This window comes from Equus przewalskii, chromosome 12 (assembly GCF_037783145.1).
Source record: "Equus przewalskii isolate Varuska chromosome 12, EquPr2, whole genome shotgun sequence".
Lineage (NCBI taxonomy): Eukaryota > Metazoa > Chordata > Mammalia > Perissodactyla > Equidae > Equus > Equus przewalskii.
In genome coordinates this window covers 38123813-38248951 of record NC_091842.1, presented here as the reverse complement: position 1 = coordinate 38248951, position 125139 = coordinate 38123813, and the positions used below count along the sequence as shown (strand labels likewise).

The following is a 125139-nucleotide window of genomic DNA, read 5'->3' as shown; positions in this document are numbered from 1 at the left end:
ATAATAATGACCAGAAACTTGGTGGATTAAAACAACAGAAATTGGGGCCCGGCCTGGTGGCTGAGTGGTTAAGTTCATGCACTTTGCCTTGGCGGCCCAGGTTCCTGGTTCAGATCCCACGTGTGGACCTTATGCACTTATCAAGCTGTGCTGTGGAGGTGTCCCACGTACAAAAAAATAGAGGAAGACGGGCACAGATGTTAGCTCAGGGCTAATCTTCCTCAGCAAAAAAACCACAAAAAACCCCACAAAACAATAGAAATCAATTCTCTCGCAGTTCTGGAGGCCAGAAGTCTGAGCTCAAGCTGCCCACAGGGCCGGGTTCCCTCCTAAGGCTCCTGGGGAGGACCCTTCCTGCCTCTTGGTGCTTCTGGAGGCTCCAGGCGTTCCTTGGCTTGAGGCCGCCTCACTCCCGTCTCTGCCTCTGTCTTCACATGGCCTTCCTCCCTGTGTGTCTCCTCTTCTTACAAGGACAGTGGCCGTTGGACTTAGGGCCCACCCTCAATCCAGGATGATTTCGTCCAGAGGTCCTTCACCAGGAGCATCTGCAAAGCCCCTACTTCCAAACAAGGTCACATTCAGAGGTTCTGCCTGGACGTGAATTTTGGGGACATGCTATTCAACCCATTGCCTGTGGCTGCAGTGCATGAACAGGTGTCTGTGTGGCGTGTCAGTTGTATTAAAATGCAGATCCTGGGGCCCCCTCGGTGCCACTGACTCGGAATCTTGGGGGTGGCTTCCTGGATTTCACTCACCAGGCACCCAGGTGAAGGTGAGGCCCTGCCGTCCGTCTTCCTGGGCCAGCCCTGTCCCCTGGGGATTTACCCAAGTCCCAGGCCCCAGGACAGCCACCGTGCTGATGAGAGGAGGGGGCGGGGGCCTGTCCGGTGAGCTCCCTTGGGACACACATCATGGGCTTCTGAAGAGGCTCCTTTGTTTTGGAGCTGGAGGCCAAGGAGGGGGAGCAGAGAGGGTGCGGATCTTTGGTGTGATGGTGGCAGGGCCCCTATCTACACCGGCTTCTGCTTCCCAGCCCTGCCCAAGACGTCTCACCGAGGGAGAGGAAGCTGCCCTCGCCTGCTCTGGCATGGCCACTCGCTCCCTGCGACTCCCCCGTGGATTTCTCTGGAACTGTGGCTGAGGGCTCTCAGGGGAACAGCCAGGTGACTCTCGGGTGTGGTAGGTGTTGAGAACGAGCTCCCTGGGGCAGGCGAGCTGGATTGGTTCTGAGCCGGGGGTCACTGCTGACATCTGTGCGCAGGATCGCTTCTCCGGAAGCCCCCTGGGGTTTGGGCCCGGAGAGGGCAGAACACACTGGGGCTCCCTGTGGCCCAGAGGCCGCTCCTGGGACCAGTTCTTTCTCCTCCGAAGCCGGGTCTGGAGGCCCTGCAGAGGCGGCCGTCGGGCACCAGAGGCTGCCGTGGGAGTTTGGACAAGGCCTGGAAGGAACCGGAAAGAGCCAGAAGGAAAGGCACCAGGTAGCTCTCAGGGCCGTCAGAGGCGGCTGTGGCTTTCAAACTTCTCCCCAGCCTGTTTTCCCCTCCCTGCCCTTCAGTGCCCCCTCAAGGCATTTCTGAGGAACACAGGTCCCCAGAAAGCACGATCTGAAACCTCGGACTCCAGGGTTTTCTGGAGCCAAAATTTTTCTGTGACACGAACCCTTTTGAGAATCTGATGAAAGCTGTGGACGTCACGCTTGAATTCTGTTTCCACTTCCCGGCTCCTACGAGCCCTTGAAAAAACGCAGCCATTGACCCCCGGGTGGGAAGCTTTCTCTGGAGTCTGTCCCGATGCTACAGTTTCGTAAAGAGCATCCCCACAGCGGAGACATGTCACCATGGCAACTGCCCAGCACACACTCGGGGTTCCAAGTCAGTCCCCCGGGACTTCTGGTCCACAATGTGTGCCCAGGGGTCTTCCATCACCACCATGAGGAGGGGAGGGCATCCTCACTTGGCCATAACTAGTCCATGTTAATCCTTGACCAACAATCCCGAAGCTTGATGCTTGACGACTCTAGCTCTTGTATATTTGCGTCACATCATGCATCCCCCCAACAAAGGTAGGTACTGGAATCTTGGACACTTTTCTGCCTCCTGTTCCATGTCTCATCTAAGCTCTGCAAATGCCTGAGTCCAAAATGTGCCACTTCTGGAACGGTACGTCATAAGCGTCAGACTCTTTGGGTTGCCAGAGACCCAAAAAGCCAAAAGAAACTGCCTCAAGCAAAAATGGGCATTTACTGGTCCATGTAATTGGGAAGTCCAAGAGTGATTCTGCCTTTCAGGTATAGCTGGATCCAGGTGCTCTCTCTCTGCGTTCTTCCCCACATTGGCTTCACTCTCCTCTGTGTGGCCCACACTCTGGAAGCTGGACAATCCCAGTGGAGTGTTTCTTCCCCCCAGTTCCAGCACAAGTTCCAGGGTGCACTCTGACTGGCCAACTGGGACAGATGCCTATCTCCAAACCATTCACTGAAGCCACCTGGAACTTGGAGGGGATGGTGCCAGCCAAACCACAGGGATGGAGTGTGGGGGAGAGGTAGTGCCCCAAAGATGTGAGGGAGGCCCACGGTCATTACCGGAGAGGGCGTCTGAATGCATGAAACTGCAACTTGCTCTCTGATGGCTACCTCTGGTTGTGGGAGCATCCTCGGCCCCTGTGCAGGGCAGGCTGGAAGTGCCAGGGAGTTAACCCCCATGAGCAGCCCTCGACACATGATGAACAAGTGTAGGCTGACAAACACCCCAGCTTCCCCACCTGCATCCTCTACACTCTCCCAGAGGCCCTGGGGGGGGTCAAGCCTGTTGCCCACGGCGGGGAGCTGCTCACTCACACACCGCATACGGGCCTCCTCCCCTTCCCTGCCTGACTTCCCTGTCCCCCACCCCAGCTTCCTGGGGTCACCTCCCAAAGAAACTACTTGCCCTCACATGCTTGTGTCAGGTTCTGCTGCTGGGGGACCCAGCCTAAGACGGGGCAGTCACTAAAGGTGGAGACTGGATGGTGGGCAGGCAAGACAACAGGTACCCCTAGGACAAACTTTAAAAACACAAGGGGCTACAGGAGGATGAGTGCGGGTAGGACTCACATTGCTCAGCATGTCCTAGTCACTGAACCAGGGACCCCTCCGGCCTGCATGGTGGACCCCCTTCAGGTACTGCCATGGAAGCCACCAAGCCTGGACACAGTACCGTAACTTCCCATCTCAGGGGCCAGCATGGCCTCCGACACAGAGGACTCCACGCAGATCAGAGCTTTTGGGACAAAGTTTCCCCCCATCTGTTGCCTCTGAACTCCTGGGGGTGCTCCTGGTAGATTCCCAGACCCCCCTCCCCCCCATCCTGAGATTCTGATTCAGCAGACCTGGGCCAGGGTCCACAAGTCTGCAATCACAGAACATCCCTAGGGAATACATTCTGCCCTGTGGCCAGGCTTGGGAACCGCGTCCCTGGATTACGCCAGAGCGATCCTGGGAGCCTGGGACCTGTCCGAGCTCTGGTCACTATTTCCCAGCCTTGAACACGGGAGCAACATCCAAGCCGCCCAGGGGCCACTCGGCGCGTTAAAGGAAAGCAAAACACGGAGTGAAACTTCCAGGTGGACTTGAGACACAAGCTCCCTGGAGGAGCCCGTGACCTTGGTTGTTGACAATCCTGGAAGGAGGAACGAAAACTCCCAGTGTTCACTGGGTTCCTTGAACATAGTGGCTGCCCCCGAGTTCAAGGACATTCGTCCCTGGACACGCTGTGAGCGCCATCCTGCTTCTCCCGCCAACCTGGGTCACAAACCCGGGAGAGGGGCTGGGTCAGGAGGTAGAACCTGGAGCAGCTTGGCGGGCGGTACTGTGGGCTCCGGGCGGCTGGTTCACCAGGTGCTCGATCGGCTATGCCAAGGACACCGACAGCCTAGGCCTGTGGCACCTACTGTGGGACCAAAACATACGGCCCCGTAGGGAATCTCGGGGGCTGGCACAGCGGCTCTCCACTTGTCTATCCCCGTCTTCGAAGGAGACACAGAAAGACACGCGACCCACAGACACATCCCCACAGGAACTCAGGTGGGAGCCAGCCTGCGCTGGTTCACCCATCTGAACCGAATTCTTCCTTTCTAAAGGGAAACGTGCCCAGCAGGGTAGTAGCTCACGGCTGGGCTGGGCTTGATTAGCCGGCTGTGTTCAGGTCCCCTTGTAGCTCCTCTCCTTAAGGAGGGGGGAGTCTGTCTCCCTTCTCCTTGAATCCGGGCTGGCCGGGGCACTTGATCTGATAGAACGTGGTGGAAACGAGGTCATGGCATTCGGAGCCGAGGCTTCAAAAGCCCTTGCAAGCGCTTCTGTCCCGGGAACCCTGTCTCCACCTTGACCCCGAGCCTGAGCCAGCCTCCCCGAGGCTGAGACACCACGTGGGGCAGAGCCACATCCTCGGCTGTGGCCAGCCCAGCCCAGCCCCCGCCGGCCCATTAGCTGAGTGCAGACCATGAGTGAGCCCCGCTGAGACCACTGATCCCCGTTTGAGCGCCGGAATGACCCAGTTGACCCCAGAATCACGTGCAAGCATTACTTCTGACGGGAAGCAATAACTCGGTGTTGCTTTAAGCCACTAAGTTTTGGGCTGTTTGTTATGCAGCCCTAGAGAACTGCCAGTTACGCCGTGTCTCAGTCTCCTGGGGCTGCTGCTACCAACACCACAGACTTACTTCTCACGGATCCGGAGGCTGCAAGTCCAAGACCAAGGTGCCCGCAGACTCAGTTCCCGGTGAGGGCCTCCTTGGCTTGTTGGGCGGCTGCGTTGTGTGCTCACGTGACCTGTGTGTGCGCGCGTGTGCGCACGCGGAGAGTGCGCTCTCTCTTCCTCGTTAGGAGGCGCTGACCCCCTCAGCAGGGCGCCACCCTCATGACCTCACCTAACCCTGCTGAAGGCAAGCCCCGACCTCCTCGCATCATCACATTGCGGGGCAGGGCACGTTATTCAGTCCACGACGTGCGAGGACCTGCTGAAGGCTTGGCACCTCCTCCCTCTCACCTCCCCAAAGGCCACTGGACCACAGTGTGACATGTGTTTATGGGGGCATGGGGCTGCCGGGCACTTCCTGAAGACCCCTCACGGCCACAGTGACAAGCTCGACGCTCACAGGGCTGGCAGGTCACAGGCGAGGGAAGCCGGCTGCTGGGGCTGTGACGGAACAGCAGGCAGGCCAAGCGGGACTGTGGATTCGTGGCTCTGGCAAGTCACCGCCTGGTGAGGGCGTCAGCTGGGGCTCCTAGCTCGCTCTCTCTTAAAGAGAAACTAGAAATCTGGAGCGTTAACCTCTTGACTTTTAAATGCTGGTAACTAATTTAAATTAAATCACAGTGTGAACTCATCAATCTTTCCCACTCAAAGTGTGGTCCAGCCACCGGCAGCCTGGGCATCATGGGGGAGCCGGTCAGCTTGCAGACTCTCAGTCACCCCAGCCCAGAAGCCACATTTCAGCAAGATCTCCAGCTGACTCAACGCGGGAGTCACCCAGGACTGAACGAAACAGACCAGGGAGCTGGGTGTGCGCTGGGCCGCCCGTTCCGGCCCCCGACCCAGGTTCCCCAGCCTGACCTGTTCAGTCCTGGGAGTTGCCCAAAGTCCACGATCTGGAATTCAGATGCCCTCGGAGGCTCCTTTTATTATCTAAATTTATTCAAGTGGTAAAAAACTCTCTTGGCGGCAGGATGACAAAATAGAAACCTGTAAACATGATCTCACCCCCCATCCCTTCTAAGGAGCTTCCCGTGACAGGAAACAGAATTCTTGTCGGCAAAGTTGGTGAGGAGGTCTGTAGAAAAGGATCCTCTGAGGAGGCCATCATCTCTTTAATCCACTCCTGTCCAGGGGGCTGACCGGCCCCCACCACTTTGGCGCTGTGTGGCCACGGTGAGTTCCGTTGGCGGGTGGCCCTGCCCAGGGGGCCGGAGGCTCTTTGGCAGCGGGCCAGGCCCTGGGGGACAGGCCTCGTGAGCAGCAGACACAGGCAGGCGGGGGAGGAGGCAGTCTCTCTCCGGGGAGCACTGTATGGCTGGGGGTGCGAGCGCAGGCAGCCAGGGGAGGGCCGAGGCGAGGGGCTGAGGCACAGGGGCTATCAGAAGCTTGGCTTGGCACCAGGGCTGAGACCACCCCAGCAGTCAGTGGCCTTGGCGTTTCCCCTGCAGAAGCGAGACCGTGTTGAGACGAGCCTCCAGAACAGGCCAGGAGGGCTGCTTTAAGGCTTCAGTCCTTGAAGGGGTTCTGGGCGTCGCCCGGCTGCTCCTTCTCGGAGGCCAGGAGCTCCCCGTTCATCTCCTGCAGCGGGTGGTAGACGTACGTCCCGTCCAGGTGCCGGCTCCGCTCTGCTCTGGAGCCGAGGAGCAAGGACACGTTCACCACCGTGCTGACCAGCAGAAGGAAGACCAGGGCCAGGGTGAGGGCCAGCCAGGTGGTCCTGGGGGCAGGAGAGAGACCCCGAATGGGGCTGTTGGGATGGGGAGCGATGGAGGGGAACCCTCCCTCCCCTCCTCTACCCAGAATGGGGGCACAGAGTTTGGGGTCTCTAGGGACCACATGGGGGGACTGTCGAGGAGCAAAATGGGCCCGGCAAGGCTGGGGGCACACTCCAGACACATGTGCAGGAAGCAGCAGGGTCAGTCACTATATGGGACGCGGGCCAGCACTGCCACATCTGCTGATAGTTCAAGAGAAGCCATGGCGGGCCGACCCTGTGGCCGAGTGGTTAAGTTCGCACACCCTGCTTCCGCGGCCCAGGGTTTCACCGGTTTGGCTCCTGGGCGCGGACATGGCACCGTTCATCAAGCCATGCTGAGGCGGCATCCCATATAGCACAACTAGAGGCACTCACAACTAGAATATACAAACTATGTACTGGGGGGCTTTGGGGTGATGAAGAAAAAAAAGGAAGATTGGCAAGAGATGTTAGCTGCCAATCTTAAAAAAAAAGAGAAGCCATGAAAAAAATTTTTATGTAAATATTACTGATTTTCAGGTGCTGCTAATCCATCTTAAATTTTTACATCGTGCAGGCCAAAGAAAATACAGGTGGGGACTGAATGACGCCTGGGAGGTGTCAGTTTGCATCCTGTGCTCCAGGGCCCTTGAAGAGACAGAGCAGCGAGAACAGGCACCCCACCCTCCAAGGCAGGGTGCAGGCGGGTCTTTCTATATCTTTTTTTTCACTGAAGCCCTCAACACAGAATTGGACACAGGCAGGCTGTGGCAGGGCGGGGCCTGCAAGCCATGCCCGTCAGCCCCCGTCTCCCCTTCTTTTGCTGGCAGCTGCCAATGCTTCAAGGTCTGCATGGTGTGGGGGCTCCAAGCCTCGCATCTGAGGAGCCTGAACTTCAGGCCCGGGGCGTGGGGCTCCCGGGAGCCGCTGTCCCCACTGTGGTGCATTTTCAATGCACATTCCAGGAGTTCCCTCGGGGCCTCACCCAGACTTGCCGGGTGAGGACGTCCTGGAGGGACCTGGGATCTGCATTACTGACAAGCTCCCAGGTGCTGACCGGAGGACAAGGCCGGGAGCTCTTCCTTCATCCCCACACCTGGTTCCCACCTCTGGAGTGGGCAGGGCCATGGGAGGTGAGAACCAGGAGAGAGGCTCTCAGAGCGAGGTCCCCGGCCCAGCAGCATCAGCATCCCCTGGGATTGCAATGAAATAAGATTCTTGGGCTCCACCCTAGACCCACGGGGCAGAGACTCCAGGGGTGGGCCCAGGTCTCTTTCACTACGCCCTCCTGGAGGTCAAGTGTAAGACCCACTGAACTAGAAAGCAGAGATAAAGCCCCACCGCAAGGCCCGGGTGCACAGAGGGGCCTGAGACATGACGTGACCTCCTCAGGGGTCGGTGCTTCTGCCCCGGGAGCTGAGAAGCCGTGAGTCTCCCGTCCATGGAAAGTACACCTTGCCTGCCCCCTGGACTCCTGCTGGGGTGGTGACCAGGGTCTGCTCACCGTCTCCCTGGATGGTTCAGGTGGCGGCATCAGTGTGACTCTCTGTGCTTATGTTGGAGGAACGTCACCTGGGTGCCCAGCCGCCACCTCCTAGCCTTTCCCAGTCCCTGAGCAGAGGCCACGCCCGCCCACCCACACCTGCTCCAGCTCCCACCGGACCTACCCGGTGAGAAGGGAGAACTCTCCTGTCCTCACGGTGGCCTCCGATGGCTGGAGACACTGCTTCACTGTAACACACCAGGGAGAGGCTGAGGGGCTGCGAGGAGAGGGGCTGCCCCCCCCCCCGCCCCCGGGGACCTGGCAGGGGCGGTACCTTGGGAGACGATGTCGTTCAGGGTGGGTGCCTGGGCGAGGCTGCAGTTGCCGGTCTGGGGGTCACAGGGACACCTGTGTTCACACTCACAAGGCCTCCGGCAGCCCGGCCCGTACCAGCCGAGGGGACACTCTGCAGAGAGGAGACAGGAGGGCCCTGGATGTGTGCAGAACCCGGCTGAAGGAGAAGTGCCCCCTGGGCTCCCCGAGGCCAGACCTGGAGGTGCCCTTGGAGTGCTCCCTCCCGGCTGACTCGGGGGCTCGTCCAGCTTACCCTGCACACAAGTGTCTCCCGTGAAGCCAGCGGGACAGGTGCAGGTCCCCCGAACCGGGTCACAGGCAGCTCCATTTTGACACCGGCACTTCTGGGCACAGTTCTCCCCGAAGGAGCCGTTGGTGCAAGCTGGGATGGGGGAAGAGGGTGGGCTCTTTGCAAAATCCGGCCCTGCCCAGCCCAGGCTGGGGCCAACAGGACTGCAAACGGGTCTCGGTCACCCCCAGAGCGGTACGGAGGCTCACATGGTCTCCCCACAGCAGCTACGGAGAACTTACCACCCACCAGGCCCCAAGGCCCTGCCCTCACGGAGCTTCCGGGCTCGGAGGCCGGGCGGCCAGCGAGCCAGGCAGCAAGTGTCAGACGGAGCACAAGTGTGCACAAGCATGAGAGGGAAGTGACCGCCTGTGGCAGCTGCGGCACACCGTGGAGGGGGCAGGGAGGCCTCTGAGGAGGTGACACCTAAGCTGAGACTCGCCCATGAGGAGCAGAGTGGCCGCAGCAAGCAAGGAGGGGCCCGAGCGCTGGGGCCTGGCAGCTCATGCTGTGAGGTTCAGGTTTTCCATCAAGTGCAAAAGAAAGCCACCGAAGGGTTTTAGCTGTGGGTGGTGGCAGTGGGGTGAAGTGTGCCTCCCCAAAGCTATGTCCTACTCCCGGAACCTGTGAACATGAGCCCATTGGGAAATAGGGTCTTTGCAGGTGCAATTAAGTTAAGGATCTGGAGATGACAACATCCTGGATTTAAGGTGGACCCTAAACCCAGTGACCTGGGGTCTTGGTAAGAGAACAGAGAGGGAGACTGGACACACAGGGGCAAGGCCGTGTGAAGATGGAGGCAGAGACTGGAGCCCCCAGGAGCAGGAAGGGGCAGGAAGAAGCCTCCCCTAGATCTTTCTAGAGGAGCACAGCCCTGCCGACACCTTGATTCTGGAGTTCTGGCCCCCAGAACCGTGAGAGGAGGAGTGTGTTGTTTCAAGCTCCAAGTCTGTGGAATTGTAGCGGCTGCCCCAGGACCCTATACGGGGGTTTATGTCTGAGGCAGGAGCGAGACAACAGGTGAGAGCCCTGCAGATCAGAAGGTGGGGGGACAGGCCTCAGAGGCTCACAGCTGCCCCACCCTGTCCCCACGTGCCCGGCCGGCCTGGCGGCTCTTACCTTCACTGCAGTTGGACCCTGTCCATCCAGCTTCACAGCGACAGCCAGCTGCCAAGACAAGACCGAGGAGGCCAGGTGGGCAGGACCAGGGGGACGGAGCTGGGAGCCCAGCTCAGAGCTGCCCCCCAGAGCCCCTACTCACCCTCTGTGCAAAGCCCGTGCTGGCTGCAGTTGGAGGGGCCACAGTCCAGCTCGTCGCAGGCAGCACCCCGCCAGAAGTGCCCTGTGCACTGGCAACGCCCCTCCACACAGGTCCCGTGGCCGCTGCAGTCAGGCGGCTGGCAGCGGGGCTCATGCAGACACACCACAGTGGACACGTGGCGGGCACAGCGCCACATGTTCTCCTGGCTGCAGAGGGACATGTTATGTGAAGAGAGGCCTCAATGCTGGCCATCCCCAGCCGATCCCTCAATCCCCTTATTACAGCCCACAAGGGGTGCCTCTCTCTCCAATATCCCTTTTCCAACCTTTTATAGGTTCTTCCCACCCCTTATAATCCCTCCCACCCCAGGGCCTTTGCACATGCTGTTCTTGCTGCCCACAGACTGTCACCCCCACGGAGCCACCTCTGCATGCTTCAGATCTCAGCTCATGCTTCATTATCATCAGAGAGGTTTTTCCCGAGCACTCAACCTCCTTTCGTCCCCTTGGATCATCCTGGAACACTGCGTATACTTCCTAAAGCAGTGAGACGCCGGGACCTCGGCTCTTCTTGCTCACTGCCGAAGCCCCAGGGCTTGGCACACAGTAGGTACTCAATGTTTGTTGACTGAGACAGTCGGGGACAGACCTGGCCTTGGACCCTCAACCAGGGGGCTCTGGCGTGCTTACCAGTGATCTGAGGGGTAACTGGCCAAGGTCCCGTTGAGCACGAAGGTGGCGGAGCCCCCTCCGTCCAGGTTGATGGCGTTGACCACGTCCTGTTTCAGCAGGAACTCCGCCATTTCCCACAGGTTCACGCTGCGGCACAAGAGCAGTGCTGCCCACCGCGCCCACCGCTGTTTCTGGGCTAACGCATCCTACTTCCCACGGCGGGGCCACCACACCCAAATTTCTGGATGGCCCCCCACAGATGTCCCATCCCAATCCCCGGACGCTGGGAATATAACCAGAGATCACTCCCGTGACCGTGTTAGGTTATGTGGCACAGCTGTCCACAGAGGAGGATGCTGTCCCGGGACAGCTGGGTGGGCTCAGCTGAGTCACAGGATCCCTGAAAAGCAGAGAACTTCCTCTGGCTGGCGGCAAAAGATGAAGTTCGAAACTGGATATTCGAGGGAATTAGCGGGATTCAACACACCTTTGCTGGCTTGAAGCCGGGGAGGGGACACACATGAGGAGGAAGGAGGGCAGCCTCAGGAGTTGAGAGGCCCCCGGCCCACGGCCCGCAAGGACACACAGACCTCAGTCCTACAACCACGAGGAACTGGATTCTGCCAGCAACCTCAGTGTGCTGGGAAGAGGATCCTTTCCAGAAGCTCAGTGAAGCACCTGGGCTGGCCAGCAGCTTGGTTTTGTCCATGGGGTACCCTGAACACAGAACCCAGAGGAGCCCTCCCGCACTTCTGACCTACAGAACTAACCCATGGGCGCTGCTTGTGCTAATTTGCTAGGAAGCAACAGCAAACTAACATTCTCCTTACGGAGGAGGAAACAGTGGCTCAGAGAGGTTGAGTGACTTGTCTATGGCCACAGAGCAGATGGCCGAGCTGGGACTGGAACCGAGGCCTTCTCCCTGCTAACTCTGTGATACCTTCCTTCACCCCAACCAGGGCACGGGAGAGTTAACCTAAGCTGGGGAGACTGAGAGCAGGTATGAGGAGGATGGTGAGTTCTCGGAAGTGGGACAGACCTAGGGGCCCTCTTCCGGTGGGAAGGTGGGGCCAGATGGGTGTGAACATTCCAAGGAACTGCTGGGGGTCAGAAGGGTGGCTACTGGGTCGAAGCTCCTCAAAGCCGACACAGCCCAGGCCTGGAGGCCCGGTTCCCAGCACTCACCCCCGCTGCTCCGTCTGCCCGTCGGCGTGGAAAAGCACCAGCTGCCCCTTCCGGTCGTGGCCCAGAGCCGTCCTGGCGGACATCACGTTCACAAATTTGCTAAAGGAACCTGAAAGAGAGGCCGCTGGGCTGATGACCTGGCCCTTTGGGAGGCCTCCTGGGCTCTGCCTGCCCCTGCCTGCAGATCCACCACGACCTCCTGGTCCATGCCATCCAGCATCTTCCTGCCTCCCCCGTGACCGCCCCCCACACCGTCCAGTCCCAGCCAGTGTCCACATAGTAGCCAGAGGGCTCTTCTTAAATGTCAATCAAGGGGCATCAGCCTCCAGGTAAAAACCCACCCACGCCTTCTACGGTTCTGAGAACAAAATCCAAACGCCTTAGGGCAGGGAGCAGGGACCTGTCTCAATCCCCACCGAGCCTCAGCGCTTAGAATAGCACTTGTGGAGAGATTTAAGAGCTGCCCCCTCCCCGCCCCCACCTGTCTCCTGTGTCTCATCACACTCGGTCGCCTGGCTCTCGTTGACATAGACGCTTCCATTTCGAATCAGCCACACGACCCCGCTCACCAGCTGCACAAATGGATTCTCGGTGTCCAGCACCTCCTCCTCAGACAGGTACCTGGTCACAGGGAAGGCGCGAGGTTCACTTATCAGCAGGGGCAGCTGGGGGTAGTGGGGCTCCCCAACCTGCCCCAGTCTAGCTGCTTGATTCCTCCCAGTGCCCCAGGAACCTGTCTGGTCCTGGACTTGAGTGCAGCCTTTGGGAGCAGTCTCGCATCCCAGTCTACACCTCATTTAATAGAAACCACCATCCCCAACAGATGTCAAGTTCATCTCGGGCCCTCAATCTCCGAGTCCGTCAGCCTAGCCAAACCACCACCTGATGCCTCCAACAGCCTCTTTATTGGCCTCCTCGCTTCTACTCCAGCCTAGTCTCCAGGCAGGGTCAGAGCAAGCTTTTAAATGATCAAAGTCAGCCCTGTCAACCTCTGATACTCTGCTCCTTCCTTCAGCCCTCACACGCACACAGCCCGGAGGCACCTCTGAGTCTCAGCGCTTGCTGTTCCTTCTAACTGCAACACTCTTCCTCCAGTTTTGACCTTGACTGACTCATGATGAATCTTCAGGTCTCCATTCCAAGGTCTCCTTCTCAAACAGGCCTTTCCTGATCCCCCTCCCTAAAATCAACATTCTATTTACAATTGGTTTGCCTTGTTCACTGCTTCGCTGCACATACACAATTTGAATTGATCTTAATTACTTCCTTAGCTTTTGTTTATTTTTCCTGGCACCGAGGCAGAGTCCGTGAAAGCAAAGGCTGTGTGTGCCTGTTCACCGCTGTATCCCCAGCGCGCCGCTCACTGCCTCACACGAAGCAAGAGCTCCACGATTCTGGAGGATGAATAAAGTCTGCAAGGAAGGTATTCCTGTCCCCATTCTGCAGATGGGGACACGGAGGCTGAGCTTGGTTGGCTGACCTGCACACCCAGATCTCAGGCCCTCTGCCCTCGACAGTCGCGGGGGCTCCCTGCCTCCTCACCCGGTGACCAGGGTCCCGTCGCGGCGGATCCCGAACTGCGCGTTCTGCAGCCCCCCGGCGCTGCTCACCCGCCGCCCGTCGCTCACCACGTTCCCCAGGCACTCGCCCGTGTTCATGCGGAAGAAGCCGCCGTTCTGGGCCACGCTGCAGCCGGCCGCCCGCGCCGTCTGCTCCACGGTGGCGCGACGCCTCGCCGCACAGCCTCCGGGCCCGCCGGGCTCCAGCACCGAGAAGGTGCGCAGGGGCTCGGCGGCCCGCGTCAGGTGGCCGGCCACCGCGCGGCCTGCGAAGTGCGAAACGAAGGCGCGCACGGCCGGGCCGCGGGCGTCGGGGGTCGCGCGGGCGGGCGGCCAGCTCTCGTGCTCGCGGGGGCCGGCGCGCACCCGGGCGCAGTCCCGGGCGGGGCGCGCGCGCGCGCGGGGGTAGGGCAGCAGCACGTCGTCGTCGCGGGAGGCCCTGCGGGGACCGGGCGGCCGTGAGCTCGGAGGGCTGTGCCCCGCGCGGGGGGACCCCCAGTCAGGCTCGCCCCCCGACCCCTCCACGGGGAGCTGTACTCACCCCGAGCCGAGGCCGCCCGACGCCTCCCGGAGGAAGCCGAGCAGCGCAAGGAGGAAGAGAAGCCGGCGGCCCATGGAGGCCGCCATGTTGGACTCGGGCGTCCGGTCACGTGGCCTCTTCCCACGTGACTCAAGATCTGCGGGGGTCGCTTTCGGCTCTGACTCAATTGCTTGCGCTCCTTCAGATGTCGCGAGATCTCGTCCTATAATTTACCGTGTTTTGGGAGGAGGCTGGTGCTGGGAACTTTTTTATGTTGATGTGATTTCAAACCTGCAGAAAGTTACAAGAGTGGAATAATGAACTCCGGTATACTTTTTACTTATCTTTACTGGTTGTTAACGTTTGCCCCATTTGCTTTGTCATTTGTACTTTATTCATACATTGTGCATTTTTTTGGGAACCGTTTGCTACCAAGTTGCAGGCATCGTGATCCTTGGCCTCAGTACTTCACTATGTACCCTCTAGGTACAAGGACATTTTCTTTTCTTTTTTTTTTTTTTGAGGAAGATTAGCCCTGAGCCAACGGCTGCTAATCCTCCTCTTTTTGCTGAGGAAGACTGGCCCTGAGCTAACATCCGTGCCCATCTTCCTCTACTTTATACGTGGGACACCTACCACAACCTGGGTTGACAAGCAGTGCTGTGTCTGCACCAGGGACCCGAACTGGCAAACCCTGGGCCGAAGCAGAACATGCGAACTCAACCACCGGGCCGGCACCCAAGGACATTTTCTTACGTAACCACAGGCCAAGTAAAATTAGGACAACTCACTTTGGTAGAATTCTATTAACTAACGTGCAGGTCACATGCAAGTTTTGTCAATTGTCCCTATGATACGGGCTCAACACAAGGTTGACATAAAGGAAGCCATATTATATGATGCGGGCTCGGTGAGTCGAGGAGTCGAAAGCAAGATTTCTTGGACTCTCAAGGTCTGGCAGTAGTGCTCTTTTGTTTAGAGAATAGCATGGGGACAGGACCCACGGGCAGTGACGAGCTGCAACGGGTTGAGAGTAGGGCTAAATTTAAGGCATAGGTATGTGAGTTATCTCTTTACAAGACAAAGGAAAGATTATGTAAAGAAAGTCATTAAAATGGTATCAGTGTAGGTGGAGTCTGCTTATTGGGTGGTCCTATAGCTTTAGATAAGAAATCAGGTCAGATCCGGTCAGGAGTCCCCTGCTTCCCGAGGATGATACAGATGAGTATGTAGGGCAGGACGCCTTGGGTTTCTCTCCCTGGGGCAGCCTCGATCCTCCTCAGTATTAAGGAAGAGTTCACTGGTGCTCCATCAGGTAAGGCTGGGTTTGTACTTCAGACATTGGCCTGAGGTTTGGTCATTAGGCAAAAGGCTAGACTTGTACTTCATCAACTGCTGAGTGATCTGGTCATCAGCAAAGTCCTGCTGCCATCAGTTCTCATAAACAGGATACCCTCATCCTTACTGACTTCTGGAATGTTGGCAGTTTGGTCCAGTTAGGAAGATGAAGAAAACAAGACGTGCAAGGCAATTCCTTTGAAATGGCTGCTCTGGCTCTATTTTAATATGGCTCCACTCGTGTCATCTTTCACAGGATCTTTGTTTAAAAATTAAGACTTTCAAGATGGCGAAAGCAGAGTGTGAAAGCAAGCGTGGGGCTCTTTCATGCACAGGCCCTGTGCACCTGCACAGGTCAGACGCCGTGAAGCTGGCTAGTTATTTTGTGCTTTGAGCTTCTTTTGAGAGGATGCCTCTCTTTGGGCCTCTGGTCCGGGGCAGTGTCCAGGGTTAGGCAGCCTTTCGGCGCCCGTGCAATACACGGGCCACCCAGGAGCCAGCGCAAGTCTAGTTCGCCTTTGGTGCCAGGGATACTTGGGGCCAGGCCAACCCCTTTCTGTCCACAGTCAGCACCGTTAGAGCTTGAACTCTGGCCCTTCGTTGAGCCACGCCCCTTAGAGACAGCCAGGGTCAGTGTACTGGGTTGGATAGTGTTCCCCCAAATTCACGTCCTTCCTAGAACCTCAAATGTGGCCTTCATTGGAAGTAGGATCTTTGCAGATGTGGTTAGTTAAGATGAGGTCACACTGGAGTGGAGTGGGCCCTAAGTCCAGTTTGACTGGTGTCATTATAGGAAGAGAAGAGACACACAGAGAGATAGATGCACAGAGGAAAGAAGGACAGAGGCAGAGACTGGAGCAACGCAGCTACCAGCCAACGGAGGCCGAAGATTGCCAGCAACCACCAGAAGCCGGGAGAGGCTGGGACAGAGTCTTCCCTCAAGCCTTTAGAGAGAGAGTGTGGCCCGACTGACACCTTAACTTTGGCAGAACTAACAGAGTCAGGGACCCCAAATGGGCCCCCAAGAGCGGTTCTGAGGCCTATGGGGAAACCATAGTTAATCCTCTTCTGTTAGCCACACTCCCGATGACTGATCCTCTCTGGGTTTAAATGACCTGGCCTGACACAAGTATACTGACGTGGAGGGATCCTGTCTTTCTGATCTTTACAACCAGGCTGCCCCAAAATCATCAGCAAACAAGCCAAGGCCTGCCGCCCACTTCCGTGCCCCGGAAGTCCTCTTTTCTCCATGGCAGCCAAGAACTGGGGGTACAGGCCATCCCTGGTGAGTCTCCTACCTACCCTGCTGTTTGTCACTCCTTTCCCAAGTTGTTCTAAGCACAGAAGTGCCACAGAAATGCTCCCCTGGAACTGAGCAGCCTGTGATGTTAAACACGGAGGCCATTAGACTGGTGTGGCTCTAACGCCGTGGTGGCCTACGTAAGCAAACCAAAACCTAAGCCTATAAATGCCTCAAAGCTGTGAAATCAAAATGCACAGAACAACCAGTCACAGACAGCCAGCTAGGCAAACGAGCTAACCAACCCAGCTTTCTCCGGTGCTCACACCCACGCTTCATTTTGGAAAACCTTGGTCCCTTCTGAGCATCCTCATGCGGGTTGTGCCATCATTTGTGGATTCAACAAATTGAGCACCTCCCGTGTGCGAGAGGCTGATGAAACGGACGGTGGCCCTGCCCTCGTGGAGCTTTGATTTTAATGGCAGAGACAGACACTAAATGATGCAAGCGTGGTGAGGGCCTGGAAGAAGCAGGGTTGAGAAAGAACGATGTCCTGGGGGTGGCAGGGAAGGCTTCTGTAAGCCCAGACGTAAAGGATGGGACAGAAGGGGACAGAAGGGGACAGCCGTGGGGAGATGGGGCCAGAGCTTTGCAGCAGAGGTCACTACAGAGCCGGGAGGTAGGACAGAGCTTGGCCAGAAGAGGAGGAAGATGAGCCATCGAGGCAAGCAGAGCGTGTGGGGAGGGTTGAGGTGGGCGGGCCAGGCCAATGCCAGATCCCGCAGGGCTCCGGGGAAATGAGTTGGGTTGTCAGCCGAGTGAAACAGAAAGCCACTGGAAGGTGGTCTTTTTTAAACTTTATAGAGGTATAATTTACATACCATAAAATGTACCCGTTTTAAGTGTACACATCAATGATTTTTAGTAAATGTACAGAGATATCTCAGCATCGCCTTAGCCCACTTTCAGGACATTCTCATCACCCCCCAAAGTTCTGTCGTGTGATTCCGTTTGCATTAAATGTCCAGAAAGGCAGATCTGGGGAGACAGGAAGCAGATTCGTGGTTGCCTGGGGTGGGGGGCGGGGTGGGAGCAGGGGTGTCTGGGGACAGTGGGGAGGATTGAAGCTTGATGACGACAGGATGGGGCTGGGGGTGGTGGCCTCCTCCCTGAGCCCTCGAACCACACGCTTCTGAGGCTTTATCTGCCCTCTTCAGCTTTGAGGCGAACATTTCCTGCTGCTGTTTAGCTTTTCCGTGCATCTAGCAGGTTCTCTGACTGAGATCTCTGAGCTCCGACAGGGATGGAACAGAGCCGACGTCTGTTTCCTCCATTAATCTAGAACATGAACAACGTTAAGGTGTTGGAATACGTTTATCAACTGAGGAGAAGGATACAAGGTTGAAGGTGGGTACCCAGTCCTTCCCTCCCAGCAGCTCCATCTGTTTGATGGTTATTGTTTGCTCATGTCTGTCTCCCCACCCCACTGTCATCTCCGTGAGGGCAGAGACCATCGCTGCTTTTCACTGTTTTTCCCCAGCACTCTGCACAGTGTCTGGCGCACAGTAGGTGCTTCACGGATATTCCTTGAATGAATGGATGGGATCGGGGCCCTTGTGGCCTGTGTCCACCTGCATGAATCATCCGGGGAATCTTGTTAAACATGCAGATTCCCAGGCCCTGCCCTCAGAGACTCATTCAACCACCAGGAGGGGCCCTGGGAACCTGCATGTTTGACGAGCTTTCAAGAGATAGTGACGCTTGCCCAGGGTGGGATCGGCTGCGCCCACAGGGCCTGGCGCCACCCCTGGCACATGGTAACTGCTCAGTAAATATTTCATCATTCAATTCATCCAACAAAGACCTTTTGGATGCCCATGTCGCAGGTGCTGAGGGACTGCAGGGCACGGAACAGAGTTCTCATGGAGCTGACGCCTCAGTGACAGTGATAAGCAGTTACATGCCGATGCTGCCGGTGGTGATGCTCTGAAGAAAGATGGAGCCGAACAAGGAGCAAGGCCCTGCGGGGAGGTGCTTTGGTGTCTGTGTGGGTGGAGGTTAGGTAATGAGCCTCTGATAAGGGGGCATTTGAGCAGACACTGGGAGGAGGCGGAGGGTCACGGGAAGACTGTTCCAGAAAGACAGGAGAGACTTGCAGAGGGCGTGAACTTGGTGTGTGCTTGCCATGTTTGTCGAATGGATGGGCGAATTCCCAGGAGTTTTGGGTATGGTTTTGTGGTCTGCCGTTGAGAAAGTTCCTCTTTTAATTTTCGGTCTAGCGTCCATCATTTTAATAGAGGCCCAGACTGAGAATGAATCGGAATGGCTGAACTGCTTTCCCCGGGGCTGCTGGGTTGCAGGGACCTTGAGAATAGAGATGGCTCCTTGAGGCAGGGCTGTGTTAGTGTCCTGGGGCTGCCATAACACAGCACTGCAGACTGGGGACTTCAACAACAGGCATTTATTGTCTCGCGGTTCTGGAGGCAGGAAGTTGCAGATCAAGGTGTCAGCAGGGTTGGTTCCTCGTGAGGGCTGGGAGGGAGAGTCTGCTCTCGCCTGTCTCCTAGCGGCTGGCTGTTTGCTGGCCATCCTTGACCTTCCTTGGCTTGTAGGATTCTCTGCCTTCATCTTCACATGGCATTCTCCCTGTGTGCACGTCTGTGTCCTGTGTGGATGTCTACGTCCAAATTTCCCCTTTTATAAGGACATCAGTGATACTGAATTAGGACCCACCCCAATGACCTTATTTTAGCTTGATAAAGATCCTGTTATCAGATCAGCTCACGTTCTGAGATACTGGGGGTTAGGACTTCAACACATGAACTTGGGGGGGGGCACCATTCAACCCATAACAGGCACCAACGTCCCTTCAGGTAGGCTGAGGAACATGTGAAGGGAACGGATGTTATTTATTCCTCTGGACGTACATGCTCAAGGCTGCTGCCCTGGTGTTCAGTATAGATGTTCTGTTTATCTGGCACCTGATATCACAGAGGTCCAGGCTTTGGGGCCACCGCAGTTCCCAAGCTAGCATCAGTGTCCCCTAGGGGCTTGGCAAACAGGCATGTTCCCAGGCCCCCTCCTGGAGGCTGAATGAGTCTCTGGAGGCAGGCCAGGGAGTCTGCGTGGTTAACAGGATTCCCCTGGTGATTCTGACGCAGGCGGCTGCAGGCCACACAGTGAGAAACTCTTCCAGGGGGGGAGTGAGCAGCAATGGGTGGACTGACCATGGTGGGGATACAGGAAACGAGGCCCTGCTCCCGCCTCCGCATCATATTAAATGCTCACAGGGTTCATCTTCAGTGAGGAGAAGCTGAGGGCTGAGGTGGGGACAGCGGTGAAAAGATCATCGCTGGAGTTTTTACCTCTTTTCAGTGCCCTGTGGTGAACGAAATCCAAAGAAGCGATGACTCAGGCGGGTTTGTCTTGCAAGTTTTTCTTCCCATGTCCCATTTTGCCTTACGATCTTTTCTTTCTTCTTCTTTTTTTTTTTTTTTTGAGGAAGATTAGCCCTGAGCTAACATCTGCTGCCAATCCTCCTCTTTTTGCTGAGGAAGACTGGCCCTGAGCTAACATCGGTGCCCATCTTCCTCTACTTTATATGTGGGATGCCTACCACAGCATGGTGTGCCAAGAGGTGCCATGTCCACACCCGGGATCCAAACCAGTGAAACCCGGGCCGCTGATGTGGAACATGTGAACTTAACTGCTGCACCACCTGGCTGGCCCCCGGTTAGGATCTTTTCTTGAAAGTGACTTGTAAGCTCAGGTTTCTCCTGGAGTCATTGCTCCCCTAGTTTAGTAACTTGAGCCTTCTAAAGATGAATCAGTGTCAGACTCCAGTGGCTAATCCATCTCAAATTCAGGCGGGATGGGGTGGGGCATAATTCCCCCCTAATCCGGGTGTGTGTTTCCTGTGGACTTCTCCCAAGGTTTCGTGCCTGTCTTGGTAAACGTTTGTATGTGAGGCAATGTGGGAGAAATCCTTGAAGCATACGGAGTGCCAAGTGGGTATTAAATTCTGGCTCCTGGTTCCCTGAGAAAACCACAACCTCAAAAGCAAGTCACACTCATCAACAACATCCAGGAACATTCCTGTGGGCCTGACAACTTAAGAGCGCTTGTGGGAAAGCATCCAGCAGCAGCAGCAAGGAGGATTAGACAGAGGAGAGTAACTCCCACAGGAAAGATTCAGAAGAACCACTCCCTCCGCCGGATTACTCAGCTGGGCACAGAGGGAACAAAGGGGATTTTAATTCAGATTCTCAGTATGATTAAATTGTCACATAAGGATGATCAGCAGCTATTTTCCACTTTGAGGCAAAGCAAGATGATGGACTTGAAGAGTCTTCCAACTCAAGAACTGGGTGTTTAGCTGGTTTTTCTATCCTGGATCTAATTCTGACACCTGTCTGCACGTTGGCTGAAATCAGCACCACAGACAGCACCTGAGCCCATAATAAGGCTCCAGAAGGTCTTTTCTCAAACACTAGTGTCAGAGCCCCAGCTGACACCGTTTAGATACACTCACAATGAGGCAGAGCAGGGGGAAGAACCACAAGCTGGGAAAGAGAAACGTTGACGAATCAGCTGCTCCTTCCTGCTGCTTCTTCAGGACACGCCCCCACGGACGGTGACAGCATCCCCATTGTGGTAGCAGGTAATGCTTACCTGGCACTTACTATGTTACAGGTACTGGTCTCAGTACTCCACAAACATAATTCTCACAGTGGTGGAGGTAATACTGAGGTAGGAGCTATAATCGTCCCAATCGTACTGATGAGGAAACTGAGCCACAGAGATGCTAAATGGCTTTGCCCAAGGACACCGAGCTCATTAGTGGGACAGCTGGGATTTGAACTCAGGCAGCCAGGGCACAGAACAACACCATACCCATTAGGCTGCACTACCTGTTGTAAAATGGCATGACTGCGACATGAGGCGACACAATGAGACTGTGGAGTTCTCTGCACACACTATGAAGATCTTATGTGCTGCCTTTTGTGGTCATATTTCTCGAGTTCTAGGTCATGACTTGAACTGCTATTTTCAGAGACCCTTGTTTCTCCCACTGGGAATGATGCAATGGTTGATGTCTGGACAAATTGCCTTTAAGAGGGGCCAGCCTGGTGGCGCAGCAGTTAAGTGTGCACGTTCCGCTTCGGCGGCCCGGGGTTCGCCGGTTCAGATCCCAGGTGTGGACATGGCACCGCTTGGCAAAGCCATGCTGTGGTAGGTGTCCCACATATAAAGTAGAGGAAGATGGGCACGGATGTTAGCTCAGGGCCAGTCTTCCTCAGCAAAAAGAGGAGGATTGGCAGCAGATGTTAGCTCAGGGCTAATCTTCCTAAAAAAAAATTAATTGCCTTTAAGATTCAAGTTGATGGGTCTCTTTAGAATTTGTGTGGAGCGGGGTTGAGGACTCAGAAGAGAGCCCCAGAAGTTGTGCAAAAGGCGGAGAAACCAGACTCGACTCCCTGCTCAGCTTCACTCTAGATTTATTCACCTGCTCCCACGCTGGCTGCATCCCAGCCCCGCTCCCCAGGGGAGGAAGCTGGTTGCTCTACTCGTCTGTTTCTTCAGCGGCCTCCTTCTCAGGATGTGGCCCAGGACTTAAGGAAGGAGGGACTGAAGGCACATGTTTCGTCTTCCTGGCGGGTGGCAGGCGTGGAACCATGCGTGTCAGTGGCCGTTGGGTGGTGCCAGCATGGACTGCCCCAACTGCCCGTTTCCCGGGGGGTATTCTGCCAGGGCATAGAGGAAGCCGCCCAGGGCCGCCACGGCCATGGCTGTGTTGTGGGAGGAGCAGCCATCTGGGGAGAGAGTCCCTCTGTGAGGGCTGGGTGGCAGCCGCAGTTCCATCGTGTGAGTTTTTCAGATAGTCCCCCAGCCAGCCAGGTGCCGGCTGATCCCCTTTGCTGGACCGGGCACCCATCTGCCACCCCCGTGAGTGTCGGCTGCTAATGTCTCCCTTCTCCAGAGAGATGTCTTGCACCCATTGGAGCCTCGTCCCGATGACTTACTAATACAGGGACACAAAAGCTGGCCCCCAACTTGGGGGTGCCTCCGTGGGACGATTCCCGCTCCAGAGCCCCTCTCCTGCAGGATCGGACCTGACCCACCCCCTTGTCCAGCGCCCTCCCGCCTTCCCCTGCTCTCAGGCCCTCGTGAGACCTAGGACAGCCTCTCATAGTTCCATACAGATGGGGAAACTGAGGCTGAGGCAGCAGAGCCGAGGTCCTGGTCCTGGTGACTCCACAGCTCATTTCTTCACCCCCACGGCCGCCCTCATTGCTGCCTCAGGCCTGCCGGGTCCCTTGTGACCATGAGCACCTGCCTGTGACAGAAACCCCTTAGATGTCATTCAGTTCTCTGAACTCAAGGTGGGCTGCCCACCTTTGGTCTCTGGGCGGGTGAGGGGAGCCAGGACTTTCCTCTCCCCTCACAGTCTTGGAGAAGGGAAGGACCCCAGGCAGGCCCCTTAGAGGGAGCAGAATGCAGATTTCAAGGAGACTAATCTCTAACCCTGGCCGTCCACGCTTCTCGGTGGCCTACCGAACACCAAATGCTGTGGCAGCTCTTTGCCCAATGACCTGATGTTGACCCCCAACAGCCCTATGAAGGAGGCGCTGTCTGGCCCCATTTTACAGATGAAGAAACTGAGGCTCAGAGTTGAGCGACTCCCACGGTGAGTAAAGGGCAAAAGCAGACTCGAGCCCAGGCAGCCTGACTTCAAATCCTGTGCTCAGAGCTCCACACCGGCTGCCCCTGCTGCATGGGTGTGTGTCATAGTGAAGAGGAGAGCAGGCTGCTCCCTCCCGTGCAGTTTTCTAGGTCATTGGTCAACCTGCAGGGGCCCCAGGAAGGACCTTGGGCTTCGAGATTTCTGCAGCTCTCTCTCGAGCCCTCAGGACAGTTCTAGTGTCCAGCTCTCCAGGGCATGCACAGCAGGCCCCCTACCACCCGGCCGTGGGCAGCTGCAGCCCCCCCGTGTCAGGCAGGCCTAGCCAAGGGCAGGAGGCCTTTAGAAATCTCCGGAGAACTGCTTTGCCTTCTCCTGCCCAACCTTTGGTGGCAGCAACCAAATGGACCCGTCAGATTTGTGCTTCCCCCAACTTGTCTGCCTGCAGGTAGATGACGAGGCCTGCAGGGTTGACGGTTCCCCGAATCATTCACCAGTGGATGCTGGATATCTACTCAGAGCTGGCGATTCCATCTCCCTTCCTGCTTTTGCCTAGAAGTTATTGATTTTTTATCAAGGAAAAGTTGAAATCAGGTCTCCTCTTCCTTCTTTCTCCCTCTGTCCCCAGCTTCTGTATTATATCTGGCCTTTCTTCCTTTGCTAATATAGTTACAGCCTAGCCTCAGTTTCTCTACGTTGGCGGACTGACCACATTATTGATCATCTCAGCCAGGACACTTTCGGGAGGAAAGGGGGGCACTATGCCTAATGGCTCCAGGACAACAGGTGTAAGCTGGGGACACCAGGATGTGTGGCCACTGGGATGTGATGGTCACTTGCCTGCTGGCTCAAAGATTTCCTCCCTGCCCTCCTTTGCTCCAAACCCTGGTGCACTGACCCCTCCAAACTACATTTCCCAGGATGCCTTGCCCACCAGCTTCCAGTTGGGTTTGACTAACAGCAGACACAGGCAGAGGCAGGGGAGAAGCCGAGGTGTTTCTCCCGCTCTCTCTGTCTCCACGTCCAACCCCTGCAGCCTCTGCTGACACCACCTCCTCCCACAGTCCCTCCAGCTCTGCCTCTGGCGGGGGCAGTGGCTTCCCTCAGTGGTTAATCTCTGGCTTTTCTCACTTTTTTTCATTGCCAGCTCTTGTAACACCTCTGAGACCAGTTCCCTATCTTCAATTCCTTCTGCTGAAGTTTTCGATGCAGGTTCTGTTTTCCTGACTTGATCTTGGCAGAGAGGGGTTATCTCTGTGCTTTTCAATAATACACTGAAACTTCTCTTTTATATACCTTTCACTGGAGTCAGTAACTCTGGACCCCCCACTTTCTGAGAGGAGGGCCTCAGAGACCCCTTCCCTTCCCCTAACCTCCCAAACACAAAGGCCCTTCCTTCAGTGATGCTGGGGGCCTGTTTTCCGTGGACGATGACAGCCTTTCCAGGGTGTCTCGGCTTCATGCCAAGAAGGTCCCTTGGGTACTTTCATTACCTGTAAATTGTTTTTCTCGCCTCTTCACTCTTGTCAAAAAATGCTGTTGGTGTTCAACTGCTCTCAATAATTCTTCATCTTCAGCATCTGGGAGAAGACAGAAAGGTGAACTTCTCAGGATGGATTTTAAACATTACTCACGAAACCTCCTCCCCCTCAAGCAACTCAGGTCTTCTCCTGAATCTGGGGGCTCTTCCTCGAGCACCTGTCTGCAGATCCTTCCACGTGGCATAAGTTTGTCGTCTACTGATGTTTCTCAAATTGTGGTCCCCCAACCGCCCAGATCAGAATGACCAGGGGAGCTCATTAAAGATGCAGGTTCCGCAGCCCCACCCTCCACCTGTGGAAGCTATCGGTCTGGGGTCCTGAGAACCTTCATTTTATAAACTCCTCTGTTTTAAAAATAGACTACATGTGCTGCATTATGACGTGTCAGTCAATGATGGAAACGGTGGTCTCAGAGGATGAGTACCATGGAGCCTAGGTGTGTGGTAGGCTGTACCATCTAGGTTTGTGTAAGTACACGCTATCATGTTCGCACAATGATGAAATTGCCCAGTGATGCATTTCTCAAAATGTATCCCCATCGTTAAGTGATGCACGACTGTATCTTATTTCAAAAAATGTTGCCTCTTTGAGCATCCGAAGCTTCTCATTTAGGATGCTGGCATTTATTGGGAGCCTCCTCTGTACCCAGCACCAGCCAGGGGGGTTCACGTGCATTATGTGTACTCCTTACAGCTCAGGAAGGTGGATATTGTTATGCTCGGTTAGTTACACACAGGGAAATTGAGGCTCAGAGAGGTGAAGTGACTTACTCCAAGGAGGACCAGCTGTCCAGTGTCTCATGGCTGCCTGCTCTGCCTCCCCCAGACACCCCCCCTGATCGCACCACCTAAAGAGCTCTCCCCGATGCTCTGTTCTTTCTCAGCCTGTCGTCTCCACCACAGCCCTTATCAGAACTCACAATGACTTCACTTATTGGTTTGTGTAGGTGGTCTCTGCCTCTTTCCCTCAGAGCCTCAGTTTCCCCAGAGCCTAGAACAGTGTCCGGCACACAGCAGGTGCTTAGGGAACACTCGATGAAGAAACAGATTTGTTAATGCAGGTGTAGGGGACCAACGTCTTCCGACAAGACTGCCTCCCATCCTGCAAAGTTCGGGCTTTGAGCCCATTTCCGTGTGTGTGTGTGTGTGTGTGTGCGTGTGCATGTGCATGCACATGGGTGTTGCAAATCTCTTTCCGCACCACTAACACCACTGCATCCTTTCCCCACCTGGCCAAAAGACCCCAGCCCTCCAACCCCGTCTTGTGCTCAGCCAGGATGGAAGTGCAGCTCACCAGGCGTCCCGAAGCATCCTTCTCGCAGCTTCTGCCAGGCAAGAATGACCTCCAGCCACCGGAGCTTGTAGAAGTCAGAAAAGCCAGCGATTCCACAGAGCATGACTGGAAGCAAAGACAGGGGACCCTCTCCAGGCCTGCCCCCCATGCCCACCTCCTGCCACTCCCCAAGGCCACCTTGGCACCACCTGCCTCCTCCTGCCGGGTGGGGCAGCACTGGGAGGTGGGCCTCAGTGCATGTAGTGTCTGCAAGGAAGCGGCGGGGGCTCTGCCTTGGCGAGCAGGGGCACCCAGGCCCGGATCCTGCCTCCCACCTGGGGCCTTGGTCGGGGTCACTCAAGAGTCAGGCTCAGCAGAGGGATCTGGACACCCAAGCCAAGGAGCGGCCTGCCAGGGACCCCCTTTCTGCCTCATCTCTAAGGCTTTGAGGGTTTGCCATCAGCTGGGCAGTCAGTCTGTCCAGAGCTCCATCACTGGGTCAGCCTTTGGGGGCAGGAAGCACACAGTGGCAGAGAGAACAGAGGATGCCCAGTTAAATTTGAGATTCTGATAAACATGAATAAGCATTTAAAGTATAAGTATATCCCATGTAACGTCTGAGATATACTTATACTAAAAATGTATTCATTGCTTATCTGAAGTTCAGACGTACCTGGGCACCCTGTGTTTTTATTTGCTAAACCTGGCAGCCCTGCTCTGTGTCTGTGTGTGTGCACGCATGCACATGTGCGTGTGCCCGGAATTGGGGACACCCTGCTGCTCTGTCCCCAGGGCAACACGCCGGGGCCCACTGTTTTCCATGAAGATGTCCCGGGTTGAGTAGGCATATCCGATGGCCTCAGCTCTCTGGTTCAGGTCCATCATGTTGGCACAGAAGAGGTTCATGTAGAGCTGGGTCTGGTGGAACAGCCCCTCCATGCATCCCTTCTGGGGGAACAGACACCGAGAGACAAGGAGGTTGGCGGTCTGGATGAGACAGACTCTGTCACGGGAAAACACTTGCAGTTCTGAGCCAGTCTTGCAAGTGGCTGCATTCGGGGCTGATCGTTTCCCTTTTCCCAGAATTTCTTCCTCACCCACACTCCCTGCTGGGGGCTCAGGCACTAGGGGTCAGAGAGAGCTGGCTTCCAGTCCTGGCTGTGCTACTCAGGAGCTGTGTGACCTTGGCCGGCTATATTAACCTCTCTGAGCCTCAAGGGTCTTCTCATGGAAAGGGCAGTGCCTCGAGGGGAGAGCTACACCAGAGGGGTGCTCCTGTGGGTGGGCGAGACCATAACTGGGAAGTGCCCGAGGCGACCCCCGACACTAGGGGGCCCTAAAGCTGCTAGCTGTCATCATTCATTCTGGTTCCACACTAACAGTGCTACTCAAAGTGTGGGCTGTGGACCGGTGGCCGGGAGAGGAGGACAGGAGATGAGAACAGGCTTGAGAAACTTCTGTGGCAATGGATCACTTTCTACCTGCCGAATCTAATCAAAATACCTTTCCTCATTATTTGGTTTTTATTGGATTTACAAAAATACTAGTCTATGATGGTTTGCAAATAAATAATAATAAAAAAGCCTGTCAAACAAAAACAGCGAGTTCCTTCTCGGCTAAGAATTTCTGGACTTCGAACAACATTTTTGGATAGAGGTAATGAGCCCTACCTTTCTCTATAAATAAATATATGTTTAAAAATGATGATTATTCAGCAAAATTTGAGCTCTTGGGCGGGCGCTAAAGAGGTGGGGGCGGGGCTGGTTTGGTTTTCTGGGAGCGCCTATTGACGACTGACTACACATTCTAAGTCCTTTTCCACTGGTTGTTGTCGGCTGCGTTCTTTCTGCTGCTTCTCTGACTCCCTCTCTCTGTTTTTGTTTTTCTGATGGCCTGTGGTCCAGTCCAGCATGCAAACCTCTGTGTCCAATAGAATCCCAAGCCACTCCTCCCCTCCCATAGTTTGGTTCAATTTTATAGCCAATGGATGGCTGGCTACCTTCCTCCTGATGCCCGAAGCACAAGTCCAAAAACCCGCTTATTTTCCTGGTGTGTAACGTACAAAACCACACGGCCACCAGCCCCCCCCTTTTTTTTCTTTTTTTGAGGAAGATTAGCCCTGAGCTAACATCTGCGGCCAATCCTCCACTTTTTGCTGAGGAAGACTGGCCCTCAGCTAACATCCATGCCCATCTTCCTCTACTGTACCCATGGGATGCCGACCACAGCATGGCTTTTTGCCAAGCGGTGCCATGTCTGCACCTGGGATTCGAACCAGTGAACCCCGGGCTGCCGAAGCAGAACACGCGTGCGCAATTAGCTGCTCCTGCACCACTGGGCCGGCCCCCCACCAGCCCCTTTTTATGGTTCCTTCTCTCCCGGGGGCATCGCCTGGCACTCACCATTCTGGCCAAGAGGAAGAAGAGCAGCTGGTGCGACAGGCAGTAGCCTGAGCAGCCGGGTCTGGTCATGAGGGTCCTGCAGAAGTCTGAGAGTCTGCAGGGCTGCCTGTCGTCCGCCCTGGGGGAGATGGTTCCAGGCTGTTAGGAGTGTCCTAAAGGGAGCCGAGCGCCTGGAGCCTTCCCTGGGCCCATTCCTCCACTAGTTATCAGGACCCCCTGTAGGTTCCAGGCACCCAGCTGGGCTCAGGGGGCTGCCAGATAAAACACAGGTATTCTGTGTCTTGATCGGCTAAATCTGGGACCCTTGGCATGGGGGAGGTGATGCTGGTGCTATCCTGGGTTGGGGGAGCCCCAGAGGGCTGCAACTTCCCCAAGCACTGCCCTAAACAGCACATCCCTGAACCCAGACAGCTTGGGGTCTGGACCCTGCATGCCCATTCCCTCTGTGCCAGGCCTGCCCCCAACAGGGACAGAGCACCACGGGGCAACTGGAGCTCAGCCCCTCTGCGAGCCCAGCTGTGTCCTGGCCCCAACGCCTCTCTGAAGGATGCTGAGAGGATGGGGGCCCCGGCACCTGCTGCCCCTCCTGTCCCAGGATGGGTCCCTGCACCCACGGCTGCCCTGGGGGGGTCTGCGCAAGGCCCACTGCACAGAGGGATAAAATAGCGAGTGAGTCTGAGATCTACAGCCCCTTGGGGTGGCAGAACCCTAAAACAAATGTACGCTGCCTCTGTGGCTGCAAATGGTGCCAGGAGAGCCAGCCCAGCATGGGAGGTCAGCCTCCGCAGTGGGGTCAGCGAAGGTTCTGGAGGAAAGAGGCTGGAGCTGGCCCCGAAGTGGGAGCAGACTTACTTAGGCACAGCAGATGGGGTGGGGCAGGGTGGGAAGAGGCCCCCCCGGTAGCGACTGTGGCAAAGGGAGAGGCTTAGAAGAGGGAAGGAGCCGGTGCCTTTGAGGGTCTGAAAAGAGGCCCCAGGGGCTGGACGGAGGGGCCTGCGGACATGGAAGGGCAGCGGGAATTGAGGCTTCCTCCTGAGAACAACAGGAGGTTCACGCTGGCGGTGGGGTGTTCAGCTGCGGTTTAGAAATGATCCCTCCGGTGTGGCGGCCTGCCAGGAGGTGGGGGTGGGGGCGCAAGGGGGGTGGGGGTTGCACCGGGCTGGAAGCCACTCGTGGTGGGGTGGGAGAGGGCGGGGTCAGGGCGGCTCTGCGGGGAGGGGGCTGAGCCTGGTTTTGCACAAACCCGTGGGGAGCTGCAGAGTGAGTGGGACAGGAGGACAGGCTGAGAGCAAGCTCTTTTGGGTTTTTGGAAATCGGGGCAAGTCCAGGGGACCCACCCGGTTCCCAGCAGCTGCACCAGGCACAAGTCACTGTATTCCTCTGAGAAGGAGTCCTCGGGCTGGAAGGTGGGGTAGACCATGGAGGCGTTGGTGTGGGTCCAGGCCTGTGGGAGCTTCCAAAACCCGGGCTGGATGGTTGGCTGGAACTCTGGCAGAGAGGAGGGGGCGGGGGCAGACCACGCTCTGCTTCACGGCCCCCAAGCTCCTGTGGCTCGGAGCCAAGGAACTGGATGTCCCTCCCGGGGCAGCCCTGACCACACCCGGGTGCCTGCTCGGAGCTGTAAGGCCCACCTGCTGGATGGGCGTTGCCTTTGAAACACTCAGGAAGCTTCTGCTAAAAGAACATTAAGAAAAAATCAATAGGAACAGGGTTGGGGCAGGCTGGGAGGAATCCACTGTATTCCATGGAAGCTTGAGACGTGTAAAAAGGGCTAGTCGCCTCCTCTGGTTGGGTTGGAAAGTGGAGCTCTTATAAAACAGATGCCCAGCAAAGGGGCTTCTTTAGGTTGCCACAGGCACGGATGGTCTTAGGGACCAGGCCTGGGAGAGGGTGGGGGACCTGACTGCAGAGAGGCAGGCCAGACCTACAGACGGCTGGGGTGTGGTCATGCAGTGGGGCTGTGGTCTGGCCAATGATCCCCCCACCACCCCCAACCCAGGAACCACTCAGGCCAGGCTTACAGGGGGGCCCTTAGTAGAGTAACTGAAGGCCGACAACAAGACAAAGACTTAGCATTACAAGCCACAAAAGAGATACTGGCAAGATGCTAACATTTGCCGTGCAAAGGGTCAAATTACCTTTTAGATGTCGCACCCTCTGCGACAGACCCTCCCCTCCCCTCTGGTCCAGGGTGAAGGCCCCCAGGCCTGCGCATGAGCTGGACAAATTCGAGGAGACATAGTCCCTCCTTCCCGCCCCCTCTGTGTGGGTGGGAGAGGTCATCTCACCCTGAAGTCAAGGATGACCGAACAGCCCCCAGGGTCAGCCTGCGGTGTGCTTGGCTGACAGGACGCAGCTGGCTACCGATGGTCCCCAACCCTCCCTGGCACCCTAGGGCACCTGCCCCAGGTCATTTCAGGAACATCCCCAGCTGCCCTGTTCCCGAAGAAATGACATCCACCCCACGCTCTTACCTCGCAGGTACTCGGGGTCACTCAGCCTGAGGTAGAAAATGGATCTGTGGAGGAGAGGCGCCAGCCTGGCTGCCAGCTTCCTCACACGCAGGTTCAGTGGCTGCAGGAGGGGGTCCCGGGCCCACTTCTCTTGGACGCCTTGTAGCTGCCCTGGGAGGGAGCAGAGTTCATTCGTTCCACCATGTGACGAACCACGTGGACAGGAAAACATATCTTAAGTTGTGACACTGCGGGAGGACCTCTGCCTCCTCCAGCTCCCGAGGGGAAAGAGCGTGCTGAGCTTACTGGAAATCAGGCCTCTGTGGGGCTCAGCTGGGTTGGGGGTCGGGGTGGAGCCACGATGACAGAAGGTATTGGCTAAGAGCTTGATTTCTGGAAGTGGGCCTGGGTTCAAATCCTGACTCTCATACTTTTTTTTTTTTTGAGGAAGATCAGCCCTGAGCTAACATCTGCCAATCCTCCTCTTTTTGCTGAGGAAGACTGGCCCTGAGCTAACATCCATGCCCATCTTCCTCTACTTTATATATGGGACGCCTACCATGGCATGGCTTGCCAAGCAGTGCCATGTCTGCACCTGGGATCCGAACTGGTGAACCCGGGGCCACTGAAGTGGAATGTGATCACTTAACCGCTGTGCCAACGGGCCAGCCCCCCTCATACTTTCTTGTTGGGTGACCAGAGAAAGTCATTTATTTTCTCTCCATTTCACTTTCTTCATCTATAAAATGGGGCTAATGATAGTCCTTGCTTCTTGGGGGGTTTGCAAGGATTAAATGAACTAGTGCATAGAGAGGACTTATCATTGTCCATGGCACCAAAGAGGCACTTAATAAAGTTTAGCTATTAGTATTATGAGGGAGACTTAACTTCTGCTGTACAGGAGAAAAAAAATGAGAGAGGGATTCAGATGGCAGGGTGGAGAGCCACTGTGTACAGTTGAGCAGGTCGCACACTGCACAAGGGCAACGTCCATTCCTATCATGTGTTTGTATATATATTAAGACAATTTTCCAGCAGACAGCAGTCAAGTGACTCAAGGAAGGGGGTGCCTTTTTCTAATCCTCACAAAGGTGCCCTGTGGACTGGACTAGCAGTGGCCCTGCAGGGGTGGGAGAGAATGGTGGTCAGAGACGGGAGAAGAGGTGGCCAGAGAGGAGATGGAGGGAGAGCAACAGCACAGGGCTGGGAGGGCGAGAGGTGAGGAGGGCAGCTGCCTTCAGGTGGAGAACTGTGTGGGGGAGGGTGGGAGAGGCTTAAGGAGGGTGTGAGCAGGGCTGTGGGGTGAGGGGCTCTGTGACGCCCCTCCCCTGCCCTGGCCCCTCCCTGAGCACTTGGCTGTAGCAGCAGACGGAGGCGCTATAGTGTCACCCACATGGGCTGCCCCGGTCATCAGTGAGACCAGGAGAACCCGACCCGACCTCATGGCGACCTGGGTCCTGAGCCTTGTTCCTATGTCCCCCTGCGTGTGTGGCAGCTGCTGCCACATCCTGGAACCCCATCACGGCTGCTGGAGCCAGCTGGAGGGTCCCTTTGCTCTCTTAGGGCCATGGCCCCAAGCAGAGACCACCCAGCAGATCAACGGATATTCTGTTGCTGCTTTAGTCCCCCTGCAAAAAAAAAAAGGTGACCTCATTTCTCTCCCTCCCAAGGGGGCCCAGGAATGAAGGTCGGACCCTCATGAAGAGTGCTGTGGCGGTCAGCTGGTGTTCACGCCCTTTCAGCCCCCTCCCACATTGAACGGGGCTGACCAGTGAAACCAGTAAGATATTGGGGAAATGAAGGCTCAGTCATAAAAGACCTTGAGGCTTCCGCCTTGCTCTCTCCTGGGCCACTGGCTCCGGGGGAAGAGGCTGCCACATTGTGAGGGCACTCAGGTGGCCCCGTGGAGACGTCCATGTGCTGAGGAGCCGAGGGCTCCTGCCAACAGCCGGCACCAACTTGCCAGGCCTCTGAGGGAGCGAGACAGCTCCTCCTGCCCCGGTCCAGCCTTCAGATGACCACAGCCCTGGCTGACATCTCGACTCAACCCCATGGGAGACCCTGAGCCAGAACCGCCCAGCTACGCCGCTCCTGGATTCTGGATGCACGGAAATGGCGTTATTGTTTGAAGCAGCGAAGTTCCGGGGTAATTTGCTCTTCAGCGATAGATTACTGCAAGGCGAGGGGGCCCAGCTCTGGAGAGGGGAGCAGGCAGATGGCAGGAGAGGCCTCCCCAGGAGGGGGCGGCCCCGGTCTGAGGCTGGTATGTGCTGGCGTGGACCCCCACTTCCCTCCTTCCCAGGCAGCCCCACCCTGTAAGGAGAGTCAGACAGAGGAGGGTTCGAGCCCACCTCCCTCACTTACCCGCTGTGTGACCTTGGACGTTCTCTGCAGCCCATCCCCTCCCTGGTTCCACGGGATGATAATGATGGACTGACTGAGAGGGTTGTGGGAAGAATCCCGTGAGACCCCTGACGCATGCACCCGGGGGGCCAGCACCTAGGGGGTTCTTACGCACTTTGGCTTTTACTATGGCGTGCGCCCCAGAAAGCATGCAGCCCAGGGAGCCACCTGCCCCCCCTTCTCTGTCCATGAGGAACCGACAGACCTGTGGGGCTGCAGCTGAGACGTCTGTTGCCTCATCCTAGGAAGTTTTACCAACCACTGCTCCTCGCCCAGCGCTGAGCTGGCGCCGAGGGCTGACCAGGAGTGAATACGACGCACCTGCCCTCACGGGCTGTCACAGCAGGCGAGGTGGGATCCTGGACCCACCATCTGTCTGGCTGTGAGGCATCAGGAGGCTACTGAGCCTCTCTGTGCCTCAGTTTCCCCACCTGCAGGAGGAGCAAAACAGGGCACCTCCCTCTCTGGGCTGTTTGGTGAGGACACATGGCAGGTGGCCAGGAAGCGCCCAGCTCTCCTTTGAGGGGCCACATCATGGGATGTGGCCCAGAGACTTTTGTCTCTGTGGGTCCTTTTCTCCATTGAAACAAAATACATTAAAGATTGCGTCTTGTGACTGTGTTGGTACGAAGATGGATATGTTTATACTATCTATTAGAGCATTTTTGTTGACTTAGTTAATTTCTTTTTCTGGTTTTAAGAGAAACTAAAACGTTTTCATGGGCCCCTAAAGGTATTGTGTGCCTGATGGGCAAGCCGGCCGTGCTTTGTTACCAGCTCCTAGAGGAGTTGTGAGCCACGGCTGGAATTAATGAAGGAGCCGGTGCCGTCTGCATTGCCACACCCTGGTCCTGGCCTGCAGGGGAGGGGCTAGGATCTTGGGGGCCTCCAGGATGGGGCCTGGGAGCTCAGGGTGTGGACACAGGCCGGGACAGATGCAGCCCCGTCCCAGAGCCCCCCCTTGCGCTGGGACCTGGCGTCCTGGGGGCGGGAAGCTGCACGGTTGATGCAGAGTGAGAGCGGGCCGGCCAGACCCCAGGCTGACCGAAAGCTGGCTCTTGGCTCTTTGTCACGTAGGCAGGTAGTAGGTTGGGGTGGCCTGGGGGAGGGGCTCACACAACTCCAACTCCTTGGTTTGTGTGGGGGCGGCTCCTGTTTGCCTTGGCCCATCTCCAGCCCCCCTCAGGGGATCTTATATCCCTCAGAGCAGAACAAACACTTGGCTCTTTTCTCCGAGCCTCCAGGCAGCTTTGGCTGGAAGTGGGGGCAGCCAGGACTGGAACCCCATGTTGAGGGTCCCCCTTCTGTCAGTAGCCACCCTCCCGGCAACACCCCTTCAAAGGGCACACTCCCTCTGCCCGCCTCGTTCGTGGCATATCAGGAGGGAGGGATTGTCAAATGGGTCCTTTCTTCCCGGGAAAATAATAATTTCCAGATCTTTCCTTGTGTGGCCTTTGAATCCTTCCTGCTTCCCAAAAAACTTGGGAACAGTGGCGCCCAGATGCCCCAAAGGAGCAAGCTGCCCCCAACCCCTCTTTCCTTATCGTCAAAGCAGACAATTCAGGAGTCAGGAGGTGGCCAGTTCCCAGGGGTGCAGAGCAGGCAGGTGGCAGGCTGAGAACTGGTTTTCTGGGCGGCCGGGCCAGGGGAACGAGCGCACCCACCTTCCAGCACCCGGAACCCCACCACGCCGTCCAGGTTGACTTCAGGCAGCCTCTCCTGCAGGAAAGAGGTGGCTCTCTCCAGCGCAGAGAGGATGAAGCCCGCGATGGTGGCCTTGCCCTCTGGGGTGTCCGGCGGGGGCAGCGAGGAGGGCCACAGGGGCCGTGGTGCCAGCAGCAAGAGCAGGAGCAGGAGCCCCAGGCTGGCCATGGCTGGCGTCTGCTCGCTGGGAGAGCACACACGCCCTCTGCTGCCTCCTCCTCCCACCTCCTCCTCCTCCCCTTCCCCCGCGGGGGCAGGGCTGACCCAGCAGCCCGGGCGCCCGGTGGTCTGGCCAGCACCGGACATGGAGCCAGCTGGTGTAGGGCCAGGGAGAGGAGCCCCCACCCTTCCTTCTCACCCCAGATTCTCCAGGCCCACGGACAACATCTTTGATCTAGCAATTGTAGTTAGAAACCTAGATATTCAAGAGCACTGAAATGCAAAGGTTTTTTTTTTTTTTTTTTGGTGAGGAAGATTGGCTCTGAGCTAACATCTGTGCCAATCCTCCTCCACTTTGTATGTGGGATGCTGCCACAGCATGGCTTGATGACTGGTGTGTGGGTCTGCGCTTGGGATCTGCACCCAACCCAACCAGGCTGTGGAAGCGGAGCATGCAAACCCAACCACTCGGCTGGCCCCACAAAGTTCTTTTTTAAATAAGTTTGGAATAAGCTCATTTGAGGGCACACCTGCGAACTGTTGGAAGATTCCTTCCAGCAGTGCCCGCTCAGCAGAAACAGAATGCAAGCCACAAAGGAGAGCTGCATGGGCACCTCACAATGTTCTAGCAGGCACATTAAAAAAAGCAAAAAGAAGCAGGTGAAATGAATTTTAACAGTCTATTTTATTTGAACCGATACATCCAAAATATTACCATTTCAACTTGTAATCAATATGAAAATGACTAAATTTTTTACATTTTTTTCTTTTTCTTTTTTGAGGAAGATTAGCCCTGAGCTAACATCTGCTGCCAATCCTCCTCTTTTTGCTGAGGAAGACTGGCCCTGAGCTAACATCCGTGCCCATCTCCCTCTACTTTATATGTGGGACGCCTGCCACAGCATGGCTTGCCAAGCAGTGCCATGTCTGCATCCGAACCTGCGAACCCCTGGGCCGCCGAAGTGGAACGTGCGCACTTAACTGCTGCGCCACTGGGCCGGCTCCTACATTTTTTTCTTTAATGTCAGCTTTCTCATACGAAGTCTTCGAAACCCAGGCAGTGTTTCACACTCGTGGCACATTTCGGCTCGGGCGAGCCACCCTTCACAAGCCCCGCAGCCACATGCACTCCTGTACCGGACAGTGAGGACCCAGAGCGCTGGCGTGGCTCCCCTGGTGTGAAATTCTGCTCACTCTGTGGAAATTTTCATGTTGGCTTCCTGGGTGTGTTCCAAAACATGCTGGGACTGTTCCGTGTACGTGTGCCATATGACCTCTCCAAAATCCAGAACATTCTGAATTCAGAAACACACCTGCCCCCAAGGGTTCAGTTAACATATCACAGATCTGTAAGAATAATAAAAACACCGCCACCAAAATGTGCATCTGATGCTCTTTGTGGGCAGCCGCTAGGTCAGGTTTTGTAGCCTTTTTATTTCTTTCTTTATCATTCGTTCATTCATTATTTATTTATTTCATTCATTCATTTCCATCACTCCAAAAAGAAACCTCATATCCATCAGCAGTCACCCCCTTCCCCCACCCAAGCCCCTGGCCTCCTCTAGCCTACTTTCTGTTTCTGTGGATTTACCCATTCTGGACATTTCATATAAAGGGAATCCTACAATCTGTCGCCTTTTGTCTCTGACTTCTGTCACCAAGCATAAGGTCTTCCAGGTTCATCCAAGTTGTAGCAAGTGTCGGAACTCCATTCTTTTTCATGGATGAATAGTATTCCACTGTACGGATGGATCTCATGCCATCCATTCATCAGTTGATGGACATCTGAGTTGTTTTCACCCTTCGGTTATTGGGAACAATGCTGATAGAAACATTCATTTACAAGTTTCTATTTGAAAACCTGCCTTTGGTTCTCTTGGGTTGATACCTAGGACTGCAACTGCTGGATCACAAGGGAATTCCATGTTTAACCTGTCAAGGAACCGCCAAACAATCTCCTGCTGTGGCTGCACCATTTTACATTCCGACCAGTGATGTACGAGGGCTCCTCATGCACAAGGTTTTGTGCAGAATGCCCATGAAATTTTAATACTGTAGATATGCTGTATATTTGTTTGTGTGCTATGTCTAGATCTGTGCTTTATACATAAAAACAGTAAGTACTTTTTCCTCCCCACCAACCACTTTTTGCCCCCTTGGGTGTGCCATTGAGAACGAATGTTCCAGGTGAAGCTTGTCACTATCATCACTCTGTTAATCCTGTGTCAGCCCCGGAAAAGGGTACTATTTCTTATGCCCTTTTATACCCTAAACAAAATCGTTGGCTCTGAGGAAGTAAGTGACTTACTGTGACCCGCTGTCCCACAGCTAGTAGGAGGTGACACAGGGATTCCAGCGCCCGAGTCCAATCTTAACCATCGAGGAAGCCTGCCAGGGTTCAGTCTCCCGTCTCTGGGAGGGAAAACAATGCCCTCTTGCCCTCTGGAAGGACTGAATTTCATGTGATGAAGGCCAACGGGGCAACCAGGACAAGCAGGGCTGGCCCAGCTCTGAAGCATCCCCGGCTGGTGATGCATCTTGCTCCTGTCTCCACAGGAAAATGATCCCATTCCTTTTCCAATCAGGGTTTCATCTTCCCAAGCCAGGCATTTACTCTTGGCTTGTCTTGACTACGGTGCCTAGTCCTTATCTGCTCAGATCGTCAGAGCAAGAGGGGCTCTCTGAGAGGTGAAGTCCCCTCCCTTAACTTACAGGTCAGGAAAGCCACTTGATCGACAGTTCCTTGATCAAGATCAGGGAACCCATGAGGCTGAGGTCTCCAGACCCCAGCCTGTCCCACCACAGAGGGTGGACCGAGTGGGCAGAGCATGTGTTCCAGCCTCCCACCCCCAGCACATGCAGTGAAGGCAGGGGTCTCCCTGGGAGCTGGGGCATTAACGAGGCTGCCCACCGTGTGCGTCTGCCCATCCCTTCCATCTCTACATATTTACCCGTCCTTCCTTCCCATCTTCAGCTCAGGTTCAAAGCTCTTCCTCTGCCACATACTCACTAATGGTGTGACCTTCAATGTCCTTATCTGTAAAAAGGGGAGTCAGAGGGCTATTGTGAGATGCCAATGAGAAATGTGCCAAGACCTGAGCTGGGCTGTAGGGTGGCTGGGGAACCACATCAACACAGGGCTGCCCTGCCCAGCGGGTGCTGCCCTGTCCAAGCTCTTAGCAAGGCAGGAAGTGCTGCTTTCTCTTTTCCGTCAAATGCGTGAGCGGGTGAGGCAGGCCCCAGGCAGATTCCGGGCCAGCTCTCAAGGTGGGGCAGTAGGAGTGGCTTTACCAACACGCCCTCAATGTTTCTCAGCAGGGTGACCCCTTTCAAAGTCAATGGCTGTGACAGGGACACACACTAAACTCCGAGGTGCCTACTTTGGAGGTGAAATGGGCGGGTCAGTGGAGAAACCATCCCTTCCTACTATGGGCACTTAGAATCATTATGGTTTTTACTTCCTTCTTTGTCCTTTTCTCTTCTCTCTCTCTCTCTTTTAAATGTTTTATTCAAATACAACATACATCCCGAAAAATGAATACGTTTGCTGCTTGACGGGTTTTCCCAAATGGAACACACCCCGGTTACCAGCACACGGATCAAGAAACAGAACATGATGCACGACCCCCTCCAGCTCCCCGCTGGCCCCCTCCCACTCACCCCGGACCCTCCAAGGCAGGTCCCTCTCCTGACTTAACAGCAAAGAGTAGTTTTGATTTTATAAATGGAGCCAGCCAGTGTGCCCTCTGGCATCTGACCTCTTTTCTCAACATTATGCTTATGAAATTCACCCAAATTGTTATCTCAGTGTATTTTGAAGTTATCTTAAAACTTTGAAAAAAAAATGTTCCTAGATGCCCGCATGGTAACAGCTTTACCCGAATACGACGAATTCTTGACCCTTAGGGGCTGCTCAGAGGTCCCGCGGGCCCCCACTTAGGGAACCAGGTCCCCGCCTCCCTTCTCTCCGCCCATCTCGGAGGTTCGGTCTGCGGCTGCGCACAGCGCGCCCCGCCCGCGGGGGTGCGGTCACGTGACTGCGGCCGGCCCGCCAAGATGGCGGCCTCCTGCGTGGCCCTGGCGGCGCTCTCGCTCTGCCTGCCGCTGCTTCTGCTCGTCGCGTGGAAGCGCTGGCGGCGGGGGCGGGCGGCCCGGCACGTGGCGGTCGTGGTGCTGGGCGACGTGGGCCGCAGCCCCCGCATGCAGTACCATGCGCTGTCGTTGGCCAAACGCGGCTTCTCCGTGACCCTCCTGGGTTTCTGCAGTGAGTGCCCGGGGGGACAGGGAGGGAGGCTGCCCTCTCAGCCTTGAAGCCTCGGCTTTGACCGCCCCAGGGGGGCCGAGGCAGGGGCGCGCCGTTTCTCTCCCCTCCCTCGAGCAGCCCACCGGGATTGGCTGCGTCCTGGTCTGGTCTGGACAGCTGTTGCCAGGGTTCTGCCCAGCCTCTGCTGGGTGGGTCTCTAGGATCAGGTTGCCATATGGCAGCGATGTGCTAAGCTGCGTGAACTCATTGCATAGTCTCACTTAACCCTCCCAGTAAGTGGAAAGGCGGACTGGAACCTGGGCGCATGTGACTCCAGGTCGAGTGCTGCTAACCACATCTCCCTGGGGCTCCTGTCCTCAGGCTGTGTCTGAGCCGGCAACTTGCCTCCTCGCCATTCCTCACCCTCAGTGCAGAGCTCTGCAGGCAGGAGATGTTTCCTGTGCGTCTCTAGAGGATAGTTCAACCCCGGATCAGGGAAACGCGGGAACAGCGCTGCTTGCCTCTGGTCCCCGTTTAGACTCTGCTGTGCCAGAGTGACTCAGGGAGAGGCGTGGGACTTCCTAGGCTCTCTGTGTGGTGGGATAATTCCACCATCCAGGGAATCTGGATCAGTTTGAGTGCCTACTGTGTGCCAGGCATTATGTGAAGTAAATAAAAGTGGGTAAGATTCGGGTCCTTGCTATGTGGGCAATCCAGTGGAATCTGGACGAGAACTGGCCTCATTCTCTGTTCTGGCTGCTCAGGAACAGAGAGAGGTCTGGAAAAGTCGTATTTTTTAAAATACTCTCTGCTATTCGACCTGAGCTGGGGGTCATCTTGACTTTAAGTTAGATCGCCTGTTCAGTACCTTAAAGGGGACATTCTTTTCAGACTCCAAACCCCGCGAAGAGCTCTTGCAGAGCGACAGAATTCAGATTGTGGGTTTGACAGAACTTCAGAGACTCACAGGTACGGTGCAATGAACTCCCGATTCCTTTGAGTCTGTGTGTGTGTGGGTGCGTTGGGGGGAATCTGTAAATTGCCAAGAGGTCTTTTGGTAGTGACAGCTGTTTTTTGCCCTGCAGTAGGGCCCCACATTCTCCAGTATGGCGTCAAAGTCGTGTTTCAGGCCGTGCACTTGCTATGGAGGTTGATGTGCAGGGAGCCAGCAGCCTACATCTTTCTCCAGGTATATGTCGGCCCCCGCCTACCTCTGTGAGAACCACTGTTAAGGTTTCTTTACTCTCCAGCCTTTAAAAAATGCACAAATTGGTAAATAAATTGTATATTCTGTGTGTGTGTATATATAAACTTTTAAAAATGTGAGTAGGAGCTTATGGTGTGTGTCTATTCCATGTATGGTACCCATCCATTCTGTTTTTCTGTGTCGTTATAGATGGCGTCTCACATTGTACTTATTACACTTATCTCAGTGTTTTACGTGTATTAACTCATTTATTTCCTCACAGCAATCCTAAGAAGTAGGTTCTGGTATTACCTACCTTTTAGAGGTGGGAAATCCTAGACCCGGAATCACACCCAGAACTCTTCCTTGCACTGCTTTTTAACAGATAGAAGCCCCTCCTTTTAATTGGCTGCACTGTGTTCCTGTATGTGATGTACCCAGTGCGTTTATTTGGTCTCATCTTAATGGACACTCAGATTCTTCTTGACTTTTTCACTTTTACAAATAGTGTGGTGAAGAGCACCAGGGAACATGGGTTTTTTTGCAGTTTCTTCCTTAGGAGAAATTCCCGTGGGTGGACGTGCTTGGTCAGAGCTCAGGCACTTTTGGGGTGTGCCCCTGGAGAGTCCCAGAGTAAGGCTGGGTGCATTTATCCCCACCCGGGGGGAGGGGGGCTGCCTCTCCTGCCGCCTCCTCACCACCACTGGCTGTTGCCAGGTGTTTCAGAATTCGCATTCTGATAGGTGAGAAATTCACCTCCTTGTTCCATTTTTCATCTCCTTGATTATTGATGATCTTGGACTTGTCAGGTTGATCAGTTTTGTTTCTTTTATGACTTCTTATGCCTCTTTTGGTGAGAAAGAGGGTCTTTCTTCTGCTTAATTGACTATCAAGAGCTCTGTAAAGATAATGTACGTCGCAACTGTTTTCACTAAGTTTACTGTTGACCGTGGTCTGGGTTCCCTCCTGTTCATTCGCGTCTCTCTTTCCCAGAACCCTCCAGGCCTGCCCGCCATTGCCGTCTGCTGGTTTGTGGGCTGCCTCTGTGGGAGCAAGCTTGTCATCGACTGGCACAACTATGGCTACTCCATTATGGGTCTGGTGCATGGCCCCAGCCACCCCCTTGTTCTGCTGGCCAAATGGTGAGGGTCTGGGAGGAGGGTGCACACCATCCCCAAATCATGGTAGGAAGAAGGGCGAGTGCTGAGACTCAGGGAAGCTGGTTTTCCTGGTGCTCTGGGGGGCAAGGGCAAGGCTGGAGAGTTGGGCGCACGCTGGTTCCAAGTGATAGAAAGAGGCCTAAGAAAAAGACGGCGTTTGCTGATCCATGAAACTGGAAAGTTCAGAGAAATGGCTGACTTCGAGCTTCAGACGCTCTCCTGGAGGCGTTTCTCAGGTCTCAGTGGAGAGAGCGAGCCTCTGAGATTGGCTCGTGCTCCCTGCCATCCTCTGACCCCCACTGACACGGGGGGCTGCTGTACCCTGGGGTCTCAGGCTTGGGAGAAGTGCTCCACTGCAGAGCTGGGGTCCCAGGTCCACCCAGATCAGATCCCCCAGTTAAAACCAGGGGCTGCTGCTGGTGGATGGGGACACGGACCACAGTGTTCTGCCGCTGAGGAGACAGGGAGGGAAGGCCCTGTAGGAGCGGGTGGGCCTGGAGCGGGAGTCGGTCATGTTCTGAGCCCAAGTGTATAACATCTGCCTCCGTGTGGACCTGCAGCCTCAAGCCGTGGGCTGCGGCCTTTCCCGATGGCTCATACATCCTTGGTGGTAACAGTGGCAGCAATCAGTGAGCGCTTGCTTCATGCCAGGCCTCAGGCCAAGCCCTTTATCCCTTCAGTCTCCACTGCCCCCAGGGAGGCTATCCCCTGACTACCCCCCTTTACAAGCCAGGAAGCCGAGGCTGAGAGCCCTTATGCCGCTCGCCACAGAGCTGTTAAGTGTGAGGACCCAAATTCAGTCCCAGGCTGTCCAATGCTGGTGCTTTCTCTGTATCCAGTAGGGAACAGGTCATGAAACGCCAACAGCATAAAATAACCTGGAGCCGCTCATTCCCCTGCAGGTCTCTTTCAGCCTGCCCTGTCCTCAGGGCTCCGGGCTCAGCTGGGAGCTAATCAGCCGCGGAGGCCTCTCTCACATCTGCTAACCTCCACTTGGATGGCCTAGAGAGTGAGCCCCTGTGGCCCTGGTGCAGTGTGGCTGAGACTGAAGAACGAGGCCTTCATTGCATTCCTTCCTTTTATGGCAAGAGAGTCTGGATTTTCCCTTCTGTAATCATATATGCTTTCCTTTTAAAATAACGTATTTAAGCTGAAAAGTGACAAATTAAAGAAGGGTGTGAAGGAAATGATAGCACAGGTGGACTCAGCGTAGACACCAGGAAGGTGCCAGTGACTTGAGTTGGGAGACCCCAGCTCTGCAGCCTCTTCCGTATCAGGGGGTGTCCAGTGACACGCGGTGGCAGTGGTGGTGGGCTCTGGGCTGACCCGTGCTGTGTCTTTTCAGGTACGAGAAGCTCTGTGGGCGCCTCTCCCACCTGAACTTATGTGTGACCAACGCGATGCGGGAGGATCTGGCGGGGAACTGGGGCATCAAGTAAGGGCCAGGGGAGCGGGGGGTCCTGGCATGGCCAGTCCCAGCTGCAGTGCCTGCTGTGTGCTGTTGACGAGGGCTCTAGAAATAGCCAGGGGCCTGGGAGATGGCTATTGGTTTGAGGAAGCCGAGGGAGGGGGAGGCCGGAGTTTCCTTCCCAGCCAGCCAGGACAGGCGCTTTGGTTTTAGGACCTCTCTCTGTGCTTCCCCAGGTCCTTCTAAAGCTTCCTACTGGCCTTCTCTAAGACCAGGATCCTCTAAGTGCCCTTCTTTTTCTGGGTCCTCAGGGGTCTTATATTCCTCAGGCCCTTCTCTGGGCCTCCCTAGAGCCCCCGATGATCTCATTGCAGAGCCGTGACTGTCTACGACAAGCCAGCATCTTTCTTCAAAGAGACGCCCTTGGACCTGCAACACCAGCTCTTTATGAAGCTGGGCCGCACGTACTCTGTGTTCAGGGCCCGGTAGGCATCTGATCTTCGGTCTTCAGCTGCCTTCTCTTCCCCTCCCTGCTGTCCCAGCCTCTCCCCTCCCTGCCATCCTGGCCTCTTCCCTGTCTCGTCCCTGCTCTCCCGGCCTCTCCCCTGTCCCCTCCCTGCCATCCTGGTCTCTCCCCCTCCCCTCCTCCCTGCTGTCCCGGCCTCTCCCCTGTATGCATGCTGCAGACCTGGGAACCCCCTAATCCAGGGCTTGGCAGACTCCGGCTGCAGCCCTGGGCCTGTCTTTGTAAATGAAGCTTTATTGGGTCACTGCACATCCATTCATTTTCACGCGCTCCATGGCTGCTACGGTAGCAGAGCTGTGCTGTGCAGCAGAGGCCCGTGGCCCCGAGTGTTTGCTCTCTGCCTCTGTAAGGTGATGTTTGCCTTGCGCTGGGCTGTGGCCCCTTTCCAGTGGGTTCCTGCCCTGTGGCAGGGTTGTGGGCCTGCATGTTCTCTGGGGCGTCTCATGGGGCTGAGGGGAGGCCCTGTGTGAGCTCTTCCCATCCGGGCGTCCTCTCCTCCCAGTGACCCAGGAGCCAGCGGGAGGGCAGCACCATCCTCCTCCTAAGTGGAGGTAATGACAAGAGCAGTCAGTCTGCCCTGAGAAGGCAAGCTGAGTCGGGCTTGTCTGCTGCTGTGACCTCAGCGCCTGGCAACAGATGAATACTGATAAAGAAGGAGAGCCAGGCGCGTGTCTGTGTTCCTGTGCTCCAGCCTCGGGCGGTGGGGACGGCCTGTTGGCTCTGATGTGGCCGAATCCCGACCTTCGGGAACCTGCAGCCTGTGTGGCAGGAGATGGCCGTCCTGGGGCTGCGGGCCTGTGCTAGGCCATCTCTCAGGCCCCGTTTCTGCTCCTTCAGCCCAGGACCCTTGGACCCGGCCACAGAGAGGTCGGCCTTCACAGAGCAGGACCCTCGGAGCGGGACAGTGATGCATCTGCACGGGCGGCCGGCCCTGCTGGTCAGCAGCACGAGCTGGACAGGTCTCGGCACCCTCCCGTCCCCTGGGGCTTGTCCAGGCACCTGGCTGAGCCTGTGTTCCCCCCCCAATGTCTTTGGAGACACTGGGGCCCCTATGAGAGAGGGGACGGCGTTGAGCTGGGAGGAGAAACATCTAGAAAACGGCCATGACACTGTTCTCTTTTCTTGTAGAGGATGAAGACTTCTCCATCTTGCTGGCAGCGTTAGAAAGTAGGTGTGTGGCTGTCAGCAGGAGCTGGGCTTGTGGGGCGCTTGAGCTGCCAGGTGCTCGCCGGGCCTTGCGTGGCGTCCTCTGCACCATGCTCCTGCCCCCGGGGCCACCGGGTGGGCCAGCCTGAGGGCACAGGTGGTGGAGGTGGTGGCTCTGAGTCCCCATTTGGGTCACTGAGTGACCAGGCCCTAGATCTGAAGTGCCGCCTCCAGGAGCCAGACCTTGTGGTTGGGATGGAACCCCTCCCCCCCCCAACCTCCCCCCTCCAACCTCTCCCAGCCCTCCCTCACTCCTCCACTCCAAACTCCCCTCCTTCCTCCTCCCCCACCCCTCCCTCCCTCCTCCACTCCAAACTCCCTTCCTTCCTCCTCCCCCACCCCTCCCTCCCTCCTCCACTCCAAACTCCCCTCCTTCCTCCTCCCCCACCCCTCCCTCCCTCCTCCACTCCAACCTCCCTCACCCCTCCTCCCCCCCATTCCAATCTCCTCCACCCCACCCTCACCCCTCCTCCTCCCTCCACTCCAACCTCCCCCAGCACCCCTCCTCCTCCTCCCCCACCCCTCCCTCACCCCTCCTTCTCCCTCCACTCCAACCTCCCCCAGCACCTCTCCTCCTCCTCCCCCACCCCTCCCTCACCCCCTCACACACCTGACTAGATGATCCTGGTTCTCATTTATTTATTTTTTTAAACACAGAGTTTGAACAGCTGATCCTGGATGGAGAGAGCCTTCCTTCTCTGGTCTGTGTGATAACAGGTACCGCCTGGGACCACCCACGTTCCCGGATAAATGGGGGCAGTGAAGGGAGGAGGGCACCTGCCTTCATTGGGTGCCTTCCCCACCTCCGCACGTGATGTTCCTGGTCTCCTTGATTTCACTACAACTCTCTGACAGAGGGTTTCCTACCCCAGCTTGACAGAGGGGGAAACAGGCTCAGGGAGGCCTCAGGGCAGGGCACAGAGTCTAGATTTGAATCTTGGGGAGCATGAGTGCAGAGATCCTGAGCTTCCCACTTCTGCAGTGGTTCCCCGGCTCCCTTTTTCAGACAAGAGTCCGCTGTTCAATGTAAAGTTGCTCCCAGGTAGCCCAGTGGAGGGAGGGAAGCAGAAGAGCTGAGGCTGGAGGCGCGTGGGCCTGGGACCGCTGCCCGCCTTGCGCACTCCCCCGCTCCTGGCTCCTGGGCTCCCAGGGTCGGGGGGCAGGAGCCCACCATACACACCGTGCCACCTGGGCTCCTGGTGGGGCACAGGGGTGTGTGTGTGTGAGGGGTCGACACTCGGGTGCCCGGCCGCCTGCCCAGCCTGAGGCCCGCGGTGTGGGTGGCCGGGGGAAGGCTGTGGGCTCAGCGGTCAGGGTCCGTGCCTCTGCGGGGTCGCCTGCTGCGCACGCCCTCGCAGGGGCTCCCCAGGCCTGGGGCCGCAGATGGGCCGTGTGGTGACTGAATTTCTCTGCAAGGCAAAGGGCCTCTGAAGGAGCATTACAGCCGCCTCCTTAGCCAGAAGCGTTTCCGGCACATCCAGGTCTGCACCCCGTGGCTGGAGGCCGAGGACTACCCCCTGCTTCTAGGTGAGGGCGCCGGCAGGGGGCCTGCGGGGAGAGGCCTGAGGTTTAAAGGGGGGCAGAGTTTTTCTGAAAAGGGCCAGAGAGTAAATATTTTACCAGCCTGTCATGTAGTCTTTGTTTTTACAACCCTTTGACAGTTAAAAGCCGTTTTCAGCTCAAGGGCCATGAACTTGAATTTTCAGCTGCGGCCACACACCCACCCACACACACACACACACACACACACACACGCACACACACACAGCCTCAGGCTGGGTTGGGCCCTGCTCCAGGGCCACCTAGGGCAGGAGACGCCGGCTCCAGGAACCTGTCGGAGGAGCTCTGGGCTGACCTCCAGAGGAAGTCCTTTCCCGGTGTGCCAGCTCCTCCCTGCCTGGCCCGGGGCTCTGTGCCCAGGGATTCCAAGGGGGTGCGTCCTCCCAGCTTCCACGCCTCCATTCAGTCCTACTGTTCTGTTCCCAGCAGAAGGGCTGGGCCTGGGCTGGAGTTGGGGCCCACCAGACCCCGCTCTGCTGCTCCCGTCATCTCCTCCGTCGGCATTACTCAGGGAGGCAGTGTCGGCCTGGTGCAGGTGAGCCTTGGGCCTCCGCGTCCTCCCGCCAGAGAGCACGGGCGGAGGCCGTGGCAGGAGCTCCCAGCCTGTGCTTAGGGACGGCAAGTTGTCTGTCTGGCGGTCTTTTCACAGCGACAGCTGGTTTTCTGTTGTGTCTGTGGAGTTCTTTTTCTGATTATTGTGATAAAATATAAATAACAAAATTTGCCATTTTAACCATTTTTAAGTGTATCTACAACTCACTGGCATTAATTACACTCACTGTGTTGAGCAATCATCGCCACTGTCTATTTCCAAAACAGTTTCATCACCCCAAGCAGAAACTCTGAACCCATTAAGCAATAATTGCTATGGGTTCTTTTAAAATAAATTGTGGCGAAGTAGAAAAAGGGAGTCAGTTTAAAGAAAAGTAGTAGTGGCAGGCAGGTGGTTTTGGAGGGGGCGAGCGGCCTGGAGTGGCTAGGGAAGCAGTGCTGTGTCCCGGCCCCGTGCCAGGCTGCTCAGCTGACTCCGGCCCGTTGTACGTGGGGTTGGGGGTGTTGTTACCCACTTCCCACTCCACAGCGGGCGGCAGTCCACAGTCCTCTGGGGTTCGTGTTCGCAGGCTCCGCGGACCTGGGCGTGTGCCTCCACAAGTCCTCCAGCGGCCTGGACCTGCCCATGAAGGTGGTGGACATGTTCGGGTGCTGCCTGCCCGTGTGCGCCGTGAACTTCCCCTGGTAGGAGCGGAAACCCAATCTTCCCAAGTTCGGTTCTCAAGTCAGCAGCTGGGGGGCGCTGTGCTGTCAGGATTCCCCGGGGAACGCCCCAGAAAGGTGCTGCCTCCCCGGCCTCGCAGCACGGCGGGGTTCCTGCGGGAGGGCCCCACGGAGGAGCTGGCCCCACTTAGTGCTCATGTGGAGTAAAAAACACGTGTGTTAAATGCTCTCCCAGGGGCTTGTGCTCCCGGGAGAACACGTGGCTGGAACTGCCCGCATGGTGTACGTGGTTTTAGTTCTCTTTCTATGTCCCTTTTGTCTGAGCTCATCTAGTTGGATTCAGATCAGTTAAATGAGTGTAATTCTCTGTCTCCACTTTTCCTGGCAAAGATGGGCGTTTGGAGAGGGCAGTGCTGGAAGGGCTTCTGGAAGCGGTAGTCCGCACGGCGGGGGAGTCAGTCGCTGAATGGGAAACAGGATGTTAGGCCCCCAGCTCCTGCACAGGCTGGGGTCAATGCCCTGCTTATCCAGAAGAATCCCCTCACTGTGCCACGCCCGCCTCCAGGGAGGCTGCCTTTTTTCCTCTGCTGTGGAAGTGAGGAAGAACGCAGAACTCATTGAGCACACTCTCACCGAAAAAAGCAGTGAGCAGAAAAGGCCCAAATCCCCTTGATTGTCCCTCCTTCCCCGAATCGGCCTGAATTGTTAATGTGTGTCCTTGCAGGTCTTTTTCCTGCTTAGACACCAGATCTAAGAACAGACTCAGTGAAACCAGGCTGACTGCTCCTGACCCCAGCTTAGCCTGAGGGTGGGGCAGGGGCCCCGTGGGCAGCACCGCTCGGGTCTCCTCCAGGCAGCTCTCAGGCCTCCCTCTGTTCTCTCTGTAGCTTACACGAGCTTGTGAAGCACGAGGAGAACGGCCTGGTCTTCGAGGACTCAGAGGAGCTGGCAGTTCAGCTGCAGGTGGGCACGGCCGCCCCCACACCAGGGCTGAGAGGGTTTGCAGGCTCGCACGGAGCCAGCTCCCGGATTCCTTGTTCCTGCAGCCGTGGGCCTGTGCTGGGTCTGGATGAAAAGCCGAGGGAGGGAGGGAGCGGTAGTCTCAGAGGCTGGGCGTCAGCGCCTCCGAGGAGTTAGGGCCCACCCTGGCTGCCCTCTGGGCTCCTGGAGCTCACACCACACTGACGCTAGAGCCAGGCGGACCGTGTGTGCGTTCAGGGAGCAATCGATCGGGTCTGAGGAGGGGGAGTGAGGAGAGAAGGGAGCCTCCTGGACCAGCCTCTCGGGATGGGTGGGGGTCTTCAAGGCTCCTTATTTCTCGTTACAGAAAGTAGTGCATCATCACTCTTGACAGTTGAGACCAAAGGTGGCAAACTTTCTGGAAAGGGCCAGACAGAAAATCTTTGAGGCTTTGCCATAGTCTTTGTCAGAACTACTCAACTCTGTTGTGACGTGAAAGCCGCCACACACGATCTGTGAATGGAAGGGTGGGGCTGCGTTCCAATGAAGCTTTATTTAATGACAGGCGGAGGCCACGCTGGGCCGTAGTTCACAGGCACGTGACTTAGTTTAGCAAAGCTGGAAAGAGCACGGATGTTGCCCGCTTCCCAGCACGTGGGTCGGATGGTGCCGGGCAAAGGCTGAGGGGTGGGTGCCGTTGGTGGAAGGAACAGCAGAGCAGAGGGACAGGAACAGCTGCCACAGGGCACGGTGGGCGGGTGGTGTGGATGGTGGCCGCCACAGCTTGGCTGCGCTGTCAAGGAGCAGCAGCGTAGGAGGTGGAGCGTGGCGCGGGCCTGCGGGGTCTGCTCTGCCCGCTGAGGGCAGGGCTTGATGGGTGGAGGGTACCAGGCTCAGAGCTGTGTTTGAGGACGGCAGTTAGCCAGGCCTGCCGTGGAGGCTGGGCCAGAGCGGGGAGGCCTGCCGGAGGCTGGAGGACACGGCTGCTGTCCTCAGAGTGTGGTGACGGGAGGGTTTCAGCAGAATCCCTGGCCTCCCTCCCGTGTTTGGGGGGGTGGGCAGGGATCCAGGCTGCTGGGAGGGAGGGGGACAGCTCCTGGGTGGGACCTGGCATCAGGGTGGGAAGTGGAGATGAGGTAAGTTCTGTCTTACTTTCCTTCTAGATGCTTTTGTCTGAGTTTCCGGATCCTGCGGGCAAGCTGAGCCAGTTCCGGGTGAACCTGCGTGAGTCAGAGCGGCTTCGCTGGGATGAGAGCTGGAAGCAGACGGTGCTCCCTTTGCTTATGGACACGTGACCACTTGGGCTGAAGCCCCTGAGCATGTCCTCGTGCTGGACGTCGTGAGGGGAGAGACCCTCACGTTGACACCACCCCCTCCTTCCATCCTGGGAGCCTGGCCCACTTCCCTCCTGCTGCCCCAGTCCCTCTGCAAACTCTGCAGAGCGGCGCCTCCCAGCAGCCGGCAACGGGAAGGACAGCCATGGGCGCCGCCTGTGGAATGAAGTTATTTTTATAACAACCAGGAGTTGACGCCCAGGAAGCTGGTCCAGCCTGGTGTCGTCTCTGCATTACTTCCCTCTCTCCTTCTGTCTGTGACTCTGTCTTCCCTCCCCAGCGTATTCCTGTTCTGTTGTTTGCTTGCGGCGTCTTCAACATCTTTTAGTCTGTTTTTGTGTCCTGGTGTCTGTCTGCCTTTCCAGCATCTGCCCTGTCTCGGCCCCGGTATTCTCATTCCTGCCTTGAGAACAGGCCCCGCAGCCCGCTGCGCTGTGAACGGACGATGCGCCACGAGGACAGCGGGCTCGGCTTCGTGAGGGATGCGTGTCCAGACTGGGGGGAAAACATACCCGATGTGTGTTTCTATTTGCACAAATGGAATGTTTCTCTCTGAGCCCGAGTTTTCGTTTCTGATTTTCTTGCTTGAGCACCAGGACCTCTGACAGAAGGGGCGCTACACGCATGCAGTGTTCATGCTTTATGAGAACACGGTTTGTGCTTCCTGTCTCGGGCTTTGACGTTGTTCGAGCATTCAAGTCCAACGAAAGGTTCCTCAGCTTTCCCACGCGTAAATTCTTTCCGGTAGTGATTTGACGTTCACATGAATCTCCAAAAACGTCTGCAGCCCTACAGCGTCAGTTTCAGGATTGCCGTCTCCGACTGCTCATCATAGGGAAACAGCTTCTGGTCGTGACGGGGCTCTGTCTCCCACTGGATCCCGGCCCGGCCTGCAAACGGAGCATTCGAGTCTCAGGATGGTGGGGTCTGGGGACAGGTGCCACCCCATCCACGCAGGGCTGCAGGACAGGCTGGGGGGCGTACAAACCACACATTTCCAGGCCCCCCCCCACACCCCTCGACTCGGACTCCGGGGGCGGGACCAGGAGTCATTCAACAGCTCACAGCAGCCAGATTTGCTGCCTCCGCCCACCAGGCCGGGCCCAGCCCTGGAAGGTCACGGCCCGTCTGGGTGCCCTGTCGCTCTCTGCGCCTGTCTTCTGCCTGTCACCGGCACAGCTGGGGGGGGGCCGAGACTCAACCTGCATCCGCCTGGGACCTGTGTCAGAAGGGCTCCTGTGCGCTGTGTGAGCAATGGTGTGCGAAGAGCCCTGGTGGGGATCATCTTGTCATCACCATTTTTTATGAATGAAAAATTAGTATTTACCAAAAAAATTAGACATAAAAGTGTCACAATCCTGCCATCCAAGTGTAACGACAGTTAACTGGTGTATATTCTTCCAGATTCCCCCCATACGTATTTCAGTATGAAGATGAGTTTTTAGAATAAAAATGGGCTTATGCCGTATATGCTGTCTGGCACTTTGCCTTAGAATATGTTGTGGATATGTTTTCACATGAGCATCTGGGGAAGGGCGTGCTCCTTTTTCGAGGCTGCACAGTGTTCCATCTGTGGGACACAGGCCCCTGTGGAGGGGCGTGTGGGTCGTCTGTGTGAGCAAAGGGGGCTCGGGAGGGGTGTGCTTGGGAGGGAGGTTGGGGCAGACACAGGGTCCCGCATGGCCGCCGGGCCACATGTGGACCCCTGGGCGGACCTGGCCCTGGCAGGGAGTGAGGTTGGTGGTCAGCAGTTATGGGGGGCGTGGTGGGTGGGGAGCACGGGTGCTGCTGGCTCTAGTCTGGGGAGCTCGGGCGGTCACTCAGCCTCCCTGTGCCCCGCGTCTCCGTGGGTGAGAGGGAGGATGGCAGCGCCCCTCCCCAGTCTGGGGGCTGACTCGTGTCAGGTCTGAGGGCAGCGCCTGGCCCGCAGCGGTGCCAACCCAGGGCTGTAAACGGCACACGCTCCCTTTCTCTAACGTCATCCCTCGCTCTTCCTCCGTTTACTGGGTGCTTAATCTCCTAACAGCAGCAGCTACCATTTCTCCGCGTGCTCCCTGTGAGCCAGGCCCTGTTCCACCTCTGAGGTGGGCGTTTCCACTGTAAGGATGAGGACACGGAGGTGAGCGAGGGCCCAGCTCCACCAGGGTGGGTGGGGGATCCACCTGCACAGCGTGCGCCCAAAACCTTGTCATCCTGACACCACTGGCCGTCCCCTCCACTGTACAGACAAGGAAACCAAGGCCTTCAGGCTCTCGAAACCTGTTCTAAACAGAGTGGGGCCGCTGGTCCCAGACCTTTGGGATCACTGCCTTCCTCCCCGCAGAGCGCCCGCTCGCGGCCCTGCCTCCTCCGCTGACCTCCCGCGTCAGGGGCATCGGCCTAGCTCATTGTGCGGTCTGGGCTTCTGGCTTGGTCTCCAGGGCTCCATTCTTTCACTTTCCTGATTTCTGCCTCACTGGACTCCTGCGTGGGGCCAGCATAGTGGCCCTGCAGGCCTGGGTGACCTCTGGGAGACAGCAGCCCCTCCCAGGGCCCGGGGCTCACCTAGCTCGGCGGTGAACAGCTGGCACGTCTCCGGGTTGCGGACAGTGAAGGCGACGTAGGCCTCCAGCGCCTGCTGGTCCTCGCGGCACGCAGAGAGCCTCCGCAGGACGCCGGCCAGGGAGAGGGCTGTTTCTGGGCTGTACAGCACATCTGCGACGAGAAAGCCCAGTTACTGCAAGGGGCGCCCTGTGGGATGCAGGGCCCAGGAAGGTGGGTGCCGGGCTGTGCTGACCTCGGCAGCAGGGTGAGGCCTGGGTGGCCACAGTTCTATGAGACGGGGAGAAAATCGCTCAGGGGAAAAAGGAAAAGCCTTAGGAGAGAAGAAAAGCTGCTGAAACACAAAACTATCAAGGGTTCGTTGGTATTCCAAGAGAAAAAATATCAACTCCTTGCCTATGGCCTATTTCACTGTTGGTGCCCTTGAGCGGATTCTGACTCCCAGCGCCCCTGTGCACAGCAGCGGAACCCTGCCCGGTCTTTCTGTGCCGTCCTCACCTGCCAGTCCTATGTCAGACAATGCTCTGCTGCTCTTTACAGGGTTTTCACAGACAACTTTTTCAGAAGTGGGTGGCCAGGTCCTTCTTCCTAGTCTGCCTTAGTCTGGAAGCTCCACTGGAACCTGTCCACCATGGGGGACCCTGATGGTATTTGACATACCGGTGGCACAGCTTTCAGCATCACAGCAACATGCAGCCACCACAGTGTGACAACCGACAGACGGGTGTGTGGTTCCCTGACCAGGAAACAAACCTGGGCCGCGGCTGTGAGAACCCAGAATCTTAACCACTGGACCCCGAGGGCTGGCTACTTAGAAGGCTGGCTTTTCAGAAGACGCTTAACGAAGCCAACCCTGAGTGCCTGCCTTGGTCCTCTTATTCTGGTGGCCTGCCACTTTGTTAGCTGCACTGTGGGGGACAAGCTCGCTCCCGCCCATCAGCTGGGCTTGCAGGGCCAGACGTCACTGTGGGGTGCGCTGCCCCGGCTCTGCCTTCAGACGGTGACGCAGGAGCAGAGGCACAGCACCGTCAGCCACGTAGGGGACCAAGTGAGCTCGGTGGAGGACGAGGGGCCTGTTGGTGGCCACGCCAAACATCCTTCTCTCAAGGACCCTGTCCTTGCACCAGAACTGGGTGGTCCCCTCCCTGAGGTGGGGGTCACCTCTGAAAGAGGCCGGGGCATGACCCTAGGATAGAGATGCGCAGGCAGAGCTCTGGGCCTTGGGGACATGTAGTGATAACACGGATGTGCACGTAGCAGCCAGAAGCAAGCGCTAACAGGGGTGGGGACACTCGGAGCGCATTCCTTGACTCGGCCACACTGCAGCCTGGCCAGGGCTGGGTGTCGTGACACACAAAGGAATCCAACATCGCCCTAGGAGAATCAGGCTGTTCTTCGTGGCCGAGACAGGCTGCCTTGGCCACTTCCGCCCCACGTCGGAAGACAGGGTAGGGCTGGAGGTGGGGCTGGCTCGGCTCGCTGGCTTCGCGGGGCTGCTCTGGACACTTCGTTTTGGTTCTGGATGGCAACCGAGATGCCTCCCTCAGGCTGCTGGAGACGGACATGCAAGTCTGTCTACTGGGCTGCAGCCGGCCAAGGATGGTCAGACTGGTCTGGTGCTCGGGGGCCTGATCTGTTCACTCCAGGCCTTGCTGGGACGAGCCAGGGTCCTTTGATGATGGAACCATTATAATGGAAGGACATGGTCTCATTATAATGTGGCCATGGTCTCAAACGGGAGGGCTGTGGCTTGAGGGCACCCAGGAGGGACACTGTGTGCTTTGATGTCTCCCTGGGGGCCCACACGACCCTTCTTGAGTCCCAGCACTGCCCCACCGCGCAGCCTCCAGTGTCCCCTCCCCTGAGCTGAGAGCTGGGTGCAGCCGCTTGCTCCAGTGGCCTGGGCTGGGCGGTACCTGCAGCGATGACGATGTCTGGCTGGAAGGCAGCGAGCTGAGGGACCGTCACGACATCCCAGTCCAACCAGGCCACTGTCACCCTGGGGCTCTCTGGGTCGCGGGTGTCGTGTCCTGGGTGCTGCACAGGAGCGGTCACATCTGGCTCCAACGAGAGGCCATTGAGAAGGACGTTCCCCCGAAGCTGCTCGAGGACACGGCTGTGACAGTCGCTGAAGATGTATGCTCTGGGTCGGCACATCTTGCAAATGGCCAGGCCCGTGAGGCCAGCTCCACTGCCAAGCTCCAGGACAGTCCTGGGTGGGAGAAGGGGACCCATGTCCGTGACTGTGCAGGGGCCAACCTGCCTCGTCGCCTGCCCTGTGCCCCCAGGTCACCTGTGAGTGAAGGCTGCTGGGTGTTCGAGGGCCCACTCCGTGAGGTAGAGGGCGGCGTTCCAAGTGACCAGGCCCGTGGTGCCATGGGAGATGATGGCCGTGCTCTCAGAGAGCGTGACCGAGTCCCCGGAAGGCTGGACCGAGACAAAGAGAGAGAATTAACCCAGCCACCAGGACACAAGCAGCTGGCATTAAAAAAAAATCACAACAGGTGGATGGCTAAACAAACTCTGGTCCATCGATGCCACAGAACGCTACACAGCAATGAAAAGGAACACACCACCGGTGCGTGCACCCACCTGGACGGATCTCAGGGGCACAATGCTGAGCGAAAAAAGCCAATCTCAGAGGGTCACATGCTGTGTGATTCCATTTATCTAACATCCTCAACAGGACGGAATTGTGGAGATGGAGAACAGATCGGTGGTTACTGGGGGTAGGGATGGTGGGGACGGGGATGGGTGTGACTATCACGGGTGGCATGAAGGAGGTCTTCGTGGCGAGGGAACAGCTTTGTATCCTGACTGCCGTGGTGTCTGAGCAGATCCACATGGTTGACAAGTGACGTGGAGCTACACACATGGTGCCAACATCAACATTCTGGTTGGATGCTGCACGACTCATGTGGGATGTTCCCACTGGGGAAACTGGAGAAAGGGCCCACAGGACCTCTCTCACTATTTCTGCAGCTTCCTGTGAATCTATAATTACTAACGAAAAAAAATCACAATTCTCTGGCATCGTGAGCTTTATGTGAAAATCTCAGCATGTGGGGCCTTCCTCAGTTCAACCTGACGTTTGGGGTTGGGAAGTCTCGGCCTTTGGAGTGTCTGGTTGCTCCCAAAGCAGGTGGATGACGCCTCGCTCGGTTTGCGGGCAACTGCTTCCTGGGACACGTGGTCCTGGAACGTGTTCTCCAAGCCTGGGCTGCTGTGAACGGCACCCATGACACGCGATGGCCCGAGCCGGGGGGCGGAGCAGGGGGCTTCTGGCTGTCTGACCTCACAGAGCTCAGGTGGGGGTTCAGGTCTCTGAGTGTCGTTAGCATCATTTGTTCACACATTCATCCACTCATTTTTCCTGAGCATCTACTATGGGTGCTGGGGGTTCAGCTGTGACAAGATGAACTCATTTGCTGCCCTCACAGAACTGACGTTCCAGTAGAGGATACAAACCATGATAAACAAAGAAGGGAATGTCACAGCTATGCAGTGTTAGGAAGAAAATAAAAAGGACCACATGGTAATAGGAGACTGGACGTCTACTTCGGATAGATTGGTCAGGGGCAGCCTCTTTGAGGAGGTGACCTGAGATCTGGGTGAAAAGGAGGCATGTGGGGGTCTGGGGAGAGAGCATTCCTGGCAGAGCGAGTGCAAAGGCCCTGAGGCAGCACTGTGGTTGGTGAGTTCAGGGAAGAGAGAGAAGCCCAGAGGTTGCGGTGCAGGGAGAGCAGAAGGAACTACACCAGAGAGAAAGGCCGGGGCAGGGCATGCAGGGCCGTGTGGGCCACATAAGGAAGGAGGATTTGAGTCTAAGTGCGAAGAAGGGAGGCCACGGGTGGGTTCTGCGAGGTAAGTGACTCACGTCTTAAATCAGGGGGTCGCTCTAGGGGATTCTGGGAAGGTGGTGGCAACGCTGTTTTGAACCTTCCTGAATCCCCACATAAGAACAGACAGAGCAGCTAGACACGGGCAACATTTACAACAAAACTGGGGGAAAAGGTGCGATGAGAAAACAACTTTGTTTTTCTGAGTTGCTGCCGTGACATTTCACAGTATGATAGCTGTGCTCATACCCAGAGCCTGGACGCTCAGACAAGGACTTGAGTTTAGGATTCCCACCAGTTTCCTGCTTTGCTCCTCCCAGGGCGCCTTTTAAAATAACCAGAGTTAAGCCTTTGGAAAGTGAGTGACCTCTGCCCCAACCTCCTTCGAAGTAACAGGGGCTTGGTCCCCTGCTCTCAGTCTCCTGCTCGCCTGTGACCTGGGACCTCTCCCCAGCTCATTGCACACACACACACACACACACCCCTGCTTCTGGGATCTGTAAGCAACAAGTCTTGTGACTCTACCCGCTTTGTGTCAGAGTATTGAAACTGCGCCTTCAACCAAAACAACCCCGTGGATTTCACTCCCCCAGCGTGGGAGCGTGGATGCCGACAGCTCCCTGCTGGCCCGCGTGGGTGGTCTGTGGCCCCTCACTCCGCAGGTCATAATCCACATATTCTTAATTCAATACACCAGCCCTGGGTTCTCAACAAGCAAGGATCTCTGTAAACCCGAAAATACCGACGGGGCGGGCAAAGCGCAACAGACGTGACCCTGGTGTGCTCAACATGTCTGCCCAGATAGAAGAGGGGAGCAACGGGTGCGTGACAGGCCTGAGGACAGGAGAACCTCAGCAGTCAGCAGGCATTCGCTGGAGACGCAGGGGCCGGCCAAGGAAGGAAGTGGCCTGCTCCAGTGGGGGGTGGTGTGAGGGACCCGGGGCCAGGCCTGATGGCCGCCAGCCACACTCAGAAATGTGTGACAATAACAGAAAACATCATTTCTGAAATAAAGACTACTTGAAGGAACATGAGAATGAAAACAGACAAACCCTGAAGAGAAACAGGAGGAGAAAAGGGGTGAAATTTTAAAAATCAAAAAGAAATTAGGAGAGAGACTGTCATGGGTCGAACTGTTTCCTCCCCAAATTCATATGCTGGAGTCCTCACCCCCAGCACCTCACGTGTGACCTTACTCAGAGATGAGGTCTTTACAGAGGGAACTGAGTTAAAATGAGAGCGTGAGGGTGGGCCCTAGTGCAATGGGATCTGTGTCCTTAGGAGAAGAGATCAGGACACAGACAGGCACAGAGGGAGACGATGTGAGGAGACGGGGAAGACGGCCGCCGAGGAGAGGCCTGGAACACACCCTCCCCTCACAGCCTCGGAAGGAACCAACCCTGCCCCACTGGGATCTCACACTTAAGCTTCCGGAGTTGTGAGATGATACATTTCTGTTGTTTAAACCATCCAGTTTTAGATATTTAGTTATGGGGTGGGGGGGGAAGCAAAGAACACTAAAAATCATAATTCAAAAAAGCATTCCAGAAAAAACAAGATTACTGATCCAGAAAGACCGATCTCAAGACATATTCTAGTAAAATTACTGGACTTTAAAGCAAAAATCCGGGGCCAGCCCTGCAGCTGAGTGGTTAAGTTCACGTGCTCCGCTTCGGTGGCCCAGGGTTTTGCCGTCTTGGATCCTGGGTGCGGACATGGCACTGCTCGTCAGGCCACAGTGGGGCAGCATCCCACATGCCACAACCAGAGGGACCTACAACTAGAATATACAACTATGTACTGGGGAGCTTTGGGGAGAAGAAGAAGAAGAAGAAAAAAATTGGCAACAGATTTAAGCTCAGGGCCAATCTTAAAAGAAAAAAAAAAAGGAAAAATCCTTTGGCTACCTAAGAGAAAAGGGCTTGTGCATAAACGGGAAGGAAAATTAAATTATCCTAAGGCTTTTCCACTGCAAAGCTTTATGCCAATGAGAATGGAGAGAAAATGTGAGCCAGGATTCATGTGTAAATGGCTCGAACTGTTGTCAACATGCAAGAACTCTGGGAAGGTCAATCCTGTGAGCACTTCTTAAAGAACCTACTAGAAAACGAACTTCAGACAACCCAACGGCTGGGGTGACATCAACATACGGACTGATGGAGGGCTCTAAAGATAGTCACCTGTTGAACTAAGACTGAATGGGACTGAAAAGAGAATGGTAGGCTTGCTTGGTCAGACAACATTTACGCCCCAACCCCTGGGCCCTGTTTCTTAGCAAAGGGACTCTGAAGATGCGCTTATGGTGCAGAATTCAAGATGGGGAAATTATCCTGGATGATCCGGGTGGGCCCAACTTAGTCATCTGAGCCCGTAACAGCGGTGCTCCCATCTGAGAGATGCAGAGGAAGAGGCAGGAGAGATCTGAACCGCGAGAGAACGTGACCAGCTGTCGCTGGCTTTGGAGATGAAGGGGCCATGAGTCAGGGGACACTGGGCGGCCTCTGGAAGCTGAGAACAGCCCCTGACCAAGAGGCGGCAAGGAAATGGAACGTCAGTCCTGCAGCCACAGGAGACGGAAGTGTGCTGACAGCCTGGACGGGCCTGGCCGCGGGTTCTCCCCCGGCAGATGCCCTGACTTCAGCCCCGTGAGACTCAAAGAGGAGAGGGCAGCTGGGCCGATCGGCTCTGACCCGTGGAATGTAGGAGAACACGTTTATGTTGCTTCCGGCAGCTGAGCTGTGGTAACACTGCGTCATGGCTCTAAGATGAAAATATAGTTATGGTACGGCCACGAACAAACAAAACGAGGGAGAATGGGGATAACATGTAAAAACGGACTGTTTTCAGTAACCATAAGACAGTGGGAGGGATTAGAACCTTTGAGACGGTGGCCTGAGTTCCATGGCGTAAAGCAAATAGGCCGGTGGGGGACGTCACCCGCCGTGCTCTCGGGAACCAGAATTTCCAGTGCAGAAGGGAGACACAGACGCAATGTAAAGAGGTCGCGTGAAAACCCTGCGTTCTGATTTTGAGTCAGAAACATCAGCATGGACTCACGAGGTTTTCTGTCTTAAGTACGGGTCTCTGTCACCACCACATCCCAGCTCTGCCCACTGGAAGGGCCTGGACAGGAGCCAGGAGCATCCCTAACGCCCAGACGGTGGTCTCTAAGCATCATTTCCCTCGAAAGGAAACCAGGGCTTCCTGAAGACGTGGCTGATTCCAGGCCTGGGGCAGGAAATACACAGCTGAGTCTGGAAAAGCTTGACAGAAAATGGCACAAGAACACTATGAGGGTGATGTCAGAGGACTCAGAAGCCCATTTGAAAAGGCTCAAAACAGCACAGTTTGAGCATCAACAAGGGTGTGATGGCAGGGCTGGAATCCCTTCTGGGGATGGTAAGAAACTAATTCACCATGTTGAAAAGGCAAGAATCAGGCCTGTTTCCCTCCTTTCCTCTACGAGCTGCACCACCGGGGAACCAAACAGTGGACGAAGGGAGGCATCTCCTGATAAAATTTCTCCACGTAATGAATGGAAACAATGACAGAAGCAGAAAATCACCCTTTTGCATCCCCCCGTGAATTAATGCGTCTAAGCTTTGGGCACCCATAACTGCTACCATTAAAAGGGTGAAAAAACAGATACGATGCGCCTCCTAGAACCCCATACTGTGTTCTTGCCAAGAGGATCAAACGGACGTGCGTCTGAGCGGGCCTCTGAATCCAGCTGCCATAGGTGGGAAACAGAGGCGACAGGAACAAGCTGAACAGCACCATGCACGTGCACCCACATCCAGCCTGCGGAAGGCTGTGCAGGCCACACCGCCAGGGCTGTTCCACAGAGACACGGCCGGGAAAAGAAAGAGCTGGGGGGACCTGTGGACAGAGGGGGACATCACGCCAGACCTAGTTAACGGGCAAGACTGTATGTCAGTGTTCAGAGATGCGCACGGGAGTGACTGTTACGAGAGGCAGAGGGCGGTTACTTCTGCAGGGAGGGAGGGCAGGGATGGGGGTGGGGCAGGCGGGGGACCTTGGGGGCCGGCTGCCAAAGTCCTGGACCAGATTGGCGGTTACCACGGTGGCCGCCTTGCAACGATTCAATCATCTGTGTATTTCCTTTGTGAGATATCCTACATCTAGGTTTTATTTTATAATAAAAGGTTAAAACAAGTAAACAAAAGACCCTGAGGTCCTTCTGTGAGTTGCGTGTAGAAGGGATTTTTGTGGGGCAAGAAGCTGCGAGACCAGGCGGAAGGCCGTGGCACCTGTCCAGGCGGGTGAGGACAGCGGCGGTGGAGGGTGGGAAGAGACTGCTGTCCCATAACCCCCACCTATCAAGTATTTATTTATTTATTTATTTATTTGAGGAAGACTAGCCATGAGCTAACTGCTGCCAATCCTCCTCTTTTTGCTGAGGAAGGCTGGCCCTGAGCTAACATCCGTGCCAATCTTCCTCTACTTTATATGTGGGACGCCTATCACAGCATGGCTTTTGCCAAGCAGTGCCATGTCCACACCCGGGATCCAAACCGGTGAACCCCGGGCTGCCGAGAAGTGGAACGTGCGAACTTAACTGCTGTGCCACTGGGCCGGTCCCCATCAAATATTTATTGAGCGCTGAGTCCCGGGCCCCTGCTGTGCAGTTACTGGGCGTTCCCAAATTTAACCCCCAGCCATCCCATAAGATAGGTACCATTATTTGTTGAGGTACTTGGTTTACAGATGAGGAAACTGAGGCTCAGGGAGGTTAACTGGCCCCGTCTAAGACCACAGAGCTGCCGACTCGGGATGTGAGCCCACGGGAGGCTGCCCGGAGCTTGAGTTCTAACTCTGCCTCTGATTGTGTTCTAGCTCGGCAGTCTGCCCCGGGTGGGAGGGGTGCAGGTCTCCTACCAGCAGATAGCTCCTGTGGCAGCGGGTGCGCTCCTCGGCCGTCAGGACCTCCGCCAACGCCTCGTACAGTTCGTCCAAAGGCTCCGCATGGACAGCCTCGTGCTGGGGGTGGACAGAGCGAGAGCTTCAGCCAAGAGGACCAAGTTGACCTCATGAATCAGACGGAGGTCCTATTTGCTGTTACTCTGACTTCTAAAAGTGGACGGAGGATTTTCAGCAAATTTGGAGGGGAGGTTCGGGATGGACTGACTGAATACAGGCCACCGGGCATATCAAAAACTCGCTTGGTGGGGGGACCTGGGGGAACCCTGGAGAGGTGTGGAGAGGGTCATGTGCCCTCTAGGGCGGCAGAAACGGGACTGTATGAGTCACCGTGTGATGGGGACAGGGAGCTCTGCCCTTCCACCCTGCTGTCGTGGATGGAGGAAACAGCGAGCCCCAGCAAGGCCACCAGGACGGACACTCCATTCCACGGGGGGTGGTCTCCATCAAGCTGCTTCTCAGCGGGCAGGCCCCGTCACGCGCCTCACAGGGCAGCAGCAGGCAGCCAGGCTTCTCCTGGTGGCGCTGGGGAGGCCTGTTGGCAATGACTAGATGCTCCATTTGCTGAGAACGGGGGCGGGAGGGCGGGGGTAACAGAGAAGCCGGGACCGTGCCGTGGCTAACCCTGGGTGAGGCGCAGTCCTCGTGTTTGGCGGCTGAGCACACCTGGTCTGCTGCTGACCACTGAGGAGCCGCCTCTCTCAAGTCCAGTCTAATGTGAAACCCAGCAAGTCTGGGCTCATCCTTAGAAGCCATCCTGTATCCATCAGGAAAAGAGTCCACACCAGGTCGTTCACCGGTGGGAGGATGCACTAATTACAAAGGTACTGCCAGACCTAAAACCTCCAGCAGAGGCCAGCGAGGCAAGCCAGAGACTGGCAACGGCAGGAAACCATCAAAACCCCTCTGGCTGGGAGGACAGGGGGAGAAGGTGGCGTTCCTGAGCTCAGGGGCTGCCGGGTAGGAATGAGAACCTCCACGAGGCGGGGGTGGGGGGTCAGGAGGCTAGGACCATATGGGAGATGCAGCTGCTGCCAGAGACTCCTCGAAGCAGAGAGGGAGAAATACCTGGCCTCTCCCTTCCTCCTGCCCTCCATGGCCTTTCATTGGTGCAACTCAGCTAGGAGCAGTTGCCCAGATCTGAGCTCCAACAGGCAAAGCCAAGTCACAGAACCCACCGCTGGACAGCCAGCCGAGACCCAGCTGCTGCCTGGGTACTGGACAGGCAGTGCCCATCACTGACCTTTCTGATGAGCTCTGAGAGAAAGCCCCGGGTGTACTTCACTGACGGCGGGTGCTTCACGCACAGAGGATGCTTCACGGTCTGTGACAAAGGACACGGGGCGGTTGCTTCAGTCTCCCCTGAGCTTCAGCTGAACACAGGGCAAACCCAAGGAACCGATCCCTCAGCAAAGACGTGCACAGCCCCAAGGGTTCTGGCCCCAGCTGACCCTCACGCGTCGGAAAGAGTAAGTCTTAAGATAAAAGCTCTTTCCTAAAAAAATTTCGCCACTGCAGCAGCACAGACTGTGGCAGTGTTTCTAATGCCCGTTCTGGGCAGGAACATGGGGCACACAGATCTCAGATAACATTCTGCTGTAGACTGAGTGTTTGTGCCCCTCCAAGGTTCCTATGTTGAAATCCTAACCCCCAATGTGAGGGTGTTAGGAGGTGGGGCTTCAGGACAGGATTAGGTTATGAGCGGGGAGCCCTCAGGAATGGGATTAGTGTCCTTATAAGAGACCCCAGAGATCTCCCTCACTCCTCCCACCGTGTGAGGACAGAGCAAGAAGACGGCCGTCTATGAAGCAGGAAGTGGCTGGTGGCACTTTGAACTTGGACTTCTAGCCCCCAGAACAGTGAGAAATGAATTCCTGTTGTTTATAAGCCACCTGGTCTCTGGGATTCTGTTAGAGCTGCTGGAAAGGACTAAGACACAACACTTCCCAGGGCAGCCGGCACGAACCAGAGATGGCAGTGAGGACAACTGTGGGACTGCCCGGCTCCGTGAAGAGGTGAGAGCCCAAATGTTGGGAAGAGGCAGATCGGGCACCTGCCCTCCTGGGGTCACATCCCAGGCCAAGGAGATGAGTGGGAGCCAGGCTGTGAGGAGCGCTGTGATGGCCAGGGCAGAGGAAGACGGGCTGGCGCGGGGTGGGCATGGGGGTGGGGGGTGGTGTTAGCTTTTAACCTCAGGGTGGCAATCAGAGCTGGCTGCAAGACACCGACCTCAGAGCACGGTCCTGAGCTACTGGACGGCCCTGGAAGTCTTCCATAGCTACAGCCGCATCTTTCCCGCGTAGGGGTCAGATGGATAATCTCGGGTCGCCCTCCACACAGGAGTTCCTACCCTGGGCTCCTTGCACAGGCTTGGTGGATGGAAGGGGGTCTGTGACTCCCCTGAACTTGTACACAAAAGGCATTCTTCTGGTGCACTTTTTTCTGGGGAAAGAGTCCACAGCTTTGGGCTTTCAAAAGGGTCCAGGGCCCTTAAGAGGATTAAGAGCCAAGATGCACTCAATCCACGTGGCCAGGGGCATGGTGGGGCCAGGCCAGGCAGAGTGGTGGTATCACCCCTACCCCACACCCAGATGCACCTTAGAATCCAAACCCCACCTCCAAAAAAAGCAGGGGCTCATACGTGTAGGGGCAAGACTCGCCTCCTTCTTTTTTCCTTAAATGTAAAGAAGAAAGTCTCTGAGCAGCTAGCAAATGCCAGAAGACATTCCCACAGCTGTCATCTCTGTTTTCACTGCAGACAGTGTAAAAACATCCCCTAGGTTCCCTCCTTTCACGCAGATTTTTGTACATTCTGATGTCTTTATCTAAGGAAACCAAGGAGCCGGAGCTGTCTGAGGGGCTGCCCCCCAAGTGCAGTGTCTTTCTTTTTAAAGGATACGAACGCTCCCAATGCGCTTCTGTTATGGGCAAGCCAGGGGTGATTCTGCGGTGCTCACCTTCTGCAAAATATCCAGCAGCAGCTCGGAACCCGATGAGTCTCTTAATTTCTCTTCCAGGTTCTATTCGGAGAAAGGGGGAGGGGGAGAGAGAAATCTCAGGGGCATTTTCACAGGAACAGTAAATATGAAATAGGACATGGTGGCCAAGCGCTCAGTGATCTCTCCCCAGGGATCCGGGGCCAACTGGAAGTGGAAGCCACAGGCGGCTGAAGCCTGACCTTGAGAAGTCCCGGGTCACACCTGGGTGAGTTAGAAGACAGACTCTGGCTGTGCACCAATCCCGGCTACTCAGCCTGGCGGAGGTCACAGCCCAGCTCTGAGACTGAAACGGTCGGCCAGGAATTACGGGGGAGCCACGGCAGCCACGCCTGATGGATTCGCCCTGGACTTGACACCTGACTTAAATGGACAACAGATGTGCAGCCGCCAGGCCCGCTCACGCTGTCCTCTCCTGCAAGGGGCTCCATCCCAAGAGGGAGCTCAGGTTCCGGGAGGAGGCAGACCAGCCCAGCCGGAGTGCGACATCAGGAAGTCACTTCATTTCTCTGGAGCTCCTTTCCAAGCACTAAAAGGCTACAAGACCTGGCCCTGGCCGCTCTCTCTGACCTCGTCTGCCACCACCCTCCTCCCATCCCTGCTCACGCCACTCCGGCCTCACCGGCCTCCTAAGTGCAGCTTCTTCTCACCGGCAAGACCCTCCCACGGCTGCCGGCCACTGTACTGTTCAGGTCCTGGCTCAAATGTCACCTCCTCGGGGAGGCCTTCCCGACTCTCCTACTTTGATGATACATTTCCCTGTTTTATTGACCGTATAGCCACTGTCATCTTCTGGTGCTTTCTTGCTTATTCATTTACCTGCTCATTCTCTGGCTCTCCCACCTGAGCAGGGCCTCATCAGTAACGTGTACCGCTGATCCTGGTGCCTGGCTCGTGGCAGGCATTCAGTAAACATTTGGTGACGGAATAAAAATAAGAGCCAACACTTACATTCACTTACCACGAGCTGGGCACCAGGATCAGGTAACTGCCTCAGGTGCTTCTTAATCATGTAATCCTGACAACAGCCCTATGAGATGAGCATCATTATACCCCCGTTTACTAATGAAAAAACTAAGGCACAGAGAGATGCAGTCACTTGCCCAACGTCACACAGCATGTATGGGGTTGGGCCAGGGTTCAAAGCAGGCAGGGTGTCTCCCAGGTCTGAGCACTCCACTTTTCTCATCCAACAACCTTTCTGGTCAAACGCAAATGACAGTAACAGCCCACAACCGCACGCATGCTGTGGGCCAGCCTAGGGAAGCAGTGAGCACGACTCTGGTGCAGAGTAAGCATCCATTTCATGTGAACCATTACAGTCGATGTTGAATTGGGACCTGTGCATGCTTTTAGGAAAAGATTTAAGTTTTGAGTTGAAAAGTTTCTGATCAGAGACACTCTCTCAGAATGCTAACCGGTTTATGTCAACGAGGCAAATGACTAAACACACCGGCCCTCAAGATGGGCAGCGAAGGGAGCCATAGGTATCCCAACTGAGTCAGCCAGTGAGCTCACCGCACATGAATTACACGAATTACGAAGGAGACGTGTCATCAGAGCCCCGGGCTTGGCGCGTCCCAGGGCAGGCGGGTGAGCTGTCTCTTTCCAGGCCTGTGTTGTACATCTCTGTCGCTTCCATCAGAGGCGTAAGAGCCTGATGCTGATGACACAGATAAGAACAGGAGGCCTGGGGGGAGGTCTGTGACCTGGTCACAGCGCCCACGGCAACGTGGTCTCCGGCTGGCCTGAGGATGCCGCTGCCTGTTTAAACGGGCAGCAACAGCTGTTATCCAATGTCCAGGAGGATAACTGGCTAAAAAAACAAAAGTAATGAAATTGATCGTGAACTGTCTATGACCCTAAAGACCCGAGTGTAAAAGGGAGTTGGGAGGAAATCCCGCGTTCCTTGAACATTTAGCACTCAGTCTGAGAAAGCAGCGAGGGCGGGAAGGGCCCACGCAAGGAGGGAGCTGATCCTGGGTGCAGCGTGGGTCCCCGAGGTCGCGCAGGTGCGCCCCCTGCTCCCCGCTGCCCTCCCGCGTGGCCCCGGCGAAGAACCGGGACAAGGATCCCGGGACGAGGACCGGCCGTGCGGTCCCGACACGCGAGGGAGCCGGGAACATCACGTGGCGGGAAGGACGAGGTGGGAGCCCGGAGCGCAGCCCGCGCAGCCCCCGCCGCCCCCAGCGCGCCCCGCCGCCCACCTGCCAGGGGAAGGAGCGCAGCGCGCGCGCCGCCAGGAAGCGGCGCTCGAAACTCCGCAGCAGGCGCGCGGCCTCCTCGCTCTCCTCGGGCGCCATGGCGGGGCGGGGCTGCGGCGTTGCCGGGGAGACGGGGCGGGAGTCGGGCTGCGCCCGGAGGAGGCGAGCCCCGGGCGGGGTGCGGGCTCGGGGGCGGGGCTCGGGGCGGGGCCAGGCGCCGCTGGCGCGGTGGGAGGCGGGGCTTAGGGCGGAGTCAGGCTCTGCTCGAGCGCGGGAGGCGGGGCCTAGGGCGGAGTCAGGGGCGGGGCTAAGTGATGCTTAGGTCTTGGGAGGCGGGCTTGGGGCGGGTTCGAGGTGGGCTCATGGAGGGGAGCTCTGGGGCGGGGTTTGGGGCCTGGGTGGTGGGGTCCGGGCGGGGCCGGGGCCTCGGCGGGGAGGAGTCCAGGTTTGGCGCGAAGTTGGGCCGGGCGGGGCTGCGAGGGCTCCCTGGGAACGTGCTGTCCGGCCCAGGGCCAGGTAATCCTTCTCGCTGTTCCTGCCCCTTCAAGGAGGGTCTTTCTGGCAGGGCCCTGTGGGTGGACGCTGCGCCCGGCCGGCCTTATACTAGCCCTCTCCCCATCAGGGCCGCCCCTCTGGGACTGGGCGGGAAGGAGCCTGACGGCCCGCAGGCCCAGCGCAGGTGCAGGGTGCCTCCTCAGGCGCAGGGGCCGGGGGCTCAGGCCATCACCGCCCTTTCTCTCCTTGGACAGGGCATTCAGGTCAACGTCTTGGTTCACAAACTGGCCCCCATACTCGGAGGGCAAGGAGGGACCGAAGAAAGAGCTAGATCACTCCAGACTAATAGGTGGCAGGTTTAACAAGCAGGAGAACTCACTTAAGAGGTTTGTCTTGGGCTGGGCAAGACGAATAGATCTCCACATCGCCTTCCAGAATCTTAAAAGTTTATATAGGGGTCTCAGTGGGGTTCAGCCACGTATACCGTCCAGATGGTCTCAACAACACATTGCTCTCTCAAGTCTGTGCCTGAGAAACAGCTTCTACTGCGGGAACAGTGGGCAGAAAGTACATTCCAAGGACAAGGGAGGGGTGAGGAGCTTCCAGTTGCCCGGGGCCAGCCCTCAGGTTAACCACCCGTCTGTCCTCCTGATGACCTCCTCCAGCACAAGGCAGGAGCCCCGAATCCCTCAGCCTTTGAGTCTGTCCCTAACCCATCGAGTCTTTTGTTCACCAAATACTTACTAAGCACCTATTATGTGCCTGGCATTGTCAGGCATTGGGGAATGCAACAGTGAGAAAAACCAGGAGTGTCCCAGCCCTCCAGGGGCTCAGGGTCTGGTGGGGGAAGCAGACATTGAACTAATTATCACACAAATAAATACAGAAGTACAATGGCGACATCTGTTGTGCAGCGGAGCACATGGAACTGTGAGAGCTTACAGCAGGAGTTGTGACTTTGCAGGGAGAGGAATCCCAAAGAAGAGTAAGAGGGCTTTTGGGGCTGGTGGGGTGGAACAGAAGTGGGGATGGGAAAGAAAAGAAAAAATTATTTCCGTTTGACGTTATTATGTCCTGAGTGAAAGCCAGGACAGATAGTTGCCGCCTCTGGAGTTGAAATTGTGTTCGAAGTCTAATATGCTCACCTTCACAAATCTCTCAGAAAACTCCATTTGGAAGAGTCTGGAGAACTAATTTGTTAAATATACTTGCCGAAGGTAGATGAGAGGACAGATGAAATCTTATCCCTTTCAGCTGAGAAACACTCAGGCCTTGCTTGGCTCTGAGCACAAGAGAGGAGAATGGATTCTAACTGAATGTGTTTATCCTCTATCTGTTGGGCTTCCGCCAGGACCAAGTGAGCACAGAGTCTGACACAAACACGACTCGTCCTTTATTCCCTCAGCACCGTGGATTTAAATAAAGAGGGTGCACTGTGGTTATTGCTGTGTTTTTACACAGAATTAACAGTTTCTGGGGCTGAGTCGTTGTGTAAATCCTCTTAGTCACGGCGTGCTGAGACAGAATCACCTGAGTTACGACAGTGAGTTTTAACCGCGGCTGAGTCTTGGTCCTAAAGGAACGGTGCTTCAGGGCTGGGTCAGGCGCGCTGGTTTACTTTTGCTGTTTTGATCATCTCTCTGCCTGCAGTAGACAATGAAAACCAATGGGAATGGGTCAGTTAAACTCATAAATACCAGGCTTATTCTATTAACAGACATAATAGCTATTAATTATCTTTCCTCTGAGGAGCAAAAGGGCATGTCCGGTCACTGCCATTATAACTCATGCTACGTGATGTTATACTAAGATATTAACAAATCTAGGCTGGGTCAGCCTTTCCTGATGCCTTAGGTGGGAAGCAGATTGGGGAAGGCCCTGAGTGGGCCACAGCACTGATCTGTGCACAGAAGACACCTCTATCTTGGTGTGTGGGCTCTCAAGAGGGACAAAGGCCATAACATTGTATATATCAGATCTGAATCTGGAAGGATCAAGGAACTGAGGGAATTTTTGACATCCCACGGGCCTCACAGGTGTGGTGTGTTCAGGTGTAAGAGAAGATTAGGACTGCTGTTTGTTTATTTATTTTTTGAGGAAGATTAGCCCTGAGCTAACTACTGCCAATCCTCCTCTTTTTGCTGAGGAAGACTGGCCTTGAGTTAACATTGGTGCCCATCTTCCTCTACTTTATACGTGGGACGCCTGCCACAGCATGGCTTTTGCCAAACGGTGCCATGTCCGCACCCGGGATCCAAACCGGTGAACCCCGGGCCGCCGAAGTGGGAACGTGCGCACTTAACCGCTATACCACCCAGCCGGCCCCAGGACTGCTGTTTAAAACAAAAAGAATTCCGGGTGGTGTTGCTATGGAGCGAGGCATTAGGATAGGCACCAGTGGTCCTGCCAGTGGCAAGAGGGCATGTGCATGTACACAGCGATACTAAAGATTCAGCTTCTCGATTTGTAGCTTTCTTTAATGATAATAATAAAAAAAACCTTAATGCACTTTAACTGTATGGAATGGTTGCGTTGTAGAAATTATGCTGTGGGCATGGCAGTTCGATCAGGACAATGAAGTTTCCCCTTTCTCTCTCCTACAGCTAATGGTTTTTGTAGAAAAGGACCAATTGATTTCTTTCTAAAATGTTGCTTCAGGGTGCAGAGACCTTTATAGGTTGTGTTCCCACTTATAGGAGAATTCTATAGTTTGAGTATAAATTATGTTAAATGTGGGCTTCATAATGGAGTTAAGGTTAAGTAAAGTTCTGACTTTCCTTAGGCTGCTTAAGTGTTCAGGCGGCCCCCGTGCTATCGAGACAGGAGCTACGTTAAAGAATGTTCAGAGTTGGGCATAGTAAGGAATGTGGGAGGCTCGGTCTAATGACATAACCATTAAGATGCAGAGGTGCGCCAGGCCCATATACCACTTTGGTTGGTGGCAGGACAAGTGTTATGGGTTGAACTGTGTCCCCGAAAAAGATATATTGGAATTCCTAACCCCTGGTACCTAGGATGGTGACCTTGTTGGGAAATAGGGTCTTTGCAGATATAATCAAGTTAAGATGAGGTCATGCTGGATTACAGGGGACCGTAAGTCCCATGACTGGTGTCCTTCTAAGAGAACACCATGTGAAGACAGAGACACAGGGAGAAGATGGCCCTGTGATGGCGGAGGCAGAGATTGGCGAGATGCATCTAGAAACCAAGGAACGCCAAGGATTGCTGGCGGCCACCAGAAGCTGGAAGAGGCAAGGAAGGATTCTTGCCCACAGATTTCCGAGGGACACCTTGATTTTGGACTTCCAGCCTCCAAGTCTGTGAGACAATAAATTTCTGTTGTTTTAAGGCCCCCAGTTTGTGGTCCCTTGTTATGACAGCCCTAGAAACTAATACAACCGGTAGGTAATTTTCAGAGTCCAGTGAAAAATGAAAATACAAGGCCCTTGTTTAAAAATCAAGAATTTCCAGATAGTGACCATAGATTATTAGACTGAGCCAGGGGCTCCCCTGAGCCCTGAGCCTTGGGCCACTGCCCAGGTTGCAAGGCCATGAAGCTGGCCCTGGTTGCTAGGTTTTCAAAGTGTTGGACCCCGCCATAGCATGCAACAAGTGGTTGAAGTGAATTATTACAGTGTACACTGATCAACCACAGGAAACAAAGGCCACTCACTTCTTTTTCTGACGAATGGCTTGTGTATGTCACGTTAGCGACAAACAGAACCGCAAGAACTCCTGCAACAATCCTGAGACTGATCACTGTATTTCGGCGAGCAGATGCCCTCTGCGTCTTCCCTCCTGTTAAAAAATCAGACGGTTTTTAATTGCCAGATTATTAAGAAGCTGTTCTGACTGCTCCTGGGTCCTTGGGAAGTTTCCCATCCAGGCGCTAGTGAATATTAATTATGGAAATGAAATGTACATTTAACCCAAGAAAGTACTCACTGTAGAGAAATCTCATAGGGCAAGTCGTTGAAAGCCGATTTACTAAACGACCTATTCACCAAATGATCTATTTGCCTAATGACCACTTTGCCGAATGACCAATTTCCTAAAAGCCAATTTGCTGAAAATCAGTTGAGGGGATGTCCTGCTTATCAATAACCGATGGTCAAACACACCTTACCCCAGGCTTGCAATGCACTATGGGAGGGGGTGGGAGGGCAAATAGTTGTAGCCAAACTCGCAAACTTAAAAAAAAAATCCTCAATAATTTGGTGAATTGGTCATTCATTTAATTAGTTTTCTGCAAAATGGCTGCTTCCTGTGTATTCACCAGAAGATGGTGGGCAGTGGCTTGGAAGGTGGGAGAAGGGTGCAGGAAGCTGTTCTCTGCTCTCCGTGTCCACGAGCTGTGGTTGCCCTCAGCACTCTGGAAAGTCATCGGGGGTATCCAAGTTTCTCCAGGCAGAAGAAACGCTGGCCAGTGTTTGCAAAACAACTGAATTCCCAGAGATGATCCCTTTCTTCGTGTATGGCGCCCAGATGTGGGATTTTGAAGTCTTGAGAATTAGCAACCCTAGTTTATAGGAACCCTTTTCCAGCAATGAGTGGAATGGTAAGGCTTTGTTATTCCCCTACGAGCCGCTTTCTTCCAGGCACCCGCATGCATGGTGATGCTAAAAGAAGGCTGATTTTGGATACATCTGGGGGCCGACTGTGCACGATATCTGAGGATCAAAAGGATTATCACCTGACTTCCTTGTGAAGTTGGAAAGCATCAAATTGAGTTTATTCAGGAATAGCCGAAAGAACTGCAACTCGGATGTGCATGCTTTGGCGAACCATCAGCAAATCCAACAAAGAAAGGAGAGGAGATGCTTTTATAGAGAAAAAGGGGGAGCAGGGAGAGGCTGTTCTAAAGGAAACTCCATTGGGAGAAGGTAACAGTTGAGGGTGGCAATGGCTTCTCATTGGCAGGGGCTGCCCCGTCTGATTGTCTGAGCTGCAGTATTTATCATTGGCTGAGCTGCCCCGTTTCTCATTGGCTGGGCTGCCATGTTTCTCATTGGCTGAGCTGCCTCATTTCTCATTGGCTGGGCTGCCATGTTTCTCATTGGCTGAGCTGCCCTGTTCCTCATTGGCTGAGCTGCCCTGTTTCTCATTGGCTGAGCTGCCCTGTTCCTCATTGGCTGAGCTGCCCCATTTCTCATTGGCTGGGCTGCCATGTTTCTCATTGGCTGAGCTGCCTCATTTCTCATTGGCTGGGCTGCCATGTTTCTCATTGGCTGAGCTGCCCCGTTTCTCATTGGCTGGGCTGCAGTGTTTCTCATTGGCTGAGCTGCCCCGTTTCTCATTGGCTGAGCTGCCCTGTTCCTCATTGGCTGAGCTGCCCCGTTTCTCATTGGCTGGGCTGCCATGTTTCTCATTGGCTGAGCTGCCCCATTTCTCATTGGCTGGGCTGCCATGTTTCTCATTGGCTGAGCTGCAGCATTTCTCATTGGCTGGGCTATTGCTGGATGGGGAGAGAAATCATCCTTTAGTAGTAAAGCAGTTGTACATCCTATGGAAGATGCAAATGTCTGTCTCTTCCTGTTTGGTGTAATCAGGATGCGCAGTTGTAATTGACGACGTGAGCTCTCCCTACAGGCCTTCCGGACTCCGATTTAGTTAAAGTTTCTTTTATTAATTTCCACATCCTCTATGGAGAGCCTTCCTTTTGTCCCATTGACACTAAATAAAATGTCACCAGTGCTTGGAGGGTTTCCCTCCTTCCTCTGCTATCTTTTAGAGCTGCTGCTATCTTGTGCTGGAAGCACCAAAGCTGCTGGAAAGTAGGATTATTCTGCTTTATCCCCCCCTACCCCCTTCAGGAGACCCCTTTTTGAATCTTTTCTATCTATGGATAGACCAGACCACACTGCCAATTTTCTGGTGGCTACTTTTGTGTCTCACCTGGTCGTTGGTCGTAAGAGTCTGCACACATTTCCTGGGTGACTTCCACAGAGCCATTGAGGGGCTCGGGGGTAACCCCCAGGAGCTTACACATGATGTGGATGCTGTCCAAAGGCTCAGCCAGGTGATTCTTCTTGAAATCTGGCCCGAAAAGTCTGAATATGATCTTCACGTCCGTGAGGACATTATCAAAGCCACGGTCTCTTTGTTGAAATATATTATAATTTGCTGAAAAATAATAATAACAAAAAAGCCATTTTAGATTCCAATTCCTTGAAAGAAAACTGCCCCTTCATCAATGTCATGCTTGTCGGATCCATGACATCTTTGAACATTTAAACAGAGAAGGACGCTGCTCTCTGTGGTGGCAGAGAGAAGATCAAGGAGCCAGAGATCTTTGGGAAAGAGAATAAAGAAAGCATACCTGTTAGAAACGGCAAGAAGATAACACTGACAATCATTATAAGTTCAAACATAGAGCAGTCACTGTGTACCACGAATTGTTCTGAATGCTTTATAAATATATGTTAACTCCATTTACTCTCACAGCAGCCCAGCGAGGGAGCTATAATTATCATCCCATTTTAGAAATGAGGAAACTGAGGCACAGAGATTAGGGAACCTGCCCTGAGTCGTGGAGTAGCAAGTGCTGGAGCAGGCATTGGAACCCAGACTGTCTGGTTCTGGAGACAAGTATGTTTCTTATGGAACAAAAGTACATGTGTGTATATATATATATTTTTTTTTTTTGCAGGGGGGTTGGTGAGGAGGGAGTAAGGACTATAAATAATTGTTTAATGAATGCTAGGCAGCTTTTTGTCTCTCCCCGCTTTCAAACGACTAAGTAACATCAGTCACAACACTGCTGATATTTTCTTAGGACCGACACATATTCTAGCGTGTGGGAAATATGATGCTCTGCACATTTAGAAGTTGGTCTCATATTTGGCCTGGTGAATGCAGAAGGCGCCTGCCCTTGGCTCGAGTTCCCTCGCCCTGGTCAAAGGAAGCAGTCCAATAGCCTCTGAGGCCGTGGGGCAGCTGGTCAAGAGCAACTGCCTGAGTGATGGCCTCATGTGCTTTGCTACCTCCTTGTTCCCTGAAGAGAGCAGAGTACATTGCTCTACTCTGCACATCAAGGCAGGCAGGGAATCTGAGATGTGTACTCTGTGAGGGGCGCTGAGACCGAAGAACTTTCAGCCTAATGGTCAGTTCTCCAGAAGACTGAACTGATCCTGTTCCCACAAACTAACCGGTTGGTCAGGTTGGGAATGTGACCGTCCCATTAAATGCCTCCACATCACTTTCAACCTGGTACATCATGAACTGGGTTTACTGAGAGGCCGCTGACTGTGGAATCTCTCCTTGGCAAGGCCTTGGCTTTGGGCCCACATCCTTAGTGTTCCAGGCCTTGAGGGGTTACAAAATACCCGTACCCTGTTGCATTTTACCATAAGTGTTTCCACCAATGTTAGACAATAACCTTGTGAGTTTTCCCATATGTGTTATATAGTAGACTCATAGCAAGCTAAGAACACACAGATTGCCAACAGTTATAATGTTTCCTGTCCACAGTCTGAGACAAGGGTCCTTCAAGCTCTCCCTGGGATGGTCTTCTGTCATGGGGTGTTTAAACCTCACCCAAACTTTGTTCTGCCACAAATTATTGGTTGGTGGGTAAGGAAAACCAGACCACCTTATTTAGGTTTTGCAATTGGCATTGATTTCGGTATTTTCTTCTCTAGGCTTGCTTATTTATTTATTTATTTTTTAAAGATTTTATTTTTTCCTTTTTCTCCCCAAAGCCCCCCAGTACATAGTTGTATATTCTTCGTTGTGGGTCCTTCTAGTTGTGGCATGTGGGACGCTGCCTCAGCGTGGTTTGATGAGCAGTGCCATGTCCGCGCCCAGGATTCGAACCAACGAAACACTGGGCCGCCTGCAGCGGAGTGTGCGAACTTAACCATTCGGCCACAGGGCCAGCCCCTATTTATTTTTTTTATAACAGCTTTGTTGAGATGTATTCATATACGGTATAATCCACCCACTTAAAGTGTACAATTCAGTGATTTTTAGTGTATTCACAGAGTTGTGCAACTATCACCACAATCAATTTTAGAACATTTTCATCAACCCAGAAAGAAACCTTGTACCATTCATCAGTCAGTCCTCATTCCCCCTGTCTTTCCCCCAAGTCCTAGACAACCATCCATCTATGTTCTCTCTCTATGGAGTTGCCTACTCTGGACATTTCATTTAAACGGAATCCAGAACATGTAGTCCTTTGTATTTGACTTCTTTCACTCAGCATAATGTTCTCAAGGGTCATTCAAGTTGTGGCACGAATCAGTACTTCATTCTTTTTAATGGCTACATAATATTCCATTGTACAGATAGACCATATTTTATTCATCCTTTCATCAGTTGATGGGCATTTGGGTTGTTTCCACCTTTTGGTTATTATGAATAATGCTGTTATGAGCATTTGTGTATAATTTTTTTTTATGAACAGGATTGCTTATTTTTTTGGTATGTGCAGAGGGGAACCAGCAGGTGTTTCTTTTGGTGAGTCTACTGGTAATCTGTGTGTAATGACCAAGCATGCAGGCTTGGTTAAGACCTCAGCCATACGCTTCTAATCCCAAATGACTTCTCTCTAGCTTTGGTTTCTTCCTGTTAAAATAGGGGAGATAAAAGCATCTATCTGTAGGGTTGAGAAGACAAAAATGAAATAACTCATGTTAAATTTTTAGCACAGCGCTGGTCACTGAGCCTTGGTCAGGGATGTTTGTCATTGTTATTCCATAATCGTAACTTGGGGCGGGGTTGGTTGGCTGGGATGGGGGTGGGAGTGGGGAACACTTGGAAAACGGTGGGTTACAACTCACCATGCATGCAATTATGTTTTAATTTTTTTCAGAAGTGTCCCTCCCTAGTGACTGTTGCCCGGATCCAAGATGACTTTATCCATCTTAGAATCAACTCACCCCGTTGGTGTTGTAACCAGAGTTGGTGTACATCACGATTGGCAGGACCTGCCTGTGCTCAGCAAAATGGAAGCATTCTGGAAACTCCTCCTTCTTGTAGACGTTGAGGTGAGGGTATGCGTTCTTCGGTGCTTCGTAAACAGATTCGTTTTGCCGTGGTTTGGGCAGGAGCATCCCAAAGCTGCTGTAGTCCACGGTGTCAGACTTGACCACGTCCCTGAACCTGATGCAGTTGGTGAAGAGGATCGCGGTGACACTGGGCTTCTTTTTTACTGTGGTCCTGCCTTGGTCTGATTTGATGATGACACTGAGATGCTTGATCAAGCTGTGCTCTCAGTGGCTTCTACCAGGTACGTGAGGGTTCTGTTGATTTGTTGAGTAATCACCCTCTGTTCTCTGTCTGAGGCCTGAAACGGTGTCGCATGTTGTCCAGCCCTCCAGGGTACAGAGACACAAAGTCAGCCTTCCTTAATGAACCAGTTCATGACCATATCGGTGTTCTCCCTCCGCTCTGTCTCCTTGCTGTCCGCGTGGGTGTGAGACTCCCTTAGGCTGACCCCTGGATGGCCTCACCTGTATACTTTGCACCTCCCCCGGGATAGTAAAAGGATGCTGTCTTCCTCCCCTGCAAATGCGAGAAGAAAATCCTATCAGGGCCATTTCTCATATCTTTTTCATAATAAGCAAGGCCCAACTTGTTGACATCCCTGCCCTGGTCCAGAGGCAGAGGAAACACATGGGCTTTGGAGTCAGGAGGGTTGGACTTCATTCCTGGCTTCACCAGGATCTTGTCAAATCTGAAACACCCTTCGTTTCGAGGTGTGCTATTATTTCATGCGCTACCGGAAAGAAAGATGCTGCCAATTACATCATGACACTCCAGCGATTGCAAGATGCACTCTGACTTCAGAGATAGCAAAATGAAAAAAAAAAACAAAAACAAAAAACCCAGTTCTTTAGAATGGAGAGCAAATGGTATTTTCTAAGTTGGTGATGGTAAGTGAGTTCTTTCATCTCTTCTGCTTCAGTGTTTCTGCCTGTAAAATGCCAAAAAGTTGACGGGATTTTTGTGAGGATTAAGCCAGATGTGTTTAAGATAAAGTGTGGGGCATCATGTTTTGGCACATAGTAGGCACTCATTTCTTTGCCTCCGGATGTGACAAGCCACCCCCGGCCTTCCCTGGTGTGTGGAGTGGATAGTAAATATATCTACCCACCCGGCGCCCACTCCTCCGTGTGCTGGTTCAGAGCACCCTGACTTCCCTCCTAGACTCTTCCCTGCTCTTGCTCCATGCCTGGTTCCAGAAGTTTTGGCTCCACTTCAGGCTTCAGAAGTAGGATGTGGCTCTGGGCTGGCCAATCAGAGGACACTGCATCCCCTGGCCACAGCAGTTGGTTCAGCCTCAGGCCCATGTCCCAGTCAGAGCCAATGAGAGGTGATCTTGGGACTTTCTCTGGAGCTGTTGAGGAGGGGAGAAGATGCCCTGCTGGTCCTCATCTCTAATGCTTGTAAAATTGGGAAACATTTGCAAGAAGGGGAGACTGTCATCTTGTTTCCTGTACAGAAGTCTGCTCAGCCACTGGGCGTGACGACCTACTCAGAGGCAGAACAATATGGCGGTTGCGAGTGTGCTCTGATGCTGGCTGGCCTGGTTGTGTCCTTTCTCCACCACCTGGATGTGTGTTACTCAAATCCTCTCCACCTCAGTTTCCTCATCTCTAAAATGGGGATGATAATGCCAACTCACAGGGTGGCTGTGAGGACTAGAAGCACATAGAACACCTCAGTAAGTGTTCGCTGAGCTTAGCTTTTATTTTCCTGGAGGGGGAGAAAGAGCATTGGGCCAGGTGGCATGGTCAGGCGCAGAGGGGGCAACAATTATCTCCTGTAGTGTCTGTCTCCTGGTGGGTACTGAAGGTGGATCTGGAATGTGCCTGCGGACCCCAGGGAAGATAAGATTGGGGGCTCCAGTCATGGCAGAAATGGCTGCATCTTGGGGCATCAGAGGAATGGGGCGGGTCAGCCATGAAATGTGGCTGAGCCTTGCAAGGTGACCTTCACCCTTCTATGTCAGGCTCTGGCTGACTGCATAAGGCAGAAGGTTACAGCCAACAGGCAGCGGGCCACTGCCGCCCCATAAGCAGTCGGAGGAGGAGCTGACCTCTCTTCCTCTCCTTGTCTCCAAAGGGTAAACCAGGAAAGGGAGGCTGTGCCCAAGAGAGTAGACCACAGGCCATGCTCCTTCTGCTCCAGGCTGCTGAGGCCACAGAGGGTCTGCGGTGAGGGTGGGAGCGTGCTGGGGAGAAGAGCTTTGACTTGGGTATAAGATGAAAGTTTCACCCTGAGCAGAACTGAGTCTTCAGCCCGGCAATGAGGCTGTTTTAACAATACAAGTGATTGCAACGTTATGGAAATCTTCAGTGATCTGCTCCCCAGCGGAAAGGTGGTTTTTGACAAAGCTTGGTAAAATTATAAGGAAAAGAAAATAATTTCATGGATGCTCACCCACGGAGTTAACAGCAAGCTGGACACGTCTCACTAAATAGGTTCTGTTGTTGGAAAGCAGATGCTCAGCCAGGGCCTGGCGCATAGTAGGCACTCAATAGATTTTTTGTTGAATGGATGAATGACCTTGTTTGGGGAGGAAGTGCTTTCCTTCATCTCAGCTAGGCTATTAACTTGAGGGCTGTTCTGTGACACTTCTTGTGTCACCCAAGATTTGGATGTTCTGATAAACAATCTAAAGTTCATTGGCTTTAGTAGAACCAAGAGATGGTCATGCTGTAACGATGTCAGTTTGGTATGGAGAATAAATGGCCGGGAAGAATTTTGGGATAATGGCGCCTGGGTTGTGGCTATTTGGTCAAGAAACGAGCAGAAAAGTATAACCAAGTGTAAAGCTAAAACTTCCCACGTACCATTTGAGAGAGAGAAGCAGGAAAATAATTTGGAACTTGTAGGGGATGCCGTTGGTGGCCCACCCGGACCCCCTTACTGGGCCAGTGCACCACACCCACTTCTGTGAACATGGCTGCTGATGCCTGTCAGCTGCCCATGTTCTGGAAAATTTCCCTCAGCCGAGTGGCCCTACTTCCCCTGGGAAGGTGTCCCTTGCTGCTCCTCTTCCCCCAGGGGCTGGTGGCCAGTGACTGACTGACCGGAGGACAAAAGACCAGCTCCCAGGCCTGAGGATGAGATAACGTTGGGGTGCAATTTTGTCCAGCTGGGGCCATTTTTCTCTGAGCTCATTCCCCTGCTCTGTCAGTTTTCCTCGCTCCTATCTCCTGAGAGCTCTCCCTCAATGCACTACATGCACTGAATCCCTGCCTCAGGCTCTGCTTTTAGGAAACTTGACCTAAGACAAGAGTCTCAATAGTACTTTGCAAGGCTCCAGAAGCCCTGCTATTCACAGCTATAGGTGAAATATCGTCCCCTCTGCCCTTCTGCATCCACTTACTATTTTGTAATCCAGTTTTATTTTATAAAACGCTTTCCCCAATTTGAAATTATCTTCATTTGTTAGTTATTTGCTGTCTATTTCCCCCTATGATGTGAGCTCCATGAGATCAGGTGCTGTGTTGATCTTTTGACCACTCTTTTCCTGGGTCCTAGAACAGGCTTTGCTCAGAGTAGGTGCTAACTGTTAGTGGAATGCATGTTAAATGAATGCATGAACTGCATCTCCTTTGGTGGGTGCAAAACCTGTCTTCTTCTCACTCCTGATTAACTCATGGAGATAGTCACAGAAACTCTTTCTCTTTTGGGTTCTGGCATCTTATTTGTAACCTCCACAGGTAACACATTTTCCTTTCTGATAATAGAATTTCTATGGTTGCTTTAACTTGCAAATCCTCTAATATTTATTTATTGCATTTCTGATTGGCATTAGACGTAATTCTCAGTTTTTAGCGATGGGGCTTTGTTTAACTTACATACGGTATAAATTGGCTTTGCTCTGAAGTATGGAATTGACTGGAAGGATAAAACTTCTAACATGTTGCAGAACATAGTTTGACTGGCTATTTTATTATTTGGAATAAGGCGACAGTGACATTTTGAGGGCCTTAGGCAGACCTGCATATCCAGTTGAGTTCCTGACGTTTGCGTTTTAAATCTCAGATGTTCCCAACTTGAAATTGTTTTCTTGTGCTGTCTTCTCAACACACACCTTCTTTAAAGATCTCCTAAGCTGTAGTCTTAGGAAACTATGATTTTTCTCGCTTGGTCCCATAGGAATTTTAGGAGTTATGCTGGTCTATGAAATGAGCTCCAGAGAGAAATGTGTGTGCAAGCACGCATACACACACACACACACACACATACACACACACACACACACGCTTGACTCTGTTTATTTGGGACCCATGATAATCAAAAGTGCTATTTTCAACAAATACTTCTGAGAAATAATCTGAACACTTAATTGGATGCAAAAGAGTGGGTATTTACTATTCTACCCTTTAATTAGCATAATCAGTGTTTCCAGTAGCAATAGCAATTGGAAAATCGCTAGTTTTATTAGCTTCATTATTCTCCCTTAGTGTAGTGTTGCATCAATGCAGCTATTACTCGTAAGGTGCTTCTTTAAAACAAGAGTTGGTACTTCCTACGGGCAAATCTTCCCACTTGGGTTTTGCACAGAGTCCACCGAACCCTCCAGAAGCGATCATTAGAGGAAAAACTTCAGTTGGGTTTTGCATATTTATCTTGTCTCTTTCTTTAGTTGATGGAATGAACGAGGTGCGCGGTCCATCACGGTTGTGCTTTGGTGGGAAGCACGTGTGGTTTAGGGAAAGGAGTTAGTTACCCATTGCAGGGGATGATTGAGTGGAAAGAGATGGACGCCTTGTGTTTGAAATTCAGAAGTCAAGGCTGGTTCTGATTGTTTTCGTGGCTCCAGAAGAGTCACTGAACGGAAGGAAACTGGATGGCCAAGATTCTGTGTTTCTCCCCCTCCCACACCCTCTCAGAGGTCAGGTTATTATTCTTAGAGCCTTCGTGATGCATGATAAGGACACAGTTGGGCCAATGTTGGGAGGCATTATCTTGCTATTAACACTCTTCTAGGGGGAAGCTGCTCGCACCATCTTGCTCACAGCTCTTCTAGGTTCGGAAGCTATTGTCCAGGGAAACTGGCTTATGCCCAGAACTGCGGCTGCCCTCCCTGCTCTCTCTCCCACTCCCCTCCTGGCAGCAGCCTGCCATGGTCCTCTTACAGACTCTCGGCAGCCACGAGCATCTTACTCAGGTCGTCCTCTGTCATTTCTCTCCTTGATGGCCTCTATAGCTCCCCCAGAGAGAGGCAAAACACACCCCTAAGGGTCTGATGGCTTTCCTGGGTCTAACAGTCATGGCTGCCTGCCTTTCTCTGAGAATTAGGACTTCTGGAACTTGGCGAAACACCTCAGACATTGATCATGTTCGATTACCGGGGGCGCTCGTTTAAAATCCAAGCTTGCTCTAAGGGGAGCTTCTCCGTTTATACCGTGACCGTTAGTGAAGTCCTGCTGGATGTGGATCTGCTCGTGGGCTGTGAGTAATGGGCACAGGGGGTGGTCAGAAATCTTGTCTTTCAGGCATCAGCCACCAAGACTTGTCACTTGTCGTGTGTCTTGATGGACTCCGGCAGCATTAGTGTCACTGAAGAAGGTATTTTAGTCCTATTAAAGGCTCATGCATCCATCTCCACAGAGCTCGCCTGGGAGAGACGTGGAAGAAGGCTGGATCTTCCCAGTGATGGAGGAGGCAGGCCACCTCCTCCAGCCCCTCCTGGCAATGCAGGAGTGCCCCTGGACGGCACTGGGGGCCAGCTGGAGTGCTGTTCCCAGGGGGCTGGCCTGGGGTAGATCAGGTTGTCCCGACTGCAGTGGCTTTTCCGCCCACGCCTCAGGGAGCTGGCCAGTGGCCCTGTCTCCTGGCCCCGTCCCCTGGCAGGAGCCGCCAATGGCAGAACGAGATGCACCAACTTGACGCTCGCTTGCCAAACAAGTGGCGTCTTGTCAGTCGCCTGGCCCTGCACCAGAGCCTGTTTTTGCACAAGCACTTATGGATTCAGCAAGGAGGAAAAGCTCTCCGATTATGAATTGAGCAGAAGGAAACAAGTCCTGCAAATAAATGACAATGAGACAAGAGCCATGAATAAGAAAAATGACAGGAAAGGAGAATGCTACCAGGAGCTACATGCCCGTGAGCAAATACCGTGGCAAGAGGCTAGAGAGGCCCGGGCCTTTGAGCAGTGAATTAAGGAAGACTATTCAGACCTCCCTGGCAGCAGGGCAAATATAAGATTCATTATGAAATCCTGGCTAAACCTTTTGGCCACAGAAGTAATATTATGTCACGGTTAAGAATTGTTGAATGCTGAGTGAGTTCAAATGCCAGCTCTGCCTCTTGCTAGCTTTATGACTTTAAAAAGTGATGCCGCCACTCTGTGCCTCAGTTTACTCATCTGTTAAGTGGGCACAATCATAGCACCCACCTCAGAGTTGTTATAAATGAATATAGGTAAAGCACTTAAATCAGGGCCTGGTTCACAGCGAGTGTTACGCACGTTATTTTCTCGGCAGGACAGAATTTATTTGCAGGGTCGATGCCTGCAAATTTAAAAAATGTGACAGAAGAGGAAGGAATCTAGAGCCCAATAGTTAGGGAAAGAAATGAACCTGAGGTAGGACAGGGTCATCGACAACCCCCTGTGTGTCATCTAGAGCTCCACTATCCAATATGGTAGCCCCTAGACATGTGTGACATTTAGATTTAAATGGAAATTAGTTAAAATTAAGTACAATTAAAAATTCAGTTTCTCCATCTCACCAGCCACATTTCAAGTGCTCGATAACCACATGTGGCTAGTGGCTTCCATATCGGGCAGTGCAGGATGGAGCATATCCATCATCACAGAGTGTTCCATTGGGTAGTTCCGGCCTAGAGCTGTAGTGATGGCTGAAGTCGTACTAAAATTATTCAGCTTCCATTAATAAGAATGACTGATAGTTTTCGACCATTTAGTTCTAAGCACCTACATGGGTCATCTCAGTTGATCTTCTCAGTGAGCCTATGAAACAGGGAATCTGACATCTTCATTTACAGATGGGGCAACTCAAGCACAGAGAGAAAGTCATTGCCCCAAAGTCACACAGCTGGAGAAGGGCAAGGCCGGCCAAGACCCTGCTCCGGGAGTCTCAGTCCGCAGCCTGTATTCTGAGCAGCGGCACACACCACCTTGCAATGTGACATGTACAGTCTGGGCTTGGAGGCCAGGCATGAAGCGCCCATACCAAGGGTGGCTTTGGAGCAAAGGCTGGTGGTGTCTTGGGGAAGAAAGAGATCCTGTTGGGAAGTGGTGACTTCGGAAGCTCATTGAGAAAACGCAAAGCTGGCAACGGGTTTTGGGGCTGGGAGTTAAACACACAACTCTGACTTCTGCTTTTTTGAAACAATAATGAATGGCCGCTGGAATCCTTTCAAGTGAATGTCCTCATCAGAACTTTTCATGGTCTGAGGATGCATCGAATGGTCAACTTCGTTCCTAAGGGCTTTTATGCTTGAATCTGAGGCAAGGGTATAAAGAGATATTTGTTAAACAACTGGTGGGTTGGGTCCAGACCCTAGGGTGAGCCCTGGAGGTACATGATTAAGCCGCACTCTGGCCCGATGGAGACTCATCCACTGATAACAGCTAAAACTTACTGAGGTATGCATTAAGTGCATATCTCATGTAATCCTTACATCAAATCTATTTAATAAGCGCACCATCAGGATCCTTGTTACACATTTAGGGAAATGATGCTCAGAGAGGTTAAGTCACTTGCCCAAGGTCACACAGCTTCTAAGTCCCATCCCATATGCCTAGGAATGAGAGGTGACGTCCCTGGAAGCCAGCCTAGGGTTTCTGGCAGTACCTATCTCTGGGCTGTGATCCAGAGGGGGAGAACCTCATTGTCCCACCGCTCAGTCTTGTTCTGTGTGGTCTTGAAAGAGTACTTCCAGAGTGTCTCTCTGTTAAACGTCGTGTGGTGAATGACTCTGTGATCGTCAATCCAGTGACCTTGGCATAAAGGAGGGAAGGTATGGATAAGTTCCATGAACGGATGCTGCCATGGGTATCAATGTGGTGTTAAGACCACCTCCCCAACATCCTTCTGGTTGGCTGACTTCTCCCAGGGCACTGATGCTCTGGGTGGCCACCCCCGGGCTCCAGACTTGTTTTTCTGGAGGTGCAGACGTTGGTAGCCAGAAAGGAAGGTGTGACACCTGCCAGATTGGATCTGCTCCCTGGAACAGCCCTCACGGCCCTCGGGGAAGCTGGTGTTGGCTGTGGGAGCTGCTGAGGGGGGAGCAAAGGCAGGGCCCAGGGAGGCCGGTCTCCTTGGGTTATTCTGCGTCCAGAAGCTAAGAGCCTGGGGTGCGGGCACTTCCTGGGAGATTATTTTTCTCATCTTCTGCTTATGATGATCCGATTCAATATTGAACCTCCAGTGGGCCTGATTCTCGGCAGACGTCCCACGTTTCTTCTAGGCCTTCCGCGGGCTGTGCTGTTTGAGGGGACCCATGGAATCAGGAAGGATCTTTAGACATAGATGGGTGGAGACTTATTTCTCTCTACTCGAGGGAGGGAGGTAGACGTTGGGAAATGTGAGTAAGCTAGATTCTTCCTGAAAACATAGGAACTGAACCAAGTATGAAAAAAACCTATGATCTTACATTGTACTGGGGGAAAAGGGGAGAGCATGTGGGGGCCAGTCTAAATCGCGAGCCGAAAGATCCAGGGGGAGAGCTGAGTGTCCACTCCCCCACATGCTCAGTGCCCCCTTGACTTGGCTTCTGAACTTGCTGTGTGAACTTGAACAAGCCCCTAACCCACCTGTCCTTGGTTTGCCTGTGTAATAGGGGGCAGGCTCGTGTGATGAAATCGTGGCATGCATTCACTGTCCTGTCATAGGCCAACACCTTTCCCAAGTCCTTTGGGGCCGTTAACTCATCTAATGCTCCCAACAGCCCTGCAAGGTGGGTACTATTATAGCTCACTTTTGGAGATGTCCCCCTTTACAGGAAACAGGCACAGAGTTTGCTCAAAGTCACACGGCAGAGCTGGCCTTTGAACCCAGGAGATCTGGTTACAGCCCATGTTTTTTTCATTCAGGTAGAATTCGTGTAACATGAAATTAACCATTAGCATTTTAAAGTGCACAACCCAGTGGCATTGAGTGCAGTCACGACCTTGTGCAGCCATCACCTCTTTCTAGTTCCAAGGCATTTTCATCACCCCAAGAGGAGACTCTGTACCCATTAGAGTCACTCCCCAGTCCCCCATTCCCCTGTCCCCTGGTGGCCGCTGATCTGCTTTCTGTCTCTATGGATTTACCTATTCTGCACATTTCATAGAAATGGAATCACACAATATGTGACCTTTTCGTGTCTGGTTTCTTCACTTGGCTTAATATTTTCCAGGTTCATCCACGTTGTGTCATGTGTCAATGCTCCATTCCTTTTTAGAGCCGAACAATATTCCCTGTATGGATAGACCAGAATTTTCTTATCCATCCGTCAGTTGATAGACATTTGAGTTGTTTCCATTTTGCGGCTACTGTGAATAATGCTGCTGTGAACATTCGTGTCCAAGTGTCTGTCCGAGTCTCTGCTTTCAGTTCTTTTAGGTATATACCTAGGAGTAGAATTGCTGGGTCATTCTAATTCTGCTTAGAATAACTCCATTTAACTTTGTGTGAAACCACCAGGCTATTTCCCACAGTGTCTGCTCCGTTTTACATTCCCACCAGCAACGTACAAGGGCTCCGTTCGCTCCACGTCCTTGCCAGCACTTGCTATTTTCCTGTTCTGATTGTGGCCAACCTAGCGGGTGTGAGTGATATCTCATTGGGTCTTGACTTGTTTCTGAATGACGGATGACGTTGAGCATCTACAGGCTGTGCTCTTAATGTCTGCCATCCTGTCTCTTGGGAGAGGGGTTGAATGCCACGAGTGAGAGGACTTTCTTACGGGTTGGTAGAGGCCACAGGACAAGAACCTTTTGAGGCTCAGAGATGAGTAGCAGGAGGCTTCTGAACCCTAGGACGAGCCCGTTTATTATGGTGCCTGTGCCTTCTCACGGCCGAACCGCACCACAGCACCGTGGAGGGGGCGGAGGCACAGGGATAATCCACCCAGGGAGCAGGTCATCTTTGCCTTTTTTCTTTAACCTGCAATATCCTGGATTCTGTTTTTTGTGACTCTCCCTGTCTAGCAGAGAGCAAATCACCCTGGATTACAAACACCCACCGTTTCACCTCGTCCAGTGTTTCTCATGGTATTTTCTACTACCACATTTAGAACTGAGTTGCTTATTAAACATGCAGATTCCCTGGTCGCCGTTCTAGCCCTTGCCGAATCCGCACCTCTGGGGTGGGGTCCGGGAGTCCGCATGTTAACCAGCTCTCTGGGTGGTTTTAGTGTCCACTAGCATGTCAGGACTGCTGGCTCGGGACTGCTAGTCATTCACATGCATGTGGATTAATTCTAGCAGGTCGCCCAATCCGGGTTGATAGCAGTGCCCCCCAAGGGACAAGGGGGTGGGCAGGCAGCTGTCAGAACCTGGGTCATTCTGGTATCTGGGGAAGCTTGGGGGTCCAGAGCCACTGGGAGGACATGGGAGGAGGGATTGGAGGAAGCATGGGGTGCCACATCACGGAAGCTTCCCCCTCCTGCACCTTGAAGATGCTGGCTTGCCTACCCTGAGACCCAGAGGTCAATTATTTTATCAGTTAAGTGGACCAGCCTGGGAACCAGGCATAGAATCCATTTTCCCTTCAAAGTGATGTTACCCAAGTTCCAAAGAACTAACCTAAAGTGAGCTCAGGGAGCGTGACTCTTCCGTTCTATGGCACGGCTAGTCCCAGTAACTGCACAAAGGGAGCCATCTCCGTGGTGTTTGGGTTATTTCCACCCTGACACTTAAAGGCCTGTTCTAATCCAACCAGCGGCTGGCACCACTGATGACCCAGCAGAGGTTCCACTGCCCCTTCGGTTCCTCCTTCCTGCTGCTCCATCCTCTTTATCCTGGTCAAGGGCCAGTTCTGGAATGTGGGCAAAACAAGACAGAGGAGAGGAAAAGCTAAGACATGGACGGCTGCAGGGAGCGGCAATTACTGGTTCACTAAAATTGCATTTTCTACTCTGGAGACAGTCAGGGACCCAGCTGGAAAAGTGAAGTGAAGGCAACATTGTTGGCCGAGCCTGGAGCTCCAGTAGCTGCAAGGAGCTGGTTTCACCTGGGTCCGAGGATGCTGTCCTCACTGCAGTTCAGTGCTACAAAAGGGGGCTGGACTGGAGAACTATCCTAGATTGTCCCATGGTATCTAGGGGGCAGGGGAGAGAAAGAGAGTTAAAAGGAGAAACACAGTGTTCTGGAATGCCTGCGGTGCTCATGGGTACCTTCTCTTGGAATTCCCCCACCCTCTGCTGAAGGGCAGGTCTAGACCCCATATTTGCACCATGTGACATCTCCTCCCTGTATTCAGTTGGTTGGCCAGAAACCCAGTTCTCTTTCCCTCTCAAGGATTCCTTCTCTCTCAAGACTTAAGCCAAGAGACACATTATCTAATGAGCCGGTGGTGGACTCTTCTGTCTACCATGATGGACCAGGAGCGAAAAGAGAATCTAGTTGCGAGTGGGAGAGGTAGAGATAAGAAAGTCTATGGGGCTGATGAGAAAGACCACCAGGCTTCCGAGAGCCAGAAAGAGGGAGTCTGGTTTCTATAACTCCAGCGTCCATTCTCTAGTTGCCTCTAGTTTGGTTCCCATGCACATGAGTTTGCCCGTTGGAGCCTTGCACAGCGCTCCTGTTCCTTGAGCTGGTGTGGATTTCTTTTTCTTACAACTGCTGCTGTTCCCTGCTGTGGCTGAGGGTAGGGCTGTTCCTCATTTACTTTGGTGTCTCCCTGGCACAAAGCGTAGGAGGCATTCAACAAATGGTTGCTGAATTTTAATGGAACCAACTCCCTCCCACCCTCTGGCGCATTTGTTGATGGCCAGGTATGACCTGAACAAGTAGGAAGCAGAACTTGACTGAGTCCAAAGTCAGTTTGGGAAAAAGTACTTTAGTGGGATTATAAGAAACCATACTATAACTTAATAACTTGAAAAGACCAGCCCTCGTCCCCAAACACTTCCTACCTACTGATTTCAGGTGGAACAGTATATATTTGCAAATAGTCTATTCGGACATAGACACACTTTTGTGCATTAACTTTTTAACAATAATTTGAGGACCTACTATGTATCATTCACTAGTTCCTTTGAATTAACCTACCGTAAACATATCTTTAAACATACCATAAACATAACCTACCACAAGCCATAAGCACATCTTCATTTTCCTCCTGGTTTGTGAGGTCCAGTGCTTCTCTAAGTTCGCATTCCAAAAACTCAAGAAGAAATGTCTTATTAACTACCCAGGATGAAGTCAGCAATGAAGAACAGCTGCCAAATCAAGTCAACCAACCCCCTTAAATTAACTCAATCTTGAGCGGACCAGCTCATTCAGAACCACAGCCAAGACACTGATGGAAAAATAGCCCCCACTGGGGCTCAAAACCACACTCACCCCAAGTCTACACCCCAGAGTGCCACCCACTGATAATCCACTGGAACCATACCAAGAGTACTTGAAATGAGAACAGGTGGCTCAGTGTGCCAATGGAAATTTAAGGTCTTATCAATTCCTGCTATAGAAATGAGGCCTGTCCCCAGTGCTAGTACCCTCTGATGGCAGCCCTTTTCTAAACAGAGAAAATAAACCCCCAGCACACCCGTTTTACTAAACCGTTCTTGCTCATGTGCAATTGCAAATGAAAAACGCTGACCCTGCTTCTTTTTGACTTTGCTTTTTAATTACGGCCATCAATAAATCATTTCATCCTTGAACAAGACTTGAGAATGGCCCTAAGGCAGAGGCACGATTCCTTAGGAACGAGACCAGCAGAGAGCTGGCTTTCTCATTCCTGCCTCTTCCTTTTCTCTGCTGTCAGAAACAGAGACGTTCTCTCTTTAAGAGCTGGAAGAGGATGGCTGCCCTTGAGTTCCGTCTGGGAGTCCTGTTAACACGCAGTGCCTTACTGGCCACTGTCACAGAAACAGATCTTCCTCTCTTTGCATTTTTTTTCTCACTCTATGGTTTGCTCTTACCAGTGTAAGGGGCTGAATGGTGCGCCCTCCACCCCCCAAGATATGTCCATATTCTTATCTCCAGAACCTGTGAATGTTGCCTTATTTGGAACAGGATCTTTGCAGATGTAGTTTGGTTAAAGATCTTGAGATGTGGAGCTCATGTTGGATTATCTGTGTGGGCTCTACACTCAAAGACGGGTGTCCTTATAAGAGGCAGAAGAGAATAAGACACAAACAGAAAAAGGGGAGGCAATGTGACCATGTAGGCAGAGACTGGAGTGATGTGGCCACAAGTCAAAGAATGCTGGCAGCCACCAGCAGCTAGAAGAGTTAAGGAAAGATTCTGCCCTAGAACCTCTGGAGGGAGCACAGCCCAATGACACCTTGATTTTGGACTTTCCTCTGGACTTTCTGTTGCATTCAGCCCCCAGCGATGGTGCTTTGTTACAGCAGCCACCAGAAGCGAATACACCTGTGCTGTCCTTCTCAAGTGATTCCAGCTTCTCGTCTCACTCAAGGCCTTGGAATCCAGAGCAGCCGTGATCTTTCGCTCAGGTGCTGTGGTGTTTTGGGCCGACCCTTTCTCTCGTGTGATCCACGGCCCCACAGCATCACCCGGGAACGTGGTGGAAATGCAGCCTCTCCGGCTCCACCCCCGACCCACTGAACCCGGATCTGCATTTTAACCAGGTCCCCAGGTGACTCGTATAGATGTCCAAATTTGAGAGGCACCAGTAGGAGAAACTCTGAGGGGGCAATTAGATCTTTTCTCCACCTTGAAGAACTCTAGTTCCTTCATGTTAAATCTGCTAAATACGGCATGGAGGTTCTGTGGAAACCAAACCAAACCAAACCCGTAGGTTAGAAATACATATTGATGTGTTGTGGATGACATGACACAATGTCTGGAATTTGCTCTAAAAGATTCCAGAGAGTAAGGATGGAAGGAAGGAAGGACAGGGCGTTGGGTGGGAACAATGGAACAATACTGGCAAAATGTGAACAAATTCTTGCAGCTCGGTGCTGGGTACATGGGGCCTCCTTGTGCAATTGTCTCTGCTTTTTCTGCATGTTGGAAATTTCCGTACTGAAAAATCAGGAAATATCCTGGTTTCCCAGCCTTCCTTGTTGTCAGTTTTTTTCATGTGTCTATTTTTTTCTCCCTGTATGGAAATAACTGATATTGGTGTTGATTTTGTCTCAATCTGTGGTTGTCTTTGCCCTGTTCGCCTGTGTCTGAGGCTCTGTTGACTTTTTTTTTAAAAGATTTTATTTTTTCCCCTTTTCTCCCCAAAGCCCCCCAGTACATAGTTGTATATTCTTCGTTGTGGGTCCTTCTAGTTGTGGCATGTGGGATGCTGCCTCAGCGTGGTTTGATGAGCAGTGCCATGTCCACGCCCAGGATTTGAACCAACGAAACACTGGGCCACCCGCAGCAGAGTGCGCACACTTAACTGCTCGGCCACGGGGCCAGCCCTCTCTGTTGACTTTTTTTTTTTTTTTAAAGATTTTATTTTTTCCTTTTTCTCCCCAAAGCCCCCCGGTACATAGTTGTATATTCTTCGTTGTGGGTCCTTCTAGTTGTGGCATGTGGGACGCTGCCTCAGCGTGGTTTGATGAGCAGTGTCATGTCCGCGCCCAGGATTCGAACCAACGAAACACTGGGCCGCCTGCAGCGGAGCGCGCGAACTTAACCGCTCGGCCACGGGGCCAGCCCCCCGTCTCTGTTGACTTTTTAATGGAGAGCTGTCCCTTGGGGAGCAGGATGGAAGCTAATTCAGTTTTCTAGCACCTTCTAACTGGGTTTCCAACAATGTCTGTTAGGCTGTATCTTTATGGCAGCAGGAATTTAATTTCCTTTCTCTGTCCTTAGCCCTCTTACCTCTCTCAGCCTCTGTTGCTTCACTGGTTACAGAGTCACATATGTGACACTGATTTGCATATTATAATCTAGTCCAGGGGTTCTCAACTCAGGGGCCATTTTGCCCCCCAAGGAACACTTGGCAATGTCTGGAGACATTTTTGGTTGTCACAACTTGGGGAGGGATGCTGCCAGCATCTCGTGAGTAGAGGCCAGGGATGCTGCTAAATGTCTACGATGCACAGGACAGTTCCATAAGACAAAGAAAGATCTGGTCCCAAATGTTGATAGCACCGAGGTTGAGGAACCCTGAACTCATCTTAAAGATTGGCCAAGTCCATTTGACCACACTTCCTCCGCTCCTGTCTCATGTAGGAGAGGTGGACTCAGGACCAATTACAACATCTATGGGGAATTTTTGCCTCTTATGGGTTGATTTTAGGATAGAATATAAGTAACTGATCATCTGCACAAGTTGAGCCCTGCGCACCTCCAGGGGGCACCACCCACATGGTATTCACGAGAACAACCCCCCCCAGAATTGTGCTGTACACGATCTACGTGACTATAAGTGGTTGCTCTGGGTGTGGGCTTGCCCTGGGAGGGGAGTTCTGGAATGAGGAGAGACTTTATTTCTGGCCACCAGGGGCCCTGAGTCTGCCATCGAGTATCCTTTAAGGAATGAGAAAATGTTGCCGAGGGAGGACCTCACTATTATTATTCTCAACCACCGTCTAGTTACGGAGCATCTCCTTCTCACCCCTGGGCTGTATCCATTTGACTAGATCTAAAATTGTCAAATTATAATATCATGGCTTACACCTTTGGCAGCTTTTGTCCGAAACATGGCGGTGATAGCTTCTTATTTTCAGTCAGTTGCTTGGCGAAGAAGATATACACTGCCACCGTAAGACCTCCCATCCACCCACTGTTTGCTTGGCGGGATTTCCTTAGTTTCGGCAGCATAGCTTATTCTCCTGGTCCTCCGTCACTCGGCAATAAAAGCTGAGATTGCAAGAATGTTCATTGTCATTACCATTGATGGAGCAGCAAGCACAGGGAACCGTGTCCTAGGGGCAGCCCCGTGGGTGGAGTTGTGATTTCTTGGGACTGAGAACTGAGTCGCCCTCCCAGCACGGTGAGCCCAGGCCGGGGTGCCAGACCCCTGCCGTTTCTGTCACTCCTTCTTCCACTGCTCCTCCTTCAGTTAACAGTCCCTGATTTTCCACTGGAGACCCACTAGCCCCCTACTTGCAGTCCACATGGTTTGTGTGGGGCTTGCCACCCCTCACCCTGACCTGGGGGTGGGCACTTGGTCCCAGCTTGGGTGATCAGCATCATTCCACCCCCTTCTCCCCCCAGCCACAGCGATTGGTTCTGAGAAGCAAATTGGTCCAATGAGAGTCAATCTTAGGAATTTCATGGTCACTTTTAGGAAAGAAACAGAGAGAGAGAAAGAGAGAGAGAGATCGATCATTCTGATGACATAATTTGAGAACCTGGATGTAGCCATGCCTGTAGCTATCAATTAATTACGTGTTATAGTACAGTTAGGGGTTGAATTCTGGTCCTCAAAAAAGGTGGGTTGAAGTCCTAAACCCCGGTACCTCAGACTGTGACCTTATTTGGAAATAGGGCCATTGCAGAGGTGAGGTCATACTGGAGTGGGGTGGGCCCCTAATCCAAATAACTGGTGTCCCTAGAAGATGGCCATGCAGAGAGAGAGACACAGGAGAGCTCCACGGGTTGGACGGAGGATGGGGGTGATACAAGCCAAGCCTCGGCAAGGATCGCCAGCGGACCCCGAGAAGCTAGGAAGAGACAAGAAGAATTCCCTCCAGGTTTCAGAGGGAGCGTGGCTCTGTCCACATCTTGATTTCAGACTTCAGTGAGAGGGAAAATTTCTGTTGTTCTCAGCCACCCTCTTTGTGGTTCTCTGTTTTGGCAGCCTAGGAAATGAGTACAAATACTTTCAAATTAATAATCCTCCTCTTTCTCTTCCTCCTCCTCCTCTTCTTTTTCCTCCTCTTCATAATCCTCCTCCTCCCCATAATCCTCCTCCTCCCCATTTCTGCCTAAGCAACAGAAAGGGTCTAATACTGTGTCCTACTGATGTGCTGACACACTACGATGTGGGGAGCCCAACCTCCGTGCACATTCATTGCTCCTCTTGCATCAACCCACGGGACTCAGGGGTTAGACCATAGTTCTGGGGGCTTTTGGAACTCCACGCTGGGGCACCGTCCCCTGTTACCTTTGAGCAAAGACTGATGCTCACCTCCTGGTTATTGGAGCCCCACCAAGGACCTATTTCTGGTAGGCAAAATTCTAAGTGGCCCCCAAGTTTCCAGCGCCCTGGTATATGTGCCTTGTATGATTCTCTCTCCTTGTGCATGGGCGGGACCTGTGGCTGGCTTCTAACCAACAGAACTTGGAAAAGTTGAAGGGACTTTGCAGATGTAATTAAGGTTCCTAATCAGTTCACTTCGAGTTATTCAGAAGGAGATTATTCAGGGTGGGCCTGACCTAATCAGGTGAGCCCTTAAAGGAGGGTCTGGAGGAGAGAGACACTCTCCTGCTGGTCTTGAAGAAGCTGCTGTGAATTCTCAGCTGTAAGGAAATGAATTCTTCCAACAACCACACGAGCTTGGGAGAGGACCCCACCCCGACCGACACCTTTATTGCAGCCTGCTGAGACCCTGAGCAGAGGACTGAATTCAGCTGTGCTAGGACTCCTCACCCACAGAACCTGCGAGATAATAAATGGGCGCTGTTCTAAGCTGCTAAGTTTGTGGTATTTCTTATGCAGCCATAGATTATTAATACGTCATTCCGTTTTAAGGAGCTTCCAGGAGTGATGGGCAATCCCTTTGTGTGTGTGTGGCATGGAGGTGGGAGGGATGGAGCCACGTGGGAAGAAGAAAACTATCTTGGAGGGTGTAATAGCCTTTCTTAAGAGGGAGGGGAAGAGCTTGACCCATACGCAGCCTGCCCGGTGCCCAGCCTCGGGGCACTGGGGGGAGAACATCACCCCGCAGGCAGCTCTTGCTTTGCACTTGGGGACTCGACCCTCGACAGAGGACCCGCTGCCCCCTCTTACAGGAGGTGCTGGAGCGTAAATACCTGGAGGAAAAACACACACCCTTTGTAAGGATGCGAAAATTTTCTCCAGTGGAGAGATGATGAGGTGGGCTATTTTGAGTTAATAGCAAATTTAAACAAATCCTCTCTCCTTTCCCTCATTCAAGCAGCCAGGACTTCTGTTTTCATGCTTCGAGGAAAGGAGGCTGTGGGAGAAACCGTAGAAAGCAGAGACTCCTTCCGGCTTTGGAGTTTCACAAGCTTAGATGCTTATGGGCGCCACAGAAGAGTTGGGGCACAGAGAGAGGTCTGGGGGGGACACAGGTGAGTAGGAATGAAGCTCCCCTGATTCCCTGAGCTGTCAGAGAAAGGGAGCAGAGAGGCGGAAGGATTCCCAAGAAAGCGGACATGTCCTCCCTGGTGGAGAAAAGGTCTGTAGGATCCGAGAGCAGAGAGGACGTGAGCCCGTGTCGTGGGACAAGCCCTGGAAAGATGGCACGACCCTGGAGAAGCGTCAGGGTGTAGCTGGCTGCCGTCCCCACTGCCCAGCCCCACGGAGATGCTCAAAGAATATTCCTCGAATGAAAGAATGAATACAGCGTAAGCCCCCTAAAAACCTCTCCGAGGTTTTTTCACAGCAGCAAGGAAAGCTGATAAGGGTCCTGTGACCCTGCCTCCACGGTGAGGGCCGAGCTATCCTGCCCTCCTTACTGATGGCCCCCAAGCAGAGGAGGCCCAGCTGTCTGGAAGTGGACCTGCCGGCGGGGCCAGGGTTCTGACCCAGGCAGGCAAGTGAGCTCAGCCTCAGGGAGGCCCACTCATGGGCCCCTGAGCCCGGGGCGTGGCCTCTCCAGCCTGGCTCCCTGCCTGGGACCACCGGGCCCCTGGACTCCGTCTAGGAAGCTCAGAGGGGTGGCCACCTGGCTTCTCTGACCTGAGCCCCTGTTGCAGCCGGCCCGTGGGAGAGTTGTCTGTGGTACTGCAGCCAAGATGCGAAGCCGAGCAGCCGCTCCCCTCCTCACCTCTCCCCGCTGTTCAGCTGCCCAGCGGTGTTTGGAAGAACACAGTTAATTAGTCGTCGGGCCAGGAGAGCCCCTTTCATCATAGTTTGTGTCAGGCCTGCCCCCCCGGAATCTGATGAGGTCTTTGGGTGCTGGCAGCACCAATTTTTATCCATTATTTTTTCTATTACGGATGATTCTCTTCCACGTGGGAGTCAGACAGAGGTCAGCTTGAGCCCAGCTCAGGAAGACAAATGCCGATGGTTTTGCTGGGTCCAGGATGGCCTCTGTTCCATTAATACACCATATTCAGGATATATACTCGTAGCCTGGAAACTCCGAGGACGGGCAACATTCAGAGGGGTTTGGAATGACTCCTGCAGTAGAACCAAAGAACTCGAGGGCCATTGTCACGCTGGAGGGCAGGGCTTGAGGACCCAGCATCTGGACCGGTCCAGGGCCGAGTTCCACTCCTGCTTCTGCGCCGGGAAAGGTTTGTACGTTCCGGGAGCCTGGGATATCTCACCTGGGAAGAGGGTCACTGTTCTGACTTCGTATCCCCCTTACGAGAATCGAAGGAGAGGTGATCCTTGTATCTGCTGAGCTTTCTCACGAGCCGGGTACTGGGTTCAGCCGCTCAACGCCGTGGTTCTCAGCTGGGGTCCAGTTTGCCCCGCAGCGGGCACTGGGCAATGTCTGGAGACCTGTTTGGTTGTCACAATGCGAGGAGGGGGTGCTGCTGGCATCTAGGGGGTGGAGGCCAGGGATGGTGCTCAACACCCCACAGTGCACAAGATGGCCCCACCACAGACACCAATTCTGTCCCAAACGTCGATGATGCCCCGGTTGAGAAATCTGTCTTAAAGTCAAAGCAGAGTCACTGTTCACCAGCTCAGTAAATGTCAGGTCTGGTTATAAATAAGAGGGACAAAGAAACATGATTTTCTGCAATGAGATAAAATGGTTATTTTATGGCACTTTGTTATTCATAGGCAATACATTCACATGGTCCAGGATCTAAAAGGCACATGGTGTGTAGTCCAAAATCTCCCTCCCACCCCGGCCCCTCCCTGGAGGGACCAGCATTACCGATTTCTTGTTTCTTTATTCAGGGGCCCTCCATGCATCTGTAAGCAATCGCATGCACATACATACACACGTCTACTATATATGCACATACACATGCGTGCTACACGTGTTCTCTGCATCTCGCTTTGGTCACTCAATCCGTCTTGGAGACAGCTTCCTATCAGGCACAGAGACCTTCTCATTTTTCTTTAAAGGTGACAGAGTATGCTATTCTATGGATATATTTATTCAGCCACTCCCCTCTGGATGGATAGCTAGGTTGTTTACTTTTTCTTTTGCGCTAAGTCAATGAATAGCTTTGCATGTGCATCGTACATCGTTTTCCACTGAGCAGCTCTCTCTCTGTAAGATAACGTCCTACAAGTGGAATTGCAAAGCAGGAAAGTTTGTGCATTCTTAATAGTATTGGATGTTGCCAAACGACCCTCCATTGAAGCTGTACCCACCGGCCATGAATGTAGGAGAGGAGTTGGGGCTATTTTGTAATTTTAAAAATTTGCTCTCCCTGTTTACATCTTCTCGTCGAAAACCTTCTGGGAATACGTAAAAAGCGGGCGTGCCTTATAGTATTCTGTGCCCATGATATTCTCAGCGTTCAGGGACCCAGACTCTGCCCACGGGAGATCTTTTACGCGTTATGAAGTTACTGCTGCTGGGAAGTGGCGTTCGCTTCCTCCAGAAAAGAGCTGTTTGGCTCCCGCTTCCTGGCCCTAACCGTTCCCAAATGACCCGCCTCTCCGAGAGTTTACATGTAGGAAAAGCTCTCTGAGCTAATCTCCCTTCGAGTGGTTGTTCAGCTTCATTTTGTGAGTTTCTGCTTCCAGGGCCCCTTTGAGTCTGACGGGAGTGATAACCTCCCCTTGCCCTAAGAAGGCCCCAGCAGCTGGCAGATCATTTCAGAGGCTCCTGGAGCTGCCCGTGGACCCCCAAGGGAGTGGCCCCTGGTTAGCCGGTGAGGCTTCCACTCCCAGGCACCCCTCCGTGTATGAGACAGGGGTCTGCACGTTCCAGGCTCATGACTGGGCAGAACCAGTTCCGTGTGGCCAGGGACACCCTGGATCTGGGCCTGACTTTCCCTTTCTCTGCTTCCCGGCCGAGGGACTAATCAGTTATTCAGCCTCTCTGAGCCTTAGTCGTCTCAGCTGAGGAATGGGGACAACACTTGCTTTGCAATATCATTATGTTGGAGACAAGGAAGGCAAGGCACCCAGCACCATGCCCAGCTCAGGCCCACGACAGAGAAATGGAAGTACTGTTATTCTTAGTAGAGTGGAGTCCTTTGCATTCTGGCAACTGGAATATTCTGGAACGACCGTGTTCCCTCCTGTCCAGAGACCTCGAATACTCTGTTCCCTCTGCCTGGAATACTTTTCCTTCCTCTTGTCTCTCAAGGTCTATTTCTGTTTTCACTCAACTGCCCCATCTCAGAACCTCTTCCCTGCCTCTGCACTTTCCCATCCATCTGCCCCTGCCATCTTCTCCCGGAGAAACTCTGCTTTTCCTTTTTGGTGCCTCTCCAAGTTGTAACAAGATCTATCAGAATGTTTGCTGTCTAGTGTCTGTCTCCTCTTTGACTACACTCTCCAGGTGAGCTGAGGGGACCCATATGTGCAAAGGCCCTGAGGCAGGAGGGGCTGGCTACAGACCCAGGCAAGGGGCCTTTGTGACCTGGTGGGGAGGCTTGAGAGGGAAAGAAAAGCGAGAGAAGCCAGGAGAGAGTGGGTCAGAGGCTGGGCTAGGGGACCTTCTGGGCCACAGAAACACAAAATCTGAATTCTCTCTGAAGAGCATTGGTGTCCCTCCAACTCGCCACTATGAAGCAGGGAATTGCCTGATTGAATTGAATTCTTTAAACTTTAATGTTTTATTATTTTTATAAAATTCTTTTAATGATTTACTTTTAAAAAAGATCACCAGGGGCCAGCCTGGTGGTGCAGTGGTTAAGTTCGCATGTTCTGCTTCGGCGGCCTGGGTTTTGCCAGTTTGGATCCCGGGTGCAGACATGGCACCGCTTGACAAGCCATGCTGTGGTAGGCGTCCCACATATAAAGTGGAGGAAGATGGGTATAGATGTGAGCTCAGGGTGAGTCTTCCTCAGCAAAAAGAGGAAGACTGGCAGCAGATGTTGGCTCAGGGCTCATCTTCCTCAAAAAAAAAAAAAAAAAAAAAAGATCAGCCACTGTGTGAAAAGGGGAAAGGCAGTGGGGAGGGTGGGGTGGGCCTGAGGAGCAGGGACATCCCTGAGGGGCTGCAGGCGTGGTCCTGATTCTGTCAGCAGACCAGGGCTCCATAGCCCACAGCTGTCCGAGAAACAACTCTGAGCATCCCGGGATATTCTAAGCTACTGCTTCTTCCAGGGGCTGACCGCAGGTTGCATGAGCTGCCTCGGTCTCCCCAGAGCTGACCGAGAGTGGGTTGCATCTCCAGGAACGACAGAGGCTGGGGGCTTCCACCAGCTTTCGCGGACTGGCTGCACAGCGGCGCTTACCCTAGATGGTGGTGAAGTGGGCCAGGGAGGTCACTGTCACAAAGGGCGGCGTGAGGTACGTGGCCTTCACGCCCTCCTAGGCTAGGCGGTTCCGTGGCGGGAGGTGAGTGTCCGCGTCCTGGTCGTGGTCCCAGCGGAAGCCATCAAAGATCAGCAGCAGCTTATTGAAGCTCCTACTCCTGGGGACGGAGTGGCGGCTGGCCCAGCCCAGCGGGACGGGCAGCAGCAGCGCCAGGGCCCCCAGCCCTGTCCCGCCACAAGCCCCTCACATGCACGTCTCAGAGTTCATGGGCCCGCTCCCATTTTCTCCCTTTTTCATCTGCGCTGCAACAAAGTCCAGATTGGTAACTCTGCCCCGGCTCCTTTGCGGATCGAAGCACCTGGAGTGTAACGAGACGCCGCGTTTCACGTGATGAAAATGTTCTGGAGGTAGACGGTGGTGATGGTTGCACAACACGGTGAATGTACTTATTGCCCCTGAACCCTACACTTTAAAATGGTGAAAATGGTCAATTTGATGTCAGGTGTATTTCACCACGATAAAAAAAGTCAAACCGTGTGAAGTATTTTGGACTCTTACACCAATTCTGTTGTTGTGAAGATTTGGGGGACAAATTAGGTCGGCTCTTTCCTCTGCTCAGGATATCCTGTTTTTATGGGGAGAACAAATCATGGCTCATTATGATTTTTTTGGGGTGGGAAGATTAGGCCTGAGCTAACTGCTGCCAATCCTCCTCTTTTTTTGCTGAGGAAGACTGGCCCTGAGCTAACATCCATGCCCATCTTCCTCTGCTTTATATGTGGGACACCTACCACAGCATGGCTTGCCAAACGGTGCCGTGTCCACACCCGGGATCCAAACCAGAGAACCCCAGGCCCCCGAAGCGGAACATGCGCACTTAACCGCTGCACCACTGGGCTGGCCTCTGCTCATTATGATTTTGAGAACAGCCACCTTGGGTTGCGTGCCCATTGGGGCCGGGAACTGTGTACACATGATCAATCCCATTTAATTATTATCATTATCATTATTATTGTTATTATTTTTAAAGATTGGCACCTGAGCTAACAACTGTCGCCAATCTTTTTTTTTCCTGCTTTTTCTCCCCAAATCCCCCCAGTACATAGTTGCATATTTTAGTTGTGGGTCCCTCTAGTTGAGGTATGTGGGACACCACCTCAGTGTGTCCTGATGAGCGGTGCCATGTCCGCACCCAGGATTTGAACCAGTGAAACCCTGGGCTGCTGAAGAGGAGTGCACGAAATTAACCACTCCGCCACGGGGCTGGTCCCTAATTATTATTATTTTTAAATCCTAGGAAAGTCATTAGTTGAAAATTCCCCATAAGAATTTAAAAAAATTGCTGTGGTCAAATACACGTAAGATAAAATTTACCACTTTAACCTTTTGAAAGTGTACACATTCAGTGACGTTTAGTACATTCACAATGCTGTGCGACCATCACCACTATCTAGTTCCAGAATATTTTCATCATTCCCAAAGGAAACCCTAACCCATTAGCAATCACTCCTCATTCCTCCCTCCCCCAGCCCCCACCAGCCACTAATCTGTTCAGATTTACCTATTCTGGACATTTCTTATAATGGAATCATATAATATGTGGTCTTTTGTGTCTGGCTTCTTTCACTGAGCATAAAGTTTTCTAGGTTCAGCCACATTGTGGCAGGTTTCAGTGCTTCATTCCTTTTCATGGCTGACTAATATTCCATTGCATAGATCTTCCACATTTATATATTCACTCACCAGCTGAGGGACATTTGGGTTGTTTCCACCTTTTGGCTATAGTGAATAGTGCTGCTATGAACATTTGTGTACAAGCTTTTGTTTGAATAATGCCTGCATGCCACTTAATTTTTACAATGTATCTATGAGGTGGTTTTTACTTTGTAGCTGAGTAAACAGCTCCAAGAGGCTAGGGGATCACTCCCAACTCACACAGCAGAAGTGAGGCCAGGATAGTAGTTTCAATACTTGGCTACATGTTTGCTGGGTGCAGGGGGTTACATTCCCTGAGGGAAGAAATTGCTGGGAACGCGCTTAAGCATCCGCCCATCCACCCCACATTTATTGAGCACATGCTAGTGCCAGGTACAGGAGATACAAGTACAGATGCCGAGGTTGCCTGTGGGTGGCTCAGAGTCCAGGGAGCAGGCAGACAAGGAAAGGGTTATATGCAATGGAAGGGCCTGCTGGAGATACACATGGGAAGTGATGCAGGAATACAGGAGGAGGGTTTTAACCATGGGAAGCCAGGCAGGGGAGGGCTCCCTGGAGGAGGTGGTGCCAGACTGGAGTTTTGCAGAATTAGCCTGTGGGAGCACCTTGGCTCAGCCACCCATCTGGATATGATAATGGTCTCCTGACAGATCTTCCCACCTCCAGCCTCTTCCTGTGGGTACACGGATGACATTTACCTCTGCACTTTCGGAAAAATCTGTTCTTCGTATAAAGATGTCACCAATGGGTTTTCCAGTGATGGGAGGTGACAGTCCGCCCAGGGTTTTGGGTGAAGCTTTTGGAAGGTTTTTGTCTTGACCTGGGTGGACCGGAGGCTGGATCTCAGACCCAGATGGGATGACCCGTTTCCGCCTTGCTGAAATTGCCTGTATTCCCTCCAGGCATTTGCTCAGGCTGGATCTTCGCTGTGAGGAGGTGGGGTGTCGGGGGAGCGCCACTTTGTTTCTGTGTAACTCAGCTTCTCCTGTCTGTTAGCTCGGTGTTTTGCTCTATGAGGGGTTTTCATGGAATTTTGTGGTGAGTCTGCAGCACTGTAGTTCAGAGGGTTGTGAGGTTTGCCAGGCCTGGGTTCACATCTCAGCTCTGCCACTGACGATCTAGGACACTTTGGGACAAGTCCCGTAACCTCTCTATGCCTCCAAGGGAATAACAATCTCTCTCCTAAGGTTGTGAGGCTCTGATCGTTTATGCATGTCAGCAGCAACGCTTACGGCTCCTGGGGTGCACATGTGCTCGCCCTCGTTTCCCACTCGCCTTGTAGTTATGGTGTGTGTGCTGGAAGCCACATGCGTCACTTCCAGCCTGAAGCTTTCAAGGGCTGGTGCGTGACCGTCCCACTCTCTCATCCCCTGCTTTGGTAACTGGAAGCCTTGTGTTGAAATGGTAGAACTTCCATCATTCTGGGTCTCTGAGTGACCACATGGAGCCTGGTCCCCAGCCAAATCATGGTGGACATGGAATGTGAGAAGTCAGCCTTTGTTGCCACACCACTGAAATTCTAGGGTTAATCTGTTACTGTGGCACAGCCCAGTCTAACTGGGCAAATGCGCCATGTGAAGCACTTACATTGGTCCCTAGTAATGCTAAGTGCTCAACAGGTCTTAGTGACTTTTAGTGTGGTGATACATTGCCACTGATAGTGTCGTTGTCTGATCTGATGATGCCAATGATGCTATTCTGTGCTTGGACAAATTGGACTTGGCACTTCTTCCAGCACATGGGAGGGACAGGTGCTTGAGGGCCAATAGAGAATCATTATCTTTAGTTTCCATCTCTGAATACCCTTGGTGGCAATGAGCAACGTACGCTACTCTGAGAAAGCCAGGCTCAGAGGAGAGTATCTGTTGATACCAGGATTGGGACTGCCCAAGGCCAGGCATTCTTTGATCTGGAGAGAACCTTGAGTCCCTGCTGTGTACATTCTCCAAGGGAAGGCGAACACTTGTACTAAGTGGTTTGGCCCTTTGGGAATTGTATACAATTCCTAATCAGTTAGGCCCTTTTAGGGACGATCCACACACATTCTATATTCTGGAAACTCAGAAAGAATAACCAGGAGTCATGCAACAACCCACCACGTCCTCTGAAAATGGCCTAAAGTGCAACATTAGTGCAAGCGGTAGAGCTTAGTGGAGGTGGCTGGCTAGAGAGGACTCTCTTTATAGTCACCGTGATGCTTATGGTCACGGCATTGTGTTGTGTCTCGCTGTCTCTTTGGTGAGTTCTGGTCTGGAAGGCACAAATCCACCGTTTGTTTTGCAGATATTTATTGAGTCTTTGGATGGGGTGGACAGTGAAATATGGAGGAGAGACTAAATCTCTTCCTGAAACTATGCTTTCAAGCTGTCCTGGTACTCAGCTGGGGGCCATGCAGGCTTGAGGGCCCCACAGTTCCAGAAGCATCTCCCAGCCGTGCCATCCTGAGCCTGACTCCTCCTTTCAAGTCCGGTAGAACCATCGCCGACTCTCACCTTCTTTTGCACGGCTGATATTTCAGTCACGGGGAACTGCTAGGGAAGTGCTATGCGTTTTGTGAAACTTAAGGTTGATGAAGAACACCATTAAGCTTTGCTAACAAATCTACATATTTATGACACAGTCCCTGGAGTGGAGATGGAGAAATTCCAAACACATTTGGGCATCATCCCAGAAGGAGGTAACAGTCAGAACTCTTGGTTGCCAGTGACAGAAGCCCACATCTTACTGGGGTAGCTAAGAAAAGGGAACATGTTTTAGTCTGGTCTTCCCCTAAAGCAGATCCTGAAACAGGGATGGGAATGCAAGTGGTTTATTTGGGAGCTGAATCCAGGGAGACCCAACAGGGGAGTGGGGAAGCGATTCAGGAAGGGAAGGAGGCCAATATGGGGTGCTTTAGTCTTGGGTGCATGTGGTACTGGGATGATGAGCATCAGTGGGCCATGGGCACGGCATCTGCTACAGGCCTTTTGGGGCATGATTTCCATGTCACTGAAGTCATTCTGTGAAAAGGCAGAGATGCACTGGGCTGCAGGAGCCAGCTGGGCTCACACACTGCCAGATCTCTCTCCGTCTCTGAGTCTGCCTTTGCCTGCATTTCACCTTAATTTTCTCTCACTCAGGACTGGTTTTCTCCATAAGGTGAAGAATGTGGCCACAATAGCTCCCGTTTTTCTCTTTCCATAGTTCCTTCATCACAGAGAGTGACTATATTTTTCCCGTTCCAGTTAGGGAAAAAAAAAATCCAAGGGAAGAACTCTGATTGGCCTATTTGGGTCAGATGCTCATCCCTGGACCAATCAACTGTGGCCGGGGGGGGGGTCATGGGAGATCATGGCAGCCCCCACTAGAGCCACGGTGGCTGGAGTAGGAAGAGGTGCAAGTCTCAAGAGAAGGCAGGGGTGGTCGGCTGAAAAAACAGTAGACATCTGTGATGAAAGGAAAGCATTAGGAGATGTATCCTATTAAACTTGTTAATTATTGGGGCTTTAAAATTTTTTCGAAGATAAATTTCATTGTGGTTCCCTTAGCATGGTTTAGCAGAAGGAAAAAACCCACCAGGAGCTGAACATTTCCTATGCACAGGCTGTTGCTGTGGGTTCAAATACTTATTGATTGATCCAAAGATCAATTGCAATACTTCTTGAGAGATGTAATCTCTGGTAGGGTCTGCTTATGATGGGGCTGAAGTTAAGCAAGAAGAGAACTGGTGTGTGGGAGACACTGATTTCTTTTCTTCCACTGAGTGGGGCCAAGTTTAGATTCTGGCTGGCAGTGGATGCACCTTAAGGGAGGGTTGCGTATAAAGGGGTGTGTGTGTGCGGGGGTAGGTAGTTCCCAAGGATGTGTGCAGCATCCCACAAGTGCCCTCTTGCAGTGTGACGGCGAACCCTTCCACCAAGAGGTGGAGTTTATTTCCCTCCTCTTGAACCTGGGCTGGCCTACGACTTGCTTTGACCAATAGAATGAAGCTGAAGTGATGGTGTCTGACTTTTGGTCCTAGGCCATGAGAGCCCTTGCAGCTTCCTTTATTTTTGTTCACTTGGAAGCCAGCACCAAGTGACTGGCTCTTGTGCTCAAGGGGCCATGTGAAGTGGGGCTCTGGAAGATGAGAGGCCACGTGGAGGAGAACAGCCAGCATCACCTGCCAGGCATGTGCATGAGGCCATCGTTGACCTCCCAGCTCAGCTGGGCCCCCAGCTGCATATAGCCACACAAGTGAGCCCAGGTGAGACCCGCAGAGGCAATGCCCAGCCAACGCAGAGAATCATGAGAAATAATCAGTTGTTGTGGTTTCAAGCTGCTAAGTTTTGGGTGCGATAGAAATAGCCCATGAGGGTATGAGCATGTCGTGTACGCATTTCCCATCTGCTGAAGATCCGTGAGTTTCTAGGATTCAACCTAGACCTGACTTCTGTCCTCAATGTCCTCCTTGTTTGAAACTTCTATGAGAAAATTCTTTAAAGACTTAATTTTTTTAGAGCAGTGTTAGGTTCTCAGCGAAATTGAGAGGAAGGTGCAGAGATTTCTTGTATACCCATTGCCCCACACATGCACAGCTTCCCTCATTATCAGCATCCCCACCAGAGTGGTACATATTTTACAGCTGATGAACCTACATGGACACATCATAATCACCCCAAGTCCGTGGTTTATGTTACAGTTCACTCTTGACTGTAACTTCTATGAAATATTCCCAGAATTGGATCATCTCAGGGAAATCCCTAAACCCAGAAGTCACTTAGTCTTCTGGAATCTTCCACATGTGGTTGAGCCTTAGGAATTCCTGAGAAGGATCTGAAATGAAAGAAAAATTAAAAAAAAATGTATTCCTATGGCTTCCCTCCAGCAAGATTCATGTTGAATGTTCACCTAAGTGCTGGTGTTAAGCCAGATCATGTTTTCAAAGCCTCATATGCCCTCAGGGTTGGCAGGATTGGAATGGCCTCCCAGCCTCTGTGATGTACCCAGATGGGTTGGTTCAACGGGAATGGACTCAGGTCTCTTTGGGCTGATATGCTATTTCCTTAAGACAGATGTCACCACGTCATGTCCCCTCCTCTAAATCTCCCCAAATACAACCCCAGAAGCATTGGCAAAACATTGCTTGAACTGAGGATTTCAGGAGAACATAGAAGAAGAGATTCTGTCGCACACCACATGGTAAAACCTCCATCTTTCATAAAGCTCCTCATTATATGGCCACATCACTCAGTCTCTCCTCCCCATAATTTCTCCTCTCAGCTCTCTCTAGCCACAGCCCTTGCTCCGTCCTCATCCTGCCTTTCAAAACCCCTTCAGCTTGCATGCTTCCCGTAGCAAAATCTTCAGCTAAACCTGCGTGCCACTGGGGAACCGCAGTCCACCTGCCGCACGTGGACATCCAGCGACTTCATCTTCGCTACTCCAGACAGCCATTCTGGTGTGGGGTCCTTATATTCAGCTCATCTCTTGTCCCGTAGCTTCAGTCTATTGTTCCCCATTTGATATCTTGGGCCACGTTGAACAAGTTGAATCGCTCTTTCTTACAACAGATGTTTGAACAGCCATATGTCCGCTTCATCTCCTCCTCTTCTCCCTCCCTCCTTCCCTTCCTTTCAGAGCTGCGTTGGCAAACTTTTTCTAGAATGAGCCAGACAGTAACTATTTTAGCCCTCGCAGGCCTTACTGTCTCTGTTGCAACTGGTTGACTGGGCCACTGCAGCGCGAAAAGCAGCCACAGATGATATGTAAATATATGGACGTGGCTGCGTTCCAATAAAACTTTATTTACAAAAACACGGGGGCAGGTCAGATTCAGCCCACGGGCCATAGTTCCCTGAGCCCTGCTCTAGAATATTCTCTTCAGCCTCAACATCTCCAGCTTTGACCACTGCTTACTAGGTGTGGCTTTGATTGTCTTCCCCATGTTGGTAACTGTTTTCTGGCTGCCTGTTTGTCCATCTCTCCTAAAACGGGGTCGCTAGAGCAAGATGCATCGCTCTGCAAACGTGACAATGTAGCACTGTCTTGTGCTACATCTTGAGCAGGGGAAAGAGAGCGAGATTGACCAGCCCCCTCGGAAACTCCGACCTCTTGAAAACTCAGTGAGACTGCTCCGAGAAGGAGGTAAACTGTCAATCCCCAGGCTGGGAGGAAAGAAACCGGAAGCGTGATCTGTCCAGCTTGAGCTGAATATTTGAAGCCCAGAGATCTCTGACTTTTCTAATAGAAATCAGAAGGGGAGACTTGTCCACAGAAAATAACTTCTATCCACAGGTGAGGGCCCAGCAGATAATCCTGTGAGCTCAACTTCCTGAGAACTGAGACGAGGGGAAAAGGTGGTGTTGGGAGAGCCAAAAGGTCCAGAATCAAGGCTGTGGCTGGGCTGGGAGAGGGGGCAGAAGAGCATTCAACTGCCCGGCCTGACTGATGAGAAGTCTTTGATGGAATCAGCAGTGCAGGACAGAAACTGAAGACTTCTTCTTCCCCTCGTAGTCAAAAGTTTTTGCTTAGACTGGATGGGGGAAGAGAAGGCAAGTATGTTGCACCAAGTGTGGAAGGAGAATTTTGGAGAAGGTCTCAGAAGAAAGAGCGACGTGTGGGGGTTCATTGGGAGTCTCCAGAGGCCGAGCCCCCGCTTGGCATAAGGCAGGGGTGGGGGAGGGGGATGGCGTTCAATCAGGTCTTCGCGTGTCCAGCAAATCACCTTTGAGAAGTTGGCTCTTCCCAGCCTGGTCCTGACGCTCTGCTCTCTCTGGACTTGCTCGTGAGGTGGGCCCGTCCATTTCCGTAGGTTTAGCTGCCGCTCCAGGGCTGATGACTCCCAGTGTCCGTCTCTGGCTCGACTTCTCCTCTCAACACCAGACTTACACATCCAACGTTTTTCTTGATTTTTCCACGGGTCAACAAAGTTGACATCTCAAGCTTAACATGTCCAAAGCCACCACAGCCAAACTCTTGCTTTTCATCCTCCTCCCTCCCTGTGCCCCATCTGTGCCTCCCCCATTCCTTAAGTGGCACTACTGTCTACCTGGCTGTTCAAGGCAGTAAGCCAGGGTGTTGTCCTCTTTCAGCAAATCCTGTGATTCTGAACTTTGTCTCAAGTTATCTATTCTCTCCATCTTTACTATCACCATCTTAGCCCAGGGCACCGCCGTATCTCGGCTGGGCTCTGCCAGCAGCCTCCTGACTGGTCTTCTGCCCCTGGCAGCTAGAGTGGTCTTAGGCTCTCTGCTTTGAATTCCCATTGCATGGAGAATAAAATCAAGACCTTGAGTCCCCCTCCTGCTCCTGCCCACCTCTCCTCCTCCCTCCTGCCTCCCTCCCTTTTGCCTGCTCTGCTTCAGTCTCCCAGGCCTCCTTTTGCCTCTTTGAACGCCACCTCAGGGACCTGTTGTTCCCAGGAATGACTTTCCTCTGCTCCTCCCCAAACCATCCTCTTATCATCCTTTAAGTCTTAGCTAAATGTCGTCTTCACTCCACAGGGGTCTTTCCCGACCCCCTTTCTCAAGTGGCCTCCATCTTATTCTCCACTTTGGCCTCTTGCTACTCCCTTCATGGATCTGGTTATTTTTTGTTTGTCTCCTGCAACAGCCCATAAGCTCCTCCAGGGCAGGGCCACACCCACCTTGTTCATCACTGAACGGCCAGCACTCAGCACAGCACCTGACATGTGATAGTCGCTCAACAAATAAATCCAGAGTGAACAGAGAAATGAATGGAGAGTTACTCCTCTGAAATACAATGAGCTTAAACACTGTTTTTCATCCTCAGACAGTATGTGCAATTAGGCAGCCAATAAACAATGATGGTGATAACATCTGTGTCTTGCCTGCTGCCCATCACCAATCATTAAATTAGTCAGTTGTGCCTGTTCTGACAGTTCTGTTGTCAACTGAATGATTTGTCTCTTTTAACTTACAGCTGTTGGTTTAGTTAGCCTGACAAAGTGGCAGATTATATTGGTATTCGCGCTTCTATTTACAATGTCATTAACTTTAAAAATGCCTTTGCTTTGGGTAGGGCGCCTTACTTAGGGCAATGTATTAGTCAGGATGGTTGGAGTTATGCTGTTGTAACAACAATCCCCAAATCTCGATGGCTCAACACAGCAAGGTTTATTCTTGGTCATGTTACATGTCCAACGTGTGTCTGGGTGTTTTGGGGGTGGTTGATCCATTCTGGTCACTCAGGGATCCAGGCTGGCGAAGGCTCCATCTGTATATGTTTCTTTGATCACCATCACAGGGGAAGGGAGCGTGGGGAGTCACCGTCTCTTAACTCTTCCACCCGGAGGGGACACAAGTTACTTTTGCTCGTGATTCATTGGGACAAAGTAGATCACCTGGTCATGCCCGACTTCCATATGCCCGGAAGGAGGACCGAAATATCCGTGAACAGCCTCACTGGGTACTCCATCAATTACCCAGAAGGCGTCCTTTAAATGTAGTTACTTATTTGTGATTCCCCCCCAAGTTCTGAAGTGAGTTGTAATCCATTAACCTCCAGAAGACATGTGCATTTCCCAGCTATTATTGGGCACCGTTTGGTTTCAGAATGTCTGACTTAAGACTTTTGTTAGAGGACAGTATAGCGTGATGGTTAAAACCGGGACCCAGATGTTCGTTTGACTGGGTTCAAGTGCTGTGTCTACTGCTTTCTGGCTGTGTGATCCTAGCGAGTTTCTTTACCTTTTCATGCATCAGTTTCCTCATCAATAAAATGGAGATGATGATGATAAGAATAATAATAATAATTAATAATAATAATAATAATATCATCTTTCTCCATGGGGATAGCCCAGTGCTCGAAACATATAGGCTCAAAAATACTATTTATTATTTTTATTAATTTTGGAGGCTAGTTACTAAATTTTGTCAAAATCAGGAGTTCAGGGGCTTTCAACACTTGGTTGGGATCTCTCTCTGAAGGGACAGGTTTCTGTAGAGCCAGGCTGGAGGAGAGGGGAAAATTTAGTGGGAGTTTTAAAGGTTGTGGACTTTAGCTGAACAGACTCGGGGCCGAGTTCTGGCCCAGATTGCGAAGCAGCCTTTGCTGAGTTCCATCGCTTCTCTGGGCTTCAGCCTCACCCGGAACAAATGGAGTTAATAGCATCCATCTTTCAGGGCTGAGGTAACGATGATCAAGCAAGTCAGAGGCGATGGTCAGAAGTGTTAATTTGCTTCTGTATTACTTTTCTATTGATGTGTAACAAATTGCCACAGGTTTAGCAGCTTAAGATGACACCTGTCTATTAGCTCGCATTTCCTTGGGTCAAGAGTCTGGGTCTCCCAAGGCTGCAGTCAAGGTGTTGGTTGGGGTTGGGGTGTCACCTGAGGCTCAGGGTCCTCACCCAAGCTTATTCAGTTTGTTGGCCAAATTCAGTTTCTTATGGTTGTTGGACGGAGGCCCTCAGCTCACAGGGGCTGTCCCTCTCCATAGGCAGCCCACAGCGTGTCTGTGTGCTTCTCCTTGGAGGCCAAGGGGTGACTCTCTCTGAAACTTCACCTTTTTTAAAGGGCTCATCTGATTAGGTCAGGCCCACCCAGGATGATCTCCATTTTGATGAACCCAAGTCAACTTGTTAGGGACCTTAATCACATTGGAAAATCCCTTCCCCTTTGCCATGTAACCTAATCAAAGAGTCTGCCCACACTCAAGGAGAGGGGATTATACTGGGTATGGGCACCAGGGGGTGAAAATCTTGGGGGGGCCATCTTAAAGTCCTGCTAACCACAACTTCTTTCCTCCAAAAAGAGCAGATGTGGGGAGTGGGGGATTATCACAGATGAACACAAAGGTCGAGAGAGCCTGGTGGTGAGCTAGGATGGAAGCAGCTGAGAGGTAGGGGTGACAAATTTTGTCATTTTGTGCTTCTCTTGGGGCCGTACCTTCCCAACCAGCCAAGACCAAGGTAGGACCAACCTGTTCAGATTCCTTTTCTTTCTTTCTCCTGAGGCAGTGCCTGCAACCCCCCAGCCCTGCCCCTCCCAACCTGAGACCCACCATCTGGGGGTTGGAACCACCAGGTGCTGTGATCAGAGATGCAGGTAAGCAATAGGTGGGATCACAGGAATGGAGGAATACCCTCGACACTTCTTCCCGATGGCTTTGCAGACCGCAGGTGAAGGAAAACAGACCTCAGATGAAATAAAACCCAGAGAGAAAATGAATTTCAAGCGGTGATTTTTCTTTGGAATCCGCCAGATGTCAGAGGCTCTTGGAACAAAACGGTTGCTGTCTCGGTTCCACAGAAGGAGGCCTGGAGAGGCTGGTGGGTTGTGCCGAGAACCGATTACCAACCACCTGTGAGGGAAGAATCTCTTGTTGCCCACAGGGCCGTGAGGTGCACTTGCCAACAAGAAAGAGGGAAGTCAAGGTTGGCCAGAGACAGAAAGCCACTCCCCCTGAGGTCTCTGCAAAGCCTTGAGGGTAACAAGGTCGTTCCCAGGGAGCAAGCTAAGAAGGTCACTCTGAGACCCCTTGCAAAGGGCCTGGGATGGATGCCCACCGCTCCCCTAATGGGACCGCAGTGGGGGAAATACCCAGAGAGGTCTTGAGTGGGTCCCACGGCCCCCTTGCCTCCTTCCACAGAGGCAGCTCCATTCCCCGCTTTGAAATGCCTCTCAGGACTTGTCAACAGCAGCCCTGGAGGACGGACGGAAATCGCTTGCTTGTACATCACTGCCAGGCAAGATGGAGAAGGACCCTCTCCCGTCAACAGAAAAGGTGGCATGATAGAGTAAGACGGAGCATCAGTTTGGATTATGAAGGATTCCTAGAGTCGATATAATTCCAGAGGGGGCGGGAGAGCGCCAGCCAGCCTGGGTTTGGAGTGACATTGATGAAGCTGGCGGTGCTCAATGGGATAAAGATTAGGAGGAGCCTTTGTTCTCTCCGGTGCTAAATGGGCTGCCTGCGCGATGAACTAAGATTCAGAGTCGGTAAACAATTGCACAAGACCACGAGGCGTCAAGCGTTGTTGATAAATGTTAATGAGACGGGAGCCAGTGCTGAGATTGGGAGGTATCGATTAAGAGAGGAAATAAAATGAGCTGAGGGGTTCTTGGAGATCTAAGGCGATGGCTGCATTTTGTCTGAAGCATCTCTTGCCGCAGTGTACGTCCTTGTAAATCTCCATCGTGCCGTGTGCCGATGTCTCCTCCCCTTCTTCCCTAGTCTTGCCTTGCCATTCATTCTGTTGCTCATTCATTCATTCAGTTGACAAACATTTGAGTGCCTGCTATACACCCACACAGTGCTGGCTGCTGGAGTCAAAATGGTGGACAAATAGACACTCCTGTTTCCCTCTTGGAGTTTACGTACAGTGTAGGAGAGATGCTTGGAAAGGCAGTTTCAAGCTATGGGGTATAACTTGGCAAAAGATGAGGCCCCTTTAATGAGGCACTGGATGCAGGATAGGCTTCCCTGGTGAAGTGATGGCTGGGCTGAGACTGAAGGATAAGTAGGAATGAGAGGAAGGATGCTAAAAAGCACCCCTGGGAAGGCATGGCGGGACAGAGCAGAGTTTCCAAGGGTTGTGGTGTGGGCACCTGGGATGGGCGGGGACAAGGGTAAGAAATGAGGCTGGAGGTGAGTGTGGTTAGTGGTGTAGCGGGTTACACTGTGTCCCCTCGAAAGGTGTGTCCAAGTCCTGTCCGTGGTACCTGTGAAGGTGACCTGATCTGGAAATGGGGTCTTTGCAGATGCAGTCAGGTTAAGATGAGGTCATATTGCATTGGGTGGGTGGGTGGGGGCAGGTAATCCAAGGACTGGTGTCTTCACAAGACAAAGAAGACGGAGATTTCGATACAGAGACACAGAGGAGACCCAGGGAGAAGGCCGTGTGCGGTGGAGGCGCAGCTGGGAGTGATGCAGCTATGAGCCAAGGAATGCAAACACTGCCGGAGCTCCCGCAGCTGGAAGAGGCAGGAAGGAATCGCCCCCAGAGCCTTCGGAGGGAGCCCGGCCATGCGGGCACCTTGATTTTGGACTTCTGCCTCCAGAACTGTGGGACGATACATCTCTATGGTCTTCAGCCAACTGGTCTGTGGTACTTTGTTACAGCAGCCATAGGACACTAACACTGAGGGGTAGACCATGTGGCTGCTCCCTCAGCTACAGAGAGCTGTGTAAACACCAGAAATGGGTGATAACCCAGGTGGCCCACTCAGTTGCCGACAGGGGCCGGATGGGGGCCGGGGCGATCAGAGGCCCCGTCTAGAGGAACAGCCACCTCTCAGCTTCTGCTCGCTGTGTCCGTATTCTGATTTTTTAGTAGACATTAGAAACCAGATTTAAAAGAAATTGTAGAAAATCCTCATTTTTGAATATTGGCCTCTGATTAATAAAAATTTAAGAGCACCGTGCAGGCAAACCAAACCAGTCTGCAGCCCTCAATTGGAATGTGGTCTGACCCTCAGAGACCTCAGGAGAGAAGTTTAAAAGGATGGATGTGAAATCAGTGATGTAAATTGCCAAACACAATTACGTTTGTTTGGGGACCGTACGAAAAGGACCAATTTCCCGTTAATACTGAAAAACATGTATACTGAAGAAAAGCTCTGAGGGCTGTCTCTAGGGAGCCCTGGAATGACCGTCACGGAGAGAGCCGAGGTCCAATTTCTCCACCCCCACACTTTCTGAGGCAGGTGCCCCTACACGTGCAAAGGATGTCAGCTTCTGTCCTGAGGACCGTGGGGACCTCAGACTTTAATGTGTGCATACGGGTCGCGTAAAGTTCTTACTAAAATGCAGATTCTGATTCAGAGGTGGGGTCTGAGGTTGTGCATTTCTGACGAGCTCCTGAGTTGGTGCCATTGCCAACGCCGCTGGCCCCAGACCCTCAATTGGAGCAATAAAGTTTTAAAGTACCACTGTGCACATGGGAGGAGGAATTCCCCAGCTCTGACGGTCATTGAACCCTACCTGTCTGGGGATGGATGGAGAGGGGAAAACGCACTACCTTCGCCTTTAGGAGCAAGGACTAGGGAGCATTGCCCAAGGTGACAGGTTTTGGAGAGGTTCCTTGCTGCCTTTGGCTCAGTAGATGTAGCAGGAAAAGGGCGAGTCTGATAGAGAGGCCACCAGGCATTTGGGGAGCCAGCTGCCCTCCCCAGACCAAATTCCAGATTCCCCTTCGGTCTGCTGGAACCCTGCCGTCTCTCCTCCTCACCCCAGCCTGCGGCGTCTGCCCTCTCTCCTCATGCAAACGTTTTTCTTTGCACTCCTGGAAAAATTGGACTCATAAATTGAAGCCGCCTTTAGGCAGTTTAACTTGCCTGGCCAGCACTTACTCAGCAGATAACCACCAGCCTCATTAACCTTGGCTTGTTCTCAAGAGGTTTTTTTTTTTTTTTTTTTTAGGGAGGTGGTGCTGGTGGTGGAGCTTATGCATTATTCTTTGATAATTTCTGGAGAACGTTGGGAGCAGAGTCATTTATTTTGTTGAGTAAACATGGCTAGTGTTCCAAGCCCCACTGATGGTGTTATTGATGTGTGCGTGGACGTGTATTGTGTGAGCGTCTGCACGCACACACTCGTGTTAAATGCCGAATAGTGGCCTGTCCCCAAAGGTGTCTCTTACCCACCGGTGTTGCCAGGAGACCTGGAAAACCAACGCCTCGGATTCTATTAGTGCTGTGTTTCTCAGAACACGGTCCTTTGCCCGCTTGTATCAAATCACCCGGAGAAGTTGCTAAAATGCAGATTCCTGGGCCCCACTGGGGACCTGCTGTGTCAGAGTCTCTGGTGCTGGAGCCCAGGAGGCTGCATTTTTGTCAACTTTCCCTGGTGACCCCGATGCGTAGGAATCTGTGGACTCGCTGCTGTAGATGAGCCTCAGAGGCTGTCTCTGCATGGCCCCTAGGTCATTCCCCCGATCGTTGGTGGTTGTCTTGTTCGTATGATGTACTTGTATGGCATATTACAAAGTACGTGTGTTTCTCAGGGACCACGGAGCTGACTTTTTAAATGATCACGGTGGCCCAGCATAGTGGCATTTGCTGCTTGCCTTCATGGCCTCATGTCCTGTCAACAGCTCTGATCATCTTCTGGAGGCACTTGCTTCCCCAACTCCCCAGAGGCCCTACAGCGGGTGGGTGGCGGAGTCAGGCCTCCACCCCAGGCAGCCTGGCTCTCCTATCCATGGTAGCATGTGGCTTTAGCAGCTGCTGCAGGGTCCCCACTTCATTTCTCAGCATGCACTCTCCTTTGTACATGCACCCGTGAGCATGAGCTTGCTCAAACAGTGCGTGTGGTAGACCAGAGATGGAGTGAGAAGTCACCGCGCCGGGAGCGGTCCTGAGCCAACCACAGCGGCATGGGTGCCTAAGCCCCCGGCTTCCTTCCCCTTCCGGAGGGAAGCTTCTGAGACACACAGCATGAAGTTTCTCTGAGTTTCTTAGTGGCATTGAGCCCCGGTTGCCCACGGCAGGGGCCTGCTCATCACACCTCAGTATTGGCCTTTTCCTGTCACTGTCTATCGTTTCCACCCCCCTAACTTCTTAGGATCACCTCCCAAATCAACGACCTATGCCCAAATCCTCATGTCGGGTGGGGGTCTGCTTCTGGGGCCTCATGCGCTTAAACCGCCTTAAACGTAGCCTCCTGTTTCATCTTCACGTCAGCCTTGCCCAGCAGGAACCATCATCAGCTCCATTTCATAGATGAGGAAGTGAGGCTCGAGAATTGAAGCCGCTTGGCCAAGCGTAGTTTCCGAGCCGGGACTGGAACCTGGGTCTGCTGGCAGCAGTGCCCAAGCTCTCGTACTTTGAACTTCGGGGTTTGTGGGTAAGTGGTGGGCGGCCGGTGGCGTGTGTTGGAGTTGGACTACCTTCCCGTCTTCTCTTGCACGTCCCTCATTCTAGCTGAGAGGAGCATTCACGGTGCACCTCTTTAATAACATGGGTAGAGAAGGCGAGGACCCCAATCTCAGGCGTGGCTGCCATACTCGCTGCTGAGCCAGCGTGCCCACCTCAGGCCTGGCTTGCTTGTGGTCTGGCCTTTCGACAGCGGTTCAGGATGAACTCCGCAAAGTGAGCCCAGGTCAAGACACATCCTTTCTGGAGTTCTCCCTGCTTCCCACGGCCCCGGGCCTCAGCCGACCCGCCCATGAGCCGACCCCTGGGTCGCCCCAGCAACATGCGTCTTTCAAAAAGGGCTTTTCCTGGTGGGAAGGCCTTACAGGGTTTCTGTGCTGTTCGATTTCAAGTCTGTGATCTTGTTCGCGGCTGTCTCAGCTGTTCCCAAGGTCTGCCTTCCTGTTATAACTTTACACTCAGGCCCACAGGCTATTCTGCCAAGAGTAGACTTTCTATTTTAGAAGAAGAATAATAAACTGCTCTGGAATGGTAATCAACTTCCAGAGCCTCCTTAGGCCCAGCGTCTGCCTTGTTCATCCGGGGAATTCAGGGAGTTCTCAGGCTCCACAGATACGAGGAAATAAAGATGGACGCCCGCCTGGCAGAGATCTATGGAGTGATTGCTGGTGCCAAGTAATCACAGACACAAGAAGGGCTGTTGTGGAAGAGAAGTGTTGATATGACAGGATAACAGTGCGCCAGGTTTTATAACCATTATTTGGTTTGTTGCATAGATTATTATAGAATTTATAGATTTTATAATTCAATCATTGTAGATCTTATAATTGTCTGTAATAATAATTATAGGTTATTCTCCATACTTATATTCATATAAACACGCACACATGCAAATAAATATTCTTTTTCAACGTGGTGTTTCTTTTACTTTAGAATATCTCACAGACTTCTTTCCAAGACAGTACATAAAGACTGCCTCATTTAAAAAAACTCTTTAGGATAGAAATTTTCACACGTATACAAAAGTAGGAGAGAATAGTAAAATGAATCCCCCTCACCCTGTTTCAAGAATTATCAACTCCTGGCCAAATGTATTTCATCTAGATGCCCACTCCCCCATTCACTTTCCTATTTCCCATATTATTTTGAAGAAAATCTTAAACATTGTATAACTGCATTTATAAATATCTCGGTAGACCCCGTTCCTTTTTAACTGCTGTGTAATATTCCACTGATAAATATGCAATAACTTATTTATTCTGTCTCCTATTGATGGGCATTTCAGCTGTGTTTAATCTAGGTAAAGACACATTTTCTAGATGTAAATGTTGGATTAAATGAAAGTTTTTTTTCCTCCTCTCACGGGACTCTTATACTGAGGATGCAGACTCTAGACTTGAGTGAAACAGAAGCGTGTTTCATTGCTGCCTCCTGCCTCTTCCAGACCCAGCGAGGAGGAAGGAACAGGTCTCTGAGCCAGGCAGTGAGGGATGAGGTTTGCTGGCCGAGGGCTGGGGCCGGGGTGGTCATCCCCCCAGCCTGAGAGGCCCCAGGAAGAGTGTGAGTCGGGCCATCTGGCCAGAGAAGCACAGCGGCTTCACTGGTGGGTCCCAGCAGAACACAGAACAGACTCGAGTCAATGCTGTGGTTTCCTGGGGCTGCCACAGCAAATCACCACGCACTGGGAGGCCCAAGAGAACAGAAACGGATTCTCTCACACTCTGGCAGCCGGAAGTCTGAGATCGAGGTGTCTGCAGGGCCATGCTCCCCCCTAAGGCTCTCGGGAGGGTCCTTTCTTGTTTCTTCTGGCTTCTGGTGCTCCTTGCTTTGTGGCTGCGTCACCCCAATCTCTGCCTCTGTCTTCACACAGTCTTTTCCGCTGTGTATCCGTGTGTCCTTTTCTGTCACTGGTTTTAAGACCCACCCTAATGATCTCATCTCAATTCTTACCTTAATTACATCTGCAAAGACTCTATTTCCAAATAAGGTCATATTCTGAGGTTTGGGGTGGACATGACTTTTGGGGGATACTGTTCAACCCACCACAGGGGGTGTTCTGGTACTTCCAGTTGCCCTGTGCAAAAGCCAAGACTTCTGAGGCTCAGTGGGTGTTGCTGTGACAGCCAGGCAGTCACAGGTAAGGCCATGGAGCAGTTAGGGAGAATTCACCTGCAAGCAACCAAGAACCCAGGTTTTGGCAGGTGAGTGGGAAGATCCATAAAAAGCCTGGTGGTTGGTGTTTCTGGGGATGGCTCAGCAGCTCTGTATCAGGGCTCTGGGTTGAGGATTCCACAATTCTCTTGGCTTTTCCCTCATGGTTGCAACATGGCTGCTGTGGCCCAAGCAGGAAATCTTCGCACAGCTCCATCCCAAGGTGTGAAATATGAGTGAGTAAGGGGGCACTGGGGATGGCCAGGGTTGTATGTGTGTGTCTAAGAGAGAGAGAAGGAGAAGGGAGGGTAGGGGAGGAAAGGAGAGGAGGCAGATTGGTTTTTCTATGAAGGAGGAGGTATCTTTCCCAGGAGACCTCCCTTTACATCTCATTGGTCGAGACTGGGTCACACGGCAACCCCTAGCTGCAAGGGAGGCTGGGAAAGTAAGCACCTCCTTTGTTCAGTTTCTGTAGATGGATGCAAGAGAGAAAGAGAGCTGAGGAGGGGCCTCTACCTCTGAACAAACAACCCTCCAACTCTCCTAAATAAGGACCCACTAATCCTTTATGCTCTTCCATTTCACCGCATCAGTCTCTCCCGCTGCAACAAGTCACATCCTCTTGTTTATCACTCGAGACCCACATGTGTCAACTTGTGTCAGGGACTGTCTCGATACGAGGCTGCTTTTGTTTGGAAGGCTCATGCCCCAAGAGGGAGACTTTCTGGAGAAACCCTATTAAATCAGTAGCTTTGTCCCCTTCCCCCCGATTAGGATGATGCTGAAATGGACACCCTCATCCATAAATATTTGAACGTCCACGACTGTATTTCGGTAGGTAACATTTCCAGATGCGGGATTGCTGTGTTTGAATACCCTGTTTGTTCATTTTGGGAGCTTTCTCCAGGGCTGGGTGAAGATCCTACTTGCTAATCTTCCAGCTGACAGTAGCCCATAGTTTTCCGGGGAAATCGAGCAGGAATATGTGTTTCTTTTGCTTCCCCCTCGCATCCATTATCTTGGCCCGCCATGCCTTCCTTGTTTTGGCAGCAAGGTTCTCTGATGACTCTGGAGCTGTGGCATACATTATTCATACATCTTTTTATATCACCCATGGTGGCACCAGCTGGGGACAGCAAATACTACAAACATGGCACCAATAAAAAAGAATGTGTAATCAGTCTTTAAAAATTCCTTCTTGTCTGCCAAGGGTGGCACGTGAGGGTGGAAAGTGAGCAGCTGGCTGGTCCTGCTGATTTCGAGGCGGCTTCACTCCGAAAATGATGGGCTGCTTCATCAGTCTCTCCCCGACCTCTGGGAGAGGCAGATCCCAGGAGTTCTGGCAGATTTACGGGGAGGGAACACACGTCTGATGACATAAGTGAGGGGTGTGGGGTCCAGGACTCATCAAACAGGGTTTGCACTCACCCACGAAATTCTTCTCAGGAGGGTCATCCATTTGGGAAAGGAGAGAGAGTGCTGACTAATTTTGTGTGCTTCTAAGCTATGCCTTGGAGCTGGGGATCCACACAAGAACTGGTACATGAATGTTCATAGCAACACTATTCATAATAGCCAAAAAGTGGAAACACCCCAGAATGTCCATCGATTATGCATGGTAATTGTTCCACCACTTTGTGAATATACCAAAACCCACGGAACCGTACCTTTTAAAAGGTGAATATTATGATACATGAGTTACATCTTAATAATAATAAAAAACTTTCATCTGTGATGACACAAGGAGCATTGTCATGGCCAAAATGAACCCAGGCTGCTGTCTACATCTGGGGCTCAACCTGGATCCCATCGTGTCCAGACCCTCCCCCATCCAAGTGGGTTATGTCCATGTCATGCCTAAGAAATCCCAAATTACTAGTTTTGTGTGCTTTGGAGGGGAAACATACGTTGATCCAGGAGACAGTGTCACAGCGGGGTTGAATCACTGATGGAATCTCTGCTCTGTCACTCATCAGCTGTGCCTCAGTTTCCCCATCTGGCTAATGTGGTTGATACTAACAGTGATGTCGTAGGGTTGCTGAGGGGAATAAATGAATTAATGCATGTGATATGTTTTAAAGCATGTCTGGGTGGTGGCAAGTGCTCAAAAAATGTTTTCCTGTCTCTTTCTGAGTTGTCAGGGACCTCAGTCTGGACCCTGGCTTGTCATACGTGAGCTTGGTCATGTCCGAGCGATCAGTGGTAAGATCAGGCTGATGCTGTGGTCCAGGTACAAAGACAGGGAAGAGCAAACCCCTAGGGACTGATGACACCAGACCAGCCTTTGTTCCTTGCACATCATCTATTTTCAATACTCCACAGCCCCGATTTTGAGCAAGACGTAAGTAAAGCTTAAAAAGAGCTGATGTTACAGGGGCCACATAGTAATCATGGCAAGTTTTAATATTCAAATTAGAATTTGAGTGAACTTAGATAATCAAAAACTTTTGAATTCAACTCCCCATTCTCTGCTAGGTCTCCTCAAGGCTGAATAGCTTTGAAATAGCCATAAATTTGCATAATGGCTTCCATAAAGCTAATCACTTTAGGTCTGGAAGCATTTTTGCCTGGGGCTATTACAGTCTTCCGCTGTTCCCCTAGCTGAGATATAAAATCAGAGGAATTGAGGATTTTTTTAGGTGGAGCAAGGGGTGTCGAAGAGTCTAGCAGCGGTCTTCTTGGAGCATCGAAGGACAGGCCAGGCTCCAGGACAAGATGGCATGCGAGCTTGTTTTCTGTCATTTTGGGGTATGTTGGGGAGGGAGTGGAATCCGGAGGAGACTGGAGAAGGTCTGTAATATGAGTTTGTACATTATTTGGGGGAAATTTCCTCTGTGAGTCAATCTCGAAAGGGGCCACTGGCCGACTCCCTTTGAGTTGGTGAATGCCAGGTGGCCAATGAAACTGGTAATTTTGTGTTGATCTGTCCTTCCCAGGGACCCAAGTTCTCTCGGGGGCCCCAACCACTGGGAAGTGACCCCTCCGTTTCCATGCTTTCTGAGTTTATACATTTTAAGTAATCTGATCTTTGAAAATCTGTATGTCAAAGTCACAGAGGGAGATTTACTTTAATGGAAATTTTATTGTTTTTATGAGCCAATACATTCCACTGATGCAAAACTCGAAAGGTACAAGGGGATTGCTGTAGACTGAATGTTTGTGCCCTCTCGTCTCAATTCACATGTTGAAACCTAACCCCCAGTGTGGTGGTATTAGCAAGGGGAGCCTTCAGGACGTGATTAGGTCATGAGGGTGGAGCCTCGTGAATGGCATGAGTGCTCTTATGAAAGAGACCCCAGGGGGCTCCCTTGTCCCTTCTGCCATGTGAGGACACAGTGAGAAGACGGCCATCTATGAACCAGGAGACACCAAATCTGCCATCCCCTTCGTCTGGACTTCCAGCCTCCAGAGCTGTGAGAATAAACTTCTGCTGTTTATCACCACCCAGCCTGTGCTATTCTGTTAAAGCAGCCCGAATGGACTAAGAGGTGACGTCGAAAAGTCACCTTTCCATCCTTTCTCCTTTGCCACCAGTTCTCCCCAAAGGCAACCTGTGTCACCAGTTTCTCGTCTCCTTCCGCAAAGTCTGGCTATATCTATGTCCATATCTATACCTATATCTATACCCACTCATCTTCTATAAAGCATAGTTTACTATAAACACTGTTTTGCACCTTGCTTTTTCCATTTAAATTTTGTATTGGTTTCCTATTGCTGCTATAACAAATTACCACAAATTTAGTGCTTAAAACAGCACTAATTTACTTTTGTACAGTCTGGAGGCCAGACATCCCAACTGGGTCTCATTGGGCTAAAATCAAGTTTTTCCCTGCCCTTTTCCAGCCTCTAGAGGCTGCCTGCATTCCTCGGTTCATGGCCCCTTCCTCCGTCTTCAAAGCCAGCAGTGTAACATCTTCAAATCCCTCTCTGACTCTGACCTCCTTGCTCCCTATCATCAGGGCCCTTGTGACTGCCTTGGACTCACCTGGATAATTCAGAATAATCTCCCACTCTCAGAATCCTTAACTTAATCACACCTGCAAAGTCCCCTTGGCCATGTAAGGTAACATATTCTCAGGTTCCAGGGATAAGAACGTGGACTGCTTTGGGGGGCCATTGTTCTGCCCATCACAATTTATCTTGGAGATTGTCCCATGTCAGGGCACAGAATGATCTTTTCTTTTTATTGGCTAGATACTATTCCCTTGTTTGGCTGTGCTGTAATTAACCAATCCCCTCTTGATGAGCACTTAGCTTGTTTCCAGCCTCTTGCTGTTACAACCAGTGCTGTAAGGAGTAACACTTCATTTGGTACCTTTGCTAGCATATCTGATGAATTTTAAGAAGTGGAATTGCGGCATCAAAGGGTATGTATGTCTATAATTTTACTAGATATTACCCAATTGCTCTAAGGATGGTTAAAAATTTATTACAGAAAATTTCAAATACATAAAAAGTAGAAAGACTAGTTTAGTGCATGCTGTGTACCCATCACACAATTCAACGATGACAATTACCAACTCATGGCCAGGCTTGTTTCATCCTCATCCCCATGGGATGCCCCCGAGGGCCTCATTTATTTAGAGGCAAAACCCAGGCTCCTATATTCCAAAGGAGAGATTTAAAGGTTGGAAACATGGCAACATCTGGTAATGAGATTCTTGTGGCAGGACTGAACCAAGAGGAGAATCCTTCGCACATGTCACACTTGGAACACCTGTGTTCCTAAGAAAATGACCATCTACCTGGGAGAGCCCAGGTGTCTGCCATGGGCCATCATTATTGCCGTGGTTGTGGAGACAACGTCCTATCCCACCCCAGTCCCGAGGGATGGTTCATTTTCACCTGGGGGATGATCTCAGAAATCAGCATTGCACAGCAGATTTGCGGTGATGATGTTCTGGAAGGCGGAGTGGTTGGGAGCGAGCTGACTCAGTGGGTGCTTCGGCACTCCAGGACTGAGCAGCAACCCCGAAGCTGTAAGAAAGTGCTTTTGGACCCGGCGTATCTGCACATTATCAGCAAGTGAGAGCCCTCTCTGACTACACCAGAACTTTGATGTCTTGCCTTATCAAATTTTCACACCACTTTCCCGAGAGTAATAAAAAAGGATCCAAGTGGGGACGGGCTTTTGGGGAGACTGGCTTTCTGTGGGAAGCAGGGGCGGGGGGTGTGTTTCTCCACCGCTCATATCTTGACAGAGGACATACTCCCTCTCAGTGAATTCGAGGGTGCTGGGATGAGGACAGCGTAACCAGGCCGGTAAGGTCCATATCACGAGAGCCGGCTCCCCTGTGAGTCTTGCCGGCCTTTTAGGTCATGGGATCGAACGAAAATCCTAGGGAAGCAGGTAAGATGACGCTGTGCCTGATTTCAAGATGGAGGAAAAGAAGGCACAGAAATGTGAAAAGATATTAAAAAAATGCCTCTCGAGATTCACTCTCCGCCTCCCATCCTCACACTGACTCTCACCAACGAGTCCTGGGCCCTGCCATTCCAACACCTCCGGAATCCAGCTTCTTCTCCCTGCCTTGGCCCCCACAGCCACCACCCTGCACCAGACCCACCTCTTCTCTCGTCTGGGTCACTATAGCACCTTCCCAGTGGCTCTCCTGCTTCCCTCCTTCCTCCTGGAGCAGCCAGGACTCACAACGCCTCAGGTGGCTCCATCTCACTGGGGCAAAGCAAAGTCCCCACCTCCAGCTGCTCCACCCTCCCTAACCTGCTCCTGGTGCTTCCTGCAGCAGACCAAGCCTCAGGGCACCCGCTCTTGCTGTTCCCTCTACCTGGAATCTTTTCCTCTCAGAGAGCTACAGGGCTTGACCCTGGTCTTCAAGGTCATCTTTAAAGGAAGACTTCTCTGGCCACCCAGCTGAGCTGCAGCTCTGCCCCCACACTCCTTATTTCCTTTTGCTTTCCTTTGCCCTTTAGCACTTTAACTAACTACCTATATGTATATATTTACATGTAATGTATATATTGTATATGTAATGTCTAAATATATAGTTAAATGTATCATATTACTATATATTAATTAGCTACAACTGTATTTGGGACATTCCGTACCTGATACATTAAGAACACATGTTAATACGTTGATAGTTGATACATTTTCCTTGTTTATTGTGTGTGTCCCTCAGTTAGACCGTAGGCCCCATGAGCCCCATGATTTTGTCTGTCTTGCTCACTGCTGTATCCTCAGCACCTGAGTCGGTGCCTGGCACACAGCAGGTGCTCAATAACCATTTCTGGAGTGATGACTGGGTCCAGGGCTGGTCAAGCAACTCTGATTACAGCACCCACGTCTCGGAGTGGACAGGGCGTCCGTTATCCTGAGAGCCATGACTTAGACATCTTATTTTTGTTCATTTGATTTGATTTTTTTTGAGTGTAGTATCACAGAGTTTAGAGGGATTTTCGTTTCCTTGATTAATACGATTTTCCTGGTTGTTGCACTGGGGGCGTAGCAGCGGCCTCAGCCTTAAACTTTTTGTTTCTGCTCCCACCCCTGCAGCCTGGGCAGCATAGGAGGGGGTGGGAAGGGTGGGGGTGTGGTGGGGTGGTGGATTTGTCCACCCCCTGCGTGGCCCTGAGCCAGGTACCGCTATTGTAAAGAAGCTCCCTCAGCAATTCAGCTGGTTCCTAAAAGACCAAAAAAAAAAAAAAAAAAAAAAAAGTGTGAGTGAGTGAATGACCCATGTTAAGTTAGAATGATAGAATCTGCATAGAAACTTTCCAATTCAGGTTGAAATTTGTGACGGACTTTGGTGTTTCCGAGGTGGGGGCGAAAGCGCTAATCGGCTGGGCTTTCCTGGTGCCCAGGATGGATCTGAATGTTCTCAGAGCCCTGAGGTTGATACCAGAGGGGGGCTGCAGGCACCCTCCCCCCAAGTCAGGACGGAGCAAGAGCAGATGGAGGGGGTGCCAGGGGCCTCCCTCGGGGTGATGGCACTCAAGGGCAGGTGGGTTGACTCTGGCATCCCTCAGGGGGGCTGCTGTCCGGCTCCTCCCTGAACCACGTTTTATTTCCCATCATCTTTCAGCCTCGGTCGTAACATCAGCCACAGAGTTCACAAACACATGTCAAACAAGACACTCTGGAATTAACTCTGCTCTGGAATTTAACTCTCAGCCGGCTGTGGGACTCCCGGGCGCTGGCAGAACCTGCAGGAGGACAGGCGGGGCGGCACGAGCCATCCCCCTGGGAGACGGAGGCCTTCCCAGCTGGGTGTGCTTTGAGCTTTTCAGCAGCTTCAAGGTCATTTTGGATGTTGCCTCAGAGGAGGTTTAGGTGTTTCTCTAAGTTTGTTTTTCTTGTAATTGATTATTCTCTTTTAAATTGTGCAATATTTCAAACATACAGAAAAGACCAAAGATGAGGAAATAATTCAACAGACCCCATGAACAACATAATTTTTCGATATTTGCTTCAGACCTTTTTTGGGTTCTTAAGAAATCACCTCACAGATATAGATAAACCACCTTCATGTGTCTCATTTCCCTCCTTCCCAGAGGGAACCACCGTCTGAAGCTCCTTCCTGTGCTCCTGTCCCTGAGCACGCGCCTGTCACACAGGGCTCACCTGCACAGTGGCTCCTGGAAAGGGCCTCGCACGTCCAGGGCACTACCCCAGGGACAAGTTCCTCCTTGGCCCCTTGGCAGACGATAAGACGAATGGCCTGAGGTGCTAAAGAGAGATAAGTATACAGTCCAGTCTCATCATTTGTTTTACACACGTGTGTGCATTATCTGATATCACTTTATTTTCTTTCTGTCAGTTGCAACCTGCTGCCAAAAGTTAAAGTAAAATGGAAGTACTGAGGCGGCTCGGGGACCGACTTTAGTTGCTGTGCGCATGCTCCTCATGGCGAAAGAGCTGCCTGAGCAATCGTTTGCCTCTGTCACTGCACAAGTTCGCGACTGTGTCCACGCTCACCGTACCCCCCTTCACAATAACGCGTGGTTGCTCCTTTTGTGGCTGTGTTGTGGCATAATTCAGCTGTGTTTGGGTCTCCAGAAGAGAGAGGAATATTCTTATCAATTACAGGTTGCAATCAAGGTAGGGGTGGAATGACTAACTTCTGCCTTCT

At 52.8% G+C, this 125139-nt stretch overlaps 4 protein-coding genes and 1 long non-coding RNA gene across 8 annotated transcripts; 1 reads left to right on the top strand and 4 right to left on the bottom strand.

Annotated features, from left to right (window-relative positions):
- Positions 1 to 5651: 5651 nt before the first annotated feature.
- On the bottom strand, positions 5652 to 13952 carry NAGPA (N-acetylglucosamine-1-phosphodiester alpha-N-acetylglucosaminidase). Of its 2 annotated transcripts, XM_070566887.1 has the most exons (11): positions 13809 to 13952; positions 13251 to 13706; positions 12190 to 12329; positions 11709 to 11817; positions 10542 to 10670; positions 9853 to 10058; positions 9711 to 9758; positions 8556 to 8684; positions 8283 to 8414; positions 8133 to 8196; positions 5652 to 6447 (listed from the first exon to the last, which is right to left on the bottom strand). In XM_070566887.1, exons 1-11 carry the CDS (start codon positions 13892 to 13894, stop codon positions 6237 to 6239), a joined length of 1710 nt encoding a protein of 569 aa, XP_070422988.1. In that variant the 5' UTR covers positions 13895 to 13952; the 3' UTR covers positions 5652 to 6236. The 2 variants fall into 2 exon arrangements, with proteins under 2 accessions (XP_070422988.1, XP_070422989.1); XM_070566888.1 differs by lacking the exon at positions 8133 to 8196.
- A 7894-nt stretch (positions 13953 to 21846) lies between these two features.
- On the bottom strand, positions 21847 to 35058 carry C12H16orf89 (chromosome 12 C16orf89 homolog). The gene is made up of 8 exons (XM_008538360.2): positions 34783 to 35058; positions 30737 to 30886; positions 29600 to 29750; positions 28263 to 28380; positions 26673 to 26808; positions 25882 to 25986; positions 24541 to 24627; positions 21847 to 22178 (listed from the first exon to the last, which is right to left on the bottom strand). The coding sequence occupies exons 1-8, from the start codon at positions 34988 to 34990 to the stop codon at positions 22048 to 22050; spliced, it is 1086 nt and encodes a 361-aa protein (XP_008536582.1). The 5' UTR covers positions 34991 to 35058; the 3' UTR covers positions 21847 to 22047.
- A 589-nt stretch (positions 35059 to 35647) lies between these two features.
- LOC139074789 (uncharacterized) lies at positions 35648 to 38972 on the bottom strand. Its single transcript, XR_011524545.1, has 2 exons — positions 38860 to 38972; positions 35648 to 38018 (listed from the first exon to the last, which is right to left on the bottom strand). It is a non-coding gene; the product is annotated as an uncharacterized lncRNA (long non-coding RNA).
- Positions 38973 to 38986: 14 nt separating this feature from the next.
- On the top strand, positions 38987 to 51247 carry ALG1 (ALG1 chitobiosyldiphosphodolichol beta-mannosyltransferase). Of its 2 annotated transcripts, none has more exons than XM_008538362.2 (13): positions 38987 to 39245; positions 40116 to 40193; positions 40310 to 40413; positions 41404 to 41552; positions 42916 to 43005; positions 43353 to 43463; positions 44342 to 44463; positions 44633 to 44671; positions 45368 to 45427; positions 46127 to 46237; positions 47392 to 47506; positions 48373 to 48448; positions 49609 to 51247. In XM_008538362.2, exons 1-13 carry the CDS (start codon positions 39038 to 39040, stop codon positions 49738 to 49740), a joined length of 1395 nt encoding a protein of 464 aa, XP_008536584.1. In that variant the 5' UTR covers positions 38987 to 39037; the 3' UTR covers positions 49741 to 51247. The 2 variants fall into 2 exon arrangements, with proteins under 2 accessions (XP_008536584.1, XP_070422974.1); XM_070566873.1 differs by having other exon boundaries at positions 39003 to 39245; positions 40313 to 40413.
- EEF2KMT (eukaryotic elongation factor 2 lysine methyltransferase) lies at positions 45333 to 66488 on the bottom strand. Of its 2 annotated transcripts, XM_070566875.1 has the most exons (9): positions 66304 to 66475; positions 65615 to 65912; positions 64058 to 64120; positions 62344 to 62424; positions 61059 to 61160; positions 54614 to 54747; positions 54237 to 54532; positions 52324 to 52473; positions 45333 to 50669 (listed from the first exon to the last, which is right to left on the bottom strand). In XM_070566875.1, exons 2-9 carry the CDS (start codon positions 65651 to 65653, stop codon positions 50569 to 50571), a joined length of 966 nt encoding a protein of 321 aa, XP_070422976.1. In that variant the 5' UTR covers positions 65654 to 65912; positions 66304 to 66475; the 3' UTR covers positions 45333 to 50568. The 2 variants fall into 2 exon arrangements, with proteins under 2 accessions (XP_070422976.1, XP_070422975.1); XM_070566874.1 differs by lacking the exon at positions 65615 to 65912 and having other exon boundaries at positions 66304 to 66488.
- Positions 66489 to 125139: the final 58651 nt, after the last annotated feature.

Bases quoted from the DNA above. Each gene is read 5' to 3' on its own strand.
- C12H16orf89 (XM_008538360.2), bottom strand. From the start codon at position 34,990: ATGGCCAGCCTGGGGCTCCTGCTCCTGCTCTTGCTGCTGGCACCACGG. The intron at 29,751-30,736 runs GTAAGAGCGTGG...CCTCTCTGCCAG, and splicing joins TGACCCCGAGTACCTGCGAG to AGTTCCAGCCAACCATCCAG. The intron at 28,381-29,599 runs GTGGGTCCCCTG...CATCTCCCCCAG, and splicing joins GTGCAGCTGCTGGGAACCGG to GGCGGACGACAGGCAGCCCT.
- NAGPA (XM_070566887.1), bottom strand. From the start codon at position 13,894: ATGGCGGCCTCCATGGGCCGCCGGCTTCTCTTCCTCCTTGCGCTGCTC. The intron at 13,707-13,808 runs GTGAGTACAGCT...CGGTCCCCGCAG, and splicing joins TCGGGCGGCCTCGGCTCGGG to GGCCTCCCGCGACGACGACG. The intron at 9,759-9,852 runs GTGAGTAGGGGC...TTGTCTTGGCAG, and splicing joins GCACGGGCTTTGCACAGAGG to CTGGCTGTCGCTGTGAAGCT.
- EEF2KMT (XM_070566874.1), bottom strand. From the start codon at position 66,399: ATGGCGCCCGAGGAGAGCGAGGAGGCCGCGCGCCTGCTGCGGAGTTTC. The intron at 61,161-62,343 runs GTCAGTGATGGG...GTCCACCCCCAG, and splicing joins TCTCAGAGCTCATCAGAAAG to CACGAGGCTGTCCATGCGGA. The intron at 52,474-54,236 runs GTACCGCCCAGC...TTCTCGTCGCAG, and splicing joins AGACATCGTCATCGCTGCAG to ATGTGCTGTACAGCCCAGAA.
- ALG1 (XM_008538362.2), top strand. From the start codon at position 39,038: ATGGCGGCCTCCTGCGTGGCCCTGGCGGCGCTCTCGCTCTGCCTGCCG. The intron at 40,414-41,403 runs GTATATGTCGGC...TCTCTTTCCCAG, and splicing joins CAGCCTACATCTTTCTCCAG to AACCCTCCAGGCCTGCCCGC. The intron at 48,449-49,608 runs GTGGGCACGGCC...CTTTCCTTCTAG, and splicing joins AGCTGGCAGTTCAGCTGCAG to ATGCTTTTGTCTGAGTTTCC.